General features: G+C 39.8%; 1 protein-coding gene and 1 pseudogene across 1 annotated transcript; both read left to right on the top strand.

The window, feature by feature from the left end:
- Positions 1-7,066: 7,066 nt before the first annotated feature.
- LOC149196691 (replication protein A 70 kDa DNA-binding subunit A pseudogene) lies at positions 7,067-7,738 on the top strand (annotated as a pseudogene).
- Positions 7,739-47,280: 39,542 nt separating this feature from the next.
- LOC149196690 (F-box protein PP2-B11-like) lies at positions 47,281-119,054 on the top strand. Its single transcript, XM_089403779.1, has 3 exons — positions 47,281-47,896; positions 118,101-118,219; positions 118,305-119,054. Exons 1-3 carry the CDS (start codon positions 47,615-47,617, stop codon positions 118,783-118,785), a joined length of 882 nt encoding a protein of 293 aa, XP_089259905.1. The 5' UTR covers positions 47,281-47,614; the 3' UTR covers positions 118,786-119,054.
- Positions 119,055-144,179: the final 25,125 nt, after the last annotated feature.

Below are 144,179 nucleotides of genomic sequence, written 5' to 3'. Positions count from 1 at the left end.
AGTCGTTGTTTGTCGTGTGTCTCTTATCGAATCCAGTCTTTTTGCTGCCACGTGGCCCTTTGGGAGGAGAGAGAAAAGGCTCGACGTTCTTTGGTTTTGCAGACAAATCCTTTATTAATTTGTTATTGTTCAACTCGACACTTTAACACTAGCGACCCATTGTTCGTGGTTTCCTTGAATATCACAACTCGCGTATCGCAGCTCGCAATATCGACACTTTTAAGATGTGGCTGATTCTCGAAAAGTTCTACTTGAGAGCGGATGCAATGTTCTATTAAATTCTTTTTCATACCTTTGGAGTGTCTAAATATCGAAAGGAATAGCAATCTTTGAAGTCGGAAGTCGAAACTTGAAAAAACAGGGCATTTGGAGGCCGGAAAGGATCGCTAGATATCCGAAACAGATAAGGCACTGACACCTCAGACCTGTGGGACATTCCTGTTGGTCTATTGGTCGGACGAACCTCTTTATAATAGAGTTATATCGGACTAATAACATTGCGGAAACTCTTTTCAAAATTTCCGATACATGTAACATTGTTCTCGTATAATAATAAACAAATATCTAAATTCTGAATATCTGAACTGTGCTATGGACCTCGAACCACTAATATGCAACCTTGATTGTTTTATCATACCAAACTTAAATGTGAAATCGCATCCGTCCCTTATCTTAGCTTTTGAAATGCGACCTCCGATAAGATCCACTCTTTATGCACGTATCTTGCTCTCGATGTCTATTTTTATTCATTAATTACCGCTGGTTAGTCGACTATGTCTATTTATTGTCATTTTATTCTCCCTTGTATGAAGATCTCATTTTTTACGCCCTTGTACAGAGGCAAATTAATATGATCGACCGGCCTTTTTTTCCCACAGATTTCCAAAATATTTCTTCTGTTGTTAAGGTTTCAATGCCTGAAAATTCTGATATATATTTAATCAATATGCTACATTTTTTAATGATTGCAACTTAAAACCTCTACATGCATCTTGGTCTCGGTAGCTACTTTATTCATTAATCTAATTAATGCACTGACCATGTGCGTTTACTTTCGCGTTATTCTCGCTCGCACGAAATTGATATGTTTTATGCCCTGGACACTTTATTATATGTGTTTATTCAAATGAGCCACATTGATATTCTAGAGTGGACTTTCGACTTGTAAGATTTTGAAAAGGATTCTTCTCATGTCAAAGTTTCAAAATCTCGAAACTCCCATTTATATCTAATCAATATGTGACATTTTCCTTTGATTGAGGTTTGAAACTTATCCACACCTCCTGACATCGAGGACTGTGCTATTCAATAATCTAATTAATGGCCCGCCTATGTGCATTTATTCTCACTTTACTCTCGCTCGAACAAGCATCTATGTCATTGGTAATCTCACGACCTCTGCCACGTGTCCTAACTCTGATTTATTGATCCCTCTACTTAGTTGGTAGATGTGCATGTGATTTATTTAGCCTCTTCACGTCGCACTATTCTCCTGATTTTTCAAGTTGCATTTTTTGTTGTTGTTGTTGTGCTCTTGTTGTTGCTACTGCACGTCTGCTACGGTCTTCAACCGGATAACTACCCTGGAATTTCAATAACAAACAGGTGACAATCGAGAACTCGCTAACCATATCATCTTCTGCTCTCAAATAATAAGTATCAATGTTTTCATACTGCGTATATAGCTTAGAATACTATGTGCATTGTCACGACGTGCAACACACCCGCCTATAGAGTTTCTGAAACGCCATATATAGACAACCAACTTTCTATGCTTAAACATTTCAATTTTCCTTTCCCCTTGCCTTTGACTATTGGCAAGAATCTAAATTGTAAATCTTTCTTCTTTCATTTGCCTCCAAGTATGCCAATCCTGTGAACGACCACGCTCGCTGCTTTATTTCCGCTTCTCTTCCAATGTTGACAGCATTTTATGGGCTTTCACCTTTTAGGACAACTCCTTTCCTCGTCATCATGGAAGTTGTCTTGACAACGAATTCCATCACTTTTTTGATTGTTGTGTTAGGTCCCTATACTACTAGTGTAACCCCTTATTGTTATTAGTACAACCCCCTTATTATATTGTTGTGCCCATGTAGTCCCCATATTGTTATTATTGTGCCCTTACATTATTATTGTTATGTTGGCTCTGATTATATTATGACCTCTTAGACTCCTATATATAGAAAGGAGGTCTTGTCATTTGTATCATCCAAGAATTGTTCATTTGTGGAATGTAAAGGAGGTTACCCCCTCGAAGAGGCTGATTTATAAGGCATTCATCTATCTTTTCTATCTTTTTGTGAGTTGGTTTCATAACATTTGGTATCAGAGCTTTGGATTCTAGGGTTTCGCTGCTCCAAACAGGTCATCATGGAATTTTCGCTATAACTTCTTTTCTGCGACATTTCATAAGCTAAAATAAAAACCCATTTGAGACGACATCGCGCTGAATCTCACTTCCAAATTTAAGACCTTGTCTTGCTATATTTTAGGATATATGATCTGAAGAAATTAGGGTTTGTGCAAGCTCCAGAATTTCATATAAAACAGGTCGTCATGCAATTTTCGCTATAACTATTTTTCGGCGACATTTCAGATGCTAAAACAAAAACCCATTTGACAAAACATCGCTCTGAAGCTCGAGTCTGAATTTCAGATCTTGTCTTGCTATATTTTCTGATATATGATCTGAGGAAGTTAGGGTTTTTGCAGACTCCCGAATTACATTATAAATAGGTGACCTCAGGAAAATCATCATAACTTTCTCTCTGAGCAACAAATTGAAATTTCGTAAGAAGTTACAAAAAGAGGACGGACTGTAGTTTTCTATGTATTTGTTTCAGGTCCTAAGGTTTAAACAGTGACACGTGGTACTTTGTACAAGGGAGCTATACTGAACCAGTCTATAATCATATCATCGTGGGATATTTGACATAACTCTTCCTTTCAGAATCCAATCGTGATCAGACTTGTAGGGTTAGAAAGAGCACTCAAAGGGACACTGCAGGACACAATTTCAAAACTTGGAGATCTGAAATTACATAGTTACAATCGTTTGAAGATTGAGCTCCTAAAATCAAGAAAAGGCGATATGAGGAAGTTTGATGGCAATGATCCGCTAAATTGGATATTACAGATGGAGCAATATTTTGATCTACATGAGGTGCAACTGTTACAAAAGGTATGTATGCATCTTCATATTTAGAACCGGATCAATTTTTAGGGTATAAAGGGTCGTGTTCTTGTAAAGCACTTGTCACTTGGTCAATTTTCACAAAAGAAATGATAGTACATTATGAGGATACAAAGAGTAACACTTTCTTTAGCTAATTGATAAATCTCAAACAAAAGGGTTCAATGGCAGAGCACATTAAGGATTTCAAAAAATTGAATATAAGGGTAAATGATATTCTAGAGAAGAAAAATTGATGTCTTCATAGGGACTTTAAAGGATAACATTCAACATGAGGTTCATCTTTGGGAACCTGATTCACTGGAGAAGGCATTCAAGTTGGCAAGAAAAATTGAAAGTGGAATTATGGAAACAAAGAATCCTACCGCTCACAACTATAAATATGGAAGTGTTTTTTCTTTTAGCCTTCCACAACCTACAAGGTTTACATGACAACAATCGGAAGAAAAAAGAGAAAAAGGACTTTGTTACATTTGTGATAGGAAATACAGTAAAGGTCATAAGTGTGTTGAGAAGAAATTATTTTACATAGATTGTGAAGAGGAGGAAGAAAAGGATCAAGAAACATCAAAAGAAGAGGATATACATGAAGAACCAACCCCAGAGAAAGAAGAAATGAATTCGAACATATCTTGTAAAGCATTAAAAAGAATTACCACTCTTCAAACTCTCAAGATAAAAGGACATATCAAGAAGAAAAAGGTTCAAGAAGTGAAAGATCACATCGAGAAAGAAGAAATGAATCCAACCATATCTTATAATCCATTGGCTGGAATTACCTCTCCTCAAACTATCAAGATAGAAAGACATATCAAGAAGAAAAAGGTAACAGTGTTGATTGATTCGGGCGGTACGCATAATTTTATTCATTGTAAGATAGCCAAGGAATTGAATTGCTTCCTATATCCAACACCAGAGTGTCAAGTGATGGTTGCAAGTGGAGGAACCATAAATTGCTCTGGAAAGTGCCATAATATCAAGTTATCCATGGGAGAATATGTATTGAATAGCCCAATGCTTTCCATTCCAATGGGTGGTGTTGATGTTGTACTAGGAGTCCAATGGCTACAATCCTTGGGTACAATAGCTTTTAATTTTCAAGAACTTTTCATGAAATTTTCTTCATAAGGAAAAGAAGTTGAATTAAGGGGTATCATAGGGAAACTAGGAAAGATAATCAGCTCTAACGGACTAACAAAGCTTATAAAGAAAGAAAAACAAGGCATAATTGCACAATTATGTTCGCTAAAGGTTCCCACATTGAAATCATCTATTTCTCTAGATCTCCAAAAAGTCTTGGACAATCATTCCGAGGTATTGGAGACTCCCAAAGGCCTCCCACCTAATCGTGATCATGATCATTCTATTCATTTCATTCTAGGAAGTGTTCCTCCAAACATCAGGCCTTACAGATATCCCTATGTCCAAAAGAGTGAAATTGAACGTATGGTTGCAGAAATGCTAGAGGCTGCTATAATTCAACCTAATCAAAGTTCTTTCTCTGCTCCAGTAGTATTGATGCACAAGCAGGATGGGTCATGGCGCATGTGTTCAGATTATAGGGAGCTCAATAAGCTCACTATTAAAGATAAATTTCCCATTCCTGCCATTGATGAATCATTGGATGAATTACATGGATCAATTTACTTCACCAAGTTGGATCTTCGTTCAAGATATCATCAAATCAGAATGAAGACTAAAGACATTCTGAAAACAACATTTAGAACTCATGAGGGTCATTATGAATTTTTGGACTTGCCTTTTGGCCTTACCAATGCACCTTCTACATTTCAAGGTTTGATGAATTCCATTTTCAAACCCACCCTTATAAATTTTGTGCTAGTATTTTTTGATGATATACTAATCTACAACAAGTCTTGGAAGTATCATGTTCAACATGTTGACAGGGTGCTCAAACTATTGGAGGAAAAACAATTATATGCAAAAAGCTCCAAATGTTTCTTTGGAGTACAAGAGGTGGAATATCTGGGTCATATTGTATCTCATGAAGGTGTTAAGGTAGACCCTAGCAAAAATAAAGCCATTAAGGAATGGAAAATCCCCACATCCACAACGCATCTGCGAGGATTTCTCGGGTTGACAAGGTATTATCGCAAGTTTGTTAAGAATTATGGGAGAATAACAACACCTCTAACAACATTATTGAAGAAAGATGCATTTTCATGGACTCCAGAAGAAACAAAGGCCTTCGAACATCTTAAAGAGGCAATGTGTCAAACACCAGTGTTAGCTACGCCAGACTTCACAAAACCCTTTATTGTGGAATGTGATGCTTCAGGAAATGGAGTTGGTGTTGTTTTAATGCAAGATGAAGGACCCATTACTTTTGAAAGTCATCCAATCAAAGGAAAGTATTTACACAAAGCTATTTATGAGAAGGAAATGTTGGCAATACCATATGCACTTAAGAAATGGCGACCCTACCTAATGGGAAGACACTTCAAGGTAAAAACGGATCATGATAGTCTTAAATACTTTTTAGAACAAAGATTGTCCTCTGAAGAGCAACAAAAATGGGTCACAAAGATGTTGGGTTATGACTTTGAAATCATTTACAAAAAAGGGAAGCAAAATGTACTCTCAAGAAAGGATGAGGATGTGGAAGCATTGTTTTGTGCTATTTCTATTATCCAACCAGATTGGATAAACGAAGCAAGTGATGAATGGAAGAAGGACGAAGAAGTGTGGCCACTCATTAAAAAGTTGCAGAAGATCCCCATTCAAATAATATTGCCAGAACTTGACGAGGAAGGAAAAATCATATTGGAGCCTGGAGCAGTCACAGAAACAAGAACCTGACAGCTATGAAATCGATCAATTTCAGAGTATCTCATCAAGTGGAAGAACTTACCCGTTGAAGATTCCACATGGGAGGACAAGAATTTTATACAGAAACATCAAGAACTACTCCAGCATTGAGGACAACACTTTTTGAAGGAGAGGGGCATGTTAGGTCCCTATACTACTAGTGTAACCCCTTATTGTTATTAGTAAAACCCCCTTATTATATTGTTGTGCCCATGCAGTCCCCATATTGTTATTATTGTGCCCTTACATTATTATTGTTATGTCGGCTCTGATTATATTATGACCCCCTAGACTCCTATATATAGAAAGGAGGTCTTGTCATTTGTATCATCCAAGAATTGTTCATTTGTGTAATGTAAAGGAGGTTACCCCCTCGAAGAGGCTGATTTATAAGGCGTTCATCTATCTTTTCTATCTTTTTGTGAGCTGGTTTCATAACACGTTGGCTCTACAACGATCCAACCATTGCTCCAAATCATTGAACTCGACCTTATTTCTTCCACAAAGACATCGTCCCAACGCTACCGCATTTCTCTCTCCGATGGTACCTCTCAGCATAAAACTTTGCTTTTGTCTACTTACAATGGCCATGTCGTCTCTCGTGCCCTCCAGTTGGGCTCGATTATAATTCTCAAAGAAGTCAGCTGCCCTTTTTTGCAAAACTATGTGTATTTTCACTCTTCACCATATTTTTGATGTTTTTATGTTCCTTCCCTGTCTTCGCCAATGTCACTCCGACTAACGCTGCATTGATTTTCTCTTTCTTTCCTTCTTTTCAGGAGTCTGAACATTATGTAACTTTGATTGGGGACCCAGACCTTCTTCAAATTGTACAAATGTAGACATACCAATTGGCCTCTTCAACGTCACACACCCCGGCCTCGTCTATTGTTGCTTCAACACAGGATTTTGTGTCATCATCAACTTAGTTGTCCTCCGCTCTGCCTACTACCATTCAATTCACGGCACTAAGCCCCTATTGTAAACAATAGTCAATCCAGGGTAGGGTGCTTGGAAAAACATTTGTTCGCTCCTACAACAATGGTCGAGGAACCAGGAAGGTCTTTGGATTTGACCTCGTTGATTCTGCGAATGATCTCTGCCTTTAGTGCTTTGGGAGATTCCTTGCATGACCTTGTCCAAATTGGGAAGCTTTACATGGTTTCAAATGGCACTATGAAACCAACAAACACAAATTACAACCAACTAGATAGCAAATGGGTAGTCTCCCTCTCTGCAACTTCCACTGTTGAACCTTCCTTAGATGATGTTACGACAATTCATTTCCGCCATTTCCGTTTTAAATCTATAAATGAAATCAAATCTGCAAACCTTGACTCAATTGTCGACATCATTGGCATTGTCAGGTCCACTTCTCCAACTTCCACCATTCGTCAAAGAGATGGCTCTGAAACACCTAGGAAAACTCTCAGCTTGGAAGACATGTCTGGCTATAGTATCGACATCACCCTATGGGGGGAGCATTGCCACACCTTGGGCAAGCAACTCGTTGAACTCGCCTCTTCTGGTGCTTCGACCGTGCTTGCAATCAAAGGGGGTCGCATAGCCGAATTTAATGGAAGAACTATTGGGACTATCTCGACCACCAGCCTCATGCTAGATCCTGCCATTCCAGAGACTGAACAACTCCAATCATGGTTTCATCAAAGAGACCGCTTGGCCTCTTCACCATTGTTAAGTAGAAAATTATAAAACTTCCAAGCGAGGCTACCCACAACGTACAATTGTCGACCTCATAGAATCACATCCCACCGGAAAACCAACATGGTTCTCTGTTCGTGGAACCATCACCTCTATTGACATGCAAGATTTCTACTTCCTTGCATGCCCTCTCTCATCTGATGGCATGCAATGCATGAAAAAAGTTGTCAACCACTCAAATGGAATGTGGAACTGCACAAAATGTGGTGGGGCCTTCCTGGAATGTGACTATCGGTATGTGTTGAAATTTGAAATGCATGACCACACAGGCGTACTAGAAAATGTCATCGCATTTGATAATGTTGCAACTGAACTCATGGGTGTCCAAGCAAAAGACTTGTTCATACTCTCCAGTGATCCTGATGTTATCCATGAGCTTCGTGCAAGGGTTTCATGTTGTCCTTTCCTCTTCACATTGTCTATGAAAACATAGATTTTCAATGGTGTGGACCGTTTGAAGTTTGTACTAATCAATTCAGAGTAAATCACCTATAGCTCTGCATGTTCTGTTCTCCTCCAGGAAATCAAAAAAATGTCTATTGCTCCAGTTGTTCGGCGTCTTTGAAAGTCGATTTCTTTTCCTCGTTCCACCATGAAGTGTAAACAATAACTTCTATATGTTCTTTTGTTCATTGTCGTTTCGTCCCTTGTCGCCCCCCTTATTTTTGTTCACTTCATCATTGTACTTCTCTTCTTTATGTATATACACCTATGATACATGTTGCAGCTTCCACCTTTGCATATTTCTCCATCTTTTACTTTTACATATAGTATATATGTTTTTGTTTTCTTCCTTCTAAACAAAATAGAATGTTGACATCCTTTTATATTGTTCTTTGTGCACGTAAATACAAACACTGGCTTCTTACAAAGGGTTGTGGTTTGCTTGCCTTAAATCTACTTGGTAAATGAATAATAGATAGTTATTGATCACCACAAAAATACTTTGCTGAAATAAGATTGATTCTAATCTCGTTCTACGCTGCAAAGATAGCTTTGACAAAGTTCCAACAACAAAATTTGAATCGCATGACATTAGTACATAATATCAAAGAAACATAAACTCTATTATAAAAAAGGTTTCTTTGGCCACTAAACTTCAGCTACTTTGTCAAAAGACACATCTACTTTATAAGCTAGAAGGCACTACTTCAAAAATATACCCACTAATGAAGTTCTTGCTTTTGGGGGCTATGTACTCTATCTTTGCACTTAAGACAACTCTTTCTCATCTCGTATATTCACTTGAATTTATCTCCCCATCTTTGTATCAGGATGGACATTCCAGCGTCTTCTGCACCCCTCAAGAAATGCTCAGAAGGGACTCCTTTATGCACAGATTAAAGACACCTCCAACAAACAAAGACACCTCAAATATAAAGCTGATTTAAACACCCAAACCTTTCCAGCGATAACCCCGTCTAAAGTTTCTCTTCCCCAACATCCTGAAGCTTCACTTGCAAAAACATCTCCTTCAACATTCCCCACTCCGACTGTACTTATCCTTCAACTTCCTCCATTCACTGCCACTTCTTACCCATATACATCGCACACCCCACCATCGACTCATCCTCCTTCACCCTCCCATCCCCATATTTTGGTCAACCCTGCCCTTAACCATGCACACCATCGATTTCATGAAATGATAGATGAGCTCTCTCCCTTACATATCTGCTCCATATGCAAAAAATCATACCCAAATATGAAAACAAAATTCTTACATGGTAACCTTTGTTTCTCCCGGTGTGCAACTACAAAATCCACCCACCACTTCTCCCTTGCAAACAACATGGACCCTGGCAACCAACCATTTGTCCTTGTTGCTCTAACACAAATAGAAGAAATGCTCATATCATGTGTTAGCGCAATCTTGCAAGTCACCCATGCACGAGGTGGACAGTACAAATACACTGGTCATACTGTTTGTTTCCCGCAAGACATCACTGCCATCGCCAACATTTTACCACGCTTAGTTTCCGAATTGGACATCGTCGTTGTTACTAGGCATGGTTGTGACCACAAAACATATGATTTCATTGTTAGCGAGACACGTGTTCTTGCAACTTTACAGTACAAACTAGCCCATGATCCCTACTACAAGGATGTCCAACATGACCAAGCTGCAATATCTACCTTGCCAAATCACCCTACCGACATGTCTTCTGTCATCCTTCGCATCTCCCCCTCCTCTCCTAAACCACGACTTGACTTCCCTGCGTTCGATGATAACATTCCTACACACCCCACTCCAACAAACCTCCAACCATCCTCTTTTGTATCAGCACTCCTTAATTCCCATATTGAGCTTGAAGAAATACACAACTACCTGTAGTCTCCCCATCCTAATTCCACTACTTCACTTTCATGACCCTCTATTCCCCCCTCTGCTATCAATGAATATACCACAGAAGGCCTCCTTGCTATGGCATTCCCCACACTCTTCCCCACAGGGGCTGCTATGATTGGTTAACCACGTCTTAGAAAAGTTGAAATGCAAGAATATGTTGTTCACCTCATACGCTACTATGATAACCGTTTTTCCCAGCATCCAAGATTCTAGTATTACTTGTACAATCTTATGTTATGGTATCATAGTTAAGCAATTGTTGTTGTTTTCATGAAGAGAAACCTTGAAGAGGGCTTTCCAATGACCATTGCAGACCTTCGTGCACGCCTCCATGACATGCTTGATTCCATGCTTCTTGACCAAATTATGCGCTTCAGATCAGGCCTTAGAGGGACACACTCGTTCTAGAACAAACGCAGAGGTGAACTCACTAATATGATCATACAAATAGGTAGCCCTACTTTCTTCTTCACCCTAAGTGTAACTAACACCAAATGGCATGACATGCACATGGTCATGCCTGGCAGCCCGCCCCCCCAGGATTCATCCGAGCTATCTCGATGGAAATTCAAGAATATAATCAACAATCCACATCTTGCAGTGTAGTACATTCATTGTCGATTCACAATCTTCCTCGAAGAGGTCTTGCAAAAAGGTTTACATACAAAGGACTTCTGGTGCAGGGTTTTCCCTAACCATCATTCCCCTTTTTGTTTCTTTATCTGGATGTACAGTCGCCTCACAAAATTTCCTTTTTCATCTTTGCAGGTATGAGTGGCAACATAAGGGCTCCTCAAACATACTTGGTTTCCTTTGGCTCAAAAATGCACTTGATATGGACAACCTCAATTGAAATGACCAAGTCACAATGGATAGAGCCAGGTCCTTTTTCGATGAACACATTTCTGCTTGGAATCCTCGCCCTCTTGAACAATGTGAACCTTATGTACACATCTCTACAGACAATGACCCATGCATCCTCCCATCACCATTGATATTTGCATCCTCTCACCTGCATGACTACGATAATCTTCTTACATGCGTTCAACGACATACAAAATGCCACCCCTCTTCTTGTCTTCACAAAGAAGGTCCTACTCTTATTTTCCACTATGGAGTTCCACGGGATTTGAATCCCAGCTCCTCTTTGATCATTGATGACAATGGACGAAAGAAATATGTCCCTGCTCATAATGATGACAGGTTAAATGTACACGACTCTAACATGCTATACATATGGAGAGCAAACATCGATTGCCAGTCGATTTTGTCTCGACATGTTGTTTTGCGCTACATCGCGAAATATGCATCGAAACTAGAAACAAAATCAGAAATTTATCGGCAAATGTTGTCACGTGTCTCCCAAGTTTTCCACCCCAAAACACATGTTAATCTTGTCCTAAATTTTTTAACAGAAACAATTGCCTATAGGGACATCGACACACAGGAAACATGCCAGACGCTACAAAAACTACCCCTTTCACTTTGTAACTACTCATTTGTTTTCCTCAATGTTACTTGAAACTATTTTTTGATGTGTTTCTCATGGTCTAGGTTCACCCTTCCCAACACCGCCTTTCATTGTAGCATACATGAATATACTTGCTTCGCTTGAAACACTAACTCTTCTTGAAGTTGCACGTTCCTGGTCCTTCTCTGCTCGCCGAAAACATAACCAATGGAAACAAATAAATCCTTGCAAGATTGTTCATGTCCTCCCTTCCTATTCCTCAATCCCTTCTCCTGCTGATGCATCCTACGCTTCTTTCTGCTGGAGTGAACTACTTCTATACTTCCCTTTCCACACACTCCCATTAGACATAGGCTCCACTGATGAAGCAATCATTTCGCATTGGGAACAAAAAAGATATGCGTATGTTCCATGGCATGTTCATCGAGCCCCTGAAACCCCCCTTTCCCCTTGCTTTGATGACATCTCCACTAATGATATGTTGAACACCTCTGAATCCATAGACATCAATGAATGGCAATTCCTTTCTTAGCTACACCCTGGAAACAACATGGAAATTGATGACATTGACATGCTTGGACATCGCGACTTTGAATCTAACCACAATTGGGCCCATACTACCATCCCTCTCCCTTTGCAAGAGACAACCATATGTTTCATAGACTTTAGTCGCTCATCCACCCAAATCCATTCTAGCCCATCTCTAGTTCCCTGCTCGCTCACCTCATTATCGCCCACCCAAAAAGTTGCTTTCACCATTGTCCTCACCCACTTTAGGACCACTTCCTCCATTCCTCCACTTAGAATGCTCATCCAAGGTACTGCTGGCATGGGGAAGTCTCATTTAATTGATTGTCTAAAAGATACATTTCTTGCTAAATCTCTTCCCAATTCAAGTCCATTGCTCCTACTTGCTCCAACATGTGTTGCAAAATTTAACATAAAGGCACTTACAATCCATTCTACCCTTCACATTCCTTTAGTGTCAATGCATCCTCTTGAGGGCCAACCACTTCTGCATCTCCAAGAAAAACTTCGTCATGTCAAATACATTTTAATTGATGAAATGAGCTTTATTGGCCCTAAACTTCTTTCATAGATAGATGATTGCCTAAGGGAGGTATTTCCCTATCAGAATGTGCCTTTTGACAATCGATCTATCATACTTGTTGGTGATCTTGGGAAACTACCTCTTGTGAAGGACATCCCCATGTATGTCGGCACATCAAGTGACAATGCCCTTTGGCACAACTTTGACACGGTCATCACACTATCTACCTGTTAGCTCTGCTATAAGCCTCAACGTGTGAAGGTCAAGTTCGGGTCAGTCGTGTTGTTTGTGCTTAAAGAAGGCTAGCAGCAGTCTTCTTCCCCCTTCCTCTTTCATTTGCCTTATACTCTCTGTAGTGGTTCCAGCTAGGGTACTAGACTGGACTCTATATTTAATATCGACCGAGGTGCGTAAGCTTAGAGGCGTGGTCTAAAATATATAGACATAAAGAATCTCTGGCCAAGTGAGTAGGATGTAGGATACAATGCTTCTTTACGGAAGACCGGAATATGTAGCCTATCATTCACACACCTAGAGTACCCTACTGATATGCTTGATTACAGTGCTTGTTATGAGATGCATCTATCTAATCAAATCATGAACCTAAGTACTGTATATGACTGTGGCAATGATTCTAACCTCCTTACAGAGGTATCACTCAGAAAACCCTTGCTTGGTAACCACACACAGCATGCAAGATATTTATACTATCAAACTATATAAAGAAAGCATGAATGAACTGTAAAGCAAAACAGAGTTTATGAGATAATGTCTCTATGAGTCACACAGGGATCGAATCCCTTACAAGACTCCCTTCCAGATCCTAGTGCTGACCATTTAACATAACCATAAACCGTTCATAAGCGCACACCATATCTATGTAATAAAATTCAAAGGCTGTAGGAATCGAAAGCTTATATAAATGTTATGCAACCCGTATGCTATGCGAATCAACAGCTGTGTAAATCGAAACTGTGATGCAAACCATATGCGATATAAATCAAAATCTATGTGAATACTATGCGAACATGTGATAACTGGAATGTAACAAAACAAGTGAACAGTATATCAGTCGAAGAACGCAGGGCCCGTCCGCGCCTAAGGGTATACTGGTTACAACTAATCAGCTATCAAATCACGCAAGAAGAATACACACGGTCGTGACTGTAAATAGGTCTGTGTATTAACTTAAAAAAACTCTGTTCTGAGAAATACGATTCAACAATTCAACAACTAAACTCTAAACATAACCCTGACTGTATTTACATATGCGTACGCACAACCATGTCATCGATACAATGAATGTACATAGTGTTGTTGCCGCGTTTATTACATAGCCTTTTCAAAAGGTTTCCATGCCAAGTGTTTCAAAAATCAAAAAGACTAAACTGAAAAAATGGAACGATGTTGTTTCTGCTTTTGCCTGTCAGAGTGCCCTGCTTTGACTTAAGTTGACCGCATGCATAGGAGGCTCGATTTGGCTGGGTGAGAGGTGTTTGTCCATGCTTGGACATTCTGCTTTTCGCCCATGCCTTTCGTTCTGGCTCATCTGCTGCGCCACATGTCAAACGGTAAGCTCATTACAGGATGTGGGTACTTCCTGTAATCATGTCATCAAAAACCTCTAATTCTGGAACATAAAACCCCTAAATTAATTTCTATGCAATTTAATAACTATAGAACAATTAATAATCAATATTCAAGGATTTTGAGGGATATATGATGAAAATGTATGGATAAATGATATGTTTTTGGGAAGGAAAAAGGGTCTTAGGATGATACCAACATCTCTCCCCGACTTAAGGACTTAGCATGTCCTCATGCTACCCCAGAAGTACTCCCCTTGAACTCTGTGCCTGCATGGATCTCTGCTGCCTTGAGCAAGGTATCTACATTCTTCTTCACCTGGTGATCCTTCTGTCCCTTGAGCTCCTGCTTTAACTTTTTATATTTCTCTTTAAGAGCCTTCTTCTGATTGTACCACTTAGTGGCCCAGTTGGAAATCTCAGATTGCTCAGTCTCCAACTCACTGATTCTTTCCTTGAGCTTTTCATTTGTCTTCTGTGTTTCTTTGCTTTGCGCCCTGAGCATTTCATTTTCTCTTTTAATAACCTTTTCCAACATGTTAGCTTCCATGAGCTCTTCTTTCAATTCTTCAATTTGTTTTTCTAACTTCTTTTGTCTTTTGGTGGGAGGTGGTGAACATTTTTCCTGTTTGTTATGGCTTTCCACCTCTATGTCAACTTCTGGTGCTGGTGGTGAATGATCACCACTTTCAACATCCATTTGTGCAGGGGCATGAGATTCGAATTGGTCTTCTTGCAGCTGAGTTTTTGGTGTCCTCCTTGTTCTTCGGGAGTAGGTGGTAAAAATTTTGTCTTTCTCAGCCCTCTTGGCATCCTCTTTTTGCATGTTCCTGGTCCTTATGCTGCCCACAGGTTGAGGTGCTCTGCTGGCCTTGGACACTGGAATTTCCTCATCTATGTCCTTCATAAACCCAGAATCTTCTTGCACTTCTTCTTTTTCCTCCTCATCTCTGATTTGGTTGACAGTTAAGAATTCTTTCCATGGCTTCCCTCGCTTCTGCAACTCATGTTCAATGAGGATTTTAATCAGGCCAAAATGGTACAGGCTTTTATCCTCATTCCCTTTTTGTTTCTGGATAGTTTTGGCCATCTTTGTTAAACTTTGCAGCAGAAAATATGGCACACTGATTACACATTGTTTCTTTAAATGGAGGAGTAGCTTGATGTGATATAGATAAACAATGTTGTATCTACCTTCACAGGTTATGAACTTTTGGATAATGTAAACCATTTCATCCCAAGGATGAACTAACCAGCTTCTTGGAACTCCCTTCTTCCAGTTTACTGAGGAAACTCTAGACCTGGACATGAACTGTGTCCATGATTTCTCCTTGAATTGTTTAGTTTTAAAGTACTTTTCTCCCTCAGGGCTGAGTCCAATTGCCTGAGCTATAGTATCCTCTGAGATTCTGAAGGAGAAGGTACCTATTAGGGCCTTTTCTCCATTAAAGGTAAAGGCAAATTGTTTTGTGACTTCTTCATTACTCCCATGGAATTTTTCCAGAAAAGGTAACCACTGTGCTTCTCTAAGAATCTCAATGCAATCGTTATGGTATTGTGAGCTATCAAATGTACTGGGTTCGACCCTATTAGTCATGGTGATGGCAGAGGGTTGTGCCTCAAACCCTTCTTTGTCTATGCTCTTTAAAATTTAAACACAGAAGTGTCAAGTTGGTTACCTGGCATATATCGCTTCCTTCAGTCTTCAATTATGGTGCTTGGCTGGTCGATGTGACTGTGGTGGGAGTTAGAGACAGAATGGTGATGCTTCCCTTTTCAGCGCTCACCGGTTTCACTGTGTAAACCGACCCCGAACAGTGATACTCTACTCGGCGCTCCTTGTTCAGATTTTCACTCTGTAACCCCACTCAAATGATAACAATCTTCTCGGCGTTCCTTGCTTCACTCTTTCACTTTGTAACTCTACTTGAATAATAACAATCTCCTCGCGCTCCTTGCTTCACTCTTTCACTTTGTAAGTTATGGGAACCGAGGGTGGAAAGGATGTGAAATAACCTGTACTCGCCTTACAATATAATCATTCGTTTAAAAACAAAGTGCTGTACGCTTGTATGCATGTTAGCATAAGAACGCTGAGAGCGTACCCATAGTGCTGAGCTATAATGCTGGGTGGCGAGGTTATGATTCAGGTGTGTGTGGTGTAAAACATATAGGCCGCTTGTTATGATTTGACTGTATGGGGTGAAGAATATATATATAGGCCGCTTCTATCTCATCCTTTGTATATTTTTTTTAAAAAAAACAAACACACAGCTCACCACGTGCCCTTTTCAATTATACTCGGTCATGTAGAGAATGTTGGTATGCTTGTGGGGTATATGACATGGTGAATGTGTTGGTGATGGGCTTTAGGGATAGGTTGATGTAGGGAAATGATGAAACTTGGTGGGATAAGGGGGATAAGTGGATGTATGAAGATGTCCTTGAAATCAATTACAACAACTTATAGTCACCAAAATTACATTAAAAACTAATCTAGGAAATTAAATGCCCAAGAACAGAAATACATTACTCTTTTGTTGATCATTTGACATGCTGAGTTGCTAATCCTTTTGACTGTTCTTTTTGACAGGTCCTCTGAGGGAGGTTGAATACACAGGTCCTTTGAGAAAAGTTTTGAAGATGTAACAGGTCCCTCTGAAAAATTGGAATGTACAGGTCCCTTTTTGAAGACTGAAGATGCAATAGGTCCCTTAAGAAAATTTGAAGATACAGGTCCCTTGGAAAAACTGAAGATGTTCATGCAGCTCTTTGTATTGTTACAGGTTCACTGAGCTTGCAATTTGCTCGTAGTCTTGGTGGAAGTCTGTTGAAGTAGCCTTTGATGTCAAGAATTTTTTTTTAACAGGTCCCAACTGAATGTTTTAAACAGGTCCCATTGCTGCTGGTGTTAATAGCATAGATGTCTTGAACAGAACAGGTCCCCCTGCAAAATATTTATAACCAGGTCCCTCTGAAAATCATGACAGAACAGCTTATTTGTTAAAGTCTGGAATGCTGGTAACAAGCTGCTGTTGGAAAGTTATAGTGAAATATAGAATAAGAAATCTGAAGAATTTACAAGGGAGAGATAAAAGTAACAGAACAGGTGTCTCCCTCTCCCCGACCGAAAGTTTGACTTGTCCTCAAGTCATGATGCAACTAAGAAATGAAACAATGAACAATAGAAAGAGAATTCATACCCGCCAATAAATTGGTTTTCAGGTAGGAATTCGGGGTTAGAGTGTGCCAGATACTGGTTTTCACATCTAACCCATTATTATTTTTTTTATTTTTTTATTTTTTTTTAGTTTTTATTTTATTTATTATTATTATTTTTTTTTATCATTTTTTCTTGATTTTGAAATTGAAAGGAAATAAAACTAAGGCAGTGATACTGCAGCTGAGGGCTGCAGTACCTCAACCTCTTCTTGCTGAGATAGTGTATGCAGGAAATCTTGCTTGCTGATGGGCTTGTTGTACAGCTTCAGGCGATGACCATTGACTGTGAAAGAATGACCTTTGCCATCAATAGTTTGGAGTTTTACTGAACCATTGTCATAAGCCTGAACAATTTCATAAGGGCCCATCCAATGGGTGGTGAACTTAGCTTTATGATCCTTGAATTTTGAATCAAAAAGCAGAGCCCAGTCACCTTCCTTGAAGTGCTTCTTTTTAATGTGTGAATCATGCCATTGCTTCCTGTGCTTTTGCATGAGGGTGGTGGTTTGTTCTGCTTGCTGCCTCATCTCATCCAGCTGGTTCAACTGCTGGATTCTCTCTTTTTGTGCTTGATCCAAATCAATTAGTAAATCTGCAGCTAATTTAAAAGTGTGAATTTGGAATTCAATAGGAAGCATGACATCCTTACCGTACACCAATTGGTATGGTGTAAATCCGGTGGTATCTTTCCAAGTAATCCGGTAAGCCCATAGTGCCTCCTTGAGCTTTTCTTCCCAGTTTTTGCAGTTCATTGCAACAGTTTTGGTAATGATCCCCTCCAAAGTCTTGTTGGTGGATTCCACTTGTCCATTGGCCTGTGGATGGTAGGGGGTACTTTTTCTATGCTTTATTTGGTACTTGTCTGTGATGTCCTTCATGAGCTTTGAGGTGAATTGGGTACCTTGATCAGTGACAATTTCTCTTGGCACCCCATACCTCACAAAGATCTCCTCAAAAAGGAAATTGACTATTGTGTGTTCGGTTGCTCTTACCAGTGCTTTTGCTTCTGCCCACTTTGTGACATAATCAGTACATACTAAGATGTACTTCTTACCATTAGAGGCTGGGTTGATAGGTCCTATGAAGTCCAGAGCCCACTTATCAAATGGTTCCAAGTGAACTTGGGGCTGAAGGGGCATCTGATCGGTAGCTGTGGGTCTGCCCATCCTTTGGCAGCTGTCACAACTCTTTACATACTTCTTGGCATCCTTGAAAATGGATGGCCAATAGTATCCAAGAGTAAGAACTTTGAAGGTTGTCCGCTTCGCTGCAAAATGCCCACCACACAGTTCATCATGGCAAGATTTTAAAATGTCAATTACCTCATCATTTCGTACACATCTCCTAATGATCATATCAAAACCAGTGTAAAAGAGATCGCCATTGAGCCATGAATATCTGGCACTTTGTTTGATTAGTCTTTTCCTCTCCTTTGCAGTGAAATGTGGAGGTGTCCTACCTGTAGACAAGTAATTAGCTAAATCAGCAAACCAAGGAGTTACTATGGAAATTGCAAATAAGTGCTCATCCGGAAAAGAATCCTCAACAGGAACAATCTCACCTGGATTTTGCAGTCTAGACAGGAAATCTGCCACCTGGTTTTCTTTTCCTGGTCTATCTAACACTGTGATGTTAAATTCCTGTAACAATAGTAACCATCTGGTAACTCTGCCACTAGTTATTGGTTTATTCATGAGATGTCGAATGGCAGAGTGATCAGTATGTATAAAGACTTCATAACCAGTTATGTAATGGCGAAATTTATTCACAGCATAAATGATGGCAAGTGTTTCCTTCTCTGTAACTGTATAGTTTAGCTCGACAGGTGTGAGATTTTTACTAATGAAATAAATTGCATATGTACAAGATTCTTCTTTTTGGCCTAAGCATGCACCTATGGCAGTGTCAGATGCATCGGCAAAATATGAAATGGTAAGCTCCAATTAGGCCCTCTCAGGACTGGTGCAGTAGATAGTTTCTTCTTAAGTTGTTCAAATGCATGTTGGCAGTTCTCAGTCCAATTGAAAAATACATCTTTGGCTAGAAGTTTAAACAAAGGTAAGGCTATCTTGCTAAAATTTTCAATGAATCTGCGGTAATAGCTAGCATACCCGAGAAAACTTCTTACCTCTCTCTGGTTCTGTGGAATAGGCAAATCGGCAATAATCTGTATCTTGGCTGGGTCAACCTGGATGCCTTGAAAAGAGATATAATGGCCCAACACTATCCCTTCATTTAGCATCATGAAACACTTTTCGTTGCTGAGGGACAGGTTAGCTTCAATACACCTTTTCAAAACTCTCTCTAGATTTTCTAATGCATGTTCAAAAGAATTGCCATATACTGAAAAATCATCCATATACACTTCAACACAATCATGAATTAAATCAACAAAGATAGCTAACACAGCTCGCTGAAATGTAGCTGGAGCGTTACAAAGTCCAAATGGCAAAACATTGTAGGCATAGGTGCCCCAAGGACAGGTGAAGGTGGTTTTGTCCTGGTCTTCAGAGGCAATCCGGATCTGGTTGTAGCCACTGAAACCGTCAAGAAAGGAAAATGATGATTTGCCGGCTAGGGTGTCTAACACTTGGTCGATGAATGGCAGTGGGAAGTAGTCTTTGAGCGTGGCTTTGTTCAGCTGTCTGTAGTCAACACAGATACGCCACTTGTCATTCTTCTTAGGCACAATAACCAATGGGGATACCCACTGACTGTCAGAAATAGGATATATAAAGTTGACTCTCAAAAGTTTTTGCAACTCCTCTCTGACAATGTCTTGGAGCATGGGGTTCATTCTTCTTTGTGGTTGCCTCACCGGTTTAATGGTGCTGTCAGTGTAAATGTGGTGGGTGCATGTGTCGGGGTGAATCCCATGCATGTCAGTGTAATCCCAAGCAAAGGCTTTTTGGTACTTCGTCAAGAGTCTAATCAATTTTTCTTGTTGAGATGAGTCAAGGTGGTTGCCTATGTTCAAAGTTTTGCCTGGACTGATCTCTATGACTTGACTCTGTGCATTGGTAATGGATTGAACTGGAAAGATGTCATGAAATGCAGATTGTAAGGAATGGATAGTGCATGTTTCTTGAAAGTTTTGAGCTAGAAGTACATCTGCAGCATTATATTGTTCATTCCTCACATTTTCAGATATATCAGGCTGTGAGAGAAATAATTCTACCAAATCAGTATTGTCTTCATGGAAATCATAGATCTGGTCAATGCTAAAAACAGATTGTACCTACTCTTTGTCATTAAATTTGTCATCAAGCCACAAGTTATGTGTCACTGCAGGTGATTGTGCCGATGGATAGAGGGTGAGTTGTTTCCTTTCGGTCCCTCTAGAGATAATCATGTTACCTGATCGGCATCCAATAAATGCATCAGCAGTCGCTAACCATGGTCTACCTAGGATGATAGGATGTCCTCCTAGATTGGATTTGGGTTGAAGGACTAGGAAATCCACCGGATACTCCCAAGAGTCCAGTGAGACGATGATATCTTCCAAAATCCCCTCAGGAATGACTTTGGACCTATCAGCTAGTTCAAGAACAATTGTGGTATGTTGCAAATTCATGAGTTGGAGTGTTCTCATAGTTTCAAGGGTCATGACATTGATTGCAGCTCCAAGATCTATCAAAGTGTTTGGGATCCGTATGTTGTTAATGATGGTAGTCACTTTTGGAATGCCTGGATCAACATACTTCTCCATGGAGATAGTATTGGTCATAAGGCCTGCTAAATTTCCTAAAACATGAATGGTTTGAGGATCAATCCTCTTTCTAGCAGGTTTCTTGAGACACATGTCTTTGATGGCTTTGGTGTAAATAGGAATGTCCTTTATAGCTTGCAGCAAAGGGATTTTTATGTAGACATTTTTAAGTTCATCCAAGACATCAAATTGTGGTGGAGGCAATGGTGGTTTTACTTGAACCAAACGGTCCAGAAAAGGTGGTTGCAGTGATTGCATCTTTATGTCCTTGGTTTCACTGCTTGGTTTTGTTTGAGTGGTCATTTCATTCTCTTTTTCTAAGTTTTCTTCTTGCTGATTTGTTATTAGAGAATCCTTCTGGAGCACCCTACCAGACCTCAGATTAATGTTTTGCAAAGGCAGTGTGGAGTAGGAGGTTCCTTCCTCTACATTATAAGTTGGCCTCTCTGCTCTATTGTTCGGATTTGGGACAGTTTGAGCAGGTATTTGTGTGGGTCTGGGAGGTTGTGGGTTACTTGGAAATTGAAGTTGTGGTACATTTATTTGTGGAGGAGCAGGTAAGGTCTGTTGAGAAGGTTGGGGCTGATAAACAACTGGCTGAGGGTGCTGCTGATATGACTGTGATTGTGATGGATATGGCTGTTGGTACTGTTGATATGGCTGTGAGTAAGGTGGGTATGATTGAGGATACTGATGGTAGGATTGGGAATACTGTTGAGACGGTCTCCATTGATTTTGTGATTGGTTTCCATGCTGCCATGGCATAGGTATATTCCATGAGTTTTGTGCATACATCTGATCATTCATAGGAAATTGCATATTTTGATTAGGAAACATACCTTGGGGTGCTTGCCTTGGCTGCCATGGTTGCTTTGCACCCATGTAGTACACGTTCTCCATCTCTGTGCTGGCTGCCATGTTACAGTTCTGCACAATTTTAACTTTAGGACAGTTAAACATATCATGATGCTCAGTACAGAAAGCACATACTTGGATATTGTCTAGAGGACAGTCTTTTAATTCATGCTTCTTGCGACACTTGGGGCAGAAAATAGCCATGATATTGTCTTCTTCCTCCTGTTTCTTTTTGGCTTTTAAGGTATCAATTTGGTTTCCTAGAGTACTCAACAAATCTGTTTTGAAGTCTTCTAAAAGATTACCAATTTCAGCCCGGGTGACACTAGCAGAGGCAATTTTTATGACCCTAGATGACAAGGTTCTCTTTCCCATTTTGGCTTTACTTCTTGAATATTTTTCACACAGTTCAGCTATTTCTCCAAAGGGTAAGGCAGAGATATCACCTTTGCCCATTAAGTTGAGATCATCCATGTATTCTTCCCTGATACCTTTCAAAAATATTGTGCGGACTAGATCAGGAGGCATTGTTCGGTGTTTAGATTTTTGCAAGTTATAGACAAACCGTTCTAGATATTCTTCTAAGGTTTCATCCTCCTGCTGACTCATTCTAAAGATGTCATCTTTAGAGTCTTTGGATCTGCAATAAGGCTGATATTTCCTCAGAAATATTCTCCTCATGCCATCCCAATCCACTATGGCATGCTCACCTAGCCCCATAAACCATTTCAAGGTTGTTGCCTTTAATGTGGCTGGAAACAATCTCAGTCTGTGAGCATCATCAGTATAGCCATAAGTTCGACACACAATATCGAACTCGAATAAGAATGAGTCCGGATCCTCTGAAGCCATACCATAGAAATTGGGTAGCACGGATGGGGGTATATTTTTCATTTTGATCTCCTCATCCTCCTGTGGTTCTTGTATAGGGAATTTAAAAGTTGATTCCTCCTCCTCTTGATGGGGAACTAATCCAGATCCCTCCTCAGCCATTCTACTTGGTTTCTTAGTGTCTCTTGGTGGAAAAGAGAGAAAGGAAAATTGTTTGGTAATGGTGCTACTTTTCCCTTGTGTAGAAGATTTAGGAAAGGGTGGCTGCTGTGATTTATATGCAAACAGAGTTTCCCTCTCAGCAAGAGTAATGTGCTGTCCTGAATAAAATTTCTCAGCTATTGTTTGAATATCCTCCTCAGTTGTATTCCCCGGAGAGTCTGCTCCTGATGATGATGGGTTAGTGTTGAGATGGTGGGGGGTTCTCACAAATCTCCCTTGAGTGTCTCTAAGTCTAGGCATAAATGAACATGATTTCTAACTGTGTTTTTGGTTGTTTTTGTGTATTGAAATTTTTTTCTTTTTTTTGTTTGAATCCTTTACGTACGCCTCCCCGGCAACGGCGCCAAAATGTAGTGGCTCCAGCTAGGGTACTAGACTGGACTCTATATTTAATATCGACCGAGGTGCGTAAGCTTAGAGGCGTGGTCTAAAATATATAGACATAAAGAATCTCTGGCCAAGTGAGTAGGATGTAGGATACAATGCTTCTTTACGGAAGACCGGAATATGTAGCCTATCATTCACACACCTAGACTACCCTACTGATATGCTTGATTACAGTGCTTGTTATGAGATGCATCTATCTAATCAAATCATGAACCTAAGTATTGTATATGACTGTGGCAATGATTCTAACCTCCTTACAGAGGTATCACTCAGAAAACCCTTGCTTGGTAACCACACACAGCATGCAAGATATTTATACTATCAAACTACATAAAGAAAGCATGAATGAACTGTAAAGCAAAACAGAGTTTATGAGATAATGTCTCTATGAGTCACACAGGGATCGAATCCCTTACAAGACTCCCTTCCAGATCCTAGTGCTGACCATTTAACATAACCATAAACCGTTCATAAGCGCACACCATATCTATGTAATGAAATTCAAAGGTTGTAGGAATTGAAAGCTTATATAAATGTTATGCAACCCGTATGCTATGCGAATCAACAGCTGTGTAAATCGAAACTGTGATGCAAACCATATGCGATATAAATCAAAAGCTATGTGAATACTGTGCGAACATGTGATAACTGGAATGTAACAAAACAAGTGAGCAGTATACCAGTTGAAGAACGCAGGGCCCGTCTGCGCCTAAGGGTATACTGGTTACAACTAATCAGCTATCAAATCACGCAAGAAGAATACACACGGTCGTGACTGTAAATAGGTCTGTGTATTAACTTAAAAAAACTCTGTTATGAGAAATACGATTCAACAATTCAACAACTAAACTCTAAACATAACCCTGACTGTATTTACATATGCATACGCACAGCCATGTCATCGATACAATGAATGTACATAGTGTTGTTGCCGCGTTTATTACATAGCCTTTTCAAAATGTTTCCATGCCAAGTGTTTCAAAAATCAAAAAGACTAAAATGAAAAAATGGAACGATGTTGTCTCTGCTTTTGCCTATCAGAGTGCCCTGCTTTGACTTAAGTTGACCGCATGCATAGGAGGCTCGATTTGGCTGGGTGAGAGGTGTTTGTCCATGCTTGGACATTCTGCTTTTCGCCCATGCCTTTCGTTCTGGCTCATCTGCTGCGCCACATGTCAAACGGTAAGCTCATTACAGGATATGGGTACTTCCTGTAATCATGTCATCAAAAACCTCTAATTCTGGAACATAAAACCCCTAAATTAATTTCTATGCAATTTAATAACTATAGAACAATTAATAATCAATATTCAAGGATTTTGAGGGATATATGATGAAAATGTATGGATAAATGATATGTTTTTGGGAAGGAAAAAGGGTCTTAGGATGATACCAACACTCTCTTCACTCCCGTTGTTTATATTTTCTTCCAAAATCCTTTGTAAATCTATATTCCCTTTTTGCTCCCGCTTATACTTTAAAACCCACATAGTTGCGCGCCTTCGTAAAAAGCGCTATAGGCCTTTGTCCCTCAATCGCTATCGCAAATCGCCCATATAACCCTCCGCCTTAATCCCCACCGTTGATCGCACATTACCTGATCCGACGGTCTCCGTTGTTTTTACTGAGTGTTAAACTGTGTGCACGTTCCCCTCCATCTGACCGTTCGTCGCGCGATTGGACGGTAGTCGCAAGCCCCGATCGCGCGAGTTGCCCGCTCGTTAATGTGCGGGGAAAGTGGTTTCTCGTCGGTCGCGTAAGCCACGTGTCGCACATAGACTGGATCGCGCCCCTGCATACGTAAACCACCTACCCTCCCGAGGCGGTGCGGGGAATACCGCCCACCCCCGAGACTGCCTTTCCCCGCCCGTTATCGTCTGCGTGTTTTTCGCGCCCGATCGTCGTCGAATCTGTCCGCCCGTGATCCGACGGCCTACATTGGTTTGACCCTATTTGTTCCCGCTTCTCTCCCGCCGATAGATCTCTACCGTCCGTGCACTGGATCCGACGGCTCACAGCTTTCTTCCGCCTCGCCTCCCGATATTCCTCATCGAGCGATCTCCGCCGTTGATCTGTGCCATCCGACGGTCCGCCTCATTTCTCTATTTACTCTGTCCACCCGCCATGAAGTCTTTACTCCTTTGACTGTCTTGAGCTCCCGTAGGATGAAGCCATCAGCTACCAAGTACTATACGTAGTTAATACTTCAACGACCTGCATTCAAACAACAGAATGGCCGAGAAGAAAAGTACAGAGCTCGGGCAGATCAAAGCATTTATCAGCTATGGAGCTCCTCTCAGACAACGTTCCACCTGCTCAGGAAGGATAGCAGAATATTAGAAAAGATCATATATGTCCATTAAAGCTAGCTGATTGTAGCAGAGATCCATATCAAAGAGTGAATGTGGTTGGTGGTTCATTATGACCCCTCCACACATAGGCTAGCAAAATATCTTTGTAATAAAACTCTATATATACCTAGCAAACAAATGGAATTAGGGTGGATGGATATTGTATTGATGTAAGGTTCGACTTCTGGAGACTGTAACTACTGTGATACCTGCAGTGTCTGGTCTTCATTTTCAGTGAATACAAGCTTCTTTTGTTGTTAATTGCTCACTTTCCAATTCTTCTTTGTTCCAGGCTGTGCCTGTTATGCATTTTTCATGTACTCTTGATGTTTAGCATTAGAGGGGCTGTCATCCCACCTCTGTGTTAGATTCTAGTAAGTATTATTGAATGTGTATGCAGGTTTCTGTCATTTTAATGCCAGAGATTTGTCATCCTGTCTGTGCATTAGGAAATAGATTTACAGACCTTTTAACTGGTTGCAGCCAGCCATCACAGGGTCCTGTGCATCTGCTGGTGTGGTCAGTATTCTCCACGTTCACCTATTCTTTAAACTGTGAGTAATTGGTAGTCTAAATCCTTGTAGTCTGGGGGTGTTCACCCATTTCTGGGGTTAAGCATAGTAGAAGTGGTTATCTGGCTTGAATATGCATCATTCCTTCCATTCATCCACCACTTTCCAACATTTTTGTTGAGTTTGTAATGTTCCCGAGCATCTCTGATATACAACCTAGGAGAGTTTCTTGGGGTGATAACATTAATTGGTGCCGTTGCCGGGGAGAGAAGATTGAAGCTCAGCTTCCTTGGGAGAACGACACAGTTCCAGATTTTGATGACAAGTCTGGGCACATTTCTGGTTGTAATCATCTATCTGGCGACTCCACTGGAGGAAGACCAACCTTTGGCGACTCCACATTGAAGTTCTGGCTCAGTTTATGAGGCATGCTTGGAGAAATCTTCAGAAATCACCAGCTGAACCAGTGCCTGATCCTGAGAAGATCATTAAGCAGAAGAAAGTATCGTAGAAAGGAGCATCAGGACCAGGTAAGCCTTAGAAATTCCATGTATCTTTGTTAGTGAAAGTCACCTTCAGAGATTCATAGAGCTCCTTAGTCATTCATCTCCCTTTCGGATTTCAGTTCAAAGAAGCATCCATGCTGTCCATCATATTCCTCTGTCTCTGTCATTCTTTTCATTGATTCATACCACTCAGTCTACTAGTATCCTTTTGTATACCCTAGCCATGGCAGGTCAGCAAGCCCTTACAAAGATAGAAAGAATCATTGCTGCTAGATATGGACCCTTGGTCTTGCCTGTTCCTTTAAATGCCATGCCTGCACGAGATTATCAAGAATATATGCCTAAGTTTACTAGTGTAGAAGGAGTAACCACTGAAGAGCATTTAGAGGCCTTTTATAGCTATGCTGATAACCTGGATATCAATGAAGAGGATGTCTGGATGAGCGTTTTTGTCCAAAGCCTAGAGGGAGAAGCTAGAAATTGGTTTAGAGAATTACCCCCTAGGTCTATAGTAGATATTGAGGCCTTAGATGATGTGTTTTTAAAGCACTGGGGGAATAATAAAGATCTGCTCTATTATCATACTGAATTTGGGAACTTGCAGAGAGAAGATGGTGAGCTGCTGTCTGATTTCAACATCAGATTCAATCATATGTACAGCAGAATGCCAGCTGAAGTAAGACCCACCCCTGCTTCTGCCATGCTCACTTATGCTAATGCCTTTGATTCTCAGTTCTGCCTATTGTTAAGAGAAAGAAGATGTGCTTCTTTGGCTGATATGCAAGATGCAGCCTTTGAAATAGAAGCAAACATCATTGCTGCAGAAAGACTCGAAGGTGATGCTGAAAGGAGAAGACAGGGAGGTGAATCCTCATCATCCTCAGAGCTTGAGATCGATGAATTAGCCAGGATGATAGAGTTATTAGCCTCTGAAGTTTCCAAACTAAAAGCTGAGCAGTATTCTAAAGAAGCAGGAGCTCCTTGTTCCTTTACTCTTTCGAAGCCATATCCATATAAAGAAGCACAAGAACAATTGCAGATTTTGCAGAGAAGCAGAGATGCAAACGAAGATCAAAGGGTGAAGACCCTTTGTCAGAATATAGTCATGGAAGAAGAGCAGCCTGAAGAAGACGAGGAGTTCCATGGTTTGGAAGACAAGGGCAATGCCCCCTTCTTAACCAGAGCTGCATATGAAGAAGCATTATCCAAAGGCATTGCTCAACAATTTGTTGTAGCTGCAGAACAACAAGTTGACCAGCAGAAGCAGCTAGCAGCAGGTCCCACCATCCTCCAAGAACCTGTGCCCAAAGCCAGCTCATCTTCACATGGCTATGCAGATCTGCAAATTAGCCAGCCTGATATCATCCCCAGCCCAGTGATCAAAAAGGGAGAGGAAAGCTCCCCATCATCTTATGTTTCTCTGTCTGCTCAAGTGACAATCCCTCAAAGTTGCCCTCTGAACTCTGAAGCAGGCCATAATTCAAAGCCCAAGGCTGATACTGATCATCTCAGTCTTGATGTTCCGAAACCTGCTCAGGTGGCCTCTACACAGCATGAAAGGGCAGCTTACCAGATGACAGAAGAAGAGGATTTACAGTTTTGGGACTCTTCATTGGATGTAGACTGTTCTAAAGAAGATGAACGAGCAGATAATGTCTTTGTGTCCCCTGCACAAGAATACAATGGTTCATCATTTATATTGGTTGTGCAAGCCACAGATGAGAAAGACAAGTACACAACAGCCATGATTACTCAGCAGGTGTACAAAGGCTCCCATGAAGAACATCCAAGGAGGAGAGCACACAGAAAGGGGATGAGAGTTGATCCATATCTACCTATTAAGCTCAAATGTCCTAAACTGTTTGAGGTAGAGGATCAAATCAATCCAATTTTGCAACTCTATGATGAGCCGGCCGAGAAGAGGAGAAACAATTTTGATGGCCCCTCAGTTGGCCAGTTTTTTAATATTTATGTTGTTTAAGGTCCTCAAGCCTTAATGATCGTAAGCAGTTTCTTTTTCAGGTTTTAATGTAGGCTTGGTTTGACTCCATGCCCAATGGATACTAGGCAATGTTTTTAAGCTAATTTTGTATGAAAGCATTGGTCTGTAGTTCTTGAGACCTCACAGGGAGGATCTCATCCCCAGAAGGAGCCAGTGTTAGCTCTGCTATAAGCCTCAGCGTGTGAAGGTCAAGTTCGGGTCTATCGGTGTTGTTTGTGCTTAAATAAGGCTAGCAGCAGTCTTCTCCCCCTTCCTCTTTCATTTGCCTTATACTCTCTTCACTCCCGTTGTTTCTATTTTCTTCGAAAATCCTTTGTAAATCTGTATTCCCTTTTTTCTCCCACTTATACTTTAAAACCCACATAGCCGCGCGCCTTCGTAAAAAGCGCTATAGGCCTTTATCCCTCAATTTCTATCGCAAATCGCCCATATAACCCTCTGCCTTAATCCCCACCGTCGATCGCACATTACCTAATCTGACGGTCTCCGCTATTTTTACCGAGCGTTAAACCGTGTGCACGTTCCCCTCCATCCGAACGTCCGTCGCGCGATTGGACGGTAGTCGCAAGCCCCGATCGCGCGAGTTGCGCACTCGTTAACGCGCGGGGAAAGTGGTTTCCCACCGGTCACGGAAGCCACGTGTCGCACATAGACTGGATCACGCCCCCGCATATGGAAACCACCTACCCTACCGAGGCGGTGCGGGGAATACCGCCCGCCCCCGAGACCGCCTTTCCCCGCCCGTTATCGTCAGCGTGTTTTTTGAGCCCGATCACCATCGGATCTGTCTACCCGCGATCCGACGGCCTACATTGGTTTGACCCTATTTGTTCCGCTTCTCTCCCGCCGATAGATCTTTGTCGTTCGTGCACTGGATCTGACGGCTTACGGCTTTCTTCCGCCTTGCCTCCCGATATTCCTCATCGAGCGATCTTCGCCGTTGATCTGTGCCATCTGACGGTCTGCTTCGTTTCTCTATTTACTCTATCCACCCGCCATGAAGTCTTTATTCCTTTGACTGTCTTGAGCTCTCGAAGGATGAAGCCATCAGCTACCAAGTACTTTGCGCAGTTAATACTTCAACGACCTGCATTCAAACAACAAAATGGCCGAGAAGAAAAGTACAAAGCTCGGGCAGATCAAAGCATTTATCAGCTATGGAGCTCCTCTCAGACAACATTCCACCTGTTCAGGAAGGACAACAGAATATTAGAAAAGATCAGATTTGTCCATTAAAGCCAGCTGATTGTAGCAAAGATCCATATCAAAGAGTGAATGTGGTTGGTGGTTCATTATGACCCCTCCACACATAGGCTAGCAAAATATCTTTGTAATAAAACTCTATATATACCTAGCAAACAAATGGAATCAGGGTGGATGGATATTGTATTGATGTAAGGTTCGACTTCTGGAGACTGTAACTACTGTGATACCTGCAGCGTCTGGTCTTCATTTTCAGCTAATACAAGATTCTTTTGCTATTAATTGCTCACTTTCCACTTCTTCTTTGTTTCAGGCTGTGCCTGTTATGCATTTTTCATGTACTCTTGATGTTTAGCATTAGAGGGGCTATCATCCCACCTTTGTGTTAGATTCTAGTAAGTATTATTGAATGTGTATGCAGGTTTCTGTCGTTTTAATGCCAGAGAGCTGTCATCCTGTCTGTGCATTGGGAAATAGATTTACAGACCTTTTAACTGGTTGCAACCAGCCATCACAGGGTCCTGTGCATCTGCTAGTGTGGTCAGTATTCTCCATGTTCACCTATTCTTTAAACTATGAGTAATTGGTGGTCTAAAGCCTTGTAGTCTGGGGGTGTTCACCCATGTCTGGGGTTAAGCATAGTAGAAGTGGTTATCTGGCTTGAATATGCATCATTCCTTCCATTCATCCACCACTTTCCAACATTTTTGTTTAGTTTGTAATGTTCCCGAGCATCTCTGATATACAACCTAGGAGAGTTTCTTGGGGTGATAACACTACCATCTTTCATCAACAAGGGACGAACCCTCTTCAAATTGCATTCCAACAATTGCTCACGAATTTCAAAAATGCAATGCCAACAGTCGAAGACTGGGACCTTCTCATGTCAAGGACAAATTCCTTTTTGTGAAAGGATGAGCATCAGGAATTCGACAGTGCAATCCACCTATATCAAACCAACTTAGTTGTCAAATTTCATAACAAACAAATGTTCAAAAAATTGAACATGCCAATTACATGTTGTTACGCAGAGAAAAGGAACCACCATCCTACTAGTGCACACAAATAAGGTGAACAATTGGATGCAAAAGTTATTATTTGCAATGAACAACAGGTTTTCCTCACATGTAACTTGTGGGTTTAAGTAGGTCTTGTAAACAGAGCACTTAGAAAAGTAATTTCCATTTTCTATACAGTTGGATCAAAACCCCCTTAACTACCATCCTTTGTTGTTGTTGAGTTCTTCCAATACAAAGGTCTGCCATGGGACACCTTCAACCCATCTTATGTTCCACTTGCCCCAATAATGCGAGGGTCTCGCAAGAAAATTCCCCTTTGAATGTCATGGAGTTTGACAATACATAAATCGCAAGGAATGACATTACCAAAGGCGACAATGGACATTGGCAAAATAGACTTGCAAGGCTTAACATTCACTGTTATCTCCATAGTTTGAACATTGGTTGATCTTCGCATCTCTCCACCATTTTCCTTCAACCGCTACTCCCGCATGCAAGGCAATGCTTACATCAAGCATAGGCAACAAGAGGAATCAGTACTAGCATCAAAGTCTTTACAACCACCTGCAGTCTAATCGTTGCGTCTAGCCCCTTTTGATTCCCTTTCAGTAAGCATACTTTGCATTCAATTTCACAATAGTTGCTGCGAAACTCAGTTAAAATTCCATAAATATTCCCCCTTCTACAAAAAAAAATATTGTGTGCATTCGTCTTTAAAAAAAAAAACAAACAAACAAACGAACTTTATAAGTTCACATTTCACTGATTGATATGAGCATACTTTTACAACTCTGCTTCAAATCAAATACTTTCAAAAACGCTTGACAATGAAATAGAAACTAAAATATATGTTCTCACTTACTGCCAAATCTCCTTTCAGCTCTCCAAGGAGCGACTTACCACAGAAATTCGCAACGATTTTTCCAAACAACAAAAGGACTCAAAATGAACAAACTTTCCAAATTGTTGTGGTAAAAAATAAAACACTCCTAACTTGACTTTATTGTTATCATATTGGTAATGAGGACCCCTATGTTATCATTTGTTATTTCACTTTTTCTTATCCTGTTGTCCTGTTTTATTTTTCAATTTGACTTAATCTTATTTTTAAAGCTTATTTTTTTATTATTCATTAATTAGAATAAATGAAACAAATAGCCCCGAGTCCAACACTTGTTTTTCCGTGTGACTTTAACCCTTTAATATTGAATTAACCCCTTTTGATTTCGTTTCAGTAAGCATACTTTTGATTCAATTTTAAAATAGTTACTTTCTTTTACGAATAGTTGCTGCGAAACTCAATTAAAATTCCAAAAAATTTCCCCTTTCTAAAACAAATATAATGTTCGTTTGTGTTTAGGAAGAAAAAAAATGGACAAAGTTTACAAGTTCGCATTTCGGTTGTTGATGTGAACATGGTTTTACAACTCTAATTCAAATCAAATACTTTCAAAATGCTTGACAGCGAAAAAATAAAATTGCTCTCACTTACTCGCAAATCTCTTTTCATCCTTAAAGGCGTCTATTTTGATATGCGATTACCTCTGACCTCTGATATCATAGAACCTACAAGATTAGCATATCGCAATATTGAAGTCCATCCCTTTATCGCATATCGGTGAGCGGAGATTTTGAATCATGTCACATAACAAAAACGTTGATAAGGAATCTCCGATTTTCTAACGCAGAGTATAATATGCCATGTGGGCTCCTCCGATAGTGCTTACTATAATACGCCGAACACTTTTAAAATCGCTATCACTTATGTGTTTCGGAGTTTAGATATTTGCTTATTATTATAAAGAACCAATGTTATATGTATTAGAGTTTTACTATCAGAGATTTCTAAAATAATTCCTCCAATGTCATAACTCTGATATAACTCTATTATCAAAAGGTTCCTCCCACCAATATACTACAACCACTCTATGGATTTTCTGCCACGTCATTCCGACCAATCATGTGAGGGGAAATCTAGTTCCACCAATCAGAAGCCTCCCTTGACTAGGGTTTTTACCATCCAAAGGATAAGTTTGTCCCAAATTTTCCTTTAAATTTGTAGCCTCACTCCTATGCACTGCAACAATGCCTTCTCTCTGATTCTTGTCATGACTCGACCAAGGGACCTCGACTCTGCATTGCGTAGTGTCTCAGATGAAGAGCTCTAGAACCTCCCCGGTTATAAGCTCTAATGTTGCAAAGGCTTCTTCGACCCAGTCTTGCCGACTATGTCTCTATCTCAAGAATCTCGTACACCCCAAGACGTGCTTCATGGTTTGATGGTGATACTTTTGGTTACTTAGGACGATCTACAACGATATCCCTCCTAAGCTTCGGTGATATGTTCTCCAATAAATTCCTAGCTAGTGAGCCTTGCCTTCCCACTGCGAAGGAATCCTACCCAAGGCGGCATAGGCGCTCCTGCATTGCTTACCTACCACGGGTTTGGTGTGGACTCCTCAGAGGTTCCTACCTATCTTGCTACATGCCGATCGTGCCAAACCCTATGTCGAGCCTGAAATCAACTCCATGGCGCTTGATGAAACTTTTTGGTGCCTCGAGAACCATCCTAAGACGCCAATAATAGGTATCCAGCCTGCTGAGAAGGCCAGGTTGAAGGTCATTTAGGCAAAGTTGTCGGCTCATCTGATCCCAAGGGAAAACTCCCCTTGACATTAATCCAATGCTTGCCATGCAACACAACAACTTGTAACTTGGAAAACAAAAGGTAAGCAAGCGAATAAAGAGCCTACTATCCAACGGTTCTTCCATGTAATCTTCATATTAATAAAAGGGTCTCACAACCCACTATCTTTCAAGTTTGATCGAACCTCTCATGGGTCGACCATGACATGTAATGAGTTATGTCTCTTCCTTAATAAGTTATTAATCTTTGTTGTCATGCAATTTTTTATAGCATGCAGTTTGTTATGCTGCCTAATCTTTGTTATCATGTGGTTTGTTATAGCATGTGATTTTTTATGCCTCTTAAGCTATATATATATATATATATATATATATATCACTCATCCCCACAAGGATGTACCACATATGCAAACATAATCAACATAATGCAGTCCTTCAATCCAGAACCAGTAGTGGAATCAGAGGTTTACTCATCGGAACATTCAAAATGAGACAACACAAAACATTTGCGATATGGGTACCTCTGATGTGGAACGAATTTGATAACATAATTAACTAATTTTAATAACTGTATCGGGTCCATAATATCAGAGGTTTTCATATCGTAGATAATCGCAACATGTCACAGTTTACAAACTTGTGCCATAATAAAGCTCTGATATGGTGGACGTCAAATTGCAATTAAAATCGTTTTAATATCAATATCACGTCCATATTGTCGGCCATTTTAGATGATGGCACATAATGAAAGTTTAGATAAACAGATGCAATCTTAGATTAAATCCAATCTTATAATTATCTCTGGTTCGCAACTGAATTGGTGATCAACAATTTGATATCGAAGGTTTCATTCAAAAGTCCCAATATCAAGGCAGACACGAAATTCTTATTAATCAATGTTAATACACCATATCGGGTCTGGATATCGGAGATTGGAGCGAATCCGAGGTCGAAGATTATCGCATATCACAGCACGCGCCTTTAAGAATATCAGAGGAAATGCTCTATCGCAAGTCAAAGATCAGGGGATTTCAAGTGCTAACATATAACAAAAATACCGAATCATCAACTGCACATATATGATATCATTGTTTGTCTGTATACTTAACACATTTTGATTTAAACACATCAATGGTGATACTGATCTAATCACATACAATAACATATATGACAAACTTGAATTAAAACAGTACTTCAGCCCAAAAACATAGCATCAATGTAAAGATAATAGTACCTGATACACATTCACTATGCTCATAAGTAAAATTGGTGTGGTTCTTCTTTCTATTAAGACTTGTTTACAACTACAGTAGTAAAAACCAAAATACTTCTCGCAAAATTTTAGAACCCCCTTTCTTCATAACAATGAAGGGGATTTAAAGTTTAAAATCAAAACTCAAATATAGAAAAGTCCATAAAATGTTGCGTTGGTCCAAACAAACCACACTTAAAATAAAAATACAAACTAATAGTACAATCATGTTACAACAAGTTGATCAAGACTTGGACGAAGACTGCTCTGGCAATCGTTGTTGAAGTTCGAATATATTTGTCATCGCCTTCAATTTAGGTGGATGTTCAGGCCTAATGCGCATTTGTGCAGTGAATAATGCATCGTTGAGTGCTGACAGCACCTTACTAGTTGTCTCTAGAAGACACCTCAACATCAACCATTTCCCATGTGGTTTGACTAGGAAATGCCAATGGCATTCCAAGTCAACCTTTGATAGAGCTTTTATCTGCTCAACCTTCTTCTTTGACAATCTTGCCAAGATTTTATCAATATTTTAACATTGGGAAACGTATCTTCTGGGCACTCCGAGATTAAATTTGCATTCAAGAGGCATCATTGATTGATTGAATCATGTTGCTAGATATGTCCCTCACACTAAAAATTTCCATCTACGCATTTTTAAGCCTTATCTCCCATTCTTTGAAGACAATCTCTTTCTGAGATTCTTCTATTTTTTGCAGATTTGATAATCAACCCTTAGAGTTGTTCTGCTAGTCAATGAAATCAGAGATTTTCTCTTCAACATCCTTGTTATATGTCCCCAGATCAGACAGTTGATTCACAAGTGCATCAGCTGATTGGCACATCTCTTCAATAATGCCCAACTTTTGGAAAAATAGAACCTACTGATGAGAAAGCAGGTTATTTAGCTCCCCTGCTTCTTTCATGAATTTTGTCATCTCAGGATTAGCCTTCAGTTGCTCAATCCTGTGCTCTAGCTCCTGTATGTGGGCATCCCGACTCTTCATGTCAGATTGATATTGAATCTTCAACCCATTGAAACTGGTTTGCAGTTATGCAAATTGAGCTTGCCATTACAGGAGATTCCTTGCTTTTCATTTTCTAAATTTTGTTAAAGGTGCCTTATTCTATCATCTTTCTCCCTTAGAAGTTGTTGCACTTCTATGTCTTTTTCAATTGTTGCACTAGCATAGGCTCCTACATATTGTGATAGTCTCCCAAGATCTTCAACAGGGGTCACTTGGGCATCTTTCCACAGTACTTGAAAGGAGGTATTTGCAGGGACCAAAGCCTGCCTTTGTTTAGTCCTTCTCCTCTTTCTCTACCTACTGACTATTGCTCTGTGTTTTGGACTGTAAAATACGTCCAGATGTGGAATCTCCTCAATATTGAGAACAACCTCAGAGGTCGGAAAAACTAGGATGATTTCCAGATCATCACTATCCATAGTTTCTTTAGAAGGCTCAACAGTGAACGAGGTCTTCTCAGTGATTACAGAAGTATGAGAAATCTGTGTCTGCGACGGAGTTTGTTGTTTTTTAGGGTCAGTCTCTTTAAGAAATTGATCCCAAATCCCATCCAGACTTTCTTATGTCACTACCTTCTCTGCCTTTGATTCACTAGCTGTCGATGTTTCAGTTACATGAACTGCGTCTTGAATTTGAGATGTGCTCGCTACTGTGTCTTGTTTAGTGTTTTGGTGATTTAAATTCAAAATTTCACTGGGCAAATTGCAAATCCTTTTAACCTTGTATTGATGAAACTGCACTAGTTCCTAGGGGTTGAGCTGTGTTGTTGCTTCTTTTTCAACCTCTACATAATTTGACGACGATTGAAAGAAATCATCAAAATATCAAGCTCGCTTGTAAACTGCCTAATCTTTGCTTGTGTTGTAATATTTTTCGCAGTATCAATTAGATCATACTACTGATTTGGAATGGTTGGAAAGTTCATCAGTTGGATTTCTTCCATCTCCTTAGTAGCATGTTTTAAATTCTCTAAAGGATAGAATCCACAACGAAACAAAAAAGCATGCCACATTGTCTTTTTGCTTTCTTTCATGACCTTAGACAGGCCATTTCCCACAGTCTAGCAGGCTATTTCGCGGGCTAGGAGCTTATCGGGGACATACATGGGCAACACATGAGGTTGTGCAACACTACCAAAAACTCGAACATAGGTAAATGATTTCTCCTCAAACCATCTTCCAACTGATAATAGGTCAATGCTGCCTTTAAAGGAGATTTTAGGGCACTTCTCATTGAAAACAAACTGGTAAATAGGAAGGAGGACACCATGGTTAATCTTGTAAAAATGGGGTTGGTATTTTGACTCCCATAGAATATTATGGTAAATGTGAATAGGTGAAGGGTCTTCAATAATCCATTTCCATCCCATGGATGGAAAATCTGAAGTGAAACAAATACAATCCATAATGTAGGCACTCATGTAGAATGGGAGAACAACAACTTCAAATATATATATATATATATCTATATATATATAATGCTTTTTCCTATATTCTAGGATTATGTTGGTTAAGTTGTTGGACAAAATAGTTCCCCAATCCATTACATAACTATTAGAGGCAGCTTCAATCAGGGGTGCCCATTGGTCTAAAAACTTCTGGGTATTCTCATAGCCAAACAATCTACACATCATTGTAGCAGCAAAACAATAGGGTGCATTAATAGAGGCTATAGCATACATACCCTTGTCCTCTCACTTATGCTTGCTTGGGTCTCTTCTCCATCCTTGAATGACCTCATATTGATGTTCATTTTCCTGCATGAACTTCTCAACGAACTCTTTATCATATTTCTTTTGAGATGCTGGGAGGTGGTACATTGCAGACAAGTCTTTTGCAGTGAAAGAGTCGATGACTGTCTCTCTCTTGGTCATGAAGTTCCTATCTGCGATGTTCATATGATCAATGACCCATCTGATCATATCCATATAAGGCAAGATGCTTGGGCGAGCGACAATTCTATGGAGAAACAAATTGGCCACATCACTGTATGTAATTTCTAATACAGGAACCCTATCCTCTGTTGTGACTATTCTTCCTGTGACTTTTGGCCCTTCATCTTCAAAAAGATTATACATGGCCTCCTAGCTAGAGACCCCAACATCAGGGGTGCATGTTGTGTCAGAAAATAGCGCAGGCATTTCTGTGACCTCAGGAGGAGGACCAACTGGCTATTGTTGAACGAGAATTTTCCTTTTGGGTTTAACCAGTCGAGACATTTCTCGTGAATTCTATTTATCAAGACTAGCTTGCGAGGAGAAAACACAAGAATGACCAACGCCTACACTTAGAGAAAATGACCAATTATGCATGAATCCAATAGTTTTATGAGCGAAATATTCGAGAATCGTTAGTATTAATGAAAGCATTTAGAATATCGAAAACCATAAATTCACTGCATTTCGCCATTAATTGACAAAACATGCATCCACATGGCCTTCGACACACGCCAGCTTTAACAAACATTTTTATCGGATAAATCACATCATTGTCCTACCAAAACTTGCAATATCCTTTGTCTCCGGACCCGATTAATTTTATCAAAACATCTTTAATATAAAATCGCATATGCTCTTCATTGCAACTTTTGGAATGAAACCTTCACTTAGATCCACCGATCTCCGATTGTGATATGTCTTACTATACGCGTCAGCTTTATCGGAGATTTTTATTGGAAAAATTAGATGGTTGTCCTAGCAAAACTTGCGATCTTGTCTGCCTCCAGGCCCGATTAATTTTATCAAAACATCTTTAATATAAAATCACATTCGCCCTTCATCACAAATTTTGGAATGAAACCTTCGCTTGCATCCGCCGATCTCCGATTGCGATATGCCAATAGCCCTTGATTCCTTTTAACTCTTTGTGACCATCGTGCTAGCCCCCAAATCAGAGCCCTCTCTATCGGCCATTTCCAATCGGAGGTGTATCCTTGGTACATGACATGTCAATTCGCCGATTTCCGATCACCGATCACCTTCTACGTTTGGCCCTTGGTCATGTAGCTCTTCACATGATCACAATCTAGCCCCTGTATCGGAACCCTTCAATTGAAGGTTATCAATCAGAGGTTTCACTTCGATGCACAATACACCTCAACCTTCGATCGTTGATCTCCCATACGTGACGCCATCGCTGCCACGTATTTGCCACCTATCACCTTGTGAGTAATGCCATGTGTTACCCTTTTTTGGCCTATTGTGAGCCTTGAAATTGCTGAATCTGCCTGCCAGGTATAAACAGTGTTGGCACATCGTGATGACGTCAGCCTCCACGTGTCACTTATCTCTACCAGTTACTAGTTGCCACGCGTCCCTTAACACATCCAATCAATGTTGCCACATGTCTCTTATCAGATCTAGTCTTTTGCTACCACGCGTCCCTTTGGGAGGAGAGATAAAATGCTCCAGCTTCTTTTGTTTTGCAAACAAATCCTCTATTAATTTTTTATCGCCCATCCTAACACATTAACACTAGCGACCCATTTCTTCGATGATTTCATTGCATATCGCAACTCGCATATCGTCGTTTTTGAAACGTGGTCACTTAGCCTCAATTCCAAAGATAAAGTACATAACTTAGACCCCCGGCTGCCGATTGTTGATATCATAGGACCCTCGACTGCTGATATTGACTTTCATATAGTGTCACCTCTAATAATCGTTGATCGCCGATATCATATGCGGATGCAACTCATTTTTTTATGATGCTTTCATGTGATTCTGCCTTTGTTGTGTCACAACTTTCTAATATCACATATTTGTGATGTTTGTCATGTTAAAACCTCCAATATCAAAACCTTTGATACCTAATAAGCTCTCTTTTTGGCTCAAACAAGGATGAACTCAGGGTCTGCATGTCCTATTAGCATTTCTTTGCGCGTCTTAGTGCAAGTGCTAGTATATATATAATGGTGATCATTCCAATATAAAGCATTCCCATAAATCTTGCATCGCCCTGCATTACATCAATATGCCATGTCCTATCAGCATTTCTTTGCGCATCTTAGTGCAAGTGCTAATATATATATATATAATGGTGATCATTCCAATATAAAGCATTCCCATAAACCTTGCATCGCCCTGCATTACATCAATATGCAATTTCATTATATATATATATATATATATATATATATATATATATATATATATATATATATATATATATATATATATATATATATATATATATGTATATGAGGTTTATATTCAATAAAAAGTTTTATAAAACATAAATCACACATTATATACACATAGTCTATCACATATAAACATTCTATACATATAATTGACACAATTTCATTCCATATAATAGTCCATTTATATAATAGTCAAGGGATGAATGAATAATAGTCCTTTTATAATTGCATGGCCCTAACAGGCCAAGTGACACTCACTGGGCCCATGTGGGCCCCAGGCACACTCTTCACCGAAAGAACATAATTGTTGCCTTTTTCTTTGGAGTTGTGCCCACTATACTCTTTTCGTGGAGTGGGCTCCGCAAATAACCTTATTTTGTTATTTTTATAATATTTTATTACATTAATTACATTTTAGACTCTAAGGCTTCACAACCTTTACAGGCTTATAAGTACATAGACATGCCAGCCCCACACTATATTTAACTTCGTTACATGGTCACTCTTGCCTCATAATATGAGTCCGATTCACCACCCTAAATAATAATATTTAATTACATTTTTTTTTTTTTTTTCTAGTTTAGACTAACCTAAGTACCCACGGGGGATTTGAACCGGTGACCTATCTCAAGGAGTGCCTTAACAACGCACCCATTCACCGTCAATCCAAAGCCTCGTGGGCCATATTTAATTACATTATGAATGATGTGAGTATTACATTGGTAGAGAGCTAGTTCCCCTTAGTTGGAAGAACTGCAGGTAGCTATGAAAGCGCTGAAGACAAACTTTTGTTTTTGGTATAAATTATTTCTTGGTGGAAATTTTATAAGAAGAATTGCCTTGGGTTTAAACCCGAGAGCTTCTTAATGAAGGGCTTATCAAGTGTATTCCTAAGATGTTAAAAGGGAAGGGATTTTAATCCGTAAACTGTCGTGGATATTCCACTAGATAGTTCATCACAACAAATATGATAATATTATGTTAAAAATCTGAAAATTCTACACTATTAAAGTTTTATTAAACCTTTAGATTTGTGAATTTAACTATAATTAGTGCATACATGCGAATGAAAATTTATACAAAAAATAGAGAACGATAAAATAGAGCTCACACACACATAAGTTACAAGATATGCTCTGGGAAACCCTTTTGGGAGAAAACCCAGCTGGAAGGTTAGACCACTTTGCTCCCTTTCTCTGTCTGGAAAATAACACTGCAAGTACAAAGAAGTAATGTCTGTGGACTGTGGGGTAGCCCCTTTTCTATGAATAACGGGGGTTGATGCGACATCCTCTCGAATTATAGGTGTGAAAATAGGAAGGTCAACTTATGAGTGGCATAACTTTTGTGATAGGACTCTGATTGATGTGCTTCTTGTGCCGTTGGAAAGATCTTTGTGTGTAGAATAACATGAAAAGATGTGGCACTATAGTAACAAAGTTTTACCACCAAAAATCATCGTTTGATGCCTCAAAATGCTCCCGAAAGGTTTCAGACCCCATTTTGCCAAACTGGGTCCCGCTGGTAAAAGCGGTCCTGTCAGTTGATTCCTCCACTTTTTTCCACTCTGAATGCATCAAAATAGATGAAAAACAATATAATAATCCAATCCATATTAGATTTGGTAAGAGTTAACCTATTTTACTTTTCTAAAATCTTCCATAGTACCTTAACCAATTCATTGATAAAATAAATTAAATTCACTACATAAAGTAAAAAGAAAAATTAAATTTATTAATCGCGTGTTTATGCTTGACAATCTTGTAACTATCATAATGGTTTGAATGTGCTTAGAGAATTAGTAAAAAAAAATCCTTTTGCGAAAATGATTTTGACAAACCTTATGGAAAGGTATTTAATGGGCTTGGGGATTGGCCAAAAGATTCTTTTGAGAAATGATTTTTAGGGGAAGCCTTGGTTTAAACCATATCATATTGCTTTAAAATTGACAATCTTGTAACTATCATAATGGTTTGAATGTGCTTAGAGAATTAGTAAAAAAAAATCCTTTTGCGAAAATGATTTTGACAAACCTTATGGAAAGGTATTTAATGGGCTTGGGGATTGGCCAAAAGATTCTTTTGAGAAATGATTTTTAGGGGAAGCCTTGGTTTAAACCATATCATATTGCTTTAAAAAGTCTACGATGAACAAGAAACATCACTATAAAGTAATTTGTGGTTTGGTTCTTTACTTATCAACGGCTTGTCTTCACCTATAGATCAATTAATTTCAACGAAACTTGTTGCTCAAAAAATTCATAAAGATATAAAATCAGAAATCTAAATATCGAGAGAAATTTTCCAATAAAATTCAAATATTGAGAGAATTTATCCCTCATGATATGGGGCAAGAAAGAAAAAGTCATTTCCATCTTTGATTTAAGTCGAATTAGACGGATTAAATCCAAATCAAAGAAATTAAGGTTCATCACAAGTAAACCCATCAAATCAAGATAATCTGATACTAACAAAAATAACAAGGATTCCACTATTAGAAAAAAAAGTTTGGAGACGAGAAATAACAAACACTCCAGCAAAGACATTTGAAGTTTAGACAAAAGTTAGACATCTGAAGTTTAGAAAAAATTAAAGTTGAAGAAGAATTCCTCATAAATATATCAAGCAAAAATAAAGTGGGAAAAGAAATCCTCATCAATATAGACACTTGAAGTTTAGACAAAAGTAAAGTAGAAGAAGAAATCCTAATAAATATCTTAATCAATGTTTTAATTATGTATTGTTTTTGTCCCTTGTTAGGTAAACAATTTGTGTTCACAAGTACTTATGTTAAAATTTTTGGAATGTAGTTCCACGGTGTATTAGTTTGTGCCAATGACTATTCATGTTAAAATTTTGGAACTAATTTTTGGAATGTAGTTCCAAAGTGTATTAGTTTGTGCCAATGAGTATTCATGTTACTATTTTTGGAATGTAGTTCCAGAGTGTATTAGCAATGTAAATGTTGGGTAGATAATATTATTTACAATATTGAAATGATGTTTTTGGAGCAATTTTGTAATTTTTTTTGTTATATATTCAATTATTAGTTTTTATTAATATAAATTTAATTATTTTTGTTAAAAAATAAATAGATTAATAACCACTATAATTTACAATTAATCACTATAACTTAATTGATAATAAAGTATTTTGTTAAAACACTCTATAATAAAATAATAGTTAATTCTAACTCCATAAAAAACATTGAATACAAAATGGTATATCTCAATATGCAAAGGAATTTATCCATTAATAATTTTACACTGAGGACCCAAAATATTAATCTCAACATGGAGACCACAACGGTCTATCCATTCCTAACATATTTATTAAAATAATAACATTACAACTAATTATGAAAACCTATATATTTAGATTAAGATTATTAGTATTAATATTAAAATATAAATAATAAAATAATTAATTAAATTATATTCTTAAAATTAATAGAAATTATATTTAAAAGTTAAAAAAGAAGAAGATATTTTAAAGTATTATAACCAATCTAGATTTATCTTTAATTCTGGATTTACCAAGGGTCAAGAGGAATCAAATTTTTTGAGATGCAAATTTGAGTGACAAGAGATTTGATCCTTTGGGGTACTTGGTAGATCCAAAGTTAAGATGGATTTTGGTTGGTTTAATTTCCCCCTTTAAATATAGACTATATTCCACATGAATACCATGGGTTCTCATACCACGGGTCAATATTGAGAAATTATTTTTTTATTGGTTTTATTTTATGTTGACCAAGTAAAAATGTTTTCCTATAGGGTTTTGTTTGTTTGTTTGTTCACGAGTTAAAAAAAAAAATGAATAATTTTATTGAAAAAATAATACTTTTGTATAAAATATCTTCCACAAATCACATCAATATTTTTATGTCCTAATGTGGTTCATCATAAGGACATAGATAGATAGCTTGAACCAAAAACCATATAAATACAATAGAGATGCAACAATCAAAATTCGAGTTGATAAAAATCAATAATAAAAGATTCAAAATGAAAGTTAGAGAGAAAAAATCACTAAAATTGAAAAAAAAAAAGGAAAAAAAGCAAGAAAAATACAGAATATAAATAAAAAAGAGAATAGAAATAGTTTAATATTTTTTTTTTAAATAAATGGAAATTAAAAATAATTTAAATAAAACAATAAAGGGAAGGTTAAAAATTATATTAAAAAATAAAAGATTTTTTCTCAAGTTAGAAAACTATGGTTAAAGGATAATAAATAGGAAGAAATAAAAACCACGCTTTTAAATAAAATAAAGTAAAAATAAAAATATAACAAATTACAAATATTATATTATTTTTAAAATAAAAATATTATATTTTAAAATCTTATTTTCAAAATCTAGCGTCTAAATTTTGTAATAAAAATATATTTTAATAAATAATATTTTCAAAAATATTAAATATTAAATTTGTGTGGACACTAAAGCAATTAAATGTAAATGAGAATGTCTTTAGGATTAATCACATCATGAGGATTTGGTCGACGTTAAATTTTAAATTTGTGTGGACACTAAACCAATCAAATGTAAATGAGAATGTCTTTAGGATTAATCACATCATGAGGATTTGGTCGACATTTCGAACCAACTAATGTGGTTCATCTTTAGGACAAAGGTGAAAAAATCAATCAATCCTAAAGAATAAATATTTGTGTGGACACTAAAACAATCAAATGTAAATGAAAATGTCTTTAGGATTAATCATATCATGAGGATTTAGTCGACGTTTCGAACCAATTAATGTGGTTCATCCTCAGGACAAAGGTGAACAAATCAATCAATCCTAAAGAATAAATAGCAAGGATGCATCATGGTCAAGAGTTAGCCGTTAGGAATTAGTTATAAAATTAATTAAAATAATATTTTGTTATAAACTAGCGGTTATGAATTATCCATTAATTATTTATTATAAAGATTAATTAAATAAAGTCAATAATATTATAAGGATGTAAATTGTATATAAAGTATTAAATTATTAATTAGAATAAGTTTAATATTTTTATTAATTAATTAAATATTAAAAAATTATATTAAGACTTCAATTATTTAAAAGAAAATGATATTTATATTAAAATTGAATTAAAATAAAATAAAACAATTAATAAAAATTATGTTAAGAATTTACGTAATTTTTAATTATAAATAAATTAAAAAGAGAAGGAGAAAGAGGGAGCAGGGGTAGATCAAGAAGAGAGGGCTGAAATCCAGCTCCTACTTAATTTCCAACCGTCATCCCTGTTGAGATTGATTGCATGCTTCTCAATCTCAATAGCCTCTCTTAGCTTCTTATGGTGGAAGTGATCAACCCTAGTAATGACTATGGAATTCTCAATGCAGACATGGCACTTGGATTTCTATGCATGTTCAGCTAGAGCTGATGAGCGGGAACGATTGTGCCTAATGTTTGTTGCATGCTCTTGGATTCTCTGGTTAATGGAGCGACCCATTTCTTCAATGACAAGGGATCATGTAGACGCCTTTCATGTCTTTAGGGTCTACAAGGCCCTTAACAAATCTAAAAGAACTTCTAATAGTATTAACGGGTTTCAACGAAGCAGAAACTCTGTTCTTTTTAAGAATATGAGCAATCTTGTTAGTAGTCACTTTGATAAACGGAAGATGCACCTTAGAAATATGATCATCATGAGCAGGTTTAACCCTTGATTCTTTATGGGTTCTTTGAAAAACCTTGAAGCCTTGAGTTCTGTTATAGCCATTATTTTCAAAGACTTTAAGAAGATGAGAATTTTCCTCATCGAGCTGATTCTCATAGAAATTCTCAGAGTATGGGTGGTAAGAGTGCTAAGGACCCCAAATTTTTGCACTAGAAAATGATGAGAACTGGCATGAAGATATTGTTCCATGTGAGTCTTTTTGTGAAAAACTTGGTGAGAAACAGAACCATCATTCATTCTAGAGAGAAGGATGTCAAGGAAAGGAAAGCATCCATTCACCTCAACCTCCATCGTGAATTTGATGGAGTTTAATTGGGAATTAAGATGGTTAAGAAACAAATCTAATTTCTCGCGACCATGGGGCCAAATGACACAAGTATCATCAACAAACCTCTTCCATCTTTTAGGGTGAAATTGAGCAGAGGCTAAGGCCTTAGTTTCAAAATCTTCAATGAATAAGTTAGCAACTATAGGGGAAAGAGGAGAATCCATTGCTACCCCTTTGGTTTGTTCATAAAACTCGCCTTGGAAATTGAAGAAAGTAGAGGTGAGGCAAAGGCCAACCAATTTGGCAGTGCCATTGTTAGTGATCTGATTTATGACATCAATGACCTCTTGAATAGGGATTTTGGTATAAAGGGAAACAACATCAAAGCTTACTAACAAATCCCCTGGGTCCAGCCTAATATCTTTCCATTCTTTAACAAAAGAAGCAAAGTCCTTAACAAAGGAATCAATGTGACCAACAAGAGGTTTGAGCTTTTGAGCCAAGAATATAACTTTTGTAACACAATTCAATTACGACTCTTTATGAACAAATCCAATCATTTTTGTTCATTAAATTATATTTTTAAAATTAATAAAAAAATATTTAAATATAACTAAATTATATTTAAAAAATTGAAAAACTATATACATATATTTTAATATTAACCAAATTAATATAAAACATTTAAATATAATTTTATATTTAAAACTTTATATATATATATATTTTAATATCTAGAAAAACCTAACAACCCACTTCACACAACTACTTAAAAATTATATATATTACAAATGAACCAACGACTAATATAACTACAATAAATCTCTGGGAAATTTGAATATTTAATCTCTCAAATTTCTAAAAGTCACATTACTTTAATCACCAAATAAGAACCTATATTTTAAATTATTATAATAAAATATATTATGTCGATCACCAATTAAGTTGACTCTAAAAACATATATTTTAAACTATTATAATAAAACATATATTTTAATAAATAATATTTTAAAAATATTAAATTTGTGTGGAGACTAGAACAATGAAATGTGTGTGCTTTTGGTTGAGAAAGATGTGTCATGGCACTCTCAAGTTAAAGAAAAGAGGTCTCATGGCACTATCTTGAATCATGGATGATTATAACAAATAGTTTTGAGTGGGATTCCAACTTTTCTGAATTTTAGATAAGAACAGGAACTATACTAATGTATGTTCAGCTAATACAACAGTCACTTTCCCACAATGGAACCTTTCAACCCAATACAATACACTTGTTCGCGTAGAGTGATTTGTCATCTTGCTCTACCTTGAAACCACACCCTCGTTGAAATAAATATTCCCGCCCTCGCCCTCGATTGTGGGTATACAGTATCTTTTTGACAACAATACCTATGTCCAGGGCTAACACCACTCCTCTGGTACCTGTGCAGTGAAGAAAACCATAAGTTGGGAAGTAAAGTATGCTGTAAAATGGAATTTGGGGAATGCGTTAGCTTCGGATCGTATATTCGGTTGTGAAGAGTGAGGGGCAAATCTTCTTTCTTGCTGCTGTAGCTCTAGTAGATGAAGGAGAATCAAAAAATGATGACGATGAGGAAGAGGGATTTGCCGGAGAACTGTATATCGCATATACTGTGCCTCACTACACCCAAAGATATTTGCAGGCTCAGCGCTGTCAACCAGACATTCAGGTCGGCTGGCAATTCGGACTCCGTGTGGGACAAGATGCTTCCACTTCAGTATCCCCATCTTCTTGCCCGGCTCGATGCGCCTTTGGAAATGTCTTCCAAGAAAGAGTTGTATTTCGCTCTCTGTCATCCAAACTGGATCGACAGTAGAACCAAGGTAATGCTACATTTCTTTGTCTGAATCTCTTTCAATCTCAATTCCTACAGGGTGGGAAATTAGAGATGGGAGAAGTGTAGGATTTGATTGTAAATTAGAGACGGGGGAAGTCTAGGATGTGATTGTAGGAATGAATTGCAATTCTCCTTTATTAGATTTATAGTTTTCTATTTTAAAATGGATTAGAGTGTCTTCAATATGTTAGAAATTTGAAAACCCAGTGGACTAGTCTCTTTATGATTTTAATGATGTCGATCAATGAAACAAATAGATTGTTAAATTTAATTGACTCTGGTCTCAATCAATCCCATAATATAGTGGAAGAATAAAAACAATTAAAATTAATTTGGCAAACACAAGTAATTATTCAAATTAGTTTATATATATATCATCATGGTGAGTTGGTAACCGTTTCAACTCGCAAGCAAGTTGGATATATCAATTCATAAGTTAGGAAGAGCTGTTGCGAGTTGGATATATCAATTCATAAGTTAGGAAGAGCTGAGAATCCAAAGGGCCGGGGGAGCCTATTCCTTGAGCCTAATCATAGCGAGTCAAAGGTGTATAAAAATTAACACTACACTGTTATAAAAAATACTCTAAAATCAAGTGTTTACTTCTTGTTTAAAAGGTACAATGGCTGGAAAAAACAAATAAAACAAATTTAGGCCACACAAGCAATTACTTGTTCAAGTAAGAAAAGTGCATCATCATCACCTATAGCTTCTTTCATCATGCTCATCATTATTAACATACATCTTCAACATCTTGAAGATCATGTTTCTGCAAAACCTTTAATAGCAAGTATAAATATATAGAAGCATGAAGTTAATCATATCATTACAATGGAAGCATAAAAACTTTCAATCTCTAAACCTAGTTAGTTACATACTAGATTTCAACTTCTTGCTAGGGTTTTTGTTATAAACTCTAGACTCCTTTATCGAGACATAAATCCTTAGATATTAGTAACTTTATCAAATAACAATTTGAACATAATACTACACATCTAAGGTTTCAACAATATGCTTTTAGAATCACATGTCAAACTCTACTAGGGTTTCATTATCATGCTCTATAGTATCTATCTCTAACAGGGTTTTGTTATATACCCTATATTCTATTAGAATCACAAAAACAATATCAATCTCTACTAGGATTTTGTTACAAACCTTAGATTTCACAAACTAAAGGATGAGTATCAATAAGTATGTTAGCATACACATTCAATATTCATACCTACTAGGTAAACCCAAGACACAATCATCAATACATCAAAGTTAGATATGCATCAATTTTAATCAACCTAGGGTTTCAATTACGTGGAAGAATACATACCTAGGGTTTCATTCCTAAGAACTCATTTTAGCTATAACAAAGGTTTTTCTTATAAACTCTAATTTACCAAACCCTAAAAAATCTAGGGTTTCGACTTATAAACAACAAACCATAACTTATCAAAATCTTAAGGATCTAAGGTTTCAGTTTACGACTTGGACAATAACAACAAACCCTAAAAGACTAAGGTTTTTTTCATAACTGTTGATTTGGGGTAGCATCGAATGTGCTCTAGCCATGAAAATTGGTGGAGGCTAAAGCACATGAGATCTCCAAGACCTTGAAATGGTTTGGGCAGATTCTAAACGGTTTGGGAGATATTAAAATAATTAATATTTTTAATGGAGTTCCTAAGTCTAAACTTAGGAAAAATAAAATATTAATGGGTATTAATATAAAACTGGGTTAGAAGGGTCCAAAAGTCATGGATCAAGCCAAATCTAATCTTAGTCGTTGATTAGAGATTTAATCTCGGTCGTTGATGGACCAACGAGAAAAGTATAAGAGGAGGTTTGAGGGTCAGTTGGACAACACACCAAGAGAAATCAAGAATTCGATTTTCTGGGGTAGGGTTTGCTGAGGAAATCGAGTGAATGATCTGAGTTGCCGCTGAGGGGCAGTGAATACATAACAGAGAGGTAGTGCAGAGCCTAGTGAGGTTGATGCAGAGGCAGTTGGAGGCTACGCAGAGGCAGCGAGGAGCTACGCAGTGCCAGAGAGGCCAGCGTGTGAGACGCAGAGGGTCTAGGGGTTGACGCAGAGGCTCCAGAAGCTGACGCAAGGCCTAGAGGTAGCGTTGGAGGATTTCGTGGAACAAACTGGGAGCTGGTGAGCCAGATAGGGTGACGGATCATTCATCCGGTGATTAATCAACTAGAATATCTGTCTCCGAGGAGAGGTACCATTGCCGAGGGCATTCTCTATTGGGTGATCCATTTCTGGCACCCTAGTTGTATTTTGAAAACTCCATAATAATAAAACCCTCTGAATAGCTGCACTGGTTTTCTTGCATTGGGTTTTTCCGAGGACATTGGTCCAAAAACAACAGCATCACTTGTGTGCTTGTTTTCTTTTAGTTGATGATCTGTAGATGTTGATACTGTACTTGTATTTATTTTTAGTATTTACATGGTAAATAACTTGTTAAGTAATTGAACAAGTAGGAAGAAATAAATTAGATAGTACAGGAAGAATTTCTAACGGGTTAAACTTAGAAATTCCAACATGGTATCAGAGCATGGTTGCAGATCACAGGATAACTGAAGGCATCAGCCGAGCAAAGCAGTAGCAACAGAAACAATTGTCCCGAGTGATAGAAGTTGTTCCTAGCAGAAAGCAGCAAGTAATGGGTGACGCAGAAGGCTTGTGTCATCAGTTCGAGCCAGGAGGAGGATTAGTGCAGAGGCAGAGAGGAGCAGACCTGACTTACACAGTGCCCGGTCATCTTTCTCAGTCAGGAAGGATCGACGTTGTGGCTAGGAGGTGCAAATTTTGCCGGTGCCAGGATTGCGCAGAGCCTAGAGGCTCAGTGCTTCAAATCGCTGGGTTATAGGAGGCTACGAATAATTTGCGGAGCGACGCTGGTCGCTGGTGGGGTACTGTGGTCAGAACAGTATCTAACAGGGCAAGACCAACGAGGAGGGATTTCCCAAAGGGAAATCGAGACTCAGAGGGAGTCGAACCGAGGACTTCCAGGAGGGAAGTAGAGAGACTCGGAGGAGTCGGAAGAAGAGCAACATAGTGGCCGTGAATGGACTGAAAGATCAGGATAGGTTGGACGGAGCATCCAACTTCGTGGTCTGGAAGGCTAAGATCTTGTCCATTCGTGACAAATATCACATCAAGGACTTCACCTTTAAAACAACAGCGATCCCAGTTGACCCAACTAAAAATGAGAAGTACGAGGAAGCAATGGCCAGGGCGAAGTGCATCATCCTTGATGGGGTCAAGGATCATGTGGTGCCGCATATTGCCGAGAAGGACATGGCAAATGAGATGTGGGATGCCCTGAAGAAATTGTACCAAAATACTCCCGTGCATATGAAGATGTTACTTGAAAATCAACTGCGGTCATACCAGATGCAGAAGGGAGAGCAGATAGATGTCTTCCTCGATGGATTGAAGGAGATCTATGACCAGCGAACTTCCATAGGGGTCACGCCGGATTAGGAACCCGTGGTGAGGACTGCATTGAACACAGTCTCAGAGGATTGGGAGGTATTTGTCCAGAGCATACTGGGCAGGTTGAGCCTTCCAGATTGGGAGGAACTGTGGGCAGCTCTTTGTCAAGAAGAGATCAGACGGGTGACCAAGGCGGGGAGTAGCGGAAAAGGGGTCAGAATCAAGAAGGAGGAAGAAGAAGATGCGGCTCTTGCATCTGCGGGAAAGCAGGAGAAGAGAAAGAAGGACCTCTCCAAGGTCAAGTGCTTCCATTGTGGGGAACTGGGTCATTTTGCGAACTAGTGTCCTAGGAAGAAGAGCAAGGGAGAGGCTTCTGAGACCAAGGCAGCGCCAGCGAGGGCGGAAAAAGAAGTCGAGGAGGATGACGACTGTGCCATGAGTGCTCATGCGCCACTTGAGAGGAAGTGGGGTGACATCGAGCTGTAGTCAGACAGACTACAGGCGATGAGGGGTAGGATCCTTGAGGTATCCAACCTCTTGGATTATACCTTGCTACGAGAGCCCCGAAGAGGAGTAGCAGGACTGATAGATGTAGGTAGACACTGATGCGGATGGAGCAACAGAGAGTGCTACAGTGCAGGAGTCCCGGGACAGCGTAGAGGCTAGCAGGATGCAACTGTGCGAGAAGCACGAGAGTATTGCACCAGTGTAGGATGGCACAAAGAGGTGTGCAATGGTGCGAGATGCATGAAGTTGTTGCAGCAGCGCAGAGGTCAGTGGAGGGAGCACTTGTTAGCGGCAGAGGGAGCTTCAGCATCGGGAGAGTCTCTAGCCTGACAGGGATGTCAGAGTTGGGTGAATCAGTTACTTCCTTCTTAGTAACTGGGTTGCAGTGTAGCAGTTAGCAGTGGCAGTGCTATGGGCAGCACGATGCAGTGTGAGGAGAAGGGGATGCAGTGCATATGCAGTGCTGGGTATATGGACCAACAACAGCACGGATGTAGAGGGAGCTACCGTATGGATGCAGCAGTGGTAGTGGCAGGGCCATGGGTAGTGGTACATGATGCAGCAGTGCAGAGGATGTTGGGCAGGGAGGTCTAGCATCAACATAGGTACCGATGCTGGATGATTAGGGTGATACTTAGTGAGGAGTATTACTAGAGCACAGTCCTCGCTAAGAGGGAGTGTTGATTTGGGGTAGCATTGGATATGCCCTAGCCATGAAAATTGGAGAGGCCAAAGCACATGAGATCTCCAAGACCCAGAAATGGTTTGGGTAGATTCTAACTGGTTTGGAAGATATTAAAATAATTAATATTTTTAATGGAGTTCCTAAGTCTAAACTTAGGAAAAATAAAATATTAATGGGTATTAATATAAAACTGGGTTAGGAAAGATCGGCTTTGCAACCTGCGAGTCGGCTCGGCTTCCTGCGAGATCCGCAATCTGCGGGATCTACAGTCTGCGCGCACGCCCGCCTCCTGCGAATCCGATCCCTACCGGCCAGCCCGCCGCGGGCCTTTGCTTCTAGCTGCGGTCGCCCAGGGTTTTGATCTGTTGGCCCTCCATGGAGGAGCCGACTCCCCCCCAGGGGTCTCCCTCCCCCCCTCCGTCCTCTGCAGCTGAGGCCTTCAGATCCTTGTTGGCCTCTCTGCCCAAGAAGAAATTTGTGGAAGCTGCCAAGTTCGTGAAAAAGCTAGACGATATCCCCGAGATCGCCCTTCCTCTTGAAGGTCTGATTCAGGTAGCATTATCTCTGGCGGATCGTGCTCTGGTCGGTCAGTTTACAGGTCTCTAGCCTTCCCCGAAATCAACAGAGAATTGGGTTGCTAGGAACTGAGCTCCACTGATAAAGAACAAGGTAACCTCTTACTTCCTCGGAAGAGGATACTTCTTATTTGAATTTTCAGAAATAGAGGACAAGGCTCTTATCTTCAGGAATGGCCCTTACTTCATGGGCCCTCAAGGGCTGTATCTAAATAAATGGACGCTAGACTTCGATCTGGCGGTGGATGTGCCTTCAGCTGTCTCAGTGTGGGTAAGGCTCCTAAATCTCCCTGTTCACTGCTGGAATTGGGACTCTTTGAAACATATAGGAAACACTCTTGGGAAATTCATAGACAAGGCCAACAACAAAGATCAGTACGACTGCGCCAGAATTTGTGTGGAGGTAGATTTGGAGGTCGGATTACGTGAAGCCATCAAAATAAGGGTAGGTCCGTGGATGCATGTGCAGAAATTGGACTACGAACAACTGTCGTTCAAATGCCGGAAGTGCCACGTATACGGACATTTTGCCAGAGACTGCCCGTCCAAAGGGGTAGAAGAAAAAGGGAAGGAAGAAGGTTGGAATCAGGCAAAGCGACCCAAAACTTCACTCTAGAAAAACGCAAATAATGCTAGAGCTTCACAAGCGGGGCCTGCCCAGAACCCAGCCAAGGAAAGCCAAGGGAACAAATTTGAGATCCTGGGATCTGAAATCATGATTACGCAGGAGCCAGAAAGTCCAAAGGAGACCTCTCCTCCTAAACCCACAAGTGTACCGGAGAGATCCAAAGGGAAGATGTCAGAAGAAGAAGAGGAAACCCAAGAGTCCGAGGATTCGGAGGAAGAAGGGGAAATAGGGGAATCACAGTCTACCCCTAGAAGATCCACAAGAGGGCGAATGTCAACAAAGGAAAAAAGAGACCAAGAAACATACAAAGACAAGCTTCAGGGCAGCCAGCCAACGCTAGAGAAACTTCTAGCAAAAACCCTGAAGATGAAGAGGATCCAAACCCAGAGCTCTAAAGGAGCTCATCACAACAAAAGTAAATGATGAAGATAGTCTCCTGGAATTGTAGGGGAATGGGCACCAAAGCTAAGGAAGAAGCAATGAAGAGCTTAATAAGACTAGAAGCCCCGGATATCCTCCTCATCTAGGAGACAAAATTGGAGGACACAACTTTCCTCCGAGCAAGCAAAAAATTTTGGAACAAAAGTGGAGTGCATGCAATTTTTGCCTGTGGAGCATCGGGAGGACTTGGATCGCTCTGGAATACAAATAAGTTCTCATTAATCTATGAGTCCCTGAATACCCATTGGATTTTTTTAAAAATGCAGCATCTAGAATCAAAGGAGATTATATGTCTTTTCAATGTTTATGCTCCTAACAATGCAGGTGAGAAAAAAAACTGCTGGGACTCCATCAAAAGTCTGGCAGATCTAGAAAATCTAGAAAACATAATCATAGCCAGAGATCTAAATCTCACCCTTCTCTCATCAGAAAAAAGAGGTGGGAGTATAGTCAGAGATCCGGCTAGAGAATGGGCGGAAGATCTCATGCAAGATTGGGATCTGCTAGATATAAAGCCGATCACAGGCACGTTCACATGGTCAAATAAAAGAATTGGACCGGGCCACATAGCAGCAAGACTTGATAGATTTTTTGTTCAAAGTTCTTTCCTACTTCTTGGGTTAGAGACAAGAATGTGTATTCTACATAGTAGTGTTTCAGATCACAAACCCATCAGCCTAGAGTTGTTGACTTCTAAGGATCTGGGACCTATCCCTTTCAGATTTAGCTCTCTATGGACCAAAGAGACAGATTTCATGCAAAGGGTCAAAGATTGCTGGAAAGAGCCAGTCAAGGGTTCCCCCTTCTTTGTTTGGGAGGAAAAACTTCGTAGAGTTAAAAGGATGCTAAAAGGCTGGGTTAAGACCTTGCCCAATCCCGCTGTGGATAGAAAAAAAATTCAAAGTGAGCTGGAAAAACAACACCTCCACCTAGAAGCTGCCAAAATTACCAAAGAAGAGCTGGATAAAGAATCTCAGCTACAGCAAAAGTTCCACAAGGCTTGTCTGGCAGAAGAAGAATTCTGGAGGCTCAAATCAAGGAGTCTATGGCTCAAAGCTGGGGATCGAAATTCTTCTTTTTTCCACAAGCAGGCTCAAGCCAGGAAATGCCGAAATTCTATATCAGAAATAAAAAAAGATAACTGCACTTTAAAAGATTTTGGCAGCATTAAGAGGGCAGCTTCAGATCACTTTGAGAATATGTACAGTGAAGGCGTGGAGACTAGCCAACACGATAATCTGCTAGATGCTGTTCCTAACCTCATCTCATCTAAAATGAACCAGGCTCTTGAAGGTAAAATCACCAAAGACGAAGTTAGGGAAGCCCTCTTTGCAATGGAACCCGATAAAGCCCCGGGCCCGGATGGTTTCACGCCCAGGTTTCTTCAGACGTGTTGGCAGATAGTTGAGAAGGAACTCTTCAAAATGATCTAGAAGTCCCAAGAGTGTCAGAAAATTGGAGGTTGCACAAATTCAGCTTTCCTTGCCCTCATACCTAAAGAAAAAGGGGCAAACTCATTTAATAGATTTCGCCCTATATCCTTATGTAACATCGGATATAAAGTGATTACCAAGGTAATAGCAAACAGGTTGAAGAAAATCCTCCCCAAAATCATCCCGGAAAATCAAGGTGGATTTATACATGGCAGGCAACTAGTAGATAATTTCATCCTGGTCCAAGAGGTGATTCATTCCAGTCTTCGTCGAAAAGAAAAAGGTATGGTCATTAAACTTGACTTAGCAAATGCTTTTGACCGAGTAAAACATAGTTTTTTGTTTGTTGTATTGCACAAACTTGGCTTTGGTCGAAATTTTATCAAGTGGATCAAAGCTTGTATTTCGGAACCCTGGATTGCACCTTTAGTAAATGGCAGGGCTGCGGACTTCTTCAAAGCTTCTAGAGGGCTGAGGCAGGGGTGCCCCCTCTCACCCCTTCTCTTTGTGCTGCAAGCCTCTGTCCTCAGTTTCTACCTAAACAAGAAGCAACAAGATCAAGATTTAAATGGCCTGTGCATAGCAAGAGGGATTAAGAGCATCAATCACGCCCTCTTCGCAGATGATACCATGTTACTAGGGACTGCAACTCAAATGTCTGCAAGCAAATTCAAAGAAGTAATGGAAGACTACTGTCAAGCATCAGGCAATGAACTAAACAGGGGTAAGTGTCATGTTTACTGCTGGAATATATCAGCTGTTGCTGCAAGTTCCATAGCCAGATGTCTAGGCTTTGCAGCTTTAGCAACCTGGACCTCCTTCAAGTACCTTGGGCTGCCCACCTTTAATAAGAGGGCTATGAGCAAGGATTGGCACCCCCAGATAGAAAAATTCAAAGCAAAAATGCAAGCCTGGGGATCCTCCTGGCTAAACATTGCCGGAAAATCAGTCCTTATCAAATCAATGCTTAGCAGTCTGCCGCTTTTTCAATTCTCTGTTCTTTTGGCGTCGGTGGGAATCATTAAGAGGATGGAGGAGCTAATTAGAAATTTTCTCTGGAAAGGAGGCAAACAGAATGAAAAGAGAATCCCTCTGGTTAATTGGGAAATAGTCTCCAGGCCACTGCAGGAGGGAGGACTAAACTTCAAGAATCTAAGTATGCAGAATCTAGCAATGGGAGCCAAACTGATATGGAAGATCATTGCTCCAAAGCCAGGATGGGTTCAATTGGCGTTATGGAGGAAATACTTCAGAGGGCAGAGACTGAGGTGCCTGGAGCAACCAAAAGAACACAACAGGACCCCCCTCAGCGCTTTAATTATGAAAGTGGGGCCACGAATAAGAGAAAACGCCTACTGGATACCAGGAAACGACAGACAAATCAGGCTATGGCACGACAGTATAATGAGCAAGCCTTCGCTGGTGAACTCAAACCTTAGGAACAAGTTGAAAGTTTGGATGGATGAAGATAATATAACAACGCTTTGGGACATCTCGAACTGGAGAGGGGACAGCTGGTCTGGCTGGAAGCAGATCAATGTTTCACCTGCGCTGCAGTCAGAATACGATGCGCTGTTGGAAATGCTGCATGGTGTGGCCCCTTTGCATGCAAGAAAGAAATACACGAGAGGCTGGGGACCAAAGCAAGTTGGTTACACAGTGTCTCAGGGATACTCCAAATTCATGGAGAGGCCTCACGTCCCTCCTAATCCGGCGCCCTGGACAGCTATTTGGAACTCCCCTACCATTCCAAAAATCGATCATTTTTGCTGGATGCTATGCCATCAAAAATCCTAACATATGACAGACTTCAGAAGAGGGGCTTTCTAGGCCCATCAAGATGCACATTATGCAAAGAAAGCCCGGAATCTGCATTTCACCTTTCGCTGGCATGCAACTATACAGGCCTGATCTGGTAGGAGCTCCTTGGAACATCGAAACATATGCCCATCCTCCCCCATTCTGTCCAATATTTGTTTGCTGGGTGGTTGGCTAGGTACCCAGGCCCAACCCCAAAAAATAAGATTGTCAAAGCAACATGGAATGCACTGCCAAAATTCATCAGCTGGCAGATCTGGCTGGAGAGGAACAGAAGAATTTTTAGAGATAAGGAACAACACTATAAACTAGTAGCAAATACAGTGAAAGGTCAGCTGAATGAATGGTTAAGAGACAAAAGTGATGACACAAATCTAAACCAGCAGGACATAGAGTTTGGAGCAGCCCTTAACCTCAATTTTCAAAAATTGAAAACTCCACCTATAAGTCTCAAAGATTGGAAAATAAGGAAAACTGAAGAAGAATTTCAATCTTGGCTGTCCAAGCAAACAATCCCCTCCCTTTTCTTTGACGGGGCAGCCAAGGGAAATCCGGGAATGGCTGGAGCAGGAGGACTCATTATAAATCCAAAAGGAGCACCTATACATAGGTTTGCATGGGGACTGGGCCACTCCTCAAGCATACAAGCTGAAGCCATGGCTCTGTTCCAAGGGATTAAAATGCTCAAAGAACTGGGACACAAAGAAGCAGTTGTTTTCGGAGATTCCCAGGTCATCATCAATGCAATGGTGACCAACACAAAACTAGCAGATCTTCGCCTTGCAAGGACAATTGCAAGAATAAAAGACATGACAAAGCTCCTAAAATTAGAATTCTTTCATATCCTGAGAAACAACAACAAAGAAGCAGACATAGAGGCAAACAAGGCAGCCCAGCTAGGCGCTGGAACTGTTCTCAGAGAGAATGAAATCTTCTGGGATCCAATTCCCTAATTTTTTCTATGTTTTTCTGTCTTTTGGTAAATCAGTTTGTATGCATTCATAAGATTGGAAAATCAGCAGCAAGAGTGCACGCCAAAAATTGTAAAAAGAGGCGATTTATAAGCCTGTGCGACATGACTCGCTGGTTGGAGAGATGCCAGGAAACCAGTTTCACCTTTTGTAACTGGAATTATGGCATTTTGCCAATCACTTAATGAAATCCCATAACCGTTTCTGTAAAAAAAAAAAAAAAAAACTGGGTTAGAAGGGTCCAAAAGTCATGGATCAAGCCAAATCTAATCTTAGCCGTTGATTAGAGATTTAATCTCGGCCGTTGATGGACCAACGAGAAAAGTATAAGAGGAGGCTTGAGGGTCAGTTGGAGAACACACCAAGAGAGATCAAGAATTCGATTTTCTGGGGCAGGGTTTGCTGAGGAAATTGAGTGAGTGATCTGAGTTGCACCTGAGGGGTAGTGAATACATAGCAGAGAGGCAGAGTTGGTACTAGAGAGGCAGTGCAGAGCCTAGTGAGGTTGACGCAGAGGCAGTTGGAGGTTACGTAGAGGCATCCAGGAGCTACGCAGTGCCAGAGAGGCCAGCGTGTGAGACGCAGAGGGTCTAGGGGCTGACGCAGAGGCTCCAGAGGCTGACACAGGGCCTAGAGGCAGCGCTGGAGGATTTCGTGGGACAGACTGTGAGATGGTGAGCCAGATAGGGTGACGCAGTCCCTATCATAGTGACGCAAAGCAGTAGAAGTTGCAATTGTTGCTGTGGGATCGTTCATCTGGTGATTAATCAGTCGGAATATCTGTCTCTGGTGAGAGGTACCACTGCCGAGGGCATTTTCTGTTGGGTGAGCCATTTCTGGCACCCTAGTTGTATTCTGAAAACTGCATAATAATAAAACCCTCTGAATAGCTGCACCGGTTTTCCTGCATTGGGTTTTTCCGGGGACATTGGTCCAAAAAAAATGGTGTCACTTGTGTGCTTGTTTTCTTTCAGTTGATGATTTGTAGATGTTGATACTAGTATTTATTTTCCGTATTTCCATGGTGAATAACTTGTTAAGTAATTGAATAAGTAGGAAGAAATAAATCAGATAGTACAGGAAGAATTTTTAACGAGTTAAACTTAGAAATTCCAACGATAACGATACCATAACCCTAAACATGGAAATTCATGATTGGTTCTTGTCTTTATTAACAACCCTAAGAGGACTAGGGTTTCAACATACCATAAACACAAAAAGGCTAGGGTTTTACAATTAACGCTAAGGGTTAAGGTTTCACAAAAATGACAAATATAACTAGGGTAGATTCAATCTAACGATGAATCTCCCTAAGAATCATTTATGATTCAAAAGACCTAAATATGAAAAGGTTAGTAATGAATTTTCAAAATGACCTTGATTTGTAGTGTGAAGAAATTTTTATTACAAATCTTTATACATACCTTGAGCTACTCCTTTTACAAACTTGGGAGGTTATCCTTAATGAAAGAGCTCCTTCTTTAAATATGATCGCATCTTTATTTAAGTCCCTGCAATATTTGTTGACAAATGCAACCAAAATATGCAAGTACAATTGTGTAATGGTTATCTAGAACTTAGAGAGAGTTTTTAGTTACAAAATCTAGACACCTTTAATTTTACTATTGCTAAGAATCGTCATATATCATGGACTATCCCTGGACCATTGTGAGACTGTGTTTCTAAGAACAAGTAAATAAGAGAGTGACTGTCGTATGTATTATTCTAGACATTATCAAACTTTAATGAGGATTTGTCATTCTCAGAAACATACTAGTAAACAACTTCAGAAAGTAAGCAAGTTATACATACCTCAAAACTTACATACCTTTGATTCGATGATCCATTGCATACACATTTGTTAGATATAGAGTAGTAACAAACTTGATTTCTTTGATCTGGTTCTTCAAGCATAGAATGCCTTTTGCTTCAATTCTGTAGGTAAGGAAGCTATCAAACATTGAGGAAGCTTCAAGATTAGATACTGTCCAAACTTTTGATGTGCTCAAAGATCACTAATCTTTTTGGTTGCCAGGATCTGGTTCTTTGTTTGGATGTGAATTGTAGACAAGCCTCTTTAAATAATTTGTTTAGCAAACCTTGCAATGCACATGCCTTGGTCTTCTTATGTGATTGCTCAAGCTTGTAAACACTTTTGTAGTTGGTGACTGTAATTATTCTCGAGTCCTCACTAATACGTTTTTTATTAGCTGTAAGTATTACAATATATTCACGAGCTTTATATGCTTTTCCTATTAGGATACTCAATTTTTGAGAAGGATACTTATCTAACCTCACGGTTCTCTAGAATAGGGCTCCTATTTATTACTTAATTTTTGTTCCTATGCCCAAAAGTGTAGTAGTAGTCTAGGCTCTCCTTTACGTTGCTCATATTTTATATTTTCTTCTTCCTAGGACCAAATTTCTTTATCATGATTTGTAGCCCTTGTGATATTCTTTCTGCCCTTTAGTAAATGAACCAAGCTCTAATACCATGCTGAGAAATCTAGGGCAATGAGATCAGATCTTTATTATATTGATTTCTCTTTTCTTTTGATAGATGCTTGTGATTTTTTAATTAAATTCTTCTTCTTCTTATAGTTATTATTTCTTTGTTCATCAAACAACTACCAAAAAAAAAAACAAGGAGACAGTAGATGTAGGCACTTAGCCAGGGCAAAACCCCTATGGAGGGGAAAACCTAGTCAAGAACTCTTCCTTCAGTGGATTCAAATCAAGTTGACTTAAACCAAGACCCTTATTACATAGAACCAAGAACACCTTGCATCCATCAAGTCAACCAACACATTTGTTAGTCCATTTCTTCAAGATGTTTTGTCCTTCATGTAACCTTGGCTTCCTGTATTCATATAGAGTTTCGATCTTGTGATTATATGATGCCTTGGTCCAGAAGTCACTTCATACTTCGATCCTGAAATCTCGGTTTTGTAGTCATGAAATTTCGATCATGTAGTCACCTAAAATCTTGGTCCTGTAGTCACCTAAAATTTCCTGTTTTAAGTCATTGTTTTGCAGAGCATTTTCTAGGAAGTTGGGGAAGAATTTGGAGAATCTGAAAGAGGTTTATCTTCACAAAAGTATCATCTACAATAACCTCCATAAGTTTTTACACAGTTATTACTGTTTGGGAGATATACCCAAAGCATTGTCCCACTGCGCAGTGTTGTGCAAAGGCTACCAGTGTTCGCGTAGTGCTGCATAGAGGGTTATCAATGTCGCGCAATGTTGTCTGAGTTTACCAGTGTCACGCAGTATTTTTTGAGTTTACCAGTCTTGCGCAGTGCTTCTCTGAGGTCACCAGTGTCGCGCAGTTTAATTTTAGTTTGTGGGAGGTGTTCACAGGTGCGATGAAGATGCCAGATGTCAAAGTTTAAATGGGTGAACATGTAGCAGAGGTGGTAGCCAACTCATACCATCAGTTGCCAGCCACGTGTCAATTTTGAAAGAAAAAGTGCCAACATAGTCGCTGCCCAACTGTTACCCAGTCACTGCGCAGTTAGCAACCAACTGTCATTCTTTTTGCTGCTTTTGATCCATGAAGATATGCTTCGAAAACAAGAGTGCTTTTACAATGATTTAGTGTTTTTTTTAAAGATATGAATGCTTTATGTTTTATTTTTATTTTTGATCATTAGAGGAAAAAGACTTTAAAACAACAAAAAGATTTCCTCTTTTTACTTTGATTCGATCCTTTGTTGGATCAATGATGCGATGCATCTAGACACTTTGGATTTGCTATTGTATGTCTATTTAAACTGGAAAAATAGATTGAAAAGGTTGTTGTCGGTTCAACATTATTGTGGACTAGTATTCAAGTTTATGTGATTGTGATCAATTTCATGTATGGAATGCTTATGACTTGAGGGTTATCAATTAATTGTCTGCAAGGATACTTATGGTATGATACTTTGGAGTTCTTTTTATGTATTTCTCAGTTATTCAATCAATTTCTTCTTTACAGTTTCTTGTGCATAAGTATAGTGATCTCAATTGTGTTGGAATTCAGTTTATACTGCTCTAAACAGTTGTTGTCCATATTTCAGTTGCAAATGAAATATTACATACCTATGCATGTTGTTACTTCTTCTCAATTTCTTTCTGATGTATAAGCAACATTGTTGTGTACAAGGAAAGGATTTGTGTTTTTGTTCTCTCCTCTATACTACAACTTATCTTTCTCCAAAGTTTATGCTTGACAAGCCTTTGTGGGTGATATTGATTTTACTTGCATAAGTAAAATGGGTAGCAAGTTGAATTGATCACATATTTCCATTCTCTTCGACCATTCACACTTCAACCAAACTTTTCAAATTCCTTTTTAGATCTGGTCTCTGTATGCCATATAGTCGAAACCTTTAGTTTTCATAAGTTGAGGGAGCCCCCTCCGGTTGAAGAAGACCAGTCTTTCAACCCAAAGAGGTTTGTGGTTACCTCTGGGTTCCTCTCCTCAGCCTGGATGAATTATAGAGTGCTAATAGAGCTCATCCAGGCAAGGCAAGAAGGCATAAGGATCAGGGGTCTTGCAGATAGTTTCAAGTAGGAAGATCATTGTATTCTCTATTGAAACAATAATGAATTGTAAGAGATCTATTGCTCATTCTTCTTCAATAATATTCTCAAGCAAGCAGAGGGTTTTCCTTGTTGGGTTCCCTAGAAAAATTGTGTTGTTGAAATTGTGTGGTTATGTATTTATTTCTGTTCTTATTCCGTTGCAAAATAAGTAGAGAAATTCTGTGTCTATATGAAAAGAAACTAGTTTTCAAATCGTTCATATTAGCAGTTGTAGAGTTTCGTGGATTTTCTACAACTTATGCTACAATATCAACACTCACTTTTACTGAGAGAGGCATTCTCAACCACTCCAAGCTTGTCCTCGAAGTATATAAGCTTTACCCTGGGACAGAGGCTTTGTCCGCAACTTGCTCGTTTGTAGAATAATACTGGAGCCACACTGCTCCCTTCTGTACCATGTCTCGGTATTAGATCTCAATGTGCTTCGACTTGTCATCATGGTCGTCTCCTGCACCTGATCAAACAATCCTGCAAATAGTTTCTGAAGCCATACTGCTTCACACCTCGCGAACCAAGTTGCAATATACTCGACCTCTGCAGTACTGATCAGTGTTTCGAACATCTCGATAACATCCCAATTTTACCTCGAAATCACGACTTTTTGGCCTAGCCAATGTTTGCTGATTTTTAAAGATATTTTTATGGTATCCTAACTTTGCTGATTTTTATCGATATTTTCCCGAATTTCCCGATTTTTTTTTGGACCCTTGCCGATTTTATCCCGATGTCGATGTTCGCAACATTGGTATTGAATGCAACATATGTCTGCTTCTTTCTCATCCAAGAAATCATTGTGGAGCCTAAACTAAAGCAACATCCTAATGTACTCTTTTTGTCTCTTGCACTCATTACCCAATCTAAATTTGTATATTCCAGCAACTACACTTCATCATTTCAATCCATATCCAATTGTACCATGCTGGTACTTCAACACATGTTGAGCCACATGCCTTGGCTCAATCATTCCTTTACCGGAACCATCATCACAACTGCTTTTTCGTCACCCTTACTGTGTGCTTTCTTCTTGAAATAGATCCTGCTGTGGCAATCTTGGTTGCTCTCTCTGCCACTGCTGCTGTTTAGTCAATGAAGCACATTGGCTATCTAATCCGACAATCTCAATGACGGTGCAAAAGAATCATAATAGTATACTTCCTTTGACCAAGAAAGATCTCATTCGACTTTTGCCACATTTCTAGTTCAAAGAAGTAATGTATCTAACCAATATCCTTCATCTTGAACTGAGAGGTCAACTCCCTCTGACACTGAAGAGGGCTTGACTACTCCCTCTATCACGTGAGTTCTACTCCCATCAAAAACAAGATTAGCTGAGACTCCTCATATATCCATACCATACCCGAGGTTTGTACAAATCTTTCTTCAGTTTGCAGACATGAGATTTCCTCTTATGTACTTGAGGTAGCTCTATGTACACTTCTTCTTCCTTAATTACTCCTTAGAGGAAAGTGGTCTCCATATCTACCTGATGTGATTTCCAATCCATAATGGAAGCAACAGAAATAATAGTTCTAACAGAAGTGTACCTGACAACTGGATCAAATGTCTCCTCATAGTCTTCTCCCTCTTACTAGGAGAATCCTTACGAATCTTGCTTTGTACTTCTCTAAGTTTTCATCTACCGCATACTTCATCTTCGAAGTCGCCATTGAATTCTTTTCGACACAAGCATGGCATCCTTCAAACTTGTTGACCTGGTTACTCCCTTTGAACTAGGATTTATTTCGGTTATCAACCACAATTCTGTTGAAGAATGTAACTAGGTTCGGTTTTCATAGATGTATTTGAGTCATTATACTTATCAAAAGAATGAAAAATAAATTTTTTATTATTGCTACAATGACTTATTAAAGCATGGGTTTCATGCTTGGGTCATCTTTTATTAGTCAAAGTCTCCATCGTGGACTCCTAGGATTTATATTGAGTCATTAAAAGGGCTTTTGAATCATGTAAAAAGAATTATTATTGAGTCAAAAGTAAATTTTGTCACCTCCACACCAAGTCGGCCCTTGCTTGATGAAGTCGGCCTTAAAGGACAATTTGACCCAAGAGAAGCCTATATGTACAAGTGTAGTTCGATATATTTGCTCATCCACTCAACAAGTTCGATACACACAAGAAGTAGTGCAATAAAAAGTGTGAAGTGCAGGAGGAAGAAGCAAAAGTGCAGGATCAAAGTTTTTGGGCTCTCTCTCTCTCTCTCTCTCTTTTGTGAAGTTACTGGGCAATTATAGGATTGAAATTGCTGGAGTCACAGGGTCGAAGTTCTGTTGCTGCAATAGGTCGAAGCTGTAGAAGGGTCGAAGTTGTTGGGGTCGAAGTGTTGTTGCATAGGTCAAAGTGCTGCATAGATCAAAGTGTTATGTAGGTCGAAGCAATTGCTGCTACATAGATCGACGTTTTATTGTTGCAAGGTCGAAGTTCTAGATCGAAGTTGCTGGAAGGAAGGGCTGACTTGGTTACCAGTCTCTACTGGGGGTTGCTACTAATTTTTGTACTTGCTGTTCCATTCTCCAATTATTTTTTCAATTAGGAACAATGATAATATTCTCACTCCATTCGAAGAGATCCAATACACATAATTATCTATGCTATGATTGTTTATGTCTCGAGTATGACCACTTAAGAAAATGTGAAAGGGAGTAAGAGAAATGGCCGATACCACTGGAAGGATCCCTCTTTGGTTGATAGGTACTGTAACTGGTATTATCGTGATTGGTCTGCTGGGTGTCTTTTTCTATGGTTCATATTCCGGATTAGGGTCATCCCTATAGTAGGGGAAATGCACTTACTGTGGGAAATAGTATACATGCGAAAGTGAAAAATCGATAAGGCCTTACCCTTCAAAGAAGGGTAAGGCCTTATCGAAATCTCTTTTTGAGTTTCTTTCTATATTAATCTGAATTGGAAGAGAAGATTCGTACAAATAAAATGACTCTGTCATTTACTTCATTCAATGCCTTTCAGTCAAGTGATGAGCCAAGCTATTCTTCCGCTATATGATCGGAAAAAAATTTGGATCGATCAAATTTAAATATCTGTCGAAGGAACAACAGAAAAACGGATAATATTAAGTACTAAATATTTGCTCATTTATCTGATGGAAGATTATGCGAAGTTTTTGTAAAAACCCGAACTATGAGAATCTAAATGTGCATATAGAATATTTTCTTCTATTTTTTTGGCTTACAAAATAAAAGAGGAGGAAAGGTTGGAGGAAGTCTGTGTCTAGGGTGAAGAGTCTAGGATTATCTTAGGAAAACTATTGAAGGAAGAGATTTTTACTAGGTTTTCCCCTAGATAGGGGTTTTGCCCTGCCAGAGTGCCTACATCTTGTGTGTCTTGTTTTGTGATCTTCACACACATAATTTGGTAATTGCTTGATGAAAGATAATATAAAAAAGAAGTAAAAGAAGCCAACATAATTCACAAGTAATTATCAAGAAAGAGGAATCTAAGGCCTAAGTCTACTTGCATTGATTTCTCAACATGGTATCAAAGCTAAGGTCAAGAAAAATTGAAGATCACTCTGTTGGCTTGAAGGAAATGGTTACCCCCTTTATGATAAGTTATATGAGAATGGGATGTAATATTGCAGGAAGTTGGATCAAAAAGATCTTCTACTACTTATTCAACAGAGTCAAAAGTCAAGGGTTCTTGGTTGCACTTACATGTTCACTTAATGATGATAATGCATGGATTATTGATAGTGGAGCATCAAGGCATATGACAGGGAAGAGTAAACAACTTCACACTCTATCAAAGGAACCATCCTCTCATGCAGTGGAATTGAGAAACATCAAAAGCGATGCTGTTAGAGGCTTGGGATCAACATCTTTAAAGTTGGAAAATGGAGCTAAGCTACATCTCAACAATATACTATATGTTCCAGGTTTGAAAAAGAATTTGCTTTCAATTTCTTGCTTAGAAGATAAAGGGGATATAATTGCTTTTGTTGATGGAAAGGTTTTGGTTTGGGGAAAAGATTCAAGTATCGATAAAACTAGGTTTATTGGAGTTCATGAAGGAAGCATATATAGAATCATAACACAAAATATGGAAATCAATCCCATTGAGCTATGGCATAGAAGATATGGTCATCTACACTACAAGGTCATTCCTACTCTTAATCAACTGGTTCATGGCATCCCCAATATCAAAGAAGATCGTGAAGGAGTTTGCAAGGGTTGTTCTTTGGGTAAACATACAAGAAAACCATTTGCAGATAGTGAAACAAGGTCTAAAGAAATATTAGATCTCATTCATTCTGATGTGTGTGGACCTATGTTTGACAAATCTCTTGGATGTCATATTTACTATGTAACATTCATTGATGATCACTCTAGAAAGACATGGCTCTACCTTCTCAAGAAAAATGATGAAGTATTTGAAAAAATTCGAGGAGTTTAAATATGAAGTGGAAACCCTAACCGAAAGAAAAATAAAGACTTTGTGATCCGACAATGGCGGGGAATACACTTCTAAAGAATTGATTGCGTATTGTAAAGAAGTAGGAATTAAGAGGGAGATCATTGTTCCCTACTATCCCGAACAAAATGGAGTGGCCAAAAGAAAGAATAGGACAATTGAAGAAGGTATACAAAGACTTACCAAAACTTCTATGGGGAGAAGTAGCAATGTCAACAATATATATTCAAAATAGAAGTCCTCATAGAATTCTTGAGAATATGACACCTAAGGAAGCATTCATATGGAAGAAGCCAAGTGTGGACCATTTCAAATCTTTGGGAGTCCTGCCTATATCCATGTTCTAAAGGACAAACAAAAGAATTTAGATTCTATAAGCATCAAAGAGATCTTCGTTAGCTATAGTCTCTCCTCAAAAGCATATAGAATCTACATCAATGGAGGAAGACATGTCGAAGTAAGCAGGGATGTTATATTTGATGAAAATCATGCCTACAAAAGATCCAAAGATATCCCTATTGATTCCGAAGAAGAATATATACCAATATTCGAAGAAGAAGAAGTACACCACGCTGATCCTTCTACAATTCAAGAAGAAGAAGAAGGACCAAGTGAGCCTATTCAACCTGCGATCATACCAAACACTAGGAAGAGGCCAAATTGGTTAAAAGCTACTCTTGAAGATGCTGAAGGACATGGAGCTGCGGAAGGAACCTTTAGAGAAAGCAAAAGGGCGAAAATATATTCTGGATATGCTGCATATATGACAAAACTGATTGAAGCTGAAGAAACTACTCATCAAGATGTATGGAAGAAGGCAATGCAGGAAGAATATTAACCCATCATGAAGAATGGGGTTTGGAAAATTGTTCCTAGACCTTGTAACAAATCGGTTGTCACCTCCAAATGGATCTACAAGATGAAGCACGCTATTGATGGAAGTATAGACAAATACAAAATTAGATTTGCTGCAGGGGGTTTCTCTCAAAAGGAAGGCATAGATTATGAAGAAACTTTTGCACCCACCGCAAGGTATACTACCATTAGATCTTTGGTTTCATTGGCTGCTACAATGGGATGGAACATCTATCAAATGGATGTAAAGGAAGCATTTCTGAATGGGACCATCGATGAGGAAGTATTCATTGAACAACTCGAAGGCTTTAAAGTAAATAGCAAAGACACTCATGTCTGTAGACTCAAGAAGGCCCTATATGGTTTGAAGCAAGTCCCTAGGGCAGGGTATGCAAGAATGGATGCACACCTTCTAAGAATTGGGTTCGTGAAAAGTACTGTTGATCCGAATTTCTACATCAAGGTTGTGGATAATGAGCTAGTCATTATTCTACTATATATGGATGATCTGTTCATTACAGGTGTGGAGCGAAGGATACAAGAATGCAAGAAGATGTTGGCAACGAATTTGAGATGAAGGATTTGGGACTGATGCACTATTACCTACGTCTGGAAGTATGGCAGAAGCGTGGGGATATTTATCTGGGGCAAGGAAAGTATATCATCAAGTTATTGCAGAAATTTAGGATGATGGATTCCAAGCCCAAGACTACTCCTATGATCACCGATCTCAAGAAGTTGAGGAGCTCCTGCTCAAGTCTCATAGATCCTAGCTCCTATCGTAAGTTGGTGGGTTCTTTGATGTATTTGGTAAATACTAGGTTGGATATATGTTTTGCTGTGAACATTCTTAGTCAGTTTCAGTTGGAGCCTCGTCATGATCATTGGATAACTACCAAGCATATATTGAGATATCTTTGTGGCACTATACATCACTGCCTAAAGTATGATAGCAAGGAAGTCAAGCTGATTGGCTTCACAAATTCTGATTGGGGTGGCAGTGAGACCGATGGAAGAAGCACTACAGGTGGATGCTTTAGTTTGGGATCTACAATGATCTCATGCATTAATAAAAAGCAAGATCTCGTTGCTTTGAGTAGTGTTGAAGCAGAGTATGTGGCTGCATGTGAAGTAGGAAAGGAGGTTGTATGGTTGAGGAAGATTCTAACATATTTGTTTGAGAAGCCTCTGGGTCCTACTGTGATAAATTGTGATAATCAACGCTGCATTGAGATATATGAAGATCCTGTGTTTCATGCTAGGATGAAGCATATCAACAATAAGTTCCACTACATTAGTAACTTGGTGCATTATGGGATAGTGAAGCTACAGTATGTCTTGACCGACGATCATGTAGCTGATATACTGACAAAGTCTCTTCCTAATAAGAAATTTGAATATCTTAGAAACATGCTTGGTTTAGTAGATATTGCTGATTTTGTTGATGATGATAACAGTTTGGAAGAAATTTGTTGAGGTTTTGTGTGTGAGACACATTGCCTGGGAGGACATCAAATCGACACTATGTGTTGATGTCTAGATCCCGAAGTGGGGAGGGCGATGTTGGTCATAGAGCTCTGACTTAGACACACACTTGATCCCTGGGTTGAGATTAGCAAGTAAGCCTGATGGTACCTAGAGAGGCTGAAAGCTTTAGTCCATCTTAGTCCCACCCGGATAGATTGCCCTGACAAGGAATCTAGTTTGTCGCACTATGTGTGCCTAAACTGTTGGAAGACGTTGGATAGATTGCCCTAGGCAGGAATCTAGTCCATGCCATTGCGGTGCCCAAACTCTTTATAGTTCATATGTTTTGAGATCTTCCTTGTACTTGTATATGTTATTATGAATATGTCCCTAGTAAAGTGTTGGAAAATGTAACTAGGTTCGGTCTTCATTAAATGTATTTGAGTCATCTTGTAATCTACTTGTCAAAAGAATAAAGAAAATAATAATTATTATTATTATTGTGACTTATTAAAGCATGGGTTTCATGCTTGGGTCACCATGTTTTAGGTCAAAGTCCCCATTGAGGACTTCTAGGATTTATTCATAGTCAATAGAGTCATTGTACTTTTAAAGAGACCCTTCTTGGGCTTTTGAATCATGTAAAAAGGTTAAGTATTGAGTCAAATATGAATTTTGTTGTCTCCACACCAAGTCGGCCTCAAAGGAGGATATTAAACCTCACCAAAGGACTATAAATGAAGGCATTTGAATTCCATTTGAAGCACCCACTCTTATAAGCAAGTTCGATCTCTCTTGAAGGCGGAAGAAGTGCGAAATAGACGAAAGAGGAGAAGGAAGTGCGAGTTTGGTCTAGGAGAAGGAGAAAGGGAAAATTGAATTTTTGGTGCAACTATCTCTCTCTCTCATGCCCTAGTTTGGAAGATCGAATTTCTCTTATTGATGCCGTAACCAGTTGTCGTATGAAACCGTAACCAATTACTGTGTTGATGCCATAACCAGTTGCCGTGTGATGTTGTCACCTCAAGAAGCTGTATTGGGCCAAGATCGAAGTCTTTAAGGTAAGATCAAAGTTGCTGGGTCGAAGAAAGTGCTGCTGCTGCTGCTAGGTCAAGAAGAATTATCTACAAGTAAGGAAGAAGGTTGACTTGGTGTGTAGGAAAGTTTGTGTCAAGGTCAAGAGTCTTGGAATATCTCCAGAAAACTATTGAAGGAAGAATTACTGATTGGGTTTTCCCCTCGGGGGGGTTTTGCCCTGACATAGTGCCTACATCTAATGTCCATTGTTTTATGTGCTATTGCTTTGGTAATTGCTTTATGAACTAAAAGAAATAAGATATAAAGAAACGTAATAACAAATCAAGAACATCACAAGTAATTATCAAGTATAAAAAAAATGTTTCTGCCTTTCTGATTTTCTAACATTAAATGGGAGTGTTGAAGAATGTAACTAGGTTCGGTCTTCATAAATGTATTTGAGTCACTATACTTATCAAAAGAATGAAAAAGATTTTTTTTATTACTGCTACAATGACTTATTAAAGCATGGGTTTCATGCTTGGGTCATCTTTTATTAGTCAAAGTCCCCATTGTGGACTCCTAGGATTTATATTGAGTCATTAGAGTCATTGTGCATTTTATGAGACCCTTCTTGGGCTTTTGAATCATCTAAAAAGAATTATCTTTGAGTCAAAAGTAAATTTTGTCACCTCCACACCAAGTTGGCCCTTGCCTGATGAAGTTAGCCTGAAAGGAAGCAATTCAACCCACAAGAAGCCTATATATACAAGTGCAGTTTGATGTATTTGATCATCCACTCAACAAGTTTGATACACATAAGAAGTAGTGAGGTAAAAAGTACGATGTGCTGGAGGAAGAAGCAAAACTGCAGGATCAAAGTTTTTGCTCTCTCTCTCTCTTTTCTGCGAAGTTGCTGGAGTTGCAGGGTTGAAGTTCTGCTGCTGCAGTAGGTTGAAGTTGTAGAAGGGTCGAAGTTGCTGGGGTTGAAGTGCTGCTACATAGGTCTAAGTGCTGCATAGATCGAAGTGTTGCATAGGTTGAAGTAGCTGCTATTGCATAGATCGAAGTTTTGCTATTGCAAGGTCGAAGATCTAGATCGAAGCTGTTGTAAGGAAGGGCTGACTTGGTGGTTGGAGGAAGTCTGTGTCTAGGGTGAAGAGTCTAGGATTATCTCAGGAAAACTATTGAAGGAAGATATTTTGACTGGGTTTTTCCCTAGATAGGGTTTTTGCCTTGACAGAGTGGCTACACCTTATGTCTCTTGGTTTGTGATCTTTGTACGCACATAATTTGGTAAGTGCTTAATGAAAGATAATATAACAAAGAAGTAAAATAAGCCAACATAATTCACAAGTAATTATCAAGAAAGAGGAATCTAAGACCTAAGTCTACTTGCATTGATTTCTCAACAAATTCTAGATGCTAGTACAATTTCTCACAAATAACTGTATCTCAGAGAGTTGTCTTGTCCCAAGCTTTGCTTCGTTTTTCGAATACTTCCATTTGCTGCCAGAACCTTGACAACCTTCACGATGTGCCTGCAATCCTCACTAGGAGGCCACAAAAGAACAATTATATCCCAATAAAATAAAAAAGAGAAGAGGCTAGCTAATAGCAAAACAATAATAATCAAGGAAGAGAGATATAAAGTACTTATTTTTTGAGGAATGTAGGGAATTTGTCAGCTCCCTCTTGATCCTTGCCTAATTTTGCAAAAATCATAGACATCCATTTGCAAATTCATCATCTTTGTCCTCATCATCATCCATCACGCTTGCCTTTCCTTCCTTGCATGTGCTAGGGTTTCTTCATTTAGTGGAATCATCATCTTTCAATACATTGGGTTTAGCTCTAGGTTTATTTCTACAAACCCTTGGGTTTTCTTAATCATATCCTTAAAGATTTATCTAGGGTTTACAAACCCTAGGACTATCAGTTCTTCTAAGAAGGGCTCATAGCACAAGTTCTCTTCTTAGCTCCCTCTGGTTTTGGAGCAATTTTCTTGATCATATCTCAAATACTTGAATGAAAACCTTGTCATATACTAATTTGCTCTAGCAACAACTAGAATCAAGCAATGACTTCAGCATCATATAATCATAGTTACAATAGCACAATGCAAGTCATCCTTTGCATTGTTTGAGAATAACCCTTACTCTGTCATACAAGATATCTTCATAGAAGTACAAGGTATATAGCATTAGAGTCTACTACTTCAAAACAATACTTCTGCTTTTGAACACATATCTTACAATATGATGCAACTCAGGCCTGTACAAAGAAGTATACGGGAACATATTTGGTACAATTTATTTAGCCAGCCTTATCTTGTCATTAGGCCTTATCGAACTTTCTGAATCATAATCTAAATTCAGAATTGTGATGATGTCATTACTTCTTGAAATACAACTTATATGCTACAACAAGTGAACATTTAATGATTGTGAGATAGAGGTCTTACAACATCTTCTTATAGTTCATGAGTACATCCTTCTAGTTATCATGTCAATAAAGTGAGAGTAAGTTGTCTTCTGAAGATGGGTAATGTCATTCTAATGTCCTCCATACACATCTTCCAAGAGTACTTGCTTTATCATTTGATCAAACAACAGTCGTCAAGTGTCACGACATGTGATACTTGAAATTACTTTCCAATCATGAAATTTTTGCCATTGCCAATAATCTGGGTGCTTAATCAAATGCTAGGATGCAATCAAAATATTGGCCATTGGATCCTTGGTTGGAATATGCTGCTCAGAACCAAGTATAGGTTTCTTCTCATCCAATCTGAGTCTATGTAGCCTTGAGGGTTGTAGACATCACATACAGTGAGGAGGATTATGAATTTGTAGAATTTTCTTTGCAACTTTGCAATGAGAGATGAATGGAGCTCTCATAACATCAAAAACGTTCACTAGAAGTATGTCAGCACATTCTTGATAGACATAGGATTGAAATCTTCAAAGATTAAGCATTGTAAATTTGTAATAGACTATGTGAATATTTTGACCGAGATACAAATATGCCAGTTATACTTCCATGCCTAAAAAAATCTGGATAAGACTTCTCAAATGCTTTGCAATGTGGCTCTTTTATAGAGATAATCTTGTAAATACCATCTCCAAAACATATTGTTCAGTCTCACTCTACCTTCTTTATATTATCAAGACACATTAAATTCTCCTGGTCATTTTCTTGGCCTTTGTGGATGTCATAGGAATTCGTTTGCGGTCCTTCTAATGTCATTTTCGACCCCCTGCCACTAGCCCTGAGGTCTTTTTGGCCTTCTGTAATCCACACTGAGGCTTTTTGATCTGAGGTATTTCAGTTATCTGAAGCACTTCAGACTGAGGTACTTTGGTCGTTTATATGGATTTTGACTCAGATTTAGGACTTCGGTCCTCCTTTTATAATCTCCATTCTTTTCATAAGAAGAGATTGAACTAGGGCTTTTCTTCATAAGGATGATCATCAAGCTCTAGATGATAACTAGTTGGCATCTTCAAGGCTGCTCTTTCAAACCACGCTCTGAAACCATGTCGATTTTTTAAGGTCCTCTAATCTGATAATTACTTCTAATGATTGAATCTTTCTTATGTTCGCATTCATCATTAATCAATGACACAAAAGATCTCAACAGTAGAAATATCAATGTCAGTAGGATCATAAAGAAACAACCAAACAAGAGACACAAATATTTACCCTGGGAAAACCCTCTTGAAGGGAAAAACCCAACAACCTTTTCTTAGAGAATTTAATCCAGTTCAACAAGAGATACAATCTGATTTCCAATTAGATACAAAGGCCAAATTGAGCATAAGCAAACCTAGGTCAAACCTGGTCAAACAGAGATAAGTAGCCTTAGAAATTCAGTCAAAGATCAGGTCTGTTGTTCCGCAGAGATTTGATCTGCCTCAAAGATTCAGCCTACCTCAGAGATTCGATTTGCCTCAGTCTACCCATAAACTCAGTCTACTAGCTCTCTCTCACATTCTCGGCTGCCCTCAGGAGACTTCGGTCTGCTGCCTCAGGAAAAACTTCGGTCTGCTGCCTTAGATTTTCCTTAGAAACTTTGGTGAACAATATATTAAAAGTAATATATGTTGGCTTCCACAAAAGACTTCTCTTTCAGAAGAACTTGGCTTCTCTTTTACTCCTTCACATGTATAAACAAAGGATTTATTGTTTTGAATTGCTTCCCATTGGAGGAAGACGAATGGTGTATATATATTAGATTAGAGTGTCCCAATAGACACGTCCCTTGTGCCGGGCCGACTTAAGCAATTTGAGCTGACTTGGTTTTGGACACAATTTGGAAATTCATTTTGTATTTTTTTATTTTCCCTCTTTAATTTGGAGCCGACTTAAAAATCAATTTATATTTATCATTTCATTTGCTTTTGATTGGCTAAAATTAAATTATGAAGACCGACTATAGCGACAAAAATTCAACACATTCTATTGTTAAAGGATGTTTTGCACTGATCTTTCCAGACAAAGAGGAGGCCTCATGGGTTCTCCAGAAAATATGGCATAGCGATTTTACTCATCTTCTCCTCAAGTGCTGGAATCCTCTTTTTGACCAAAACAAGGAAAGGATGGACAAAATTCCCATTTGGATCTGCATGCTCGGGTTCTCTTTGAAGTTTTGGAGGTGGGGTGGCCTATCTACAATTGGTCAAATATGGATGAACTACTTGATGTTGACATGTCCTTGGAAACCATGGAACTAAAGGTGGAAAGGTTTTTGGTCCTTCTAGACATTCGTGGAGGACTCTAGAGTGAAACGAAGATTGTTCACAAGGGGTTTCACGCACACAAATTTTGGATTATGAAGGAATTCCATTTAAGTGAAGAGGCCACCACAGGTGTGGCCACAATGTTCTTCAGTGTTTGTTGATTTGGGGTAGCATCGGATGTGCTCTAGCCACGAAATTTGGGGGAGAGGTTGGGGCACATGAGATTTCCAATACCCAGAAAGTGTTTGGGCAGATTCTATACAGTTCAGGAGATATTAACATAATTAATATTTTTAATGGAGTCCCTAAGTCTAAACTTAGGGAAAATAAAATATTATTGTGTATTAATATGAAATTGTGTTAGAATGGTCCAAAAGACATGGATCAAGCCAAATCTAATCTTAGTCGTTGATTAGAGATTTAATATCAGTCGTTGAAGGACCAACAAGAAAAGTATAAGAAGAGGCTTGAGGGTTAGTTGGAGAACACACCAGAGTGATCAGTCACTCTATTCTCTAGAGCGGGGTTTGCTAAGAGAGATAGAATTAGTGATCGGGAGTTGCAACTGAGGGGCATTGAGTACAGAGAGACAGAGAGGCAGAGATAGTGCCGGGAGAGCAGCGCAGTAGCCAGGGAGAGTGATGCAGAGCCAACCAGGGTTCACGCAGGGCTACGCAGAGGCAGTCGGGAGCTGCGCAGAGCCTCAGAGAGGCTAGCGTTGCTGACGCAAAGGGCCAGAGGGCTGACGCAGGGCCTCCTAAGGTTGACGTAGACCCATCCGGGGAGACGCAGGGCCAACGCTGGGCAGAGAGGGGCTAATGCAGTGTAGAAAAGGCTGACGCTGGGGTTTCTGGGGCATATTGGTGCTGAGGAGCTGCCGGAAGGATTATCTGGGGTTTCAGCCAGGAGATTCGTCTCAAACTTAGAGGTATTACTGCCAAGGAAATTCTCTGGTGGGTAGGCCAGTTTCGGCACCCAGATTGTACTATGATATTGCTTAATAAGAAAATTCTTAGATAGCTGCACCTGTTTTCCCACATTGGGTTTTTTCGGGGACATTGGTCCAAAAATAATGGTGTCATATGGTGTGATTGTTTCTGTTTCTTTCAGTTGTTGATCTGTAATATGTTGAGCATGCACTAGTGTTTATTTTCAGTATTTACATTGTAAATAACTTGTTAAGTAACGAAACAAGTAGGTAGGAATAAATCAGATAAGGTGCATGGAGGGTTTCGAACTAAGTAGACTTAGAAACTTCAACAGTGTTGACTGCCATTCAAAGGTAAGTAAAGAGTTGAAAGGGTATAAACCCCCACATCAAGAGAACTTGAAAGCTTGGCTGGAGATAACAAGGCACACCCCTCTTCTCCAAAAAAGGACAAAAGGGATGAATTGGTGGACACTCCTTCTGCCTCTCTATAGGGTACTTCCTCTCAGAAAACACTCCAGGCTTAGAGCACCGAGTCTGAGCATTCTCTTCTAGGGCAGTTTTAGTCCCTCCTTCATTGGGACCATCTCCTCTCTCTAGTACTCCTATCCCTTCTTTTTCTTCTTTTTTGGTCAATATTCTTGTTTGCGCGGGGTTGTTTCTTCTTCTGCCAGAGGATCATCATTGGTTATGACACCTGTTGGATCTCTTTCCCATTCCCCGAATTTATTTTATGTTGATTGTCCCCTTCCTCCCTTGGCATCTTCCGACCTCCCTCCGCCTAACCCTACCCACAAAAAATCCTCCTCCCTCTCGGGGTTCTCTATACCTCGTTACTTCTTCCACCTATGACCCCCCAACCCCTCCCTCTTGTTCGATGGTCTTGGTCCCAACCCCCTTGATATTTCCACAGGGAAAGGTAGAGGCCGTCAATCCAAACTCGTCCTAGCCCAGAACAAAACTCTTGTTGACATGGCATCCATCTGACAACTCTCCATTGATGGGGCGCTTAGAGCAACGTCAACCCCTAAAGGAGTTAACGCATGATCATTCTATCTCTCAATTGTAGGGTTCTGGCCAATCCTTCGAAACAATTGGCCCTTTGCCGACTGGTAGGACTTGAGGATGCTATTATTCTCCTCCTGTAAGAAACCATGAGAGTGGGGGATACAATTTCTAGTTTATTGGAAAGATTGTTGCCAGGATGGAACTCCACATGCATTGATGCTCAGGGAAGAGCGGGAGGGTGGGCAATAAGATGGAAGCCTCGTTTCATCAAACCCTCAATGTCTAGGGGATGGAATCAATCCTTGGTTTACATTTTTGATGAGTGGAACTCAACTCCAAATTCCTTATCCTCAATATATATGGACTACCCCAAGACAAGATCCCCTTCTAGGACTCCCTATCTCAGAAATCTTGTTTCTAGGACAACCATATCATCAGGGACGGGGTGCACCTCTCTGGGTGCTGAGGAGAGCTGGTGCCCTCGTGCATAAGTTGATCCTAATTCGGCCTATTTCTCCAGGCTCCTGTTCGACCACATTCTTATTGACATCAAGCTTGCTAAGTCACATGACACATGGACACGAGACGCATAGGACATGAGATGCATAGGACACGTAAATACGAGTATTCGACACGAGACACAACGACCCCTGAAACAGGACACAAGAGACATGTTATATATATATATATATATATATATATATATATATAAGAAAATACTAAAATATAGTGCCTGATCCATATTTTTTAGAAATTAGAACATCTACAGATATGAATCATGATGATATCTATTTAGTATTTAGTAATTTACTAGTTAGTTTATTAATTTACTACATCAATGATGTTCACAGTTCAATGTTCATTGTTCATGTTATTAACAATTGTTCAAGCACATAAGAAACTACTAACTAGAAATTTAGAAATATCATGATTGATAAAATAAAACTAGAAATTTAGAAGAACTTGTGAACTGTGCTCTCAATGTGAAGTTGTGAGCACTGTGCTCAAATCTGGCGAAATTCCTCACACTGCACAGGAAATTTGATTTCGGTGGCAAGAAAACTAGACTTTTGCGGCGAACAATGACAAAAAAACCAAAAAATAAACCATGTTGCTGGTTTTAAATGTCACTTTTCGTGGGACACGTGTCCTAAGAGCCAAAAATGTTAGGGCACGTTTTCGCCACGTCCAAAACACGTGTCTCGATTGGAGGACAAAAAAAATGTTTTCGACACATTTTAGGGCATGTTTCGTGTTTGACACGTGAAATATGGGACACAAGACCCTGAAGGACGTGTCCTGTGACTTAGCAAGCCTGTAAAACTCAAACCCCACTGGTGGAAGAAAAGAAGAGGGGAGGATCGCATTGCTAAGCATATACACTGCTTCTTACTCACTGAACAATTGGTGGAATGAATGCCACTGATAAGACAATGGATTAGTGAAGGTGGAGGCTTGGACCATTCCCCAATCATGTTGGAGATCAAAATTATGGGACACAAACCACTTAGTCCCTTCAAACTCAACTCCTCCTAGCTTAAAGACGAGAGCTTTGTGGAGCTTGTGTGATTAACCTAGTAGCCTTTCAATCCCTTGAGGTCTCGGCAGGAGGCCAATTCGCTAAGACCCTCAAATCTGTAAAAGAGGCAACCATAAAGTGGTTGGTTAACAAAAGGATGAGGGACTCACAGGAACTCAGAGAGGTGGAAGTTGACCTAAAGGCCCTATTGGAGGAAGTAGCTAAAGACTATGAAATAGAGGAATCCATGGATAGATTGCTATGACTAGAAGGGTGGAAGAAAAGCCTACTAGCAAAGATTGAAGCCACTTGAAGGCTCAAAAGAAGGGCCATGTGGTTGGAAGCTGGAGATGAGAACACTAATTTCTTCCTAAATTATACCAAAGGGAGAAAAATGATCAACACAATTTGGAAGTTGAGGGTTTCAGAGGGGAATAATGTCTCATCTTTTGAGGACCTTATAGAGCTCAGGAAAAACCACTTTGGCACCCTCTTCAAAGAACCAAAAGGGGCCTCCATAACCGAGGTGGTTCGTTTGACCCTTTTCTTTCCTAGATTTGTTGATCTTGAAGACAACGATCACCTCATGGAAGTTGTATCTAAGGAAGAGCTCAAGATGATCCTGGGAAGTTTTCAAATGGACAAAAGTCCGGGTCCAAATTGGTGGTCGGTAGAATTCTTTCTGGGGCTAATTGATATACTGGGGAAGACCTCCTCTGAGTCATTGAGGAATCTAGAACGACTGGCCATATTCAGGGATCCTTCAACTCCACTTTCATTGATTTAATTCCCAAGGCTGACAATACCTTAACCTTTGACGGCTGTTGCCCTATCTCGCTTTGCAATTGTATCTACAAAGTCATCGCCATAATCACAGCTCAGAGGCTCAAGCCCATCCTCTCCAACTCTATCTCTAAGGAATAGTTCACTTTCTTGGAGGGGAGACAAATCCATGAAGCTATAGGGGTTGCCTAGGAAGGCCTCAGTCTAAATCAACATCGATTGAAGGGTGCAATCCTTAAAATTGACCTATCCAAAGCCTTAGATGGTGTCAATTTGTAGTATACCTAGGGGGGATAGTATGGGGTACAAAGGGAGGTACCCAAGGGAATAATGTAATAATGGGATGGGCCATAGTAATAAATAAAGTGGTTAACCCGTATCATGTAAGGGACCACAAGTAGTTAGCAATAATGTAATAAGCCCATTGTATTAGATAGAAATAGATAGAAGTGCTTCTTTATTGATCAAAACCCTTAAGGTAGGGCAACACCATACATTCACTCCTTAAGGAAGGAGAACACTCCACATGCCATATGCTTGTCCATACAATATTCCTTGACATCCCTCAATGGGGAGTCTCTAGCCTCTATATAGGCCTCATACATACAATAACATGGGTCATTACCATGGTTCCCTCAATACCATCTATCTAATACAGTGGGATTATTACATTATTGCTAACTACTTGTGGTCCCTTACATGATACGGGTTAACCACTTTATTTATTACTATGGCCCATCCCATTATTACATTATTCTCTTGGGTACCTCCCTCTGTACCCCATACTATCCCCCCTGGGTATACTACACAGTTGGCCCTATACAAAGCCTTCCAAAGCTTTATTTTCCTACTTCACATGTAGCAACATATTCTACACTCAGATCTTGCTTTCCTTATCTCAGCAGCTCCTCAAAATGCATTCTCCAATTTTTTCTTTTTTCTTTCAAGGTGTCCATCATGACTATAATATGCCCTCCCTCTTAACTAGATAGATTTCTTTTATCGAGACTCCCTCTTAACTTAGGGAGATGAACTTTTTTTTATGACATTGGAGAAGCTTTCACGGCTTCCATCCTTCTTATCAGAGTTATCATGATCATCATTAATCATATAACTTTCTTCATCATGCTTATCATATCAACTTTACTTACGACCATCTTCACTATCTTGAAGATTATGTACCTGCACAGCTTAGATAGCAGGTACAACCAAATCTATATAGAAGCATGAAGTTAACTATATCAGAATCATACAATAATGAAAGCATTAGACATTAGACATCAAATACCTAAACTTAGTTAGGTTTACAAACAAGAAACACATACATTTATACTTCATCTACATACTAGGGTTTTGTCATAAATCCTAGATTTTATCATCAAGACATCCAACACCTCAATCAAGATAACAACCTTCATTATATCTAAGGCTTCAATATTTATTCTAGAGGTATGACATACCCTACTACAAAATATTGCAAACCTTAGAAGCAATTCAAACATATATAGTTATACAATTCATTTAACAACTTTAGAACTCATATGTTAGACTTCCACTAGGATTTAGTGCAATATCCCAGATTTCATACAGGAGCCATTAAGCTCCAGCAATCAAAACCAATCACAACTCAAATTTAGATTTCAACAATCTTTCATAAATCTCAAATTATCACCCTTGTCCTCACATAGTAGAGAATTGAACTTCTACTAAGGTTTAGTTACAAAACCCTAGAATTCACAAATACTATCATCCTAGAGATTCAAACTTTGACTAGGGCTTAATTCCAAACCCTAAGACTTATGACCATCAATAATTAGGTCAACACATATATCTAGGATTCCATCATCATGCACAAATCAACACATATATCTAGGATTCCATCATCATGCACAAGCATATCATAACATGTGTTAGTCAAGCCCAATGACACAAACACCAATATATTAAAGTTAGACATATAACAAACTTGATTAGACTAGGGTTTCGATCGGACAAACACACATATACCTAGAATTTCATTTGTAGGACATTATAAGGTTTTGCTTATACACGCTATCAAACCTTAATGATCTAGGGTTTTAATACAAAACATAGCAAACCCTAATTTATCAATACTTGAAAGATTTGGCATTTCAGACATCACCATTCAACCCTAACAAGTTAGGGTTTTCATAACCATACCAGAACCCCAAACATGACATCATTAAAAACTTCAAACATCAAGAATAGACTTTACCAATAACCTTAAGGAGGCGAGGGTTTCACACATTGTCATCGACATACCCTTAAGTTAGGGTTTTTACAATGAACCTTTTTAGGGTTCCACAAGAATAATCAAAGATACGAGGAGAGTAGATTTATCTAATGATGAATCACCCAATCAAGAATCTTTATGATTCCAAAGAGTTAGACACAATAATGTTAGTAGTGTAAAATAGTTTATCAAGAATGAATGTCATGAAGAGAGAAAAAACTTATAGTCTAAGGCATACCTTTTGTTTCTTAACAAACCTTGTAACTCCAATGCTTTGTCTTTGTGAGGCCTTCTTCTAGAATCCTTGAGTATTCAACAAACTTTTCCTAAACAAGGAAAATATGAATAGAAATGTGATTAGTATTTAATGCAAACAAACTTAGATAAGTAAGAAAAACTAAAAATGAAAAGGTAATACAAGGAATAAGATACTTATCTTTGGAAGTTGGTTAGGGCTTCTTCCAAGCTCGAGGGATACCTATAACCTTATAAAAACAATTCAAAAATGTTTTTCCAAAATATGTTAAATCTACAAATACTAGAAATAAAAAATGAAATAACTAAAGCTTAGAGCAAAGGACTTAATAGTGTAGGTCCCTTATATCTAGTTTTTCAGCTTTATTCTGTTGATTTTGGGTAGCATTGGATGTGATCTAGCTCCGAAATTTTGTGGAGGGGCTATAATACATGAGATTTCCAAGACCCAGAAATTGTTTGGAGAAATTCCACCCAGATGATGAGTTATTAAAATAATTAATATTTTTAATGGGGTTCCTAAGTCTAAACTTGGGAAAATAAAAATATTAATGGGTATTAATAAAAATATGGGTGAGAAGCTTCTAAGAAATGAGGATCAAGTTTGTTTTAATCTTAATCGTTGATTAGGGACTTAATCTCGGCTGTTAATTTATCAACAGGAAAAGTATATGAGAAGACTTGAGAGTCATTTGGAGACACACCGGGCAAATACTCAGTAACCCGAGGGAAATCAAGAAGTTTGATTTCAGAGGGAGAGTTGCAGGGTGAAGGAAGAGGAGGGCATCAGCATTAGTCAGAGACTGAGGAGGAGGTGACACAGAGAATTCTAGAGACAGCACAGAGCAGAGATCAGAGAGACAACGCAGCTGGAGACGTGGTCCTCACTCAGGCATCACTTAGAAGTGACGCAGAGAAGGACAGAGGGTCTCCGAGGTGTCAGAACTTCTTCGAGTAGAGGAGGAAAAATTGTCTCAGGTGTTTCTCTCAGAAGTGTCTCAATATTCTGTAGAATCGTTCCTTGTAAAGAGATTGTTGCTGAAGATTAATAAATAAACCCTCATCTGCTGCAACGGTTTTCCCGCATTGGGTTTTTTCGGGGACAATTGTCCAAAAATAATTGTGTTGATGTGATTGATTCTTGTGCTTGTATATCACTGTTATTTTCTCTATGCTATTATGTGATAACTGCAGTAGAATTTATTTTAATGTTTACTGAAGGGTTTTGTAAATAACTTATTGTGGAAAATAAGTAGGAGAAATAAATCAGTTACTACAGTAGAATTTCTTATTAGAAATTTTCACATGGTATTAGAGCAGAGATCAAGCAACAGGATTAGAGAATCTGCTATGAGTCAGGAGCATAATACCGGGGCAGCAACTCAGAAGGACTCACGCAGTTCTCCAGGGAAAGAGCAAATCACGAAGAACATGGATCACGATTATTCTATGTTAGCTTCCAGACTTGAAGAAGAAGTCGCTTGCTTAGTAAGTTCTGCCTCCTTTGAGGTTTGGTATATTGATAGTGGAGCTTCTGTGCACATGATAGGAATACGAGAATGTTTTTCGAATTATCAGGAAGAACTGATGGGAAATAAGTCAAAATCACCATGGGAAATAAGTCGAAATGTACCCCTGTAGGACGAGGTACTGTAGTCTTTCAAATAGAAGCAGAGGATCGGCTTCGAGCAACCAATGTGCTGCATGTGCCAGGATTGGGGATGAACTTACTCTCTGTATCTCAGCTACAGAACAAGGGCTATGATGTTTTCTTCATTGGGAAGAAGGTATATGTCGAACACCCGAATTGGAAAAAGAAGGCTCAAATTGGAATAAGAAGTAACAGGCTGTATAAGTTATAGCTAGAATCACTAATGGCATTGATAGGCAACAGTGGGGAAAAAGATTTGAATGAACTATGGCACATGAGGATGGGACACTTACACCATGGGGCTCTTAAAATTCTCGGACCAACCATCACAGGAGTTCAAGAGTTAAGTACCAAGCGAGACGATGTATGCAGAGGGTGTGCATTAGGCAAGTATGCCAAAGCCGCTTATTCAAGAAGTAACAATAGGGCTAAGAGTGTTCTGGGATTGATGCACTCAGATATCTGTGAACCCATGTCCACAAAAGCGCTTAGTGGTGCCGAATACTTTGTCACTTTCATTGATGACCATTCCAAAAAGACTTGGATCTACTTTCTAAAAACCAAGGATGAGGTTTTTGGTCGATTCAAAGAGTTCAAGGCTCTAGTTTAGAATCTGACAGGAAAGAGGATAAAAGTGTTGTGCTCAGACAATGGTGGAGAATACGTTGACAAGGACTTCACTGATTTTTGCGCAAGGGAAGGTGTTGGAGAGGTAAATCCCCTCTGCGGACAGAGGTGATCCCCACTAGCCCAGAATGGGTCTAGCAATAATCAAACAATGCTACCACGCAGGTTCCTAATTACAAATTAAAGGTAAATGATGAGAGCCTACTTGGATTCCAACGCTAGTGTTGTAGAAGAGTCGACACTCCCGTTCCTCTGCTCCGGCCGGTCACGATCCTCATGATCTCCGTGAATGGACACCTGCACATGCAAAGAACGACACCAATACAAGCATAAAATCCAATAGATGCAATTATATATCGGTCAGAAAAGATATAACTCAAACATCATTACAATGAACAACAAGAGTGGAACCATAATGATAGTCATCTATTATTGATAATCAACAAAGAAGAATACAACCATAGTTCTGACGTCAAATCCTCCTTTGGCTGGGTGATCAGCTACATATGTCTTGCAAAGCTTGTCGGGATGGGGAACAAGCCTCTCTCTCTTTGATTATGAATGCAAAGAAGACTCTTACAGCAATCTCTTAGACTTCTGAAAGTATAATTCTCCCTATGCTCGAACTAGCTTGTCAAATGCAACAGAACAAGCTTTTATAGATGGAGGAGGAGGAGATAAGATCAATCACACCATCTATGGGATTGGGTTTATCCTCAAAAAGCCATTATGGATAGAGGAAAGGGAGATACGATGAATCAGGACATCCATGGGATTGGCATTATCCTTAAAAAGCTTCATGAGTCGAAAGGAAAAAACCTTCGTGCGTGCGTTTGTTAAAAAGCTTTTCCAAACTCGGTTGGCGCGGGTATAGTTCTGAGACAGAGCGCCAACTGGCGCGCCCTCTTTGGAGGATTTCCCCCATTGGCGCAGGTAATACACTGTGGATCCGCGCTAATGGAAAAAGGGGACTTTTTAAGGATATTCTGCAGGAGATGTCTTCAGGGCATATGAAGTCCATACCTAGGGGAACATAATGCAAGTGTTTTGAAGTTATGTCACTTCTCACAGGTCCCGGAATGAGTCCTCCAAAGTGCGGGAAAGGGGTAATAAGGACGGTGACAAATGGTGACAAATTACTATGTAACAGATGCCCCCTAAAGCATGAGGCCCGAGAGAAAGAGGGGTGAAATGCTTTACAAGAACACATGCAGCTGCCGCCGGAGAATCTACATAGAGAGGTACAACTGATAGCTCAAGTACATGATATATGTGGTATGGGCGCAGCCATCCATAACAGAGTACATAATAATCTAGATCCAAGGTATGGGCGCAGCCATCCGGTGAGGATCGATGAATAGACTCAGGCATGGTCGCAGCCATCCAGTGAATGAGTCATGTAACAATAATCCACAAAAACGCAGCCTGGATTCCAACAGACAAAATCCAGGGTCTTGCGCTCCATCTCGACCCGAACAAAAGTACAAGTTCAAGCATGTGAATACATGAGTTGAAGTCGAACATGCATGAACATCGTTTGATTACCAGTCAATAATGAAAACTGTTAACAGACGTGAGAGGTACCACCAATAATGACAATGGCCCTCAAGGTACTATAGGTACAATCTACGGCGTGTGAATCAGTGAGCTGGCGTCGAACACCCGTAGAATCATTCGATCGGAGGCCAATGATGAAAACCTCACGTCGAACATGAAGAACCTGCCATTGAGGCATGCAGGCTCCAAGGCACCGGAAGGGAGTCTCTAGATCAGCTTCCTGGATAATGAGCTGAAGTCGACAGGAAGTGACCTTGATCGAAGGTGGGCCATAGTGTTTCCCACATCATCGACACGAGACAGAGGAAGAATGTTGTGGTGAATCAGAATTATGCGAGCTATCAGAGGGAGGTTGTTATTCTGCAGAGGTCAACTTCTCTTGAACATATCGGCGGCACGACAGTGGACTTGGCAGTATTTGACATCAATGGATCAAAGGTCATGGTGACGAGGCAATGAGCAAATGAGAGGTCAAACAGGATCACCCAAATCCACGGAGGCAAGTGAAAAACGAGATGAGATGTCCCCACCCAGACACGAAAGCAGACGAGTGCCATGTTCAAGAGCGACATACTGCCGACACGACAATAATTATGGTTTCATTTTCCCCCACCATTTTTGGCGAGTACCCCAGTTATTTTTATTAACAAGCTTGATGAGGATAGCATGTGCTTGTAAAGCGTCATCTCGACGGACTCCAATGTCATCAAGTTTTAACGAGTCTGACAGAGGAAGAACTCGGCGTCTTTTCATGTTTAGAGAGTTTGAAAAGACAACGGAAAAGAAAACTCCAAGGGTGTCCTTTTTCGTAAAGTTGTGTCTCTCGAGCCCGAAAAAGTATAAAACAATGCTCGAAAGAACCGCCCGACCATTACGATCGAGGAGTACTTTTCATGAGTAGTGATTTCGATCTGAAAAAGTAAAAAAGCGATCGAAACCACGTCGCTTCGTGACCGTTAACGAACCTGAAACAACAAGGGTCTGACGATCTTTTCATTTTTACACGATCGGAAAAGAGTTTAAAGACGACCGCCTCTTATTTACGTTTAACGAGTCAAGAGGGATAACTCGGCGATCTTTTCATGTTTAGCGAGTCAGAAAAGAGCTGAAAGATGACTCCATAGTGACTTTTCATGTATTTACCGAGTCCGAAAAAGTATAAAATACAACTCGTTTCACCATCGAAGTTGCGTAAAAGACCTGTCGCTGCACAAAAAGCAAGCGTAAAATCCATTTTCGACCAAAGATATATTAAAATATTCAAAAAGTAACTTTTCAAACCTGAGTATAAGTCAAAAAGTTATAAATATGGTGAAAATGGTAAAAATAGAATTACTTTTACTTTTTACCTCTCTGAAGAGTAGCAGTGGTCTGTTTGGGGAGTGAACTTCAGACGGTGATTACGGCCAATCCGTGCAACCATTCGGGATTTCGTCGGTTCCAGGTAAGAGGCGCTTCCCTTGGCTCCATTTCCATACATTTTTTTTATGCTTTTGCTTCCTGATTGGCCTCTGCAAGGGGGTATTAAAAAATTTAGGGCTTCGCCCATTAGCGCGGGTATCCGGCACGGACCCGCGCTAATGGGGCGATTTTTCCAAAAGGGTCGCGCCATTGGCGCGACTGTTTTAGAAACAGTCACGCCAACCGCGCAACTCAATTTTCCGCTTAAAATTTCCCAATGCATTTTGAATCTAACTGGATTGCAAGCTTACCAATGATCTAATTGTGATTTATGTGTTCTTGTGGGTGCAGGAAAGCAGGCAAAATGGTAGTAGAATGGAAGGAACGAGAACATGATGCCGTAGATGCTTTGGCCCTTGAGGATGAAGGGTGTATGAATGCCCTAAGGGACTGCGGGCTTAAGAAATTCTTTCTTACGCCTTACTTGCGCGCTCAGCCTGAGCTACTACAATTCATAATTGATCTGTGGGATGTTAATGAACAAGTGTTCGTTTAAGGAACCAAGTGCTAGAGCTTGATGTGTCCGATGTCTACTTCATCACGGGGTTGTCACGGAGAGGGGTGAGGCCCATTTTGACCGGGAGTAGACCTTCCGGGGAGAAGATGACCGAAGTTCGAGACCGAGTGTGCCCAGGGGCACAATTTGGAAGGAACAGTGCAAAGGTGGATATTCCCACCGTTCCGGACTTGATTCTCAGGGTGATACTGTTCACCATTACTCGAGCTGCAGGGGTGCAGGTGCCCCATGAGGCGAGCAAAAACCATCTTCTGTTAGCCACAGAATGCCTAAATCCTACCATCTTTGACTGGGCCACAACAGTGACCACCAACATCAAGAGGCAGCTTACAAAGTGCAAGCGAGGAGGGGTAAAGCAGTTTGGGTATGGCTCAATCGTGGTATCGTTTTTCTTGGAACGATTACCAATTTTTCAGGGACAGGGAGCTATAGTGGCTGATCCTTTGCCACGAGAGCCTAGGATGGCTCGCTGGGCAGCACTGATGCCCAGGGGAGGAGGGGGCCAACAGATGTCCTGGAGGCCCGAGTTCTTTATATGGCTCCGCCGTCAGCTGATTGTGGTGGAGGATTGGCCATATGCAGGGACTGACTTCATGGGAGACCCAGATCTCCCACTGCCCGAGGGAGAAGAGTGGGACGAAGAGCTGGGTAAGATCTCTTTTTGTTTTTTAATGTTTTATATGTTTTTTTTGTTAATACATGTTTGTCCTAACAACAATTGTATATACATGCAGATGTTGGCCTAGAGCGACCAGTTGGCATGTCTCCCATTGCTCGGAGGGACCAGCTCGCTGCCGACCCTCAGGAAGAAGGTGCCGAGGGGGAGGAACTAATTCAGAATCTCGAGGGACTCGCCCGAGGGATTCCTGATTACGCTAGACTGGGAGATATACCACTAGCATACCAGAGGCACACAGTGGGGGTGCCTAATCGTGTCCATCGTCTGTTGAGATGCTTGGTGCGCGCGATGTTGTGCTATCATGAGCACCACCGTGACTAGACTCCGAGGTTTCTTTTTCATGCATATTTTTTGAGAGACATGTCGTCTCCGGATGTATTTGAGATGAACATGTATTATTTTTTGAACTATATGATGCACGTGGTGCAAACATTGCGACACACATATATATATACATATGCCTATTTCTATGGTTTTATTATTGTGCTTTATATGCTTTCTTGTATGATGTTTTATCTATTACGCAAATGTCTATCTAATACATGGTTAGCCAATGCATCAGTTAATGTGTTCAATTGTCTTGGAATATGCTGATATGTAATGAAATCAAAGTTCCTTTCTAACAATCTCACACATAAATACAACCTTAGAATGCGATGGTCTCTGACGGAATATTGCCCGTTGAGCTGGTGGACGACAAGTTGAGAGTCTAGGTTCACTATCAATGCACGAATGCCGAGATTAATTGCTTCAGCAAGTAGTTCAATTACAGCACAATATTCGGCGACATTGTTAGTGGTACAGCCCAAACACACACCTTGAAGATCTATCAACTTGCCATGAGGATCATAGATCACCCACGGCGCAGAGGACAAGTTGCGAGTACTGCGGCAGGCACCATCAGCGAAACCAATATAAGGTGTATCAGACATTTGGATTCCAACGCTAGTTGGGATGGGGAACAAGCCTCTCTCTCTTTGGTTATGAATGCAAAGAAGACTCTTACAGCAATCTCTTAGACTTCTAAAAGTATAATTCTCCCTATGCTCGAACTAGCTTGTCAAATGCAAAAGAACAAGCCTTTATAGATGGAGGAGGAGGAGATAAGATCAATCACACCATCTATGGGATTGGGTTTATCCTCAAAAAGCCATTATGGATAGAGGAAAGGGAGATACGATGAATCAGGACATCCATGGGATTGGCATTATCCTTAAAAAGCTTCATGAGTCGAAAGGAAAAAACCTTCGTGCGTGTGTTTGTTAAAAAGCTTTTCCAAACTCGGTTGGCGCGGGTATAGTTCTGAGACAGAGCGCCAACTGGCGCGCCCTCTTTGGAGGATTTCCCCCATTGGCGCGGGTAATACACTGTGGATCCGCGCTAATGGAAAAATGGGACTTTTTAAGGATATTCTGCAGGAGATGTCTTCAGGGCATATGAAGTCCATACTTAGGGGAACATAATGCAAGTGTTTTCAAGTTATGTCACTTCTCACAGGTCCCGGAATGAGTCCTCCAAAGTGCGGGAAAGGGGTAACAGGGACAGTGACAAATGGTGACAAATTACTATGTAACAGAAGGCATAAGAAGAGAATGGACAACTCCCCATAATCCGGAGCAGAATGGAGTAGCAACAAGGAAGAACAAGACTATTGCTGAAGCAGCCAGGGTGATGTTGTATGATCAGGATATGCCCAAATTCCTATGGGCAGAAGCATGTAGCACGATAGTTTATGTGCAGAATAGGACTCCTCATAGGGCCTTAGGTAAGATTACTCCAGAGAGTGTCTTCATTGGTAAGAAGCCTGAGGTGAGTCATTTCAGGATATTTGTGAGTTTGGCATACTGCCATATACTCAAAGAAAAGAGGAAGAAATTGGATCAAACTACAGAAAAAGAATATCTTGTGGGATATAGCGAGAATGCTAAGGCATATAGAGTCTATCTTCCGGGGAATAGGAAGATTGTAATTCGACGGGATGTAAAGTTCATGGAGGACAAAGCTTTCAGCATATTCCGAGAAATGGCTTCCGAAGAGCAATCAAAGGATGATCCATTGGTCCAGCGACTTCGACTAATAGAAACCAGCACCAGTATTTCTCCTAAAGACAAAACTCCAGAGGTATCACAATAGTTGGAGTCTTAGGAAGAGGAGCAGGGAGATCTACCCACTACCAGTGGAAGAACGAGCCGGGAACTTCGACAGATACTACGAGATGCAGAGGATTTTGTTGGTGCGCCTAGGAACAAGAAAAGGGAGCGTAGACAGCCAAACAGATACCAAGCCTTGGTGGCTCAAGTTGGAGAACCCTTTAGTTTTCGGGAGGCCGTTCAACATCAAGTATGGGTAGATGCTATGGTGGAGGAATATATTTCCATAATGGTCAATGATGTCTGGGAAGTGGTACCTAGGCCTTAGGACAGGTCAGTTGTAGGTTAGAGATGGATCTACAAAGTCAAATACACTGCAGATGGCAGTGTGGAAAAATACAAAGCCATGTTTGTGGCTAAGGGGTATGCTCAAAAGGAAGGGATAGACTACGAAGAAACCTTCGCCCCAGTAGCTAGGTATACTTCTATTAGATCTGTGATATCCCTTGCAGTGCAAAGTGGGGTGGGAGATTCACTAGATGGATGTCAAGACTGCGTTCTTGAACAGGTTGATAGAAGAAGTATACATTGAACAACTAGAGGGTTTTGAGACACATGAGAAGAAATCTCATGTATGTAGGTTGAAGAAAGTCTTGTTCGGGCTTAAACAAGCGCCTAGAGCATGTTACGGTCGAATTGATGGTTACTTGCAGAAGATGGGATTCGCCCAGAGTGACGCAGATCCTAACCTCTACTATTTGGTTGTAGAGAATGAGCCTCTAATCATGGCGTTATATGTGGATGATCTTTTTCTGACAGGCTCATCCAGGCTCATCAAAGATTGCAAGGAAAACCTAGCTACAAAATCGACATGAAGGATTTGGGACAGATACATTATTTCCTGGGGTTGGAAGTTTGGCAACAGAAGGGTGGGATTTTCCTTGGACAAGGGAGATACGCTACAAAGATTTTGAAAAGGTTCAAAATGCAAGATTGTAGACCTATGGCTACTCCAATGATTACCAACTGGAAGAAGATTGATGTATCCGAAGATAAAGAAGTCGATCCCACCTTGTACAGGCAACTCATAGGGTCCCTGATGTATCTAGTCAATACCAGGGCAAACATTTGTTACGCTGTCAACACCCTCAGTCAGTTCATGGTGGAACCAAAGAGGGCGCACTGGGCAACAGCCAAGCATGTTCTCAGATATATACGAGGAACAGTCGAGCATGGACTAATGTACACCCAAGGCAATGACATCAGGCTGAGTGGGTTCACTGACGCAGATTGGGCTGGAAGTTCAGTAGATCGGAAAAGTACCACTGGGTACTGTTTCAACATTGGATCGAGAATGACCTCCTGGTATAGTAGGAAACAAAAATCTGTAGCTTTGAGCTCAGCTAAAGCTGAATATATGGCAGCCAACACAACTTTGTGTGAAGCCATATGGCTTAGGGAATTGCTTGTGAATCTATTCAGGAGATGGATGGAAGCGACCAATATTTTGTGTGATAATCAGAGTTGCATCAAGCTCTCTGAGCATCCAATTTTTCATGATCGGTCGAAGCACATTGACATCAAGTGTCACTTTATCAGAGACTGTGTCCAACGAGGGGCAGTATAGTTGAGGTACACCCTGACAGGGGAACAGGTGGCAGACATTCTCATCAAGGCTCTAGGAAGAACAAAGTTTGTTTATTTCAGGGAGAATATGGGGATGGTCAAGAATCTGTTTCAGTAGCAGAAGTGGATAGTATAGGGAGTTGCAGTGCAACAATTAGCAGTGGCAGTGCTATGGGTAGCATGATGCAGCGTATTTGGAGGGAGCTGCAGTATAGATGTAGCAGTGACAGTTGCAGTGTCATGGGCAATAGTATAGGTTGCAGTAGCATAGTAGATGAGGGGCAGCAAGTCGAGCATCAACAACGCAGAGGACCGATGTAGTGGATCAGTGATGCTTTTATTGGGAAGCATTGTTAGAGCACATTCCTCGCTAAGAGGGAGTGTTGATTTTGGGTAGCATCAGATGTGATCTAGCTCTGAAATTTTGTGGAGGGGCTAGAATACATTAGATCTCCAAGACCTAGAAATTGTTTGGAGAAATTCCACCCAAAGGATGAGTTATTAAAATAATTAATATTCTAAACTTAGAAAAATAAAAATATTAATGGGTATTAATAAAGATATGGGTGAGAAGCTTCTAAGAGACGAGGATCAAGTTTGTTTTAATCTTAGCCGTTGATTATGGACTTAATCTCAGTCGTTGATTCATCAACAAGAAAAGTATAAGAGAAGACTTCAGAGTCATTTGGTGATCCAGGTGGATGTTGGTGGCCACCCACCTATCCCATTTGGACCCCCACAACTGTCTCTTTCAGTTTTTCACTTTCCTTAATTATAGTGCAATTTACTATTTTTAGCAGTTTTTCGGGTCCTAAACTTCCGGAGCCGTTTTGAGGCCCTAAACGACGTTTTTTGGGAAATCCACCGCCAACGATTTTTTTGATAAAAATCGTCTTTTCCGTCGTAGTCCTCGGAGAGATCTTTCCAACGGGCTATCATGCGCGTCAAACGGAGATAAGACGACCAATTCGCGACCCCGGGAAGTTGGCTGTCCAACTCACCCCAAAACGGGGCCCACAATTTGGCGTTTCATCTTCTAGGGTTAGGTTTTGGAATGTGAAGGGTTTTCCATTGTTTCTCAATAATAAATAGGCCTTCGAGCCTCATTGTAAAGACAGTTCGAAACAGTTCAGAGGCATGTAGCCGACACATCTCTTCTCAGAGATAAGCTACCATAGCCCTAGCTGGGTTATTTCTATTTGTAAGCATATTTCAGTATTCTCCATTAATGAAATGAAGTATTATTTCTGCTGCATCTCTGTTTTTATGGTTATCGCATCTCTGTATTTATGGTTATCTCTGTAATCTATTGCGTTCCTGCTTAAATCCGGATCATTTGGAGACACACCGGACAAATACTCAATAACCCAAGGGAAGTTGATTCTCAAGGAGAAGAAGTTCGATTTCAGAGGGAGAGTTGCAGGGTGAAGGAAGAGGAGGGCATCAACATCAATCAGACACTGAGGAGGAGGTGACACAGAGCATCCTAGAGATAGTGCAGAGCAGAGATTAGAGAGACAGCACAGCTGGAGATATAGTCCCCACTTAGGCATCATGCAGAAGTGACACAAAGAAGGATAAAGGGTCTCCGAGGTGTCAGAACTTCTCCGGTTAGAGGAGGAAAAATTGTCTCAGGTGTTTCTCTCATAAGTGTCTCAATATTTTGTAGAATCGTTCCTTGTAAAGAGATTGTTGCTGAAGATTAATAAATAAACCCTCATCTGCTGCACTGGTTTTCTCGCATTGGGTTTTTCCGAGGATAATTGTCCAAAAATAACTGTGTTGATGTGATTGATTCTTGTGCTTGTATATCACTGTTATTTTCTCTATGCTATTATGTGATAACTGCAATAGAATTTATTTTAATGTTTACTGAAGGGTTTTGTAAATAACTTATTGTGGAAAATAAGTAGGAGAAATAAATCAGTTACTGCAGTAGAATTTCTTGTTAGAATTTCTCACATATTCTTCTTTGGAGATCCTTCTTCAACAACATTAGCTTGGTCCCTGTTCCGTTTCTTATTCTTTGAATTGTCAGGACAATCACTTTTATAGTGACCCATTTTATGACATTAGTAGTATTCTATTTTGGACATATCTACTTTCCTTCTTGGCCCTTTTGACTTCTTGAAGTTTCCTTTCTTGTGATAAGTGGAGTATGCATTTGAAACTTTCTCTTCTTCATTGTTGGTTACTAATGAGATTCTCATCTCTTCTTGGCTGCAGGCATTCCATAATTGTTCAAATGATTGAGTTTCTTTCCAGTTGTTAAGTCCTGAAGCAAAAGCACTCCATGTAGTTGGCAATCCCAATAATGTAGTAACCACTAGCTCTTTTTCCGGCACAATCTCATAAATGGCTAGAAGGTCATATCTAATTCTAGCTATCCTTACAAAGAAGGAAGCCACAATGTCATCTTTTGTCATTTTTGTGGTCCTTAATTCATTCTTAAGACTTGCTACTTGACTGATGTTCTTGATAGTGAACAATTTTGATAAGGCTTCATACATTTCTTGAGCATTGTCTATGTTGTAAATGTATGGGACGCGATTGTCCTTTATACTTTCTACCATTAGTGTCATAGCCAATATTTCTGACTCTCTAAACTTCACTTTATCTGCATCACTAGATCCTTCGGTAGTTTTCTTCACTTTTCCTTTGACCAAATCCAAGACTTTGTTGTTTTCATGAATGAGATCAATTCTCTTCTTCCATGACCTGTAATTTGATTCTCCTTCTAATTTGTTCTCTCCTTTTATTGTGTTAGACATTGTCCTTGAAGGTAGTAAGCTTTTTTCCTTATAAGATCTCCTTATATGATCCCTTTCTCAACCTTTCGAGGTTTCTTAGTCTCCTTTCAGTAGATCCTCAAATTGCTTTTTTTTTTTTTCTTCTTCACCTTAGCTCTGATACCATGTTAGAAAATCAGAAAGGCAAAAATATTTTCTTTATATGGATAATTACTTGTGACTTTCTTATTTTATGTTCTTCTTTTATCTTTTAGTTCATCAAGCAATTACCAAAACAATAACACAAAGATCACAACCACCAGATATAGGCGGACAATAGGGAAAAACCCCGATCTAGGGGAAAACCCAATCAACAATTCTTCCTTCAATAGTTTCATGAGATAATCCAAGACTCTTGACATAGACAAAGACTTCCTCCACACCAAGTCAGCCCTTTCTTCTTTCTGCAGATGATAACCCTCCAACAACAACTTCGACCTAGTAGCAATGACTTCGACCTGGAAACAACAACAACTTCAACTTAGAAATAAAGACTTCCATCATCCTAGATACTCCACTCGTGTGAGAGATAGATGGCCCAAAACTTCGATTTTGATGTCTTCTTCCTTCCTTTCAAATTTCGTACCCTTTTTCTAGCTCTTTTCCAACTTCACACTTTTTAGCTACCTTGGCTTGTAAATCGAACTTGTGTGTCTCAAATGAATTGCACTGCACTATATATATAGCCTTCTAGTGAGGTCGAATTACCCTTCTTGAAGCCAACTTGATCTCCTTGAGGCCGACTTGGTGTGGAGGGGACAAATAGCATATTTGACTCAATATTAATTCTTTTTACATGATTCAAAATCCCAAGAAGGGTCTCTTTAAATGGACAATGACTCTAATGACTCAAAATAAATCCTAGAAGTCCTCAATGGGGACTTTGACATAAAACATGATGACCCAAGCATGAAACACATGCTTTAATAATTCATGATAATAATATAAAAATATCTTCTTCATTCTTTTGATAAATACATTTCATTGCGACTCAAATACATTTATGAAGACCGAACTTAGTTACATTTTTCAACATGCTCCTACTCACCCACATGGGTTTCAGGCTGGAATTTGTAAAATGGATCGTGAGTTGCATCTCTTCGACATCATTTTCTGTACTCATAAATGGCTCTGCCTCCTCCTTCTTTCGGGCTGAACGAGGTTTAAGGCAAGGTTGCCCACCCTCGCCCCTCCTTTTCTTACTGGTAGCTGAGGGTCTCAACAAATCACTAGAGGAAGATCACAAAAGGAGTGGGTTTTAAGGAATCAAGGTTGCCCCTACCCTGGCATATCATTCATCTTCTTTTTGTCAATGATGTCCTCATCTTCAACAATGACTCACGAAGAGACAGAAGAGCAATCAAAGATGCTATTGCTCTCTTTGACGCTGCCACTGGTATGATCACAAACCATCTCAAATCCTCCCTAACTCCCTTTGGGCTCATCTTGGGTGAGCTGAGGATCCATCAACACTTTCTCCTTTTGAATTGGTTAACATGGAGAATGGTTTTAAATACTTGGGCTCCCTCCTCAAACCGAATTCCTACACCAACACTGATTGGCTATGGCTTTTGGCTAAAATTGAAAAAGGCTAAAGTCTTTGAGCATGTGTGCGCTATCTAGAGAAGGTTGCCTAGTGCTTATCAAATCCGTACTAGAAGCTATACTTGTCTATTAGATGTCACTTTCTTGGATTCTAGAAGGAACTCTTAAAAGAACTTGAAATTTCTGCTATAATTTCTTATGGGCAGTTTCTTCAGAGCAATTTTCCTTACCCTGGGTAAAATGGGATAGAATTGCCATGCCCAAGGCTTGGGGGGGCTGGGCCTAAAACACCTTCCCTATTTCTCCCAAGCACTGGCTCAAAGGTTGGATGGCGGCTTCTCTCCACTCATAGCTTATGGATTCCAGTGGTATACAAGAAATACATCTTTCCCCTGTCCCTTGAAGACTGGATTCAAAGCAACAACATGAACATGCATAACACCTCTATCATATGGATGGCCGTCATTACCATTTTCCCCCTCATTGAAAATGGCCTTCTTGGAAGGTAGGGGAGGTCACACTTCTCCATTTGGGAATGGATCCATGGATCAAATGCAACAATGTTCATTTTCTTCCAGAGGACTTAATAGCCTTCCTTCATGATAGAGGGCTCTACACCCTCAATTAGGCAACGACACCTATTTAGAACCCGCTCAGATAACAACAGTGGCTCACAGGTGGCCAACTGAACCTTCCACAGGGCTTCAGAAGGCACTGGTCTGCCTATATCTGTGCCTTAAGGGAGGCCCACATTCGCCTTACAGACGACTTGGACGAACTGCTATGGATTCATTCTCCCTCTGGGAACTATACTCCAAGAGAAGGTTATCTCACCCTCATAGCAGGTCGGTTATCAGAATTACATGAGGATTGGTGGAGGGATCTTTGGAAGCTCAAATCCCCAGGGAAATCTAGACTATTCATGTGGTGCGCCCTGGAAAACAAAACCCCCTCTTGGGATTTCCTACTTAGAAGACAAAAAAGAGAGGGTCCTAGCTAGTGTAACCTATGTAAATCTTCTGAAGAAATTGTTTCCCACTTGCTGATAAATTTCCCTTATTCCTATGCTCTCTGGTGCTCTTTCACAATAAAACTAGGCCAACCATGCACTTGGTCTGGACTGAACCTCATGGGGGCCTGACAATCATAGTACAACAACAAAGAAGTTAAAGACCTCATTGTCCCCTGCCTTCTCCTGCTGGGGTATATGGCTTGCCATAAACAAGACCATCGCTGCCCAATCCCTTGACCTGTTGATCTCCTTCCAAAGACAAAGTTTGTCCTCACATTAGAAATGTCCCCGCTCCTCAAATTGATAGATCCAAACCTTGGGCTTTTTTCGACGAGAGTGGTGGAGGCGTTGTACTACACATAGATGACAGCCATTACTTCCACATTAAAATGGGACTTGGTGAGGGCATTGACAATTATGCCGAACTTATGGCTCTCAAGCTTCTTCTGATGTTTTCTTATGAATAGAACATTCACTCACTTCAGGTCTTTAGGGATTCACAGCTAACCATCAATTGGATAAGAGGCACACACAAATGTCACAACTTAAGGATCCAATTATTGGTGAATGATATAAACCATCTAAAATCTGTTTTCATTTCTTTCTCTGCCTTTCATACTTACAGGGAACATATAACACATCAGACACCCTCTATAAAGAGGGTATTCTGTTGGCTTGTGGGTCATGGCTGATCACAGAATACCACACAGATGGAGAGGCACATGAGTTCTACCATCGCCCCTTCATCGAAGAAGACAATTTTGACTAGAAAGTGTTACCGCTCAAACAAGCAGGGGACCTAACAGGAAACCTAAAGGGCAAATGCTAGGCCAAGGGAACCAAATGGAGTCTTAGCGTACTGTCACCTCAGCTAAGAATCCCTGCTCTTTACAGACTTTCACGGATGGGAGGAGACCCGGTAGTTAGGGAAGTCACTTATAAAGCATGGATCAACGAAGAGGTGTGAAGTGACCCTATAAACCCTTTCCCTAAGATAGAATGAAGAGTGGAACTTGCTTGCCTTTTAAGCAAGGAACTTGATCTTCTAGGGAGAGGGATGGGAATTGGAGGATTGAGGTAGAAGGATAAGACCTATGAAGGAGATTCTCAAATCCCTAAATCCTTTTAGAGCTTGGATTCTCAAGTAGTCCTTGATAAATAGGCTTTGGTGAAAAATGGGACTACGCTGGGCCAAGTGGACCCAGCCTAGGTTAGGGGATGGATTTTGGCAACCTATGATGTTCCTAACCTGGTCAAGGTGAGGGGAAAGGATCAAACAGAATATTTTCCCAAAGATGTCAAATTGATCTTATTAGGTTCTAGCCTTGGGAACACCTAGGCAAAACTTGATCCTGGAGCTAGGGCTTGGGGTATCTGAAGATTCCAACATCATAATTGCTTCAAATTTGGAGGAGAGCAAGGTGGCCTACCGGTGTAGTTGTATCTAGGAGATCGAAGTTTTCTTGTGGCCAGTTTCCTGGGAAATTGATGCCCCGCCCTAGGTGACCTAATGGGGCTAGACCTAAGGAGAAAAGGGGAAAAGGGTAAAAAGAGGGTTAAATGATCACCCTTTTTGAGGGAACAATGCCTAATTCACTTGGGGATATGGAGTCAAGGATAATAATGAAGAAGGATTTAGTTTTTCATTCAAGGAGGCTCCAAAAGTCAACTATATCCAATGTTAGAGGAAAGAGAAGAAAAATAACTTTCAAGTATTTATACTTCATACAAATGGTGCAAGCTTATCAATATAACATGATCTCTAGGACATTTCATTCATCCAACAATGGCACATACAAAGAATAAGCTAAATAGACACATAATTCTACATTTCGTACATGTAGCTATTAGCCCTAATCATAGCGAAATTCAAATGTGTGCAACAACAAGAAAAAAACGTTAAATTTGTACTTACAATGTTGGAGAGCATATCCAACCAACATCACATTTGTAAATAAGAAGCTCCCAGATAGAAATAGCCCAAATACATACATCAAAATTCATCCATCATCCAAAATAATCCTCCAAAGAAAAAGTGTGAAATTCTCTAAAGATAGAGAGATCCCAAGTCAAGTCATGATACAAATGAATCCAACTGTTGACCACTACGTGTCAACGACCCATAGCAATACACCCCTTTTTTTGCAAAAGGGATAATGCCTGATCGATGTGTCCGTGTCGTCCAACTATCATCATCAACTTGATCATCATGTTATAATGTAAACCCATTTTGCATGTATATGATGTAAATAATCCTAGTAGAACTGTGTGATGTATGTAACAACCTAGGTAAACCTACCTTTCTAGTGACGATCTCCATTCTGAGAGGTTTTTTGTCTCACCAATCCATTTTTGGATGGTTGGTAGATTTTTCCCCTCCAGTCTTACCCCAAAGCTGGAATGGATTATGTCGCTAGGATCTTAGGCGAGTCCTAGTGTTCTAGATCGAGGTTGACCACTACGTGTCAACAACCCATAGTAGTACACCCTCTTTTTTTGCAAAACGGATAGCGCCTGATCGATGTGTCTGTGTTGTCCAACTATCATCATCAACTTGATCATCATGTTATAATGTAAACCCATTCTGCATGTATATGATGTAAATAATCCTAGCAGAACTGTGTCATGTATGTAACAACCTAGGTAAACCTACTTTTTTAGTGACGATCTCCATTCTAAGAGGTTTTTTGTCTCACCAATCCATTTTCGAATGGTCGGTAGATTTTTTCCCTCCACTCTTACCCCAAAGCTGGAATGGATTCTGTCACTAGGATCTTAGGCGAGTCCTAGTGTTCTAGATCGAGTTTATGTAAAAGTGATTTGGGAATAATCCTAACTATTTGGTTAGGTTATTTTATTACAAATTGCTTGGCCTGCTGGATTATATTTGTGTCGCAGAAATGGGTGGTCTGTGAGGGTCTATTACAAATGCGTTTTCCCCTGTATGATGTAAAAAATATGAAAATCATGATGTAAAGTGTCTTAAGGGTTGGAAAAATAATTTATCCCCTCATAGGTCAATTAATTAAATTTTTCTGGCCAAAAATTAATTAAAATCCTAAGTCAGAAATTTAATTAATCCTAGGTCCTAGGTAAATTTAAATTCTTCAAAGGCAAAATTCGTCGGTCTTAAAAAATTAAATTTTAAAAGGTCCCGAGACTAAGATAAATTAATTATTTTGTTAAATTTTAAACCTTTGATCCTTGGGGTTTAAGTCAAAGTCAAATTTTTGGGGAAATTAATTCAAAAACTCTATTTTTGAGTTAATTAAAATGCATTTAATTAAAAATTTCGAATTTCCCAAAATATTTAAATATTTCAACGGATGAGATTAAAAGAAATTTTAATCTTCATCAACAGTCGAGATTGCTATGACGAGGATCACTCGAACTAGCCGTTGGAAGATTAATTTTTAAATAGGAAGTCATTTGTTAGTTGATCCATCTGATCTTTGAGTCGTGTGCTTAGCAAGAATCTCTGGTGTAATCTTTTTTCTGGATAATAAAGAAAGACTTTGAGGTTAAATTTTGTTGTTATTACTCTTCATGGGAATACTGTAAGATGTGTTGTTTTTATGCATATATTTTTTTTGAAGCCATTGATGATAGCTTCTGAAGAGCGATTTGAGTACAGGTATCTTGCTCATTCGTTGGGGTTTAAATAATAATTTAAATTTTGAACGTAATAGCAGATATCTCTATTTGTTTGAATTTTATTATTATTTTCTCTCTCTATTTTTGATCGCTTGATTGAGTTTTGCAGGGAAATCTTGATTTTAAATTTTCGGGCATTGGGGAAGTTTTCAGTTGGATCAACGAACTCTCGATCTGTATTTTCTTAAGAGCATAGCTAAATTAGCTCTGGGTTTATTATAAGATTTTTTTTTTTGTGATGCATGAAGGGTTTAGAGCTATCACCTCCTTTTAAAATTTTAAAAATCTTCAATTTCTTTGCGGCATAATGGTAGATTTGGCTACTTAGAGCCTTCAGTTTGTAAATATTATATTTTTCCAATGTGCGTTTTTCTGGGTTTTAAATTTCATCATTGTATATATCATTTGGATGTTTTCTTTTCGTTTTGCAGTTGCAAATCTTAAGGAAATTTTTGACTTGAAGCCAGATCTAGGCTCTGGAGGGTAAGATCTGGCCTCAAAATCATTTTGTAGGGGCATTATTCCAAATTTTTCCTGTTTGAGGGTTTCAAATTTCCTGAGGATTTTATAATCTGAATCAGAAAAATATATCACTTTAATCAAAGATTTTTTAGGAATTTTTTTTAAAGTTTTTTCTTTAGGCTACCATTCATTGTTAAGCCCTTTTCTTTCTTCCTCTCTAAAAAAAAATTCGAATTTTTGTGTTGCCTAGGGTTTTCCAATTCCTTTTCTCCCTCGCTGTTGCCATCGCTCTCTCCTTCTGCAGCGTTTTCCATTTGCTGCTCGTTCCTGCAAGTAAACTCTCCCATCGACTTTCGTTGCAGCTTCTCCCTTGTCGCTGCTCGACCTGTAGCTCTTCCCTTGCTGCCATCCCTGCGTCCAAGTTGTTGCACAACCCACGCGCTTCCCTTCTCCATCGCAACCCCCTCGAAATTTCTCCCTCTCCCACTGTCATTTCTTCCACGCCATCCATTCCTCGACCCTCCTCGAACCTACAAACCCTACAAAAAGCTCGTGGCCATCACCTACGTGCATCTCTACCCTTCGTGTAGACTCCTCTTCCTGGCCCGCGTGAGTCCCTCCTGCCATCTGCTCGAGCTTCTTCTCACTTCCCTCGACTCCATTCCGCAGCCATTTCCTTTGCTTCCTCTCCCTCGCCTGTGTACTGCCTCCTCTGTCGAAACTCTTGCCGCTGCCAGGCCTGCACAAACTCAAACATTCGATACACTAACATTCAAATTTTTATTTTATTTTATTCCTTTTATATTTTATGCATTAGGGTTAGGTACTTTAAAATTCGATTTCATCTTTTTGGTCTTTCATTTTGCTTTATTTGTTTTGATTTTCTTTTTTTAAACAAAAATTTGAAACATCCAAAAGCATTTAAAAAACTAATTTTTTTTCATTTTTGTGCAATTTAAATCAAAAGATAAACTTGTGCCCTCATATTTAATTTTTTTAAATTTTTGTGTGGCCTATCGCCCATAAGAATTTAAATTTGATTAAGGTATTTTGATTTGATTTTTGGTCACATTAAAAAATTCATTTGCCACATCAAACTTTGATTCATAAGCTTAACACATTAAAAAATTTACCTAAAGGATTATTAAATTCTAAATCCAAAGTTCCTTGGTGTCCTATTTGTGTTAAGTGTAAAATTTTAAATTTTGTGGTAGTGATTTCTCTATTGTCAAGTGCGTTTATTGTTTTAGAATCATATCTAAAGATTGACTATATAAGAAAGATAAATTCTAGATCTGGGATCATTGCTTAGCAGTTAAATTCTTCACAATATTTAATTGCTAGAATATATTGCATGTTAAATTTTTGGGTGTTTACATTTAATTGTTCATGATCGTCACTTTCACCACATTTATAAATTGATCTGGATGACTTGTTTTTATTTACGCTATGGTTAATTGAATATAAAGGCACTGGTCTAAAATCATTTCTATCTTGTGGTGGTGTCTTATTCGTATTAATTGTTTGATCTATTCATCTTAGTTAACCAGGACTTGTTTTATAATCATCAAGTTGTTCATTCTTAAGTTTCCTAGAGCTTGTTTTCCACAGGCTATCCTCATTCATTCACCTTAGGGACAACCCCCCTTGAATTGTCTGGGAGACAGTCTAAATAGAGTGAGTAAGGATTAGAGTGATAGCCCTTACTCTGAGTGTTGTTGCGGTGCCTAGACACTTTGTGCGACAACACCAACTAACTCCTATCTATACACTAATTAGGAGTTCGATTTAGGTAATGAACCTACATTAGTCCCTAAAAATAAAAAATGTGCAAATGACATAACTTTGGCGACAAGCACACCAAACTAGTTCACAAATGGAAAAAATAAGCCTCTCAAGAGGACAAATAATAATCTCTAGATGTAGTAGGGCCCTCTATGAGGCTTGATGAGGTCCATGGGTGCCATAATGAAGAATAGGACCCTCAAAAGCAGTGGACAAGGCGGTGGCCCCTTGTAATAACCTGTGGTGCTCCAAATAACTGTGGGGGCACACAAGTGTCCTCATGGGTCTCCAAACATGTCGAAGATACTTGTAGGTTGCCCTCGAGGGCTTAGATGACAATGTAGGAGATGCCACATCATCGTAGAGGACTTGGATCATCTGCCAAGTGTGTGGTGTAGACCTGGGGTCAGCTGGGCATGATGGATCAGGTGCATCCTCCTCGTCCAATAAGTAATCCATGAGCAATCTCTGAATGGCTGTGGGGATCCATGAAGTGCAATATGCTGCTATGGAGGTCCATGGCTCTCAACGCTCACCCTATGTGTGCGAATGTAGCCCTTTGGAGGATTATGACCCCGTATAGGGAGACCAAACCCTAATTGGAAACCATTTGTAATCCTGTGTAAAATCCAATGCGTCCCCTAGGCTTCCAATACAACAAGTCATTAAAGAAATTGAGTGAATGATTTTATCTAATCATGGACCACAGATGCAGATTTCATAATGGCCTGCCCTTCCATAATGGGCTTTGGGTGTGCCAATGTCTCCTAAACTCCTAATAGGGCTAACCAAGAAACCTATTAGGTGGTTTCTGCTTCTAATGGGGATAATATAGTCATGGTACATCCGTCAAAAGGTGGTGGCATGTGGTAGATAGGTGAATGAGGTATGGAATGAGAGGGGGCAACCCTGGGTCACATGCTGGGGAATAGGGGCAGCTAATAAGAGGGAAACCCACACTTGGGTTTATAAGGTGTAGGAGGGAGCAATTGTGGTACATGAGGTGCTCCAACCTTGATTTTTCCACCTTTCTTTATATGCCTTTTGCCTTTTTATGATTTTCTTTGATTAAATGCCCGGGGCGCAAGGGGTTAGAGCATGATGTATAATATATAGCAGTGAATTCCTCCCTTTAAGGTGGGGCAGTTCATCACCCACCAAGGGTTGGAACAATCATGGGTTCCTATATGATGAGGGAGGTTCATAAAACCTACTAGAACCAGGGTGATGGCCATGATGATGGGGTAGAGCTTCATGTAATGGCTTTTGCCCACGTGCTAAATGCTTTTGCCCCGACCATCTTTTGCATTTTGTGGTACTTTTCCCTTTTAATGTGGCCATGTATGCTTTTGACTTTCTTTTTAATTGCATCAACCTCTGGGCTTCATTCCAAGCCAAGACCCTAGGTGTGGGCAAGGGGAAGGGGTGAACTGGCCCTATGTGGACCCGATGGAGGAATGTGGACCCAAGTGGGAGAAGTGATGGATGGGGTAATAATGAATGGAAAGGGGGTAATGTAAGCGGATAAGGGAGTGGGACCACACAACCAAAATTGGGGTTTCCCATGAAATACCATCCCTGAAACCAAGTGGTCAGTAAAAGAGATCCCACGGGACTAGAATCCAAGGTTAAGTCCTAAAAGGGGTCTAGGGGACAAAAGCACAGACCTAGCCCATTCTTTCTGCCGAATCCCCCCATTAATCCATACCCAGAAGTGTCCATGATAAGCAAACTACAAGACTCAATTTCAAAATGACAAGGCATACCTTTAGCTTCGAGAGGCCCACCTTCAAACATATGATCATGGCAAATGGGCGAGGGACCACATGGTTGGCTCAAGTGGCGGAGAAAATGGCACAATGAGCTAGCTGAGGACCATCTTGGAGAATTTTTTTCTCCTAGGGATATTACCCATAAAATGGTGGGTAACAGGAAGCTATGCTCAGCACACTGTTTTCCCTGGTTTTTTCTTTCTACATCACCAGAACATATACAGTGCCCTGTCCTCGCAGTCCTGCATATATTATTGTGTTTTTTATCAAACGCATACATTTTCATGGGATACTTTTACAGCCTCTCTCACAGCTGATATTTTTCAGATATTTTTGTAAAACAGGCTTACATATGGTAGCATTAACAACAGCTATTTTCATCAGTGTTGATAATATCGGCGATATTTTCGGCAAAATGATATATCGCCGAGAAAATATCGCGATATTTTCTGTTTTGAAAATATAGGCTATGTTTAAAAATCTTAAAAAATGATTTTTTATGCTTGCCGATATTGCCGATAAGCTGTTTTCTGGACCCTCGCTGATATTTTGATATTATCAACACTGATTTTCATCATATGACTACGTGCTTGACATGTATAAACAGATTGTAATTTTATTTTCTTCGGATAAGAAAATTATGTTTTTTTAGGAAAAAAAATTAATTACTTGTTCAAATTTGTTCTGTTTTTTGTTTTTTTTATTTAAATTTACAAGTAAACCTCTACACACTGACAAAAAAATTAACACTAGTGTTATAAAAAATGACCTGAACTTCAGCTTTTACAAGTTGTTTCAGAGATGCAATTGCTGAAAAAACAGCAACGGCAGTTCTCTGCTCTACAGCACTACTCTGGGGATGTACAGCTGCTGCTATACATCACCGCTGTGGAATCTGTATGACCATATAAATCTGTACGGCATTGTTCATCTATACGATATTGCACTCTGCTGAAAACTACTTTCCTTGTTGCCCCTTTCTCTCAGTCTATTGTTCAATTTGCTTAACTGGTCAGTATGTATCATTTGTTTAACTGCTCATGCGATACAATTAAGTGCTCAACAACTTAAATATAAAATTTTATTTTTACTAAAATAAATTACAAAATAGAATTACTTTTGGAAAAAAATTCAAATTGTAACATAATTGTGGCATATTTAGAACAGTTAATGATTATAGCATGTTTAGAACAGCCATTAGAGATGGCCCATCATAAGTGTTTTTGTCTAGTTGACTCAGCTTCTTGGAACCGACAATTTGACTCAACTTCTTGGAAAAGGGTTCCAGATGTGATTATTACCAAAATTAATTATGCCAAATTGGCCTGTATTACCAGATTGTCGTGTCTTATATGCAACCCTAGATCAATACTCTGCTGTGATGAATATACCAGATTAGGCCACAATAAATGAATAAAGCTGGCCATTTGTCAACCAGCCATTTCGGGGACAAGGACAGCAAAATTTACATGTTTTTCATAAAGCTTTGTTCTATTTAGCTCATCCATATGAACCCCCTCAATACCGAATCTCTTATTTGCCCAAAAAAAGGGTCAAAGTAAACACGTGGAAAATCCTTTTTAAAGCCATTGATCTGGTTTATGTTGGATTTTAATATGTTTAAATTTTATCTTCCATATAAGATGAATTTATTTACTCTTTTATTATTTGTTTACTTCAACAGTGGACACACTGGACTGGCCTAGAAACACGGGCTTAGTGCAAATTATGCAACAATTTCTGACATCTTTGCAGTTCTAAAATTGGGGCAGAAGAAGAAATGTACTATTTTTTTTTTTGTAAATCGACACTTTTCTATTAATTCGAGATAATAATACATCGTGAGAAGAGCAGTTGCCATGGAAACAAAGCCTCACTCCTACCGGATTTGTTGGCCGCTAAGTACATACAGAAAATAATTGATAATATCTTGACAAAACTGGAGGATTTCGTATCAAGAGCCCAACATACATAAAATTGAGCAAAAATCAAAATGTATCCCACTTTCTTTATTGCATATTGTTTTCATTCGAGGCGTGAGCAACATTACCAACATTTTCGCCATCCGCCTGGTGACGGAAGGCATCATGGATGTGAGATTCCATGTGGGCCATGTGCCCTTCAAAGGCATCCATCTGGTTGTGCAGCCGCTGCTGATTGCAGCATAATAAGGCTTGACGATCCAAAATGCGACCTTGATTGTGCAAAATGTCAGAAAATAAGCTAATGATTTCATTGTGATCTGTTTGGCGGTCTTAGGCGAGCTAGTCCACTGATGCTTGAACTACCCGAATCTGATCTTCAATGGAGTCAAACAAGGGTGGAAAATCAACATGTACAGGCAAATCTCCTTGGGGTAGATCGAGCTCTCCTTCATTTGTCGGCTGCTCCCTTGGGCGTCTATCTCCCTTGCCCCTTTGCCCACCTCCATGGTGAAGATGTCCTTGTTGTCTCAACATGGTTCTTTCACAAATGACTCAGTCGTTGCCGAAGGGAACAAAGTGCTCCAACCGACTCTTGACTAAGTTATCCACCCTTGTCTGCCAAGGTTTGACCAACAAACTAGCAGGGTAAGTCTGCTTTTGAGCACCAACCACATGCAACTAGACAGGCTGGGTGCGAGTCACCATACAGTAAATGATAGATAAACAGGGGGCACCTATCCCCAGCCTTCCATGCAGGACTACTATCAGTCAAGATCAGGACAATATTGTTTTCGCAAAGTAACAATACCATAATTGAAGGATAATTAACCCCACTAAAAACTTTACCCCAAGCACGACATAACAAATTGACCAATTTGAGAGGAAAACCCGCCCTCACATAGAAATGATTCCAAACCGACTCACGAGGTGAAGGCTAAGGGCAAAGATTCACCTAAGAGGTAATAAAACCATGCAAATTGACCGTTCCTTCAGAAAAATAGCTTACCACCCAGTAGAGGCTTGGCAGGATAATGTATTTTGCTTGCAATTGGGATTCCTTTTCGCAATGGCTTCCGCAGCTACACGAACCAGGATCCCATACTATACACCCGCCAACAATAGGAATTATCCCGTTGGTTCCCCAATCCTTTGCAACGCTAAGGGCTTTTGCCATACACCAGAGGAACAACTTGGAGCTTCGAGAGATCCATGTGCAAAGATGGAGTCGGTATCACCCACAATATCACCCTGTTTCATTTCACTGTTGTAACCACTGACCAACCAGACAAATTCTAACCAATTAACCCTGTAATTAAAGTTAACCAGTTAAATTTCTAACCATTAACAACAAAAACTCAATTAAATAATTCTCAATCTATGTGAACCGGATAAACGTTGTGTACAGTTCATAGAATATAGGTAGTTGATATTGAAATATTTTATTTATGAATCACATTCTACATGTTAAAATGTTAATACATGCCCCAATCATATTTGGAAGTAGAAAACATATAACCATATGTCTGTGTGTTTATTATTGTAATAAATATTATTTAAAATGTTACATCTCTATCTCTCTCTTTCTCTCTCCCTATATATATATATATATATGTTATTAATATTTAAAATTTTACATCTCAACTCCATATTAAAAAACGAATGAACTATAAATCTCCCATAAAAACCTATTAATAGAATAAGAATTCTTTGTTAATATATCTAAAATCCATATTAAGTGTTTTTAACTAATAAAATGTAATATATAATATATATATATATATATATATATATATAGAGAGAGAGAGAGAGAGAGATTGAAATATTTTCTTTATGATTCACATTTATACACATTAAAATGTTAATACATACCCCAATTATATTTAGAAGTAAAAAACATATATCGATAGGACTCTCTTTCTCTATATAATTAATAATTATTTATATATATATATATATATATATTGTAAATTAAAGCTTTATATTAATAAAAAAGTAGAGATACATAGTTCTTCCAGATTGCTCCCTAAGGAATATGATCCTCCTCAACACACTATGACTTGCGAAACGAGGACAAAAAAATCCCAATACAAGCCCAAATACAAAGGAACCCATACCCAACTTTTTGCCACGGCTAACGCCTATTCCATCAACTCCCATCACAATAAAGACTCGTCAAATATATCATCAAAAGAGACCATACATAATCACCACAACCGACTCATAAACAACAAAAAAACCGACAAATATGTCATCAAGATAGACCATACTTAATTGCCACAACCGACTCGTAATCAACAAAACTAAGACCAGAACGCCGAAACTGACAATTAAACAGATGGAAAGTAAGACCAACAGAAAAGACAAGAGCCGTACTGACTAAGCTGAAGACAACCACATATGCCACCCAACTGCAATGCCACCCCGCTAAATAATTGATCATTGTCCGAAGAGAATATTGTTGTAGGAGCTCGCCCACTTGAGTTTGGAGTATCCATCAAGTCACCACTATCCGATTCATAAGCAATATGACCTTCCACATGCGCCAAGCGAGAGTCAATCCTGTCCAGGAAGAAGCGTTGGTTTCTAAGCATCCTCTTAATGTCTTCCAAGGTGGCGAAGACATTATACCACTCCACTTGCTTATCTTTCAGGACTAGACCCAACAGGGTCTTCATTTGCTAGTGCAAAGCCACATAATTCAAATATTGCTTCTTCCTACACCTAGTGTGCTTAGGGTTAGGAACCCATGCCGACATGTTCTCGATGATTTTAGAATCTTAATAGGATTGTCTTTCAACCCCTACTTGAGTCTCAAGTTTGCAAATTTCCTTCCTTGTATATAACAGAACAACATTGAAGTGAGTGGTAGCCAAGTTGTGAGCGAAGAGTCTCGTTCCTCTCTAACCCTGTGGATCACTGCCACTACCCCTTCATTTGCACCACATTCTCTATCTTGGCAGCATAGGTGAGAGTTGGGGGGCACACTTAGAGCAATTGCTGTGAATAACCCTTCCTGCAAAGAAACAAGAGAAAAACCAGACCCATCTTTTAAAGGACTAGGGTACCAACCCATAATATCGTCGCCAAAACTCCAAACACAAACCTCAGACTCAACAAAGGCCCCAAAACGATAGAGAGCACGACAACCTTGACTAAGGACTCACACCTTGATACCATTAAGCAAAAGAGTAGACACAAATAGAATAGAAGACGTCATACGTTTATGAGACGCAACCAACCATGATGCTCAACCCACAAGGGCTTTGTTGGCCACAATAAATGCCTCATACAATGACACCCAAATAACCTAATCCAGACAATGCCTACCTGCCTAAACTTAACTTGTTTCAATGAACCCCGAAACAATAGCCACATATAGGTTGACAAGCCACCACAAGCCCTATTCGCAGTCTGAAATTGGAATTCCAAACATAACGACCTAAACCCTAGCACCTCAAACCCAGACACAACGTTACAATGAAAGAAAGTAACCAGGCACAGTAAGAAAACAACTTGAAACTCTGCGCTGCAAGAAGCAATTGAGGCCTTCACCAGCCTACCAAAGTTCCAGGTTCCAAATGACCATGCATGGACCAAGGCGACCGAGGATCTCCATTGCTTCATCCCCCACCCTCGCAAGCTAACACATTCATCTCTCAGTGCCTTAATTACAGATGCAAACCTCAACGTAGAGCTCCTCACGAACAAAACCTAATCATAGTGCATGTAGTGGGAGCCCGAGGACCAACCCTTGCCTCCTCCAAAACCACAACTAACTAGACCCAAACCTACCATAAGATCGATATTTTAATAAAACCGCCAATTGGAGCGCTGCATGCAAATGCATGCGGGGTAGGCTGCGTCCCCCATCGTTAAATGCCCATCACATCCTGGGAGGTGGTGAGCACTGCCTCCAATTAGAGAAATGTTCAGGTCAAAAGTGGGTCTCAAAACAAAAATCAACTTTATAAAAACCAATAGGATTCAATATTATGATGTCAACCATGGGAGATGATTCACCAATTTTGGAGTACAAAAAAAAAAAAAAAACATTTTCAACTTATTTTCAACTTATCTTCTACGATTTTACTCAAATTTTGAGCGGGAGCACTCGTTGGATGTGGAATTTAATTTGCATCCAAGGAGTACCCATGTTGCATACTTTCAATGGACGCTACTACATGAAAAATGTGAAATACATAAAAAAACATGATTGGAATTTAATTTGGCATCCAAGGAGTAATTTTTGTATAGTAGGGTCCATCAAAAGTATGCAACATGGGGACTCCTTGGATGCAAAATTAAATTCCGCATCCAACAAGTGCTCCCGCTCGAAATTTGAGGAAAATTGTAGGGAGATAAGTTGAAAATACGAGTTGAAAAAGTAGTTTTTTACTTTTTTTTTTTTTTTTCCCTCCAAAACTTGATGAAGTAATCTAATCTTATTTTATTATTTCCACTATTATTTTATAATATTTCTTAGGAGGCTCATTTTAGACCTCAAAATTTCTTTAATTAAGGCCCCCGTTTTAGCCTCATAAACATCGCCATTGGAGGGGTTATGAATAATTTTTAGTATATATATATCAATGTTGCAGTGATCATTATCGGGATATTATCGGCGAGGGGAAAAAATAGGAAAAAAATTGGTAAAAATCAGGAAAAAATCGTAACATACAAAAATATTCTTTTTTTCTTCAATTTTTTTAATATCTAAAGCATCTACAACATAAAATAAATACATTGACACATAAATATTGTAAAAGAACTAATATATAAGATGTGTAATATCATTTCTAGTGCTACATCACACATAACAGTGAATCATGTCCTGAATAGTAAGTCCTGACTCCTGAGTCCCAACTCAGCCTCAAAATATCAACAAAAAATATAATAATGTATCTCATATCATGAGTCATAATGTCATATACAATGAAATGAACCAAATAACTAAAGTCTAATACTACTGATTTCCTCTGCCTCTCTTGATGTAGATGCCGGTGGAGTTGGCAGTGGACTCTGCTGTGCTCTAGAAGCTGAAGAACTAGGAGCTACAGGAGGTAGACCACGTCCTCTACTGGTGACAGGGGTAGCTTGGGTAGGTTCTGTCACCTCCTCCACCTGTTGCTCCTCCTCCTTATAAAATAAATAAATAAATAAATAAAAATTCCAAAGATTTTTTCAAGTTATCACATTTTTTTGTGAAAAAAATAGCATAAAAATTGGGTGATAATATCGCCAAACTCAAAAAATTGCGATTTTCCGATTTTATCGCGATTTTCGCAACACTGATATATATAACTTTTGTTATTTTTGGTTTTTTTTTGTGAAGATCGACTTTTAATTACTGATAAAAAAGAGTATACAAGTAAGTCTACATGGTGTTAAGGGCTGAACCAACCCAAAACCACTAGTTTAATGTCTTTAGATTACTAATTCTATGCTTTACAATGATTTCCGAAAGGGCCATTGAAAGTTCAGAGAAAGCTTTACAAAAATAGACATGGAATTTGATAGGATGGCATCCTTTGGCCACAAAATTCACTAGGAAACCACAAAACATGACTAAACTAGCTTAATTCAGAAGTTGGGAACCAATATAATGAATTGCTACTAAGTTGCCGAGGTGAACAACTTTCGCAGCTGCGTCCCAATTGTAAGAAGGCTTCACTAGCTTGTTGCCCTTGTGTGCACTGACAACATCAAGCACTAACTTCTGTTTCTCTGGGCCGCTAGCTTTCAATATGCTGGCGAAGTGAACGATGAGCAACGCCATAGCCACGAGCCACTTGTCGTAACTATGAATCGATCGATTGCTAGAGATCATGCCCACGAGCCGTTGATTGGCAGACAGAATTGGAGGACGACACCGGGTGAGCCAAAACTCGGTGAGCCAACCCCTTTGAATGGTTGAGACCTTACAAAACACTGAGACATGGGAAATGGGTCGCCAAGAAGCCTTTTTGGACTCGCCCAAATGCACTAACGTTGAGCAGGCACCCTAAGAAAGCCATAGAGTTTGAACGAACCACGACCCCAAATTGTAGGCTAAGGGGAATTGCAAAACCCCATTGTAATCACCCTAGATATTGGTCTGTTGCCCCAAATCTAGAATGGGAATCAAACTGCCGTCGCTGAGCCTTTTAGTGCCTAGAGAAAGTCTGTTGGGCTGCCTAGACCCCAAGACCAGTGTGAGGCGAATCCCCATCATCTTGATGTTTGAGAGAACAAAATGCCAAAGATTGGTAGGGTACCTAGCTGCCATGACACAACGAAGAGAAATGACATCAAGAATTGCATCCACATACATCAAGAATTGCATCCACATACACCATAACTTGAACTCTAACATTAGTCTGGCGAGCGAAAGCCATTAAGACTACAATTGATATGTTCTCCTCACACACAGGGTAATTACACTCCCACATAGGAGCCGAAGGACATATAACCTTACCATAATCAAACTGCATTATGACTATAGGGTGAATGTACTAGTTTGCTGAGCTGAAGAGGATCTCCAACGTGTCAGAATTAATATAGAGGTACTTGTCGTTCATGGTCGCCACTTGGCCTCCTAGCTGGAGAGTCGAGGCCTTTTGCACTGTCAAATCGCCTTGTTTAACCATGATTTGCACCCGCTGTGGGGAATGTTATTTTTGTTATATATATATATATATATACATATATATAATTTTTGTTATTAATATTTAAAATGTTACATGTCAACTCCATATTAAAAAATGAATGAATTACAAATCTCCAAAAGAAAACCTATTAATGAAATAAGAATTCTCTACATACATGTAATTCATATTAAACTTTTTTAACTAATAAAATAATATATTTCTTTTGTTTTATAGTGTATACATAGTTGACATAAAAATATTTTATTTATGATTCATTTTCTACACATTAAAATATTAATACATGTCCCAATTATATTTGGAAGTAGAAAACATATATCCATAGGATTCTCTATAAAATTATTTTTCTTATAATTTTAAATATAAGAACTCTCTCTCTCTCTCTCTCTCTCTCTATATATATATATATATATATATATATATAATCATTTTAAACTTTTCCTTTTGTTATTAAATGTTATACATCAAATGTTTATATATATATATATAAAATCCATTTTAATATTTTTTAAATGTTATACATCAACTCCATGTCAAGAATTCAATAAATTACGCATCCTTTACAATGAAGGGTGAAAATATAAGAAATTTTTAATATAATTTATTTTGTTTTTCTTTATATAAACTTGATATAAAACTATGTTATTTAATATATACATTAAAATATTTTATAGATTACTAGTAGTCAAGTTTTACGCTGACATTGATTTTTTTGTAATTATTATTTTATTATTTTTAAATATAACATTACGTGACATCATCTACTTCATAGTGGGTTGTAGAGTGCCTCTTCGTGCAAATATTCAATGGAATAATAATTCTCTTTCTCTCTCACAATGAAAAGTGAAAATAAAATACATTTTTTAATCTTAAATTACTTTGTTTTTCTTTATATAAATTTAATATAAAACTATGTTATTTAATATAAACATTGAAATATATATATATATATATTTTTAAAATGGAACAGATAGCATTTATATTAAAACAATTGGATACATGGCCATAACCACTTACATGTTTCAGAGATATCGAAGGCTTGTAAATTTAAGATTGAGCACGAAGGCTCAATCCATACGTTCAAGCAAGTTCTCCCCGACACAAAAATTTCAGTCCCTTCCCAAGTAAATATTTTCTAGAAAACCCCAAATATCCAAATACATTTACATTCCATTTTTCACAAATTTTATTTTGATCTAGTCCGACTTCTTGTTTTTTTGGTGAATTTTTTTCCTTTCTTCCCAACTTGAGTCCAACCTGCGTTTTCTACAAATTCCGGCGGATCATTCTTCGGCAAGCGCACGATAAAATTATTGAGGTCATCCTCATCTACTTTATTTGCCCAAGATGTTTCCTTTTTAACCTTATTCCTTGTGGTTTTCAGTGGAGATTTGTATTCGACAAGGGATTGTTGTTTTTCCACTAACGCCATGTCTAGGGAATCCTTACTTGCGACCGAAGGATCCACATTAGCTTGCAATTTTTCCTGCTTAGGTTCTAATGCCGTGGATGCCATTTCTTTGGCCATATCTTCTTCCTTCTTGTCTTCTGGTTCCTTTTTGTCCCAAAACTCTTCCTCTTTGTATACTGCATATTGATCGCCTTGCACTGCTTCCTACCATTTGGGCCTTTGGGGTTTTTTCCAGTCTTTGCTACTTTGAGAACATTTGGGGCAGTTTTTAATTATATGCTCCGTTTCATAAAATGCTCATAAATGAAATATTCTCATAGTCGAGCGTTTGGACCCAAACATAGTTTGGAGCCGTCAAATTAATTTTCGCGGGAAAACCCTTGTTGAAGTCCATCTCCACACAAATGCAGGCATAAGCAGTTTTATAAAAATTCTCTGTTTCAGAACAATGGCGATAAAACTTTCCCAACTCATTCCCAATAGAGGAAAGTGATGTAAGATTCCAGAAATGCAACAAAAGGTTAAGAAGCCTTGCCCAAATTGGGGTTATGGAGATTGATGTTGTTATCGAATCAAAAGTGGGAGTCCAGGGCAGCATGAAAAGGCTAGCATTGCCCCAAAACCATGGCCCAACTTCACAAATGGCCTTCTTGTCCTCTATACTATCAAAAACCACATCAAAAAAACCCTGGGCAATAGGGTAAATGTTTAGTTCATCCATCAAAAGGGGCTTCCACAACTCAAAGATCCATTTGTGTAAATCTGCCAACCACGGCCAGACCCATTAAACCCGCAAACCAAGCCATTCTCTGAAAAATAATTTTTGCAATAGAAAGTTTCTTGATCCATAGGAACATTGAGAGAAGAAATTTCTTGAAGACCAAAACCAAATTTCAATATAGAGCTGTACAAAACTGAAGAAGAGCTAGCTTAACCGGTAGCCATACTTGCGTAAGAAAGTGACTTTTTCATCAAATCATAGGGATTCACCATTGAACTATCTCAAAAAATCACACAAACAAAACGAAGATTGGACAAATAGGGTGAAACCCTAGCTGCCGCAAAGGTTTCCAAAGCTCCGTCCATAACATTGAAATATTTGATTGATGACTAGCTGTGATTTTTTTTTTGTTATTAATATATTTTTATTTTAACTATTACATCTCAACTAAATATAAAATAAATTACAGATCTTGTAATATCAATTATATTATTTTTATATGATACCTGTCAACTCCAAATTACATGTCTTGTATTTTTTTTTTTAATTTTATCTATATAAAGTGTATATAAGTTAAGGTGGAGATTGAAACATTTATTTATGGCGACATTGATTTTTTTTGTTATTACTATTTTTTTATTAATTTGTTAGTGTAAGTATTATTTTATTATTTTTAAATATCACATTATGTGACAATCTCCCTCATATTGGGCTGTAGAGGGCCTCTCAGCACAACAATTATGTTTTATTGTTATTATTTTTTGATCTAATGTTTCATTGCACTGAGATGCTCTCCAACCTAGTATGGAAGAGATGTTGTAAGGTTATGTTATGTTATGTTAACATTTTGGTTTAGTCAAATTACATAAAAATAAAAAGAAAATGAAATAATAAAATAAATATTATAATTATTAATTAAACCAACCTAGATCCATCTTAACTCAAGATTTATCAAGCTAAGAGGGATCAAATCTTTTGAGGTTGAAACCTTTTCTCAAGTTTCGCACTCAAGAAACATGTTTGCACCTTGAGAGATTCGATCCCTCTTTGCTTTTGATAGCTCTGGGATTAAGATGGATGTAGGCTGGTTTGAGCCAACATTTAAATGGTTACACTCATTTACGCCCATCACAACATCTCTTCCATACTATGCTGTAGAGTGCCTCTCATCCCGATGATTTGAGACTAACCATTAAATGGAACTCACACCTCATTCATTGACAAAACTTTATGGGTGAGTCTACATGATTTACATTTTTTACTTAATTAAGGAACAATCATTACTGAATTCAACAATGTAATTGATAGTGAAACAGTTAGTTTATATATTGTTTAAATTGCATTTTTGAAAATTTTATTGATTCAATATTGTCAAAATCTTTCAGTGCAACAATTGAAAGATGAAATTCCACAATCAGAAAAATATAATGGAAACCATGACATATTTGAAAATCATATTATAGAATTTGTGCAGTGTTGAAATCATATTATAGAATTTGTAGAGTGTTGAAATCATGGATGCCAGCTATGGCATATAAAAAAACTACCAAATCATCAGCTAATCAATGTCAGTTGAAAGTATAACGGTTTCCCTGAAGAGAAGGTTGCACCTATAAACGTGGGGGGAGGTGCAACTAGGTCTCAACTTCCACTGACTTCAGAGTTCTAAGTTTGATTAGAAATTCAGTTATTTACAACATTACATCCCATGTCAACACCATGGTTTGATATATTTGAGTAGGCAAATAGTAGCCTCAATTACTCTGTGTTCGTTGCTTACCTTGCCCAGTCATTTTGTGCTACTTAAGTTCCCATTTAGAATATCCTAATTTTCGTATCTTAACGGGATGTTTATATTTGGCACTAATGACATCAATGTTTCTTTATTTCAGAAGTTTTGGATAGAGCGAGCCACAGGTAGGTTGTGCTTTATGTTGTCCGCAAGAAATTTGAATTTAACACGGGGAGATGATAACGAGGGTTGGCATTGGATTTCTCAGGATGAATCCAGGTAATACACTCTATTCGCTCGGTTTTTCTTAAGACGACAATATGTAAAGAAAAACTAATAATACAGTTTTGAGTTTTGACTACAGTTTCAAGGAGATAGCTGAATTAATTGCAGTACGTCAGCTGGAAGTAAAAGGTCAATTTGACTGCAAGCTTTTGTCTCCTGGTGCGGCATATAGCGTTTCTTTCAGGCTCAAAGTCCAGAAGTCTGGCAAGTTTCGGAATTTTGGTCGTAGTATTATTATTCACTTTCCTCAAGCATATGGATGGAATCGTAAGCCAGTCAAATTCTTACTTACAACTCCTTATGGTGATCACCAGATATATGCTCGATATTTGAGTGACATGGGTGAACCGGTTGAATCTGAAGGGTGCCAGATGGCTCCCTTTAGACATGCAGAGGAGGGGTGGATGGAGTTTGATGCAGGCAGATTTGTTGTGGATGAAGAGGGGGATACTCCAGGAAATATAGAGTTCTGCATGAGAGAATTGGAGGGTGGGAATTTGAAAGGTGGACTTCTTTTAGAAGGGGTTAAGATCCTACCCACTTCTTTGGTCAGGGTATGAGCAGAATGATGTAATTGGGTTCTATTTCATCTTTGAATAATTTTAGAGATTTGTAATGTGTATGGCGGTCTTGTTATGTTCAAAGAGAAACTCATCATCAATATTTTGGGTAATTTGGAAAATGGAATATTTTGATTTCTAATTCCATTATTTTCAATTTTAATTCAATTTACAGAAATACCCTTAAGATGTTTCTCTCATTTCATTATGTTGTACAACTGTACTAGTTCTTTAGTACATTCAATGTACAGAAATGGCTATAGAAGCTCTTCCATGGAATCTCCCATTTCACTGTGCGTTAAATTCTATGCATTTCTGTAATACATTCAATGTACAGAAATGGCCATGTGAAAGTTTCTTTCGTCATTAACAGTCGAGCTGGAATCTCCCATTTCACTGTGCGTTAAATTCTATGCATTTTTGTAATACATTCAATGTACAGAAATGGCCATGTGAAAGTTTCTTTCGTCATTAACAGTTAGCTCGAGGAGGACTCACCATTAAGGGTTGCTCGAACATGACTGTTTTATGTGATGCTCAAGATTTAATAATAATCTTGTTAGCCTTGCAATATTTTAGTTCATGTTCTTATTTATTATCTACATCTATTACCTCTTATGGAATTGGAAAAGATGATGGCGAGGACGAGAAAAGGAACAGAAAATCGAGTTCGGAACCACCTCCGAAATGCACTGAGGTATGGGGGGTAGGGTTAGGGTGCTCATTATCCAGATCGTATAAGAAGATGTGCATTCTAAATTCTTTTCCTACCACCTAAAGAGAACAGGGAGTATTTTTAAGAACATTCTGGCGGGGAAGGGGGATTGGGTGCTCATTATCCAGACTGTTTAAGAAGATGGGCATTCTAAATTCTTTTCCTACCACCTAGAATTCTGACTGGACTTATCCTTTTGAGATTCCGGTGGCAACTTTATAGAGGGTGAGATGAAAATCAGGGAGTATCTTTAAGAACATCTCCAGAGGATTTTACTTTGAAAGGCTCTGTTCCTCTATGTTACGCCTTTATTGAGCTTGTTAAACGAGTTGTTCCCAAGACGGGTTAAATTCACAAGAGGATTTGTCTTTCTAGGAAGCTAATTCCCCTAGTTGGAGGAATTAAAAGCATCTAGGAAAGAGTTGAAAATTTAAAATTTTTATGGTCTCGATGATTTCTTGGTAAAAGTTTTACGAAGTGTACCTTATGCTTAATCCCAGGAGCTTGTTAATGCAGGGCTTATCAAACTTTTTCTTATATATGTTAATATGGATTTGCAAATTACTGTTCCTTGGATATGTTGGTTCAGGTGCACAGCAAACAACATAAACACACAACAGAAAAACAAACACATATGACACAGTATTTAACGTGGTTCACCCAACCAATCTGGGCTACGTCCACCAAACATAGGCATCAGGAGTTTATTAATCAAATTGGAGATTACATCAAGAAATCCTCACACTCTCTTAGCAAACATCCGAATGGTTGCCTGTTATATAGCTTAGAGAATCTAACAGCCTCATTAATTCCCTCACATCAAATATAGGAGGCATTAACTCCCTCCCAACAACCTGGAGTTTATCTAGGACCTGAATTCCTATTGTTGTCACCAGCTGAGATTTTTCCTATTTCATCCCAAACAGAAAATCTCAACAATCTCCACCTTGACAACAATTCGCCTGATGCCCTGTTATTATTATTTTATCTTTTCTGCAAGCCAAGAGAAGCCAAACACCAACGTAGCTTCTCCAACAAAATTGGTTTCGTGAAGATGTCTGCACAGTTCTCCTTTGTATGCACCTTTTCAAGAGAAACTCCCTTTTCAGTGATAACCTGTCTTACAAAATGATATTTGATTGGAATATGCTTTGACTTACTATGATAGGCCGGATTCTTAGCCAAATGTATTGCACTTTGACTATCACAAAGTAACCTGATGTTGTCCTGTAACCTACCAAACTCACCAAGCAAACCTTTCAACCAAACCGCCTCTTTGCAAGCATGAGAAGCAGCAATGTATTCTGCTTCAGTAGTAGACAAAGCAACAATGTTCTGTAGCTTTGACATCCAGCTAATAACTCCACCTGCAAGAGTAAAGATGTACCCTGAAGTTGACCTTCTCTTATCCAAGTCACCTGCAAAATCGGAATCAACATATCCGCAAACAAATTCACTACTCTTATTGTAAGAAATACAATAACTACTTGTGCCTCTCAAGTACCGAAGCACCCATTTCACTGCCGACCAGTGTTCTTTACCCGGATTTGCCATGTACCTGCTGACAACCCCAATTGCATGAGAAATATCTGGTCGCGTACACACCATCGCATATATCAAACATCCAACTACATTGGCATACGGAATTCGAGACATATAATCCTTTTCTTCATCTGTATTAGGACATAAACTCGAAGAAAGCTTAAAATGGGAAGCTAAAGGGATCGACACAGACTTCACATTGTTCATACCAAACCTCAAAAGTATTTTCTCAACATACTTCTGTTGTGATAGCCACAGCTTACCATTACTCCTGTCTCTGAAAATCTCCATGCCCAAAATCTGTCTTGCGGCTCCTAGATCTTTCATATCAAACGTCCTTGCCATCTGAGTCTTCAATCTGTTGATTTCTTCAATGCTTTTGCTTGCTAAAAGCATATCATCAACATATAACACTAAGATAATGAACATGCCATTATTTAACTGCTTAAAATACACACAATGATCATATTCACTTCTTACATATTTCTGACTCAACATGAAAGAATCAAACTTCTTATACCACTGCTGAGGCGACTGCTTCAGGCCATATAATGACTTCTTGAGCCTGCAGACAAATTTCGCATTACGATGCTGAACAAAACCTTCCAGTTGTTCCATATATATTTCCTCATCTAAATCACCATGTAGAAATGCAGTCTTAACATCTAACTGCTGCAACTCCAAATCAAACAAAGCCACTAATGCTAACACAATTCTAATTGAAACAATTTTAACCACTGGTGAAAATATCTCATGAAAGTCTATGCCAGCTTTTTGAGAAAACCCTTTTGCAACCATCCAAGCTTTGTACCTGTCTTTCGTATCATTCACACCCCGTTTCAGCTTGAAGACCCATTTGCATCCCACAGTTTTCCTGCCTTTCGGAAGCTCAACCAGATCCCATGTACCATTCTTACCTAAGGCCATCATCTCTTCCTTCATGGCTGCTTTCCATTTGTCACTATTTGAACCTTCTACAGCTTCCTGATAACACAAAGGTTCATCATCATTAGCGATCAAAGCAACTGAAGTAGCATGATCATCATACCTTCTCGGACGACGTTTGATTCTTGTAGATCTCCTTAAGAATGTTTCTGGTGCTTCCACAATTGGCTGTCTATCATCTGTAGAAATTTCTTCATGATCGCCATCTGAGGCTTGTTCATGTCCTCCATCTGAACCCTGTTCATAATCTGATTCTGAAACCTGTTCATGACTAGAATCTGAACTATGGTCGTTATGACTATCATTAGAAATGCTGTCAAACTGAATATGCTGGAAATCAGATACATCATCCTGTTTCAATCTTCTATCTACATCTAACTGTACAAGAGAGGATTCATTAAACTTTACATCTCTGTTGATGATGATTTTGTGGGTAGTAGGATCCCACAATCTATATCCCTTTGTTCCATCACCATACCCAACAAAGATATACCTTTTTGATTTCGGATCTAATTTAGTTCGCTGATGTTTAGGCACTAGAGCATATGCATCACAACCAAACACTCTGAGTTTAGAATAGTCACAAGGGTGTCCTGTCCATACCTCTTGCGGAACCTTGCAGTCTATTGCCGTTGATGGAGATCGGTTTATCACATAACAAGCGGTTGCCACTGCTTCCGTCCACAACTCCTTCGGCAACCCGGCGTTACTCAGCATACACCTTGCTCTCTCTAGAAGAGTCCTGTTCATGCGTTCAGCAACTCCATTCTGCTGAGGAGTATAAACCGTGGTCTTATGTCTTTCGATCCCTGCATCCTTGCAATAGCTGTCAAACTCCTTGGAGGAAAACTCACCACCATTGTCAGTTCTTAAACATTTTATAGTTCTACCAGTGCTGTTTTCTACCAATGCTCTAAACTGCTTCAAAACTGTAAAAACATCAGACTTCTTTTTCAACATGTAGACCCAAATTTTCCGAGAAAAGTCATCAATGAATGATACAAAATAAGACGAACCACCATATGAAGCTGTAGGAGCTGGACCCCACACATCTGAATGGATATAATCAAGTATGCCTTTACTAGTATGTTTGCATGTTTTAAACTTTTGTTTACTTTGTTTACCAAACAGACAATGTTTACAGAAATCCAATTTTCCAGATCTTAGATTAGGAAGTAACTTTCGGTCAGCCAAAATTTTCAATCCTCTTTCACTCATATGCCCCAATCTTTGATGCCATAAGTGAATGGAACTACTGTCATGTTCAGACACAGACACATGATCTGACCCAGTTCTACCTTCTAACTGAAATAGATTTCCTACTTTCTTAGCCTTCATCACTAGTAAGATACCTTTATAGATTTTCATAACTCCACCTTGAATTACAGTTTTATATCCATTTGAATCAAGTGCTCCTAATGAAATCAAATTTTTCCTTAAATCTGGTACATGCCTCACATCAGTTAATATTTTTGTTGTCCCATCAAACATTTGCAGTTGTATGCTCCCAATTCCCACAATATTACATGTTACATCATTACCCATGTACACAACACCATCATCAACTGATCTATATGTTTTAAACCAATCTCTATGTATACACATGTGGTTAGATGCCCCGGAATCTAACAACCAATGTTGATCATGTTTTGAAATATTAACTGACAATACCTCATCACTCATACCTGAACCTGATACTGAACCTGTATCAGTGGTGTTGGCTTCCTTCTTTTCTATCGAAGAGCCTTCTTTTGCAGCCTGCTTTCGCTTCCAGCAATCCTTTTTCAGATGTCCTGCCTTGCCACAATGCCAGCACTTCATCTTTGGCTTCTTTCCTTTGGACTTTGAACGAGAGTCGCTATGCTTTCCCCCGGAGTGTCTCTCCCGTGAGCGACCTCTGGCCATCATTACCTCTGATGTAGAGGTGTCTGCATTCGACCTCTTCCTTGTCTCCTCAGCCAACAAGGCTCCAAAAACATCGTCAAACTCAAGAATTTCTGATGTACTAAAACTTATGGAAGTAACAAAGTGATCCCAGGATTCAGGCAAAGAACATAATAGAGTTATTGCCTTATCCTCTGAATCAAATTTCACATCTAGACTGTTTAATTGCACCAACAAGGTATTAAAAACATTCAGGTGATCAGCAATTGAGGTACCTTCTTTCATCCGCAAACTGTAAAGCTGCCGTTTCAGGAGAATCCGATTTGTCAAAGATTTCGTCATATAGAGCTTCTCAAGCTTCGTCCACAGGCCTGCGGCGGTTTTCTCTGACACAATGTTAAACAGAACATCGTTCGCCAGACATAACCGAATTGTGCTCAGAGCTCTATCATCCATCTCATCCCATTCATCCTCCGTCATGGAAGCATGTCTTTTGTTTTTCCCCAACAGTGCTTTCGCCACACCTTGTTGAACCAGCAGATCGTGCATCTTCACCTTCCAGATCTCAAAATTATTCTTGCCATTAAATTTCTCAATTTCAAACCGGGCACTTTGAGTTTTCGCCATTTTGTATCAGCAAAAAACACAGTAATCTCCAAAACCCAACTTTTAATAAAGTTTGTGATTAAATACCAGCAATTAGCAAATTAAAAAACAAACTGCCTATGCCTTTGTGTTTGCACCACAAAAAAACAACTGCCTTATTGCTGTGCAAAATTCCAGTATATAAACTGAGTATCAAACTCAAGAGGAATACATCCCTTTCAGGCAAAATAATTTACTCTCTAAAAAATTTCGGGCAAATAGTTTCACCGAACTGAACTTGGACACAACCTAACAGGATTATGTGATTTTGGGCCGACTGTTATTGACAAAATTCACATATGTACACAGCGCATACCACAGTTTTATATCAATGCTGTTGCAAAAATATATATATCTACGATGTTGGCAAAAGATACCCACGCAGGTTATGCTATCCGGTTATATATCCACATTGTGTATTAACATAACCACGCATTTTTTCAATGTAAAACCACATCCACGCAGTTTGTCAACACATCATATCCATGCGATTTTTAATATGCAGGTTTTGTTTAAATCAATCCACGCAGATATCAATCCATACCCTCCGCTGTTCTAATATAAATTCACACCGTTTTTCTTAATGCTTTTGAACCTTTTGTATTAAAAAATAGTTCACACCGTTTGTATTAACGCACCTTTTTTTTTTTTAAATATGTATTAATGTTGTTTACCTCCACCAGCGGACATCACCCTCCAGGCAGCACCAACACTCAGCGTTCTCCACGCACGCGGACAAGATACCTCCACGCAGGTCCAGCGCTGTCACAATGCCTCCAGCAGACTCGGTTATTAAAACAGCACTGGGTTGGACCCGTCGACCCCCACGCCGTTGTTCTTACTGTACTCCAGCGGTGCGCTGCCTCTGTGCCACATATGCCACCTCACCGCTCCAGCAATGTTCAACACAGCAAACCAAAAAACAAAACTGCAACCAACGCACAACACTGTCAAATACGCACGATTTCAGCGCACCAGGCAGCGCCAATAACCAAACCAGCAGTCCACCACGCACAGCAATCCACACGCAGGTAATCTCAGCACGTCCAGCACGCAGACTCCAGGACGCCACGCACAGCAATCAACAGCACCTCCAACATGCTCTGATACCACTTGTTGGTTCCGGTGCACAACAAACAACATAAACACACAGCAGAAAAACAAACACATATGACACAGTATTTAACGTGGTTCACCCAACCAATCTGGGCTACGTCCACCAAACATAGGCATCAGGAGTTTATTAATCAAATTGGAGATTACATCAAGAAATCCTCACACTCTCTTAGCAAACATCCGAATGGTTGCCTGTTATATAGCCTAGAGAATCTAACAGCCTCATTAATTCCCTCACATCAAATATAGGAGGCATTAATTCCCTCCCAACAACCTGGAGTTAATCTAGGACCTGAATTCCTATTGTTGTCACCAGCTGAGATTTTTCTTATTTCATCCCAAACAGAAAATCTCAACAGGATAATCTAAAAGGAAAAAGCTTATCCAATCGAAAAGGAAAAAGCTGAATTTATTAAGGGCAAGTTTGAGTATGATTGCTTGGGATTTGATGCCTTTTATTACAGATCAATCAGGAAACACTCTTTTTCTCGTAGGCCTTGGACAATTTTTCGTGTGAACAGTGGACTTGTTTCTAAATGATACTCATCCTTGATACTGTTATAATCTTATCGTTTGGCTTTGGGGATTGACCAAAATATTCTTTTTTTAAAGATTGATTTTGACAAACATTGTGACAAGTTTGAATGGAACTACACTTTTATTATGTTGCATTGGTTAGGGTTTGATGACTTTTATCACAAATCAACGGAGATACTCTTTTTTGGGGCCTCAATTAATATTATTGTGTACTTTCAATCCTATTCTTTTATGATGATATATTTGGCAAAGCTTCCCTTTGGCTTTTTATCTTTAATGTGATCATAGTTGATTCTCTAAGTTATCTTTAATGTGATTGTAGTTGATACTCTAAGTTACTGGTTGGAGGCAATGAGAATGCAAGGCTAAGTTAAAGAATTGTCTAACTTGGCAAAATTGACTACCCACTACCTAATGTTCACTTTGTGGATAATTCATTGTTATTGCCTCAATTAACCAACAATATTTGGTGGGCACTATTATATGCCATAAATATATATATTTCTTATTAGCTAAGATGACCCTTGTATGTTGTTGAATCATAAATAGAAGCATATAAAACCATGGGAGATCAGGTGTCATTTGGGCATTCCATTTGGTACGCAAACTCTTTGTTGTTAATCATTGTTGATTAGTGGAGGTGGATAACTCAAGCCTACAAGACACTCAATCTTTTTCTTTGTAGGAAGCTTATGATTGTTGATAGAATTCCAAGAAATAGGTGGATTTATTACTTTTATTGTATGTACCCTTCTCAAATGGCATAAAAACACAAGAAGGTGCTCAATAATTGTGTTTAGGGCAAGAACCATGGGATGAAAGGGATAGGAATCACTGCTTAATTAGGCATCACAACATAAGTTCTTAAGGTGTTTCTTTTACTATTAAATGGTTGTGAAGGGTGATGCTACATGGTTACATCTATCATTTTTTTTTTTTCTCAATATGACTACTTCTATTATTGATACAAAAAGTTACAGCAAGGCCGTGGCCTTGAGAGTTCAGCCTGTTGATGGCATTTTACAAAAAACACATAAGATCAGTGCAGTTCTCCGACACATTACAGTTTTGAACAGTGACAAAACCATTACATTTGACAGACAGCGCCCTGAGACGGACAGAAACATGGACAGACCCTGCCCTGAGACAGACACAAACAGCTGATATATGTAGTAACGACACACTGACATGCAGGAACCTGAGCCAAAATCATAGCAACGAAAACAGAATTAAGCTAGGCTAGTCATCATCTGTAGTATAGGGCTCCTCAACAACCAGACACCCGTACCGAAGAGAGTCCTCCGAGTCCGAATGAGGGGCCACCGAGCCGGTGGGATCGCCACGCACGGACACACCTGGGCCAGCGGGGTTTGCCAGAATCGGCGACGAAGCATTCTCCGAGACTGGGCGCAAATGTTCCTCCGGATTTACAATTCGCTGTTCCGCAGGTGCTTCAGCTTGGGCCGCTCCCAAATTACTGTTGTCTTCAAGCTTTTCAATAGAGACGGAAATAATAAAAGTAGCATTATCGAGCGAGCAAGGGAAACGATACCGCGCAGTATGGTGAGCAGCATGTTCACATACTGCATCTCCAGATCTACCACGACCCCTTCCTCTGCCGCTCCTCGTTGCCGGAGGACATCGCCTTTCAGGTTCCGGAGTGTCGGAGGAACGCTGCGAGACTGCTCGACCACCAGAGCCCCCTCTTCTGCTCAGTAACCTGACTCTTTCGCGCTGCATTTTTGCTTGCTCTGAGCTGGGTAATAACAGAACCTCCCAATAACCATACAAACTCTGCACATTAACAGTTCTGTGAACCCCTGCAGAGGGATTCAGAGAAACGCCCAGAACTGGAAGTAAAAACTCGACAGCGGAATGCATTGAAGCTGGTATGCTATGAGCGTTTAAGGAGCGGCAGGACGCGGCGTGCGAGACGACGGGTGAACACAATAATGGCCGCATTAAAGAAGTTTTGCAGGCCCATCTCCCTTCCCAAGCGATCTGACTCGTGGCGTATGTGAGCTGACAGATGCCCATATGATGCGCCGCCTGATTGTCCTTTGGACAGTTAATCACCCGCATCCGAGGGTGAGTGATCTTGATGCACCAGGGAAATGCAGTCCTGCTTGAGCTGATGATCATCTGTTTCATCGAGGGTACCTGAGAATTGAAGAAGTTGCTGGTTTACGCCTTGATTGGCTAGCCTGTCCGCAACTTGATTGGTTGTCCGTCTAACATGCTTGAAGGTTATGCTTTGAGGATATCTCAGCCTTTCCTCCAGTTGTTCCAATCTGCTAAGTAATCTCCAGCTGGTAGCTATCATGGCTGCAGAGGTGCCCGTTTGGATTCTGGTCGCTGCATTTATTAGTATAAGCGAGTCTCCTTCTACCTCTAAGGGGTAGTAATTTTTTTGTTCTGCAATACAGATCCCTTGCCAGAGACCTTCCAACTCAGCGGCGTTGTTGGTGTCTTTGCCGATCGAACCGTGATAGATAAATAGTGCGGCGCCTAGATGGTTCCTGAAGATTCCTCCATATCCTGTGGGTCCGAGATTGCCCTTGGCAGCCCCATCAAAGTTTAATTTGAATGAGTTGATAGCAGGAGGGGACCATTTGAGGGGCGAGGAAGAACTAGATACGGGATGGGCTTTGATCTGGGCAAGAAAGGATAAGTCCAGATTCCAAGCTTTCAGGATAAGACTTTCCTGAGGAGTGTCTGGTATGTCCGTATCATGCCAGCTACGTATGGCTAAAGTTTCTTGAAGATTTTGTTTCAAGAGGAGCCATAATGCATCAATTGGCATGCTGCTATTGTTGAAGATTCGGTTATTTCTTTCTTTCCAGAGGATCCAGTAGAGGAAACCCAGTATTAGGTTCCACAGTGAATTCAGTAATGGGCTTTTAAAGGGATGCTTTGTCCATGTGCGGATGGTTTCTGTGATGTCTCCCCTTCGATTTTCTGATCTCCTGTTACATTGGTCAATTCTTTCCCATAGTTGGGTTGCTAGCGGACATGTCTCCATTAGATGCCTGATGGATTCAGGGTGTATATTGCAATTGGGGCATCGTGATGGACCAATGAATCCTCTTTTTTGCAGGTTGTCCCAGGCGAGTATGCGTCTTTTGCTTAGCAACCAGAGAAAAATGGAGATCTTGGGCCATATGCCTGGCTGCCAAACTCTTTCCCAGAGTGGATCTTTATCTGTTTGGGAGGCGGAGTAGCGAAGCTGGTGAGCTTCCTTAGTTGTGAACATTCCTTTAGGCGTGTAACCCCATCTCAGTTTATCTTCTAGGTGTGAGCATTTGATTTTCCTGTGATTTAGTTCCTGTTCTATATCTGTATACGTTTCCCCTTGCCAATCAGGTTGCCAAGTGCTGCCTGGTTTCCAGATTCTGAAGTCATGGATTGTGTGAGGCTGCCAGAATTGCTGTACTAGGATTCGATCGGCGTGTTGCGAGTATGCCTGCCAATGTGGCTTGTAGAAAAGGGTGGCTAGTTTTGGAAGTTGTTGCCATGAGTCTTCCCAGAACCTTGTTGTAGTGCCCGAATGGATTTCCCAAAAACTGTGTTCTTGAATGAAGGTGCTATGAAGTTTTGTGGCATTCCATATCAGTGAGCCTTGAGTGGTTGTGCTGATTCTAATGAGATCCTTCCATTGACTGCCTGGAGTGTATTTTGCTTGCCAAAGTTTTTCCCAGGGAGTGTGAGGTTTGGAAATCCAGTTCCACCAGATACGAGCCCCCATAGAGTTGTTACTTTGCAGGGGATCCCTTAGTCCAAGCCCGCCTTCTGTTTTTGTGCTGCAGACTTCTTTCCAGTTGACAAGAGCCCATTTCCGGTTGAGCACAGAGGAGCCCCACAGAAAATTTCGCTGGAGGTTGCGTATTGCTTTGAGTGCCCATTTTGGAGCTGCAAGAATGGAGAAAAGATACAGAGGCATAGCCTGGAGGATTGATTTGATCAGAATGAGTCGACCGGCTATATTGAGGGAGCGGAAAGTCCAGGATGATAGTCTTGATTCCAACTTATCAAGCAGAGTTCTCCAAGAAGTGTGATTGATGGCGGAGTCTATCAAGGGGGCTCCCAGATATTTAGAGGGAAGCGAGGCAATGGTAAACCCCAGAATGCGAGCAATATTCCTTTGAGTGGAGACCGGGGTGTTGAAAAAGAAGAGTTGAGACTTTGAAGCATTGATGGAGGTGCCAGAGGCTTCCGAAAAGAGAGAGAGCAGAGATTTAAAGACTTTGGCTTCTTGAGAGGAGGGATGACCAAATAACATGGTATCGTCGACAAACTGCTGATGGGACAGAGGGTTGAGGCCGTGGAGCGAGATACCTTTAAGAGCATGGGAAGAGATGGCTGAGGAGAGGAGACGACTTAAACCTTCTGCCATAAGGACAAAAAGAAAGGGAGAGAGGGGATCCCCTTGTCGAATTCCACGGGAGGGTCGAAAAGGCGTGGAGGGGGCGCCATTGAGCAAAACAGAGAAGCTAGGAGAGGAGATGAGGCTGGAAATCCATCTGGTCCAGGTGGGGTGGAAGCCAAAAGCTAATAGCATCTGAGTAATGTAATTCCAGCTAAGTTTATCAAACGCTTTGGAGAGATCTAGCTTAAGAATCATACCTGGTTTTTTCAGAATCTTGAGAGAGTGGATAACTTCATTTGAGAGTATGATGCCGTCCATGATCTGCCGCCCTTCTACATAGCCCGTCTGCTCCGGAGAGATGAGAAGAGGAAGTAGAGGTTTGAGCCTGTTTGCCAGAACTTTAGATATGAGCTTGTAAATGACATTGCATAGTGCTATCGGTCTATATTTATCCGGCTTATTTGGTTCATCGCCTTTGGGAACTAGGGCTATGAAAGTAGTATTGAGGGAGGGAAGAAGCCAGTGCATGGTTCTTGACTCTTCGACTAATTCCCATACCTCCGTTTTGATAAGTTCCCAAAACTCATGAAAGAAGTTGGCAGTGAATCCATCCGGGCCTGGAGCTTTGCCGTCCTTGAGCTGACCTAACGCTTCTTCTACCTCCTGAATAGATATGGGCTGGAGCAGTTTGCTGTTGTGATCCTCCGTGATGATTTTGGGAATGTGCTGAGTGATTTTCCTAATGGCTTGATCTCTGTTGCCATGAGGTTCCCTGAGAATTTCCTGAAAGTAATCTTTGAATTCTTTCTCCATATCTTCATGCTTTTCCAGCCTATCCCCTTGTTGATTATTTATGAATGATATGTTATTATTCATTCTTCTTTGGATTGTGGTTCTGTGGAAGAATTTTGTGTTTTTTTCCCCCTCTTTGAGCCAGTGGATTCTGGACTTTTGTCTCCAAAGGATTTCCTCTTGCTTCCGGCGGGCTTCGATCTGATTCCAGAGAGTCTGCTCTTGTTGCGCTTGTTCCTCCGTTCGGCCTTCCCGGATGAGAGTTTGTTGAAGTACCATCATTTGTTGTTCCAGTCTTTTGCGGTTCTCAAATATGTTACCAAACTGAGTGCGGTTCCAAACTTTGAGAACTTGCTTTAAGTTTTTTAATTTCCATTGGAATTGGAACATTTTAGCTCCTGGAGGTGGATTGAATGAGTGCCATGCTTTATTTACTACAGTTTTGAAGTTGGGATGAGAGAGCCAGAAGGCTTCATATCTGAAAGGACGATTGCTTCTGTTGCCTGGCCTCGCCCATTGCAACATAATTGGCCAGTGATCTGATCCGCCTTGAGGTAATATGGAGGCGTGAAAGTCCCCTCCCAGGTGTATGGCGTTATCTGAGATAAGAAACCGATCCAATCTGGAGGCGATATGGTGGGTGCCTTTGCGCTTGTTAGTCCATGTAAAGACTCCATTAGAGGTTTGAATGTCCATGAGTTGGTTATTTTGAATGAATTCTCTGAATCCGCAGCTATCATTTTCAAGCCTTATTCTGCCTCCCTGCTTCTCCTCCAATGTCTTTATAATGTTGAAATCCCCACCACTGATCCAAAGGGGGCACTGTCTGTTGGCATTGAGGATGGTAAGTGTGTCCAGAAGATCAATTTTTTGCTGAATGTTCTGCGGGAAATAGACATTTGTGAGGTGCCCATGAATGTTGGTTCCTATAAGATGAAATGAAGCTTGAATGAGGTGATGAGTAGCATGAAAGTCACTCAGAGTAAGAACTTGTGGGTTCCAAAGGATGGACAATCCGCCGGAGGCTCCAGATGCGTCTACTGATACAGAGCAGCTGCCTGCCCATACTTTATTGCGAATTTTTTCCATAGCATTATTGTTGCTTTTTGTTTCTTGAAGAAAAACTAAGGAAGGTTTTTCTTGCTGTATCAAATTTTTTAACATTCTATGTTTTGAGGGGCTATTGAGTCCTCTTACATTCCAAGATATGAGCTTCATGAGGAACCATGGGGTTTAGGTTTGTAGAACTTTGTCAACTTAGGGAATCTGCCCGATTCCATGAGTAGTTCTCCAACTATGATTGTCCTTTGTAGATCAGTTTTGCGCCCTCTTTTCTTGGTGTCTTTGAGAATCTTTTTTCCATCCCATGGACTTCCTGCTTGTATGCCCAGATGAACATTACGCTGTGCTTTGGTTAAAACTCCTTCAAGCCTATCGATTTGCCATGGAGGTATTGAGTTGAATTCTTTTTGTTTGCAGGCTGTTTCTAATTTGAGGATGTCAAGACCATCTAGGCTGACCTTCTCTGGATCTTCTTCCATAATAGTGGGTAAACTTTGATCGTCCTCTGCTACTGAATCCTGTAGACTAAGGGCTAGAGCTGCGTCTAGCTCCATTGCTGAGGGTTGCAGGAAATACTCTGGATCAGGATGTTCAGAGGAGGAAGGGAAAGAGCTTACAAGTTGAGCAGGACTTTTATCTGAAAGAGGGCTGGAAATGATTTTTGTAGGAAAGGGCAATGGGGAAGAAATGGGGGCAGAGGGAGCAGACGAAGAAGAGGGGAGGGAGGGAGAATCCTTGGGTGCAGAGCTCAGAGAGGCTGGCAGATCTGGAGAGGAGAGCAATATGAATCTGTTCTGAGAATCAGATTTAAGGGGGTTCTCAGGGGCGGCCTGATTTTTCTTTGCATGGCGTCATCGATTCGGGACCTTGGTGAAACCCTCTGAGTCTTTATTAGCCTCCTTATCTTGGGGTTTATTCTGAGAGTTCATGGGACAATCGCGAAAGAGGTGGCCATGTTCATGGCATTTTCGACAACGAAAAGGAATATGCTCATAATCTAAAGGTTGGATCCATTCAAAGTCATCATGGTAGAGACTTACCGAGTCTGCAAGAGCTTTGGTCAGGTGCATGTGGACACATATCCTAGCATAGGAGGTGTATCTGCGAGTTTTGGTTTCCTCCGCAACTTTGATGAATTTCCCTAGTTTGTTACCGATATCTGCTAACGTTTCTTCTCTCCAATACTCCACAGGTAGAGAGTACATTCGCACCCAGACTGGTGCCCAGCTGAAGTCCTCCTTGTCTGGATTGAACCTAGGTTTCCAATCCCTTAAGAAGAGGCCCGATGAGTTGAAAAAATACGGTCCGCCCTCGAAAATGCGAGATTTGTCTTCTAAGCAGTGGAATATGGCTGTAAAGAAGCCTTTGGGTCCTAACTGTAAAGTCACTTGTCCTTTAGGCTTCCATTTTGAGGCTATCCATCCCTGCAGTGCTTTTTCAGTAGGCCAAAAGCCCAGGAACTTGCCTATGAGCGCATGATCCTGCATGTACTGGATCTCGCTATTGATGCGGTGGCTGGGAAGATCTACTTTTATTCGCTCTGTAGCTTTGGGGATACAAGTGGCGGAGGAAGCTTTCTGCAGCGGCGTGGATGGCTCGCGATTATCCCCTGCTCCTTTGTCTTCTACGTCACGGACTACCGTAGTAGCTCCGTCATCGTTCTTCTGTCTAGTGACTTGATCTGTGTCTGGTACACCTTCAGTGGAGGTCAGAGGATTTGCAGGTCTGTCTGTGACAGGGGCAGAGTCTTTGAAAGGAGGGGGGGAGGAGCCCCCCCTCCTGCAAACGCATCCATGAAAGGACGATCAAGGGAAGACCGGCGGCAGGCTGGGAAGATCAGGTAAGTTCAGGGGTTAGGGTTGCGACCGGTTACATCTATCATTTGCATGTTCAAGACACATATCTTTTAAATTCCCCTTACAACTATGTGACATACCGATAATGGCAAGGCCTTCACACTTTCTGGAGCATCTCCACTTGCATGTTGCATGGAAAATAGTATTAACCTTCTCAAATAGAAAGTTTAGGGACAATGTGATGCATGGTATATGGTGTCAAAGACTTATTTGGATGCTTACATATCCAACATGCTAGTGTTGTTTCTCAATTATTTATAAATTGTTGAGACTATGCCTCTAGACAATATTTAAAAATAGTGTACGTAGAACAAATAGTATGGTGTTGTCACTTCTAACATCAATTCCCTGAACTAGGCCTCACTCATTTCATTTGTTGTCAAATACTAAGTGCAAAAATAAAATGGATATGTATGCACCATAGCAAACAAACAACACACGATTGACGAATATAATTGTTTTTAGGATGGAGTTGCAGTGCTTGTCTAAAAAGGATTAGGGCTTTTTTGCAGTCGAGTGACACGATTGCACCCTACCCACACCATACCTACCTTAGCTGTCATCTTTTGCTTCCACTGGCTACCTTCACCGTGGCGGTTCCTGTAACCCATCCGAGCCATCCGTAATATCGCTGTTACCCTGTCCTCCACCCTGTTTATTGCATACTCGCCGATTTCTGATATCCTATCACGACAACGGTTACGATAGTCCTGGAGGCAGCTGGCAGAGAACTTCTCGGAATAGGCATGGAGCTAGACCTAGTAGATTATTCAGAGGACCCGTTGGAGAACGTTAATATCTAGCAAACTCCTCGCTCCACCGCGGATGACCTCCTTCCCTTCTGCTGCGATCTAACGGCTAGCAACGCTGGTCTACCCTCGATCTCAAGACCTTCCTACTCGACCGTGATCTTCTCCGAGCCTCGTCCGATTTGTCCGGTTCCACCCTCGCTGCTGCAGTCACCCTCCACTGCTAATTTTGCGTCTGCCTGCTTCCACCCTAACCCTGAGGCTGCAAACTCACAAACCCCCCATCCCTCCCATCTTGTCGAATCTACAAGCAACCCCTCGGGTCACCTTAACCCGGCTTTGGGTAATCCACGAGGTTCAATACCTAAGGCGCCTCCATCTGGTAGCTACGCGGTTGTACCCCCGCTTTTGGAACCAATTCCAGCGGCCGACCAACTAAGTTCTGATAACCTTCCTACAAACCCTAACTAGCCAGAGGATCGATCAGACGCCCCTGAAGAAGTGGCTAGGCCAGTCAAGAAGAGAAATTGTTTCAAAAATAGGGGCGAAGGCGTAATTCTCCGACTTGGGGAGGATATATAGTGGGGCGACACCACGGATATGGCGAACCGTGTGTTGGTGGGAAGAATACGCAGTTGAAGCTACACAACGGCTAGGCTCAAGCTGTGGACCTTTGAGGTATGGGGGCAGCACCTGGCCGACCTTCCCTTTGTTCAAACTTTTGTTAGGGGTTGGTTTGCTCTGCGCTTTGCCAGAGCTGAGCACACAAATTGGGTCCTGTCTTCCTTCTGGCATTTTGAGCATGCTCCAGTCCTTCTCCGCCGATGGAACCCTCTATTTGATCCGGAAAAAGAGCAGATAGGAGTTGGGCCTATTTGGGTTTGGCTCCCTGGATTACCCCTCCAATTCTAGTTGGAGGATATATTCCGGCGCATCGGCAACACACTGGGAACCTATCTAGAGCATGATAGATCTTATCTGGCTATCGGCATGATGGCATATGCTAGGATACTAGTTCATCTGGACACTCGGGGGGGGGGGCCTTCAGGAGCATATCACTCTGCAATGGAGAACCTTCTCCCGTCAACAAATTCTAGATTACGAAGGAGTCCCGTTCCACTGCAGACGATGCCACAAGGTGGGACACTTGTTCAAGGACTGCCCTCTGAATAAGAAGGCAAGGGAGGGAGCAAAGGGGAAGGAAACTCCACAAAAAATCTCACAAGCACAAGGTAGCCCCCCAGTGGCTGAAGAAGCAGCAAATTTGGCACATTCAGATGCAGTACCAGCACCTACAAAGGAGATCAGGAAGAAGCGGGGAAAATCACCCTTCGGCCCACCCTCTCCTCCACTGACCAGAGCAAGGGCGGCTGCTGAGGTTGCATTCTCTACGAGTATGTTGAATTCAAATTCCTCCTCTGCTTACTCTAATGCTTCATCACATTACATTGATACAGATTTTGTTCGGCCCCATGTACACACCTATAACCCTCCCATAACCTTGGAATACCCTATTAAACCCTCCTCCCCCATCATCTCCTGCACCCTGCCATCTTTTCTCGAGGAACCTCTACCCATCCCCCACATCTGTGCTCCTCCCCCCTCCAAGCCCTCCATCCAACAGATACCCCATCCGCTCTCGGCTTTGATCACAAGCTCCTGATACCCTGGGTATCGACCTGATTACCTCTCCCCCTCCTCTTAAGCAGACTCAAGGCAGACCCTCCTCCTTATCAAAAGCTAAGCATCAAGCTGGCGAAGAGATTGTTGCTGGCAAACAAAAATCCATCAATTGGGTACTTAGAGTAGTGAATACCCTTGAGCACCCTCCTCCATGAAAATACTCTTTCAACTGTAGAGGGTTGGCTAGCCCTGACAAAAAATTAGCCATGAGAAGAGTGTTCTTATCTGAACCCTTTGATATCCTTTTTCTACAAGAAACCCTAGCACAGGGTAGTGTCATTACCCACCTTCTTGAATCATGGCTATGTAGATGGACATTTCACGCCCTAGATGCAATAGGGCGTTCTGGGGGACTGACTTTGGGTGTTAACGACCGTTCCATCAGAATCTGTAATACTTGGGGAAGCTCAAGTCACTTAGGAGCAGACATATACTCCTCTGAACTCGATTCTGAGCTTAGGATTATCAACATATATGGCCCCTGTCACAATAGGGAAGAATTTTGGAACACGTTAGAATCTCACATCCTTCAAAATGACAAGCTCATTTTGGGGGGGGGGGGGGAACTTAAATTTCTCTAATGGTTTTGCGGAATCATGGGGGCATAATGCACAAAGAGATAACCTCTCAGATTTTTTTGAGAACAGACTGGAGGATTATAACCTTATTGATATCCCCTCCTCAAAAATCCTACCTACTTGGAGAAACAACAGATCAGGGGAGGACAGTCTCTCTAGAAGACTAGATAGATTTCTCATCAAGGAGCACCTGCTAAACATGGGCCAAGGATTTAGACAGTGGGTTGGCTCAGGGGGATTATCGGATCATAGGTCGATCTATCTGGAAATTAGAGGGGGTATGCACAAACCAAAAGGCCCTTTCAAATTCAACTTTGCATGGCTAAGAGACGCAGAATATATCTGACTAGTAACTGAATTCTGGAAGGCTCACCCCCCTGCGGCAGATAGGACTATCTCAAAAGGTTTTGCAAAAAACCTGAGAGAACTAAAAAATCTCTCTAAAAAATGGGCACACAAAAAGAGAACCCAGGAAGACCTTATCCTTAAAATGAATGAAGAGGCCATAGAGGTTTATGAGAATGCACTTGGGGGGATTTTCTCTTCCCCTGAACACAAAGATCATATAACCTCCCTTTTGGCTAAAAGAAGTCAGATTCTTAAGGATAGGGAGAAAGGCTGGAGACTGAGAAGCAGAGCCATTTGGCTTAAGGAAGGGGATGATAATACCAAGTTCTACCATAAATATGCGAATGGGCGCAAAGCAATAAATATTATTTAGTAGCTAGCAGATGAACAAGGAGAAACAATGAACACCTTCCCCTGACTAGCAGCTATGGCCACAACCCACTTCAGAAACATCTACAAGGCCCCCCCAAATGCTACCCTTGCTAAAATCATGAGGAAAGCTCAATTATTTCCAAGGTTTTTTGACCAAGAGGAAGCCTTGGAATTGGCAAAGGAAGTCACCTTGGGAGAACTGGGAGCTACCCTAAAATGGTTTAAGCGGGACAAAAGCCTAGGCCCGGATGGCTGGAATGTGGAATTCTATCTGGCCTTCTTTGATACTCTGGGAGGGGACCTCCTACAAGTTATTGAAGAATGCAGATCCTATGGAAGAATGTATGAGGCCTTCAACTCAACCTTCATCGCCCTCATACCCAAATCGGACAACCCTACCTCTTTCAATGACTTCCGACCCATTTCCTTGTGTAACTGTATCTACAAGATCATTTCCAAGATCATAGCCAATCGCCTCCGGCCGATCCTGTCAAACCACATCTCAGCTGAACAATTTGCCTTCCTTCAGAACAAACAGATCCATGAAGCGGTCGGTACCACTCAAGAAATCCTACATTCTATATAGACCCAGAAGCTCAAGGGTATGGTCTTGAAAGTTGATCTTTCAAAAGCCTCTGACAGAGTAAATTGGCTATACATTAGAATGATATTAACACACTTAGGATTTCCATATGATTTCATAAGATGGATTATGTGCTGCATTACTAATGTAACATTCAATGTTCTTATAAATGGTGCGGCCTCTCCTTTCTTCCACTCCGAAAGAGGTCTCAGGCAAGGATGCCCACTGTCCCCGCTACTTTTCTTACTCATCATGGAAGGTCTCAGTTGTATCTTAAAAGAGGAACATCGACGAGGTAGGCTAAGTGGGATCCGGATCACAGAAGGATGCACATTGATGCACTTTCTCTTTGTAGATGATGTGCTGCTCTTCCTTAATGGGAGTATTGGTGACGTGACTTCTCTTCTTAACTCTTTCTCTACCTTCCTAATAGCCACTGGAATGATGGTGAATGATGCAAAGTCCACTATAACGGCTATAGGGTGCTCACCATATGAGATTCAGTATGCCCTGCGAAGATTCCCATATACCCTCCAGCACCTGGATGAGGGACTCAAATATTTGGGCTATAGATTAAAGCCCCTTGGATATAAGAACGCCGATTGGATCTGGCTTATAACCAAAATGGAAAAAAGGCTAAACATTTGGTACCACAAATATTTATCGAGAGCAGGAAGGCTGATCCTCATCAAAGCAGTTCTGGAAGCAACCCTAGTATATTGGATGTCTTTAGCATGGATACCAAGGGGAATCCTGGCCAGAATCAAAAACCTATGTTGCAGATTCTTGTGGAAAGGGAAGCAGTCGGGAAAGATATTTGCTTGGACCAATTGGGAATCCCTGGCTCTCCCAAAGAAATGGGGAGGATGGGGAATCAAAAGCCTTGGCACTTTCTCTACAGCCCTGGCAGCAAAACTAGGGTGGCAGCTAATCACATCACATAGTTTGTGGACTAAGGTGGCTATCTCTAAATACATAGCTCCTCTAAACCTCATGGATTGGCTATGACAACCCCAGTGGATACAAGCTAGAAAATCAAACATATGGAAAGCAGTTCTACAAGCAATGCCCCTTATCAGGGAAGGCCTCACATGGAGAATACAGTCGGGAGTTGCCATCAGAATAGGGATTGATCCCTGGATTGGATGTGGAAACGCACACAGGCTCCCTCAGGAGCTTAGAACACACCTCACTGCTAGAGGGATCACACATCTTAGCCATATAGCGGACAATGATCGCTCTACACTTTTGCAACAAGCCTGGAAATCTGGGAGGGTATTGCAGATCCCTCAACCATGGCAACAACACTGGAAAGAATACATGGAGGCCCTCACTGAATCTCACATTAGGATACAAGAAGGGGAGGATGAGTTAATTTGGGCACATGTAAAGCATGGGAAATATTCACCAAAAGTGGGTTATATAACCCTTATGAACCCAAAGAAACCTCCACTGTGCGAACCTTGGTGGCGAAGTTTATGGAAACTAAAAGCACCTCCCAGAACGAGACTCCTCATGTGGACCATACTGAGATACAAAATCCCCACAGGAGAAAATATTATCAAAAGATCCTTTCATGGACCCTTTTGGTGCAACCTATGCAAAACTGACAACGAAACTGTGGACCATCCCTCCCTTATGTGCCCATCCATAAAAGAGTTATGGACTACTATTCACTCTCATATACCCTCGCTCCCACAATGGTAGGGCATGACTGTTCGAGAAGCCTGGGAAGCCTGGTGGTCTATTGTACCCTCGGTGAAAGCCAGGAACCTCCCCATTCTTACTTGCTGGGCCATATGGATTGCCCGTAATATATTTTTTCAGAACTCCCTCCCCCACTGGCCGGCCATCACTGCCTGAATATTAGTTGACTATCAACTCATCCCAGAGGAGGAACCTAGCTCCACTCCTAGGCATATCATACCAGAAAGCATAAACCAAGCACATCCCTGGGCATATTTTGCTGGCTCAGCGCAAGACACAGGATGTGGGGGGGGAGAGGGGGAGGGCGGGGGCGCTATCCTACATCTTTCAACAACTCATTATTACAAAATACAAATGGGCTTGGGCAGAGGGACAAACAATTTTGCTGAGCTTACCGCAGCAAAATACACCATACATTTTGTACTGGAAAAATAATGCAGAAATTTACAACTTTTTGGAGATTAAAAAACAATATGCAATTGGATAAATAAAAATGCAAATTGTAATGCATTTTCTCTGAGACGCATCATGGAAGAAATCCATAGAATCATAATATTTTTTGACACATTTAATTGTCATCATATATGCAGGGAGCGGAACACAATTGCTGATTTGCTATCCAAGGAAGCAGTGCACAGGCCTATAGGAACGTGGAGCATATTGGAGCAGAAGGATGGAACTTTCCATCAGTACTATCATCGACCTTTTATAGACATATCAGATTAACTAGCTCTGAAGGAGCTTGAAATATATTTTTGTTATTTGTTTATATAATTTTATATATATGCACAATGAAGCAGACTTATACATGACAATTATTTTTTGATACTCTCTGCGTAGAGTAAGTACATATCTTATATTGCAAATCTCAGTAACAGAGTAGTGTCTCCCTGCGTGGAGTACACCTCAAATTTTGATTTCTCAAACCGGATGGGCTTTTAGCCCAAAGTACAGTATATGCTATGGCATCTGCAAAATGTAATTTTATTTATTAATGAAAATTACGACTTTTTTCCTAGGGGAAAAAAACAACACACAATTTACATAGGAAAAAACCTTAATGGAGGAAAATCTCTAGTGTTAACATGCAATGTCTTATTACTTAAATATTACAACATTTTCAAACATTACCAACCTACAAATATTGTGTGCTCTAAATGGACACATGATTCACATTGGAAAATACCTTAATGAAGGAAAAACTCTAGCGTTAACATTCATTGTCTTATTATTTAGATATAACAATATTTTCAAATTCATTACCAACCTAGAGATATTGTGTGCTCTAAATGGACTAATCATTAGCATTACATTCATTATCCATAATAGATGTATGGTCATGTATCATGTAGTTCTTTGCTGTCCTACTAGATTGTTGAGTAACACAATGAGGCATATCCTTATATGTCTTGCTTTGCTTGGATTTAGGTTGGGTGGTTTACTTCAATCATATTATCGACACCACTTTGATCTATTTGGTTTTCTTTTAAGCATCCTTCCTTTCTCAAATTGCCAATGCACAATATTCATATATACAACTTTCTATTTTGTCTCTCTACACCTTTGTGGCATTACCTAAAGATTTAGTTAAATATGATCTGTAATGTCTTCGACCTCCAACTGAACAACACTACCTCACCATAGCCTCAAATATGCCAATAATTTATCATCATTAATGCGGAAACACATTTAACCAAAACTGAAATTCATCAATTGAATTCACTAATATTTTTTTCAAGCAATACTACGGAACCCTCAACCTGAATTTCCCTAATAAATTCACCAATATATCTACGAAAGTGCATAAGCTATAATTTTCCCATAATTAAACTCTAACATTGAATCTATTAACAATGAATACATATAAGGCAACATATAATTATAAGTATAACATTAGGGTTCTTCCATACATAAATTTGAATTCACATGCAATGCAATGATTATACAGGCCCAATAAACAACATACCACTGAAATACAACAAAGAATTAGTGTGCATAGCACCAAGAAAACATAACACTTCAATATCTAGCAGTACGTTTGGCACAACATATATAACAATAATTATCAACAATTAATTACATAACCTTGAATGTAGGGTTCATAGCATAATTGCCCATAATTAATAAACATGGAATATTAATATATGACTCATAATTATAAGTTAGCACAACACAGATATAAGAGTACTTATCTGAGTAAAATGTCTCATTGGGAATTTTGCACTTTACCAAGGGGTCACATCTTAATTAGGCATCCTGGACATCAAATCTCAAGGTGGTGCTCTTGTTGGTATACCTTTAGTGGCTCGAGAATTTTGCTCTTTACCAAGGGATCATATCTTAATTAGGCATCCTGGGCATCAAATCTCAAGATGTTGCTCTTGTTGGTATATGGTGGTGAAGGATTCGATCTTTGAAGTGGGGATGATGGATCTCGATCTCAATCTAGTTGATTATAGGGGGGAGATTACCCAAGTATTCAATTGATATTTCAACCAAGGGATGAATTATTGGAATTATGGAGGAATGTGAGGACTTATAATGTGGAACTTGCACTAGGATAGGTTTCATGTTTTTTGATACTTACTCCATAAACCATCATGATTAGGTGGAGAAGGAATGTTATGAGAAGGACAAAAACATCAAGGGTATTTGGACAATTCATTAGAAGAGTTTTATTGACAAAAGGAAAGGATGATTGATCCACTAAAGAAGTTTGGGCAAGAGATCTTCATGTGCCCTATGTGCTAAATCATTAAGCAAAGGTGGTGTAACACACCCTCCCACCACCTTGGGTTATTCTTGTGTAGTGGAAGGTGTTACATCAAAATTAAATTTACCTCTATGGTCTCATTATGAAGATGAGTGATAAAAATCCGCAATTCCAAAAGCTCTCAGAATTAATTTCTGATGCCACCATTGGATTAGACTCGTTGAGAGCCTTTTGGCGATATAAATTGCATATCGATTTGATGCCCAGATAAAAAGTTACAACCATTTAAAGATCAACTTTTTAGCTCCCTTACCACGTTAGTAACCCTCCACTTGGATCACCAAGTAGCATACATGGCGCTACCACATCAGCACACACTTTCCCTCATCAACGCGCCAACACCATTGTGTCAAGGCCAAAGGTGAATTACTCTCCAAATTGGCACAAAACGATAGATGTCAGTTGACAGACATTCTTCCATTACACATTTTTTCAGTTGTGCCTAAACCTCGGAAGGGCGCAAGATAACTTGCACTAGGCAAAAGGTGCAGATCTTGTCAACTAATGACCAAACCTCCATCGCCCTGACACATAGAACATGCCCGCTGACATCATAATAACATTGTGATGATGTCAACTTGCCACATGGCATACACAGAAGGTGCCACATGTCATCCATAAACAACCACCTTGGCCACGTAAAATGTCCATTTGCGCTTGCCACATGTCACGCAAGTAGTGTTCCACATAAGCACTTTTGCCACATCATCAATCCATGTCTTTGAGAATCACTTGTGACAACCACGTGGCCATACCCTAGCCTACATGGCACCTACCACCTCAACTTAAGCTAGGATTCCACTAGATCCCGGTCCTCTATGTTAATCGATGAATTCATGTTATAAGAAATTTCGGTGGCCCCACACTTAACTCCTCTTCCCTACATCCATGTCAGTGTGTCTAATGCCGATGGAAGCTCATACCCAAACTGGGCATGACATGACGACAAATTCCACACTAAGAGATGAGAAGGGGCATTTGTCACATGCTTTTTGTCATAAAACCACTTCTCCAATAAGTTCTTCTTAATGACGGGTGCGATGTGGGATTAAGCATTAATCCTTGATTATGATTAATCCTCTCCCTCAACTATGTGATTATGAGGCTTAAATTGTAATTACGATTTCCTCCAATCTTTTGT

Source organism: Pinus tabuliformis, chromosome 2_2 (genome assembly GCF_031772625.1).
Source record: "Pinus tabuliformis cultivar Carrire ecotype Pingquan chromosome 2_2, CPIR1, whole genome shotgun sequence".
Classification (NCBI taxonomy): Eukaryota; Viridiplantae; Streptophyta; class Pinopsida; order Pinales; family Pinaceae; genus Pinus; species Pinus tabuliformis.
This window is presented reverse-complemented; position numbering and strand designations above follow the sequence as displayed.

Excerpts from the sequence above, each read along its gene's own strand:
- LOC149196690 (XM_089403779.1), top strand. The coding sequence starts at position 47,615 with ATGAAGGAGAATCAAAAAATGATGACGATGAGGAAGAGGGATTTGCCG. Across the intron at positions 47,897-118,100 it reads GGATCGACAGTAGAACCAAG|AAGTTTTGGATAGAGCGAGC; the intron begins GTAATGCTACAT and ends TCTTTATTTCAG. Across the intron at positions 118,220-118,304 it reads ATTTCTCAGGATGAATCCAG|TTTCAAGGAGATAGCTGAAT; the intron begins GTAATACACTCT and ends TTTTGACTACAG.